A 121,896-nucleotide genomic window follows, 5' to 3' on the forward strand; every position below is an offset into this window, starting at 1 on the left:
TAATTTTATCTACACACAACGGGTCCACTTACATGGAATTCGTCATGTTGTTTCTACAGTTACTCTAAATGGACAAACTGGTCTAAAGAGCGTGATTCGTAAATACGTTATCTCCTTCGGCAAAGAAGCGAAAACGTGACGGCATCTTAGTCCTGTGTCAGCCACCGTAGCGCTTCGAAGTGGAGGGTGTAGTGACCTATTGGTTGCAATTTGCGACATCACCACTAGGTGCCGCTAAATTTTATAAACTGGACCTTTAAGTCAAATTTGATCATGCAAGATTTCACGCAAGATTTTAATGATGCTTCAACTATGCCTATGGTTTTGAAACGGAGCCAATTAAACATTTTCTCTGACTCATCCAGCACCATATGCCCGTGACTACACACACCTCATACACATACACATTATGAATAAAATTCTGGCACAGACCTTATCACGCCTCTGTATGCGGACGCATACGGGCACACAAACTTGAAAGCGAGCGCAGCGCAAAGACTTTTAAAAGCGGGACTGTGCTGTCGAAAGCTCCACGATACAAACTGGAGACTGCAGCGAACGCCGTGCGTTTTCTTTATAAGCTTCTTTCCCTGAGGCAGGCAGATCTGTCGGAGATGGGCACAGCGAGGTTTAGAAGGTAAATCCCCTTCCCATCATAGCCGGCAGATCAATAGCAGCTTTGAGGTAGAGAAGGACAGAACGGAGACAGCAGGTAGCAACACTAAATTACAGCTGCTTGACATCACATTACAGCTTCTGCCCACGGCCCCCGGCATTCTTGCCCTTGGCCTTGAGTGGACGCGGGGGTCCGAGCGCATACACAGACGGCCCTGTCTGATTTTGCTCCTTGATGTGAATGAATATATAGTCGAGTCGAGTGCTAGCAACGGCCTTCATGAACTAAACATTGGCACAGTCACAATGTCATGCAGTAAACTAGCTGCGTACGACATCCAATGAAACATTTTATCAACAATACCTATACTTGTTTTGTTTAGCATTTGTGTTTTTTGTTGGTGTTAAAAAAATAGTAGCGAACAGCTAATGTTTACTGGCTTTGTGGTGCGTTCTGGGAATTTCCGAGAAGGGAATATTTCAGCGCGCAGGCACAGATGTTGGTTATGTTGTGAAATGGTGAAGGCTTAGTTCATGAATATTAATCTGGCTATGCACAAATAATTGTACAAAGTGATATCGTAGTGTTTTGATAATGTGTTTTGTGGCGTTTTGATGCCAGAGTTGTGTAGGTCAGTAAATAAATGCACACATAGCAACCAGATGTGAGTTACTGGTCCAGCGGTTCCAGGTTTTGATCTGCCCGCACCAGATTGTCTCATAATAACCACTAAAGAGACAACGTACAAGAATGTAGATCTCAGATGTTTTCTGTGTGTTAGATACAATCTGCCCATAAGCTGTTAGACACAATTGCCCACCTGGTCTGGTCAGTGCACTTGCTTCTGAACTAGGGCACGGACTGAGGCGCGCCTACAGTTTTTGCTCATGTCCGCTGTTTTCCACATTCTCACCTTCCCTCAGCAAAATCCTCTCGGCGGAATATTACGAAGCTGTCGCTTTCCACGTGCGGCTCATCTTGTTTGTGTTGTGACAAATGAGCCTCATTTCTCAGAGCTGCGTAAAAACCTCACGCAGGAAAAAACGACTCGTGTATAATCATAATTTATGGGCTGTGGAATTCTCTTCACGGCCACATTTTTGTGCAAATGCTCAAAAAAAAGAAAACCTAATAAAGAGATCGAGAGAGTCGCGGCTGGCAGGATGCCTTGTGTGTGGAGCTAGCAGGAACAGTGCTCATGATGAAGTGTCTTCAAGACTTATTAAACAAGTGACGCTTTGCAGCACTACATGTGCTTTTGTGTTTTCTCAGTCAGGGAAACGTATGAAAGCAAATGTAATTCTCTAATGCATGCTTCGGATTTAGGAGTATGTTTTCTGTGTGTGGGTGTTGTAATGAAGTGGAATACATCAGACATCTGCATTTAGGTGTTTTTATGGTTTTGTGATATACAATGCACCTGCACCAACGCTATCAGATACCTGATTGTACTAGGCTACATTACTTTTAATGCTGTTTGATTTACTTTCTTTATTTCTTATCTGTTTATACTTTCTAGTAGACCTTTATGAAATGAAACAAACATAGAGCTATTGAACCCTTTTGCATTATGATATGACACCAGTGGGCTGAAGCTCAGTTGTTGTTTATGTTGGGCGATGCTTCAGTGTTGATGTCGCAAAGCCCTGCTGGTTTGATGATAAAGCTAAAGTTCATGTAAAGGTTGCATGGACTGTTGTGATATTAGAGAAATGTCACAGATTGTTCTCTGTGTGATCGACGTCTTGGCGTGTTAAATCACGTCTAATTACACCCGTATCAGAGTCACCACTCGCAGACCTCAACAGAGTCATTTCTCATCATGTTCACTTTTAAGCCATACTTCATTTGAAATGGTTATTTCAAAGTGATTTGAGAGCATTGTTTGTTTTCAGATCTATTTATAGTTTATTCCTTTATGTGTTATTCAAAATAGAGGTTGTGTTTATTTGAGTGTTGTAGTCCGGTTTGTATTGCACTGTATATCAGCAACAGAACTGTACAGACTCTACAACATTTTAGATTTTAGTCTTATATCTGTAAATGGTCTTAATTTATTAGGTATTAGGGGTATTTTAAATAGGATCTTAAAATGATTTTGTATGTTATGTAAAGTTTGTTGTGATGATATTTGTATTGTTTGTCTGTATGAGCCTTTCTCTGAAGACAATTTTCTACCCTACTTGGTATAGACAGTAAAGCTTTTTGAATTGAATTAATCTGTAAATGTTACATAACACAAAAGAAGATATTTGAAAGAATGTGGGAAAGAAAACAGTTCTGGGGCACTATTGACTGTAATAGGACAAAAATCTACTATGGTGGTCAATGGTGCACCACAACCGTTTTCTTTCCCACATTCTTTCAAATATCTTCTTTTGTGTTATAGATAAAAACATTTGTACATGTTTGAAATAACCAGAGGGTGGGTAGAATTTTCATTTTGGGGTGAATTATCCCTTTAAGGCTAAATGTTGAATGCTTCCTTATTCTTCAATTTCGATAATAATGTAAATTATCTATAGAATCTGGAATTTTGAGTTTTTATAGAAAAATGTCTTTCCTTTACTTGGAGTTTGAAATGAATGTTTCCTAGATATGCACTTTCCACCGCAATAAAATCGTTCTGTCACAAACTAAATGTCATCGGTCTCAATAGGAATCTTTGCGAGCTCCACAGAAAGCGAATGAATTTTCTGACATGTTGTTTCTCTCTACATTTGTTGTAGAATTGAGAGACGTCGTGTTTGTCATCCACAGCCAGAGGAATTCATACCATGTCCAGCAAGCAGAGAAACTCAGAACAGACCTTCTCCAGCAGACACGAGCCCTTCAACAGGTACCCGACACTATTCATTTACCTTCCCCACAATTTCATGAGGTTTTTACCTTATGGTTGGCACGGTTTCACATGAAGTTAATGTAATTATTAGGGTTCACAGAAATGATGTGTGCAGTTCTGCTCCAGTTTGGTTTGACTCCACATTTATAGCAATCTGTCATAAACCTGTTGCCAAGCCAGGTGTGCACAATATTATTTTTAATCTACTAGTATACGTATTGTGAAAAAAGTTTAAAAAAAAATTTGTGCAGTTCTACAGTTCCCTAAATATGTTTAGCTTTCATTGTCAAATGTTTTCCGCATATTCATAGCACGTCTTATCAGACATTCTCATTTCAGAAAGCGCAAGAATGGTTAATAGTGACATTTTCAGAAAGTAAAGTGGTGAGATTGACATTTCAAATCTTAAAAGCTTTATCGCAGTGAGAGAAAGTGTTGGGTTCAGCCTTAGCGTTTCACCCTCCATAGTGTGTTCCATTATTTCCCTGGATTCTTTGAGAGTGAAAATATAATGCATTGTGTTTCTTCCACCCCTCCCAACCTCACTTGATCATTTAACGCTCCTGTAGACAAACTCTTTCTGACTGCCTGTTTTTAAAAGCTGAAGTGCCAAACTGCAATAACCTCTGAGCTCAGCACCAGTTCACCGAGCCGTCACCCTCCCATCCAATCAAAACCAGATTAAGAGTCCTCTCTTATCCTCTGCCATATCTCTTCTGCTTCCTTTCATTTTCAGTCTCCTGTTTTCCCCCCAGAATGCTATAATTTTTCAAAGGTTGTACACTTGAATGTTGTACACTTTCTTTATGAATTATGACCGAGTTATGTTGCAATACACAAGTTTTGATTTCCTTTCATGATTCCCATCCTATTATTTCTCCTTCAGATGTGTTGCTTTGCGGAAGCCCTTTGTGGTCAAACAAATGTAATTGGTTTCCATTGATGCAGTTGCGTAATAACATCCTCAAAGTCTGTGATATCTGAGGGCTAAACATCACTGACTAGATTGGCATCAAAAGCGAGTCAGTAGCCTTAAAGCAATCATCATATTCATGTAAGGAATTCTGGAGACAATATGTTAGATATGTTCTATTTGAAATCTCACAGTTCACCCAAAAAAGGAAAATTCCTTCATTTATATGATGAACATAAAGAACCAAAGATATATGATGAGATGTATTAAAGGGATAGTTCACCCAAAAATGAACTTTCTTTTCTTATTTACTCACCCTCTTGTCAACCTGTGTGACTTCACTTTCTCCCGCAGAACACAAAAGAAGATTTTGAAAAATGTTGGCAACTGAACAACAGCGGTACCCATTGACTTGCATTGTACGGACACAAAACCAATGCAAGTGAATGGGTACCGCCATTGTTCCATTACCAACATTTTTCGATATATCTTTTGTGTTCTACAGAAGACAGAAAGTCATACAGATTTGAAATGACAAGAGGGTGAGTAAATGATGTCAGAATTTTCATTTTTGGGTGAACTATCACTTTAAAGAATGCTGAAGCCTCCCCTGACTTGCATTGACACATATTGACACATTTCTCAAATTATCTTCTTTTGTGCTCTGCAGAAAAAAGAAAATCATACAGGTTGTGAATAACTTGGGAGTGAATGAATAATGGCAGAATTTTTATTTTTGGATATACTATCCATCAGTGATATTCTGTTTTCCAGTGCAGTATGTAACAAGACGATGCAAACCTTTGAAGATCACAAAAATTATTTTAAGAAAAATCTTAATGAGTAAATAAACTATGCAGAAGAACTCATTTTTAAAATGTCATGCTTAAAACACATTAAAAACAGCTCTGTAGAGACTATTCTCTCGGAACATGTTGTTCCTTATTTATCCTTATTGATTTAATGCTTGTCTATACCTTGCCACAAGATGTCAGCACTGATCTGAAAAACGAGACAATCCCAGTGCAGTCCCCATGCATGGCAATCTCCACAGAGCAATTTGAATCTCAATAGTTGGAACTATCAGGTCTAATATTTATTTGCTACAGAGAAATGCTCATACATCACATCCTTAAACAGACATGCACATCAGTTCCTGTCCTCTCTCGGTCTGCCCCTGAACTCCGATAGCTCCAGTAATGTCTGTCTAAATTAGTCTTCAGATTGATCTATTTGCTCCATGAGACTGTATACTGTAGTGCTGTAGAGCATCACTCACTGACACTCAGATGCTAGTGCGCAGCTAGCAGTGACTGCTCTTGTATAGGCTGTGGGGTATTCGTTCCGCCACTGGGGGGCCGAAGCCGCAAAACAGTGGGAGCGCCCAGCATCGAATTCAATAAACCAAAGACCAACAGAGACTATAGACAGACTCACTGAGCTATTCATCAACTTTAAGGCCATGAAAATGGTAGAAAATGGGGCTTTACATGTAAACTAGAATATGTCAAAGTCTTGAAGATTTGTTTGTGGCTACAAATTATGTTACATTCAGTTTCTTTTTCTTTATTATCCTGCTGTTTTTCTGTTTTCATTATCCTTATGTTCCGTTCACACCGAGAATGACAACTAAAAACAATGACTACATGACATGTACAGCCGCGGAAAAAATTAAGAGACCATTTCAATGATTTCAGTTTTTCTCAATTTACTAGTTATAGGTATGTGTTTAGGTAAAATTGTCATTTTGTTTCATTCTGTGAACTACTAACAATATTTCTCCCAAATTTCAAATAAAAATATTGTTTCTATTTGCATTTATTTGTAGATAATGAAAACTACAGAAATGGGTCAAAATTACAGAAAAGATGCTCTGAATTTTTTCAGTCCCCAAATACTGCAAAGAAAACAAGTTCATATTCGTTTTCAAAGAATACTACAGTAATATTTGTACATGCATTTAGAAAGTTAAAAATATTTTTTTAATGTGATTGTTGACATTCAACAGACACTGGACTTGAATAACCACAATACAACTAAAAAATGTTGATTACATAAAAATTTGGAATGGTCTCTTATTTTTTTCCTCGACTGTTTACAAGCGTTCAATTCAATTCAATTTATTTATATAGCGCTTTTCACAATGTGCATTGTTCCAAAGCAGCTTTACAGGAGCAAATAAGAAAAACAGAAAAACACAGAAAGGTAAAACACAGCACAGTGCATGGTGTTTATAGACCAAGCAAGATCATTCTAATAAATAATATCTAATAAATAAATGCAGTCTCCCGGTGAGCAAGCCAACACTGCCCTGCTGTGGCGAGGAACCCAAACTCCAATGATGAATAAATGGATAGAAAAAAACGTTGGGAGAAACCAGGCTCAGTCAGGAGGGCTGGATCTCCTCTGACATGTCATAGCTGCACTCAGTGACCCCGACCAAAAGCCACAGAGCAAACGTCCATGAAGAACAGGGAGATCCCACCAGCCGCGACCCAGGAAGCCCCACCCGCCGAAACTGTGCAGGTCCAACCCGGTCCCATTCCGCGATCGACAACAGAGGAACAACCAGGGAAAAATAGTAATGGCATAATGTAACTTTATTCCTCCGTTGTCCGACATCGACCACAAAAGACCAAACCAGACCCACACAGCCCCAACAAATGAAACCCCCCAAACCACAACCAACAAGTCCCCCCCACTCCCCACAAACACCCACTCAGCAACCTCCAATAAAAGTCACTGAGTGCAGCTAATAACTTCAAACTGCTGTTATGTGATGTAAGTTTAGATAAGTAATATTTCTGATTTGTTAGAGTTTAAAAGAAGGAAATTAGTAGTCATCCAATGTTTGATATCTTCGATGCACTCTGCCAATTTGGATAGATGGAAGGAATCATCTGGTCTTGATAAAATATATAGCTGAGTATCATCTGCATAACAGTGGAAGCTAATTAGAGAATAGCAAGGGTCCTAAAACCTATCCCTGAGGTAATCCTTAATTTACTTGCGTTAGATTTGATGATTCCCCATTTAAATGGACAAATTGATGTCTGTCTGATAAGTAAGATCTGAACCATTGTAGTGCTTGTCCCTGAATACCGGTATAATTGTGTAATCGATCTAAAAGTATTTTATGGTCTACAGTATCGAACGCAGCACTAAGGTCAAGCAGGACTAGGAGTGAGATGTTACCTTTGTCAGATGCTATAAGCAGGTCGTTTGTAAATTTAACGAGCGCAGTTTCAGTGCTATGATGCGGTCTAAAGCCTGACTGAAATTTTTCGTGTATCTCATTATTTTGTAAGAGAGAGCACAACTGAGTGGACACTACTTTTTCGAGTATTTTAGACAAGTAAGGGAGATTTGAAATCGGTCTATAGTTTCCTAGTTCATTGGGGTCTAAGTTTGGTTTCTTTATAAGAGGCTTAATGACGGCCATCTTAAAGGGTCCTGGGACATGGCCTAGATTAATTGACGAGTTGATAATGTTATAAATGGGCTCAACCAATGGGCATCAACCTTTATCTTTATAGTAATTTTTATCATTCCTTGTGTGAAGTGTGTTTACACTGTTTGCCTCTCAGAGTCCATCCAAATGGGATGACGTTAAAATATTTGCGTAGTGGTTTGTGACCTGTCTTTTCTCGTCCATTCATTTTGATACTGAATTGTGATTGGTCTTTATATCTGCTACTATTTTGTACTATACAAATGCATCCTAGATCATATGATATTTAATGTTTCTTGCATATAGCTGACAAGACGTACAAGAAATTAGGTTTTTTTATTGTTCTGGAAAAAGATTTGCAGAACTCTGTTAGCCAGTGTGGCCAAGTAGCCTTCAATAAGCCTTATTGATATATAACAATTAAAATATGCATCCTGATTTATACGAAAAGTAACCGAGGGAGTTTTTTAAAATGCAAATGACTTGGAAAAGGCAACAGGGTAATTTATTATAGACAATAAGGAGGCTGTGATTAGTTTCTTCCATCAGCTCAAATTTTCTCTAATGAATTACACAGATACACAGTCACGGTTGGACCGCACAGCCTTTAGTAGGGCAGTGTGATGTATCACATTTGTTCCAATCTCTATTGTAATTAGGCCGAATGGACAGAGTACATTAGCTAAGTCAATCCGACCTCACAACTGAAATGCATCCACATAATGATTTGTATTAGTTTGACCTGACATGCAGCTTTTTAAAATATACTTTAGATGCTGGCGGCTGACTGGGAAATTTTCATCATGTGTATTTTATGCCCTTATACAATCTTAAAAGAAGAGTTTAATGAGGACGTTGTCCATTCTCTCCTGTAAGTGATTTGCGGCCGGTCAAAACATGCCACCAATGTTATTTATCGTATTAGCTGTTTTTCAAAGCCGTCACTGCAGTTTGGCCAGCGTGGATTAGTTCTTCGGTTCATTTATCACCTGCGTTCTCTCGGGGTAATATTCTACCCAAGGCCTGACATTTAACCAAGTTTGAATCCCTTTTAGATTAAGGAACTGATTACACAAAGAAAATGTCAGTTTGTTAGAAATGGCACAAAGGGTAATTACTGCATGCATAATCGGAGAGATGAACTTTTCCGCTAGCGACAAAACCTTAATTTGTTTAGCAGTTTGAAACATTAGGGATAAAGTTAGAAGAATTGCGGTCATGAGATATGCTTTAACCTTAGTGTCACTTTCTGTGTCTTAGGACACACAGATCAAACGTCTCTGAGATTAAAATGCCAATTAGCTTCTAATTTCTCACCTGTCTGGTCTCTGGTGGCCATGTGATTAAATCTGAGCACTCTTCTGTTTCTGAGAGGTTACACAATGGAAACAGGGACTCGCTAACCTACATCTTCATCATCTTCACACTGAGTCACACTATAGTCAAAGTCTCTTTCACGCTTTTACACATCCTGATGAGCAGCATGAAGACACACCACAAGTGTCACGAAGTCCACAGGTCTCAGCTCTATATTTAGTCATCATCATGTTCTTTTCTAGGATATTAGGATCAAGCTGCTTGGACACATGTGATGTTCAGATGTACATTGGTATTGAATATGCGTTATGAAAGAGAATTACAAAAGCTTTTGCATGTGCGTTTTTTTTTAATCAAATGTATTTAAATGTCTTGGTGATTTTGTTAAAATATAAAGGTTTTGAGTTGACTAACTATGTTGTGAGAGTTTGAGTCATAAAATGATGCTGTAATGTCTTGGGTAAATTTAAAGTCATATATCAAATGAATTTCAGCTTAAGACATAACATCAATATGAGATCTTAAGTAAATAGTATTTAGTCAGAACCAAATGCCATCATCCTCTACAGGAGAAATGACATATACAGAATATATTGTATCAGAATGTAACAGGCAGGTTTAGTCCCTTAGACTGCCAAAATAAGTCTGTCTGAGAAGATGCATCTTTATTCCGGTCTGTCCTTGGACGTGTAGCTATAGTCTGTGAATCTGCGATCCCTGATAGCTGTGAGAGTTCTCACGGTATCTTTCCATTACTGACAGTAACAGAGTGTTTGTCTGTTTCAGAGTGCCCCTGTCATCCTGCTCCTGCACACGCTGTCAGATACAGAAGGAACATGGAGTATTCTCCCACTGCTGCCTTAGTAAGTGACGGAAAAACTTTACAGGCATCACAGACACTCTGCAAGGTGGAATTTACAAAGGCACGATCCCATTATTATAAATTATATATACAGCCATGGAAATAATTCAGAGAAATATCCATATTGACAGCGCTATTACCGTTGATGTCTAGCTTCCGTCATCTGTCAAATGTTCGTGAACCAGAGGCTTGTTTTTCCGGCAACTCTAAATCGACATTAACAACGTTAATAGCACTGTCAATATGGATATTTCTTTTAAACAAACGCATCGATTCGCTTCAGAAGACCTATGTTAAGACCTCGGAGCCGTGTCGAGCAGTTCTTTGATCGATGGATGCACTTTTTGGAGCTTCAAAAAGTCGACACCCATTCACTCCCATTCTACCTCTTGGAAGTATAATGATACGTGGTATTATTACTCCGACTGCATTATTCTTCAAGAAGAAACCATATTCGGTTAGGATGTCTTGACGGTGAGTAAAACATGGGGAAATTTAGATTTGGTAGTAAAGCATCCCTTTAAATTCTGGTAAAGAATCAATCATAGTTAAGTAGTTTTAATTTAATTGAATGCAATAAATATACAATAAAATATGAATATAAATTCAAATAAATTGTTAAATTATAACCAAACACAGACCGAAAGTTAACTTCAGGCCAAGTGCGTGCGTCCGTTAGACCCATCTATAAATCGGCAGGTGTATTTCATTTGGCTTGAAGCTGAACTCTGCAGGACAGTAGATCTCCAGGAGCAGGATTGGGCACCCCTGATCTAAGATATATAAGCTTTGCATTTTACATTTTACATTCATATCAATTTTGACGTAAAAATTAAGTGAATCAAAATGTTATGCAGTAACTGCTGGGGCTTATTTAAAGTTAATACTGGTTTATGTTTTTGATTTTCAGTGTTGATAATACAGACTGTTCTTTTCTTCAGCTTTTCGTCTCATTTTGGTAAGAACTGTTCTTGGATCATGTTTCTGGAAGAGGACACCAGGGTGTCACTTGAAAAGAGTCATAGAGTCCTCCGAAAATTTGACAGCAGAAAAGTAAGAACTTTCGGTGATGTGCAGTGACTCTTTGTAAAATGCATCCAGACTTTCATTTGGATGCTCGATGCCAAAGAAAATATGGGTCTGTAACGTGCCGCTTTGTCCCTTATCAAATTAAACAAGATGTGCTTGTGGTGTTCTCATGGTAAACAGCACTGGAGTTGCTATTTTCTCCTAATGTATTGTACAAAGGGTTCCACATATGCCAAATCTAAAAATGCTGAATTATGTTCTTAACTTTTATTAGATTACATGAGTAAGTAACAATATTAATGAAGTTGTTTTTATTTTGAGAATCTGTTTACACTGTGTTTTATGCCTTATATTCTCTATCATTTGCCGTGTGGGCCCAGTAGTACTATGGAAACACGTTTTTGCTTTGAATTAAACTTTGTTGATCATTTTTCCCTGCATTAATAACTATAATATTATATAATAGCATATACTGTTTACAGCTGATTTGGAAAACAAATAAAGAGGATCACAGATTGCTTGCATTATAAATGGCATCTATAAGCCCTTTAAGCCTTTCTGCTCAAATAACATGAATTATTGTAAATGTCAAACCCCAGGGTGCAAGCATTTTATGTGAAAAAGTTGGTTTGAGTAATTGGTTCACAGTCAGATCTTATTGAACTGCGAAATTATTTATCGTGATCGATAAACTTTTTCAGACCTTGGGCCATGTGCACTAAATGGCTCTCAACAAGGCCTCCTTGATAAATCCCTCCTTACAGACATCAGATAATATTACAAACACAGACAGACTAGCAGAGATTTCCTTAGTTGCCAAGGATAGACGTGATTATTGCTATTTGTGAGTACAGAAGTACTTTCAGCTAAATCCGAGTCGCACATCAATTTAGCTCTTAAAACTAACCTCGTCTTGTTCTTTTTTGTATGAGAGCAATGAAGGGAAAGAAATGAGTCCTTGTTTTCGCACCTGACACAAAGCCAAGACATTACGTTTCAAATGGGAAACGGGTCTATAAATTCACAGTTTTTACTGCAATGTTACAGACTGATGTATTTTACATCATTATATGCTTACATACATTACATATATATAGAATATCAAGCACAATCCACATGATCTACATTTATGATGTGTTATGATTATTTTGTATTCTTTAAAAACAAGAAAACTCCAAAGTGCATATAAAAATACAGCCAGTTCCCTCTCCAAAATGTATTTTGTGATTAATAGAAGAAAGCGAGTCATACGCTTTATAAATGACAGGAAGTCGATAATGACAGAATTGTCTTTTAACTGATATGATGTTTCAGATTTAGAAGGTCACAGATCTCAGGATCACTGTATTTAATCCTGATGTCTCATTTACATACAGTATGTCTGGCTGTGCAACGTGAGACCCGCAGACAGTGTCATTAAAATGGACTGCAGCCGTTATGGTTTAATTTAGTCTGAGATGACCATCGTTGTGATTGATATCTTCTTTGTGTCCCCAGGAGTGGTTTCTTGGCAAGCCATTACACGATGAAGAGTCCACCATCATCCATCATTACGCCTTCTCTGAGAACCCTGCAGCCTTCAAGTACCCAGACTTCTCTGCAGGATGGGCTCTTAGCATCCCTCTTGTCAACAGGTTCGATTGCCTTCCGATGCCCTTGACTGACGGCCACAAGGGTTTAGCTCTTCCAATATGACCCGTATTTAAATTACTCAACTAAACTACTAATATTTTTAGAAAGAATGCAAGCATGTATTTTTTATATATAGATATAATAATAGTACTAATAATAATACATTTGTATTGTTATTATTATTACTGTCATCATTGTCAATAATAATAAAAAATATATATTATTAATCTTATTATTATCATAATTTTCATCAATAATAATAATAATCGATATAATACTACTCATAATTTATTATTATTATTGATGATGATGAAATGTTATTGTTATTATTATTAATATTTTGTTAATAATGTTATATACAAATTTTAATATTAATAATTTTACGTAACACTTTCTTGGTTCATAATTCTTTAATACAATTATTTTTGTATTTGCTGTTTAGTTAGCTCATTTTAATTGTTGCATTTTAGGTTGGCAAACAAAATTCAAGAAGATCCCTTAAAGTCAGACTTCACCATAGATCTAAAGCATGAGGTGAGAATGGGATTTTTTTATCTCTTCATTTGTGAGGATGTGGCAGGATGTATTGTCATGATCTTGATTGTAATGATGTTGTGGACGGTCTCAACACTTTCTGTTTCTGACTAACGTGTTTGCTGTAGTATGAGAAACTCATGACATACAGATACTGGGCTGTTCTTGGGGTCATCATTCTTTGTCATTTTACCCTTTAACTGGAATATGTCTACCAGAATCTGCCGTCACATTTCTCAGGGACATTTTGTAACTGTCCTCACAGCCTCTGTAACATCACATCCTTTGCGGGATTAATTTGTTTTTCGTCACTCGATTCTTTTGTCCCTTCCCACAAGGCTCCTGCAGAGCTGAGGACAGACAGTCTGCTAACTCAGGATACACCACGACAATCACATTTTCAAATGAGAACATTTGCCTTTTTGAAGTAGTATCATGTCCCATTCAAGATATAAAAGAATCAAGTATTTGTCTGATGGAGCTGAGGCTTAGCGGCGTTGGTGCTCATGTATGGATAAATGCAACACTTCCCAATTCCAGGACGTTAGAGTGCATTTGTCTAAAACGTCCTTCTCCCACAGGTGGCGCTGTATATCTGGGAGGACGGAAAGGGACCTCGTCTGACGGCGGTTCCGGAGTTTTGCACGTTGTCGGAGCAGTCTCCAGCCACCCAACACTGTGCCACCACTGTCAGCAGCCGCTCACCGCTGTGTGTAGGTAACCTCAACACCTAGCGAAACCACTTAACACACCTTTCACAAACACATTTAATGTGATAAATGTGATGTTGTAATAAATTGAAGGTTTTCTGTGCCACAATATACACTGGAGGCATTTTTCAGAACATTTTAAATAATATAGCAGGCACGAGATTAAAGTAAATTGAATATGATAGACAGAACAAAAAGTAAACAAAGGAAAAATATTTCAGAATATGAAATCAAATAGTGCAGAAACATCAAATCAGTGTTGCCAATTATGGGGTTTTCATGCAAAATTAGTCACAGTTGCCGTGAGGTTTTTTTGCAGGTTAAAGGTAAAGATATATAGAAAAGCGAGAATTTTGATCCGCTGTCAATCTTAATTAAAAATAGACTGTATTTGATTACTATAAGACTGTGATTTTCAATAATAAATTGTATTACATAACAGTGAATTTATTGTAGGGATGGGAGTTGCATATATTTTGTCTCAAGTCATTGGATTGGGGGTTCTTACACAGATCTGGCAACCCTGTCTCAAATATCTCTAAAGTGCCCCAGCAACAGTAGCAGATGGAGGTTCAGTGAGATGTTGCATTTTTTACTCAAAGGAATATATGATAGTTCAGTCTTTTACTCAAAGCAACTGAATTGCTTTTGAATAATTTGCTGTAATTATGGTATACATTGATTGCTTGATTTCCATATGCAACAGTATGTCACTGTAAGCATGCTATTCTGAAGACTGCCATTATAGACCATTACAGTCATTTAAATGCTACTCTAATGTCTCTTGAAACATTGCATTGCAAAATTTAGAAGCATTTGGGCTTCACACACTGAATTAAGTGAATTATTCGAAATATTTCACATTTAAATTCCTGGCAGATCTTTTGTGGGGGCATGAAAATATTCCTTTTTATACAACACTTTTTGGGTAGTGTGTTAAAAATCTACAGAATGATTTTGATTTATCAACGGCTCTCTCAACTGCAGACTAAAACAGTAGCAGCTTTGTCAGGTCATTTCATTTGGAAGCAGCTCTCATTTTCTGCTCTGATGTTTCATCCTCTCCTGACTACAGACCTCCAGAATCATCTCCAGTGTTTAATATTCACAGCGGGAACAGTGCAGAACACTGTCTCCATGAAGCAGCACTCAGCTATCTTACCTCAGACCTTAGGTTATCAGGCCTTTACACGCTTTCCTCATATCCAGAACCAAAATCCTGCGAGGCACACACTGCCATGATAAAGGAGCTTGGATTGTGTGTTTGTAAAAAGAAGATTGATTTGGCAGGGCAAATGTTTCCGGAGAATCAATGTCTTTTTTAGCAGTGATGTCTTTTTAATGCGTTTGTTTCTGCTAAGACGTACTTTGTAGTTTCTGTATAGGTACAGAACTACACAAATAATGTTTCATCACGGTAAACACATCAGAGTATCATGTCACATCACCTTTCTCTTTATCTCCCTCCCAGGGTCAGCCTGTTAAAAGCGAAAACATCTTTGTAGCCGTGAAAACCTGCAAGAAGTTCCATTCCGACAGAGGTGAGCGGCTCGTCCTTGAAAATCTGTGATTCTGACACGCATCCGTCTCAAAGGTCTAAATCGTTCTTTACAGGAGCACTTACCGTAGTAATAGCATTTGCGAAGAGCTGTGTTGAAGTTGTGCCTGTTTTCACATCAGACCGCTCGTGTTGTTGCCGATGAAGTCCAACGTGCCCATCGTTTTAAGGGTTCAGCGGGCGTCTCACGCCGTTTAACCTCCGGAGTGGTTCTGTATTGAGAGTCCTTTGGCTTAGAGCCGTGGTGGGCATCCCTCCAGGGTTGGGCCCTTCACTGCAACTCCGGGCGGTCGCTAAGCACAGGGCATCAATTCAAACTTAATGAGACACATAAAGTGTAACACTTTGTATTCCAAGAACCATCTGTCGAGGAAAAAAAGACAAAGCTGAACCAACTGACTCGTCAGTTGCATCTAATTGCACCGATTATCGTAATTAATTCTTTTACAAGTCAACTCCGAGGTGTTTAAGAGATGGTGTTAAGAAGAAAATGATTTCCCCTTATTTTTAGATTCAACTGCTACATCTACGAAGTCATGTAGAGTGTTAGCGTTACACCAGGAGGAAAAATTGTGGCAGAATATGGGTATTTCTGTTTATGCTATAGGGCTGTTAAATGCTTAATTGTGATTGGCTGAGAAATGTAACAAAGGCAGAATCACGCTGGCAATCTTAGCGTTGGATAGATGAGTGCGGTTTGCCACAGTCATTTGGCATTTGAAGCCAAACATCAAATGATGGATACAGTATGATTTGCAGTAAAATGGATTATATTCACCTAAATCTGTTTGTTTCCATGGGGTAAAATTTCGTTTCAAAGATGACGTGTGTAATTCTTTGTCCTAAATACTGTGTCTCCCTGGTGCTGTACTCATGAGTTTTTGTATCGATGTTTCTAAATGACAGTCCCGGTGGTGAAGAAAACATGGGAGAAACAGACCAAACTTCTGGAGTACTACAGCGATTACGCCGACCCTTCTATACCTACTATTGATCTGGGTGTGCCCAACACAGAGAGGGGTAAGTGCTTAAATCTGCGTTTATATTTCGTTGTTAATATATTATAGTCATATAAATTAGTCATTTAACCCTTAAAGGGAACTGTGTGTAATATTTAGGAGGATCTACTGACAGAAATGTAATATAATATACATAACTATGTGTTCAGAGGTGTATAAAGATTTCTATCTACATACACCGCAGGTCCCCTTGCATGGAATTTGCCATGTTGTTTCTACAGCTTTTCTAAACAGACAAACTGCTTTACAGAGCGCGAAAACCAAAAACGCGATGACATCTTTGTCCTCTGAGAGGCGCCATAGTGCTTTGAAAGGGAGGGAGGAGGGGTGGATTTAGCCGTTTGTTGCAATTCGAAACCTTATCGCTAGATGGCGCTTAAATGTCCATATTGCTCCTTTGAATAAAGACATTGTAATGGATTAGAATGTCTTTATTCTAACACTTTACAACAAGGTGCTATTTGTTAACAATTAATGAATGCATTAGCTAACATGAACCAACTACAGCATATAATTAATGTTAGTTAATGTTAATTTCAGCATTTACTAATACATTATTCAAATCAAACATTGTCACTGTTAACATGAGTAAATGCACCATGAACTTACATGAATAACTGTATTGACATGAACTAACATAAAAAAGATTAAAAAATGCTGAAAAACTAAACTGTTCATTGTTAGCTAATGTTAGATAATACATTTACTACTGTTAACAAATAACACCTTATTGTAAAGTGTTACCAATTTTTTTTTTTGCAGGGTGGTACTATATTTTCATTGTATATACTCTTATTTCTTCAACTAAGCGACGTGTCTTCTTTTTTGCTGTGTTATTTTGCTTTTCCTATTGTAACGAACTGAATCATACTATCATATCATTGTGTTTATCTCAAACCTTTTCATGTTGAAGGGATAACAAACCAAATTTTTTTGTCATGTTGTTGCAAACTTGTATAACATTTGTGAAACATCAAGTTTTTTTTTATTAAAACAGTAAGAGTGAATGGGGGCTAATACGGTCCTTTTATTTTTGGATGAACCCCAACCATTCTATTTTTTAATGCTTTTAATACGTTCAACCCTTAAATATATGGATTAAACATCACAGGACTTTTTTGAATGTATAAATGGATCTTATGAATGTGTAATATGAAACTGAATGTCCGAGTCTTCTATACATAAACACCATGAACTCAACCATGCCTGCTCACTTTCTATTCATGGAAAATCTGATATGGCCAGAAAATGTTTTAGGATTAGAATGAAAATAGAAAATGGTTATGTCGGTCAGGGTATCTCTCTGTCTCTTTATGACATTCAGTATCTTTTCAGCTCAGTCTGTCAGTGATGACCGATTACAATACAATCATTATGATGCTGGAGTGAACATGCTGCTCGGCTTCTGAAGACTAATCTTTGTGGCATAGACAGTTTATAGTCTGTTCTGGATACCATTTATCATTTTGTCCATTATAGTTTATAGTACACGTAGAAATCCAGCATAAAGGTGCAGTTTTATTCCTGCAAAACCTGCATGTGTTTGTGTTTCTGTAGAGAAAAACTCATTTTTGATGTTTTGCCACTTTTAAGGGATGGTTCACCCAAAAATTGTAATTGTAACACTCTCGTGTTGTTCAAAAACTGAAAATTACTCTTTGTAACAAAAAAGAAGGTATGTTGAGTAATATTTTTGTGTGTCTACAATGGAAGTCAATGGGGGCCTTGTTGACTCATCATTACCAACATTCTTCAAAATATCTTCTTTTGTGTTCTGCGGGGGGTAAGTCATACAGGTTTGGGGTGATTTGAGGGCTGTGTAAATAAAATAATTTTCATTTTTTGGTAAGCTACCCCCATGCATGTCCCATTTTTCAAACCGATACACATATACAACAGGTCACACCTCTGGGTGGTTCCTCTTGTTCTTGACACATCTGTGTCATAAGGGACTTTTGGTAACACTTTAGTATAAGGACCAATTCTCACTATTAACTAGTTGCTTATTAGCATGCCTATTATTAGCATATTGGCTGTTTATAAGCACTTATAAAGCACATATTCTGCATGACCATATTCTACATCCCTAATCCTACCCAATACCTAAACCTAACAACTACCTTACTAACTATTAATAAGCAAGAAATTAAGAGTTAACTATGCAAAAGTCGTAGTTAATAGTTTACTAAAACCGAGAACTGGACCTTAAAATAAAGTGTGACCGGACTTTTTAACCCACAGGCGAAATGGCTGAATGCTGCCTGACAGGCCTGCACACGCTACAGGGTCCTCTGATATTTGTGGTGGAGAGGGTCCTGTCCTCCCTGTGAAGTCTAACAGCAGCACATTCTGTTCTGGTCTTTTCCCTCAGACCTCATTGTCGCTTTTATGCTCCTCCATACAATTCTCACCCACGCGGTGCCGCCGATCCGCTACGCACACAGCGTCTTCGAGGTCCAACCTTGTTTTTTATTTTCCTGATAATAGTGACACTAGTGACAGTGTCTTCATTATCATTATCTGATTGTTTGCTTGGGGGAAAATGTTCCCTAAGATACTCCGAGATATCACATCGTGTCTGCGGTACAAAACGGTGATGTAGCGTTCCGTTCTCTGGACTTCCATTCTGTTTTCCTTTCAGACTGCGGACAGACTGAGTGCATAAATTGCCAATTTCTACCGACAGCTGAATGATGGGTGACAATGAGAGCCGAATTGTAAAGCTCTCGGCAAAGTCAGACAAAGTCAACCTGCCTCAGGGTATTAAGAAAACACGAGATTGTAGAAACTGAATATCTGAATGTCTATGACTCAATAGAGACCTTACTAGAGATTTTTTTAAATTCTGAAAGTGCGCTCTGACTTTCTGCTCAAAATGGTAGTTTTTCAGAGCTAATTAAAGGGACAGTTCACTGAAAAATTAACCTTGTCTCTTTGTTTCATATTTTTGTTGCCTTTTTGTAGGGAGTTTTTTTGGTCACCATTCACTTTTATTGTATGATTAAAGCATAATCTGTGTTTTATCCAATAATACAAAGACATTTTATGTAAACTGTTTATTTAAAGTTTCAGTGTGTCAAATTGAGCGGCATCTAGTGGTGAGGTTGAGAATTGCAACCAACGGCTCACTCCACCCCTCCCTATCAAAGCGCTACGTTGGCTGACACAGGACTAAGACGTCGTCACATTTTCGCTTCTTTGCCGAAGGAGATAGTGTTTTTACGAAACTCGCTCTGTAGGGCAGTTTGTTTAGGGCTACTGTAGAAACAACATGGCATGAAAGGGGACCCGCGGTGTATAGACATAACTCATTCTAAGGTAATAAAAACATTACGCTTCATTATGTAAGGTCTTTATACACCTCTGAAGACATAGTTTGTATATTATATTGCCTTCTGTCAATAGAGGATTGAAAAAAAAATGACACATTGGACCTTTAAGTACTTTACCTACATCTGCATGCAGGTCACTGTGGAAAGACATTCGCCATCTTGAGGAGATATCTAAGCAGTGCCGTGCCAAAGACTGATTGGCTGTTAATTGTGGATGACGATACTCTTATAAGGTAAGGCTACATACCGGCAAAATAAATGTTATTGGTGGAAAACCTCACTTGTTTACAACCAGTCATTGCTGTTTATAGCATTTTACACATTAGTGGGTGGCATGATGTGTTTGGTTCTCACAGCTTGCCCAGACTGCAGGCCTTGCTGAGCTGTTATGACTCCAGTGAGCCGGTATGTCTGGGAGAGCGCTATGGTTATGGATTGGGCCAGGGAGGATACAGTTACATCACTGGTGGTGGGGGGTGAGTCTGCTCATTCAGTATTTACAGGTGCAACAGGTATTTGGTATAATAAAAAGGTTGTAGGTAATTTGACAAATCTGTTTAAACACAAGGTCTGACATTTATGAGCAATCTTAAAATTCACGTCATGGCAACAAAGTGGAACATTCACAATTGGAAATTGAGCCCCCCCAAAAGGTACCCAAGTGCTTTGCAATTTGCCTGTATGTTTCAGAAACAAAACCAGCTCAAATTAGCTTCCCGCGATTAAACATGGTGCTTGTTGCGCTTGTGACAACCTCTTGTGTGGTATTCACAGACATTTAAAAACAAAGACAAATCAAATTTATACTATTTGATCATTGTATGCACGAAAGTTGAAACTGTTGTTTGTCATACAGGATCGTGTTCAGTCGTGAAGCTGTGATCCGGTTGTTAGCCAGCGGCTGTAAGTGTTACAGCAACGACGCCCCTGACGACATGGTTTTGGGCATGTGCCTCAACGCTCTCCGAGTCCCCGTTACACACAGTCCCCTATTTCATCAGGTAAACATGCACACAGTAGATAGAAATTGAGAAACTGGGTACTTCTGGAGACAATTTTCTTGCAGTTTTGTTCCTAAAAGTAGAAAGAACACACACAACCACACATGCGTAAACACCCTTCAGTATGTCATGAACCTCTCTATCTTGCTGCCGGTGCACCGAGACATCCCGCAGCGCTTTGTCCGGTAATCAAACGAGACAAAAAGTGTTGGCGGCACGGCAGGCATTCTGCCACCTGAACCATTTGTTGTCCTGTCACTCTGATTTTTTCATTGTGCTAGATGTGCTTTTTTATGTACCAAAATAAGAAGGTTGCGAAACTTGCTTTGTCTAGCAGTATTAATCAGATCTGTATGTTTATTTTCATATTCAATCTTAGGCCCGTCCAGAAGATTATGCGAGAGATTTTTTGGCCCACCAGACCCCTGTTTCCTTCCACAAACACTGGAACATTGACCCCGTTGCAGTCTTCAACAAGTGGTTGAAGGACGATAAACACTTAGATGTACTACAAAAGGGCACTAAGGAGGAATTATAATGTCTGTGTGTGCGTGTGCGCGCGTGTGTGTGTGTGTGTGTGTGTGCGTGCGTGTGTGTGTGTGAATAGTAACGTGTCATTTCATTGTCTAAATAGTGAATCTTGCACAAAGATGAACGGAATGGGCTGTATGAATGTTTTCTTTACTGTGTTTTGGTCGCATGTCTTAGATTGGAATTTGAAAGATGTCTGAAATATTTATATTCCAATTATCACAAACTGTCCAAGGTTATTTGTAGGTTTATTTTTCAACACTTTTGTTTTTAAAGATGTGAATTGTGTTAAATTGAAATTTATGATAAACTATTTCCTGTTGCCTTAAATCATCACTTGCAGAGTCCCGATTTCAACACAGAATCAAGTGCATTTCAACTAAAGAGAAGCTGAAGCTTCTCTCTGTTGGCAGGGTTTTTTTTAGGTCCACTGTGATGCATGTGATTTGAGAGCTCGAAAAGAAAAGCTTTTTTGTTCCCAGAGTTATAGTTTAGTTATAGTTATATATGACACACGCCTACACTCACACTGTGTTACTTTAACATCTCTGGCTAGTGTTACTTAAAAACAGCAGGCTAGTTTTCATTTTACAAATATTAAAGAAAATATGATTCATAAAGTGGTTTATTTACCTCTCTTGAAGATTTCATCTCTGTGAACTTTAAACCCTTTGAGAGAAGATGCTACAGTAAATGGCTGCATGCATTGTTTATTAGCACTGATCGTATGACAAAAATATATTTTCACAAAATGTGTTACTGTATTTCTATACACATACTTTTCTGTTTACTTGGGAGTTTGGGGTCATTAAGAGATGGTGATTGTAATTTGTGCTGTGTTTGGAAAAAGATTTACAACGTGACACACAACAACAGGATGTTCTCATCATTGTTGCTACTAAATCTTAACAGAGACTTGATTTAAGAACTTTACCTCAAGATTGTCCTAATTAAAATGAATAATTCATTTTTAAGTTTTGTTTCTGATTAATAAAACATCTAAAGATGACGTATCCTGTCTCAGCTTGTCTGCTCAGTGGTTTGTCTAATCTACATGCTCGAGAGGAAAATATCTCCTTAATTTAAATGGCAATGTAATGTGAATGTATTTATTACTGTTTGCTTTCCTTTTACAAACACATCTAAATCTGGAATTGTACAAGCAATACAGCGAGGTCTATAGGTCTTCAAGAAATGCTTATATGTTATCAACAACAACATTTGAGTGAAGAAATAAAATATAAAAAAGTCCAGACTGAAAATGAACAAAAGTCTTGTGTATTCCAGCCTTAAGTGACCTAGTAAAATTTGCCAAATCTTTAATAATTAGTTTTTTTTATATCTCATTCATAGTCTTTGTATCTCTGTATACACAGGTGGTGATGTGTAGTTTTAATCTTTTTGCAAATAAAACACGGAGGTCATGTGGGAACACATACTGATAATATGTATACCTTAAATGCACTGTAAGTTTGCATAAATGTAAATGGATCGTTCTCTGAATGAATAACGTGATAATTGCTGTTCTTCAGGTTTCTATAGAAATTTCAAGGATAAGGTAGCCTTAGGGTGCCTGCACACACATCCAGATTTTATGATTTTAAGTGTGTAGCTTTTGTTTATATGCATGTGTAACAAACCTACCTGTCCTAATAGCTCCGCCACAGCTACCATTCTCATTAATGATTGATGGTTAGACTCGGTTAAAACAGTTAACAGTAATGCATATCTATGTTTTACACATGAGTTGTTCACAAACCCCAACTCGACCCTAGAGAACTAGTTAACTACAGGCCTATATCAAATCTACCTTTCATAGCTAAAGTTCTGGAAAAGGTAGTTTCAACTCAATTATGTTCCTTCCTCCAAAGGAATGACATCAATGAAGAATTCCAGTCTGGATTTAGAGCATGTCACAGTACAGAGACTGCTTTGATCAGAGTTACAAATTATATGCTATTGGCGTCTGACCGAGGTTGTATCTCGTTATTGGTGCTGCTAGACCTTAGCGCTGCATTCGACACCATTGACCGCAGCACACTCCTACATAGACTCGAAAATTACATCGGCATTAAGGCAATAGCTTTGAAATGGTTTAAATCTTATTTATCCGACCGTTTTCAATTTGTAGCAATAAACAATGAGGTGTCACGCAAATCGCAAGTCCAGTACGGTGTACCACAGGGCTCAGTCTTGGGGCCTCTGCTCTTCGCATTATACATGCTACCTCTAGGAGATATAAAAAAGCAACACAGAGTTAGCTTTCACTGTTATGCTGATGATACTCAACTTTATATTTCCTCGAAGCCTCATGAAACAGCAGTTCCATCAAATAATGGAATGCACAGTTGATATAAAAAACTGGATGAGTAACAACTTTTTATTACTGAACTCGGACAAAACAGAAGTGTTGCTTATTGGACCGAAAACTGCTATAAATAACAACCAAGAATACTGCTTAAACGGATGTTCCATAAAACCCTCGTTATCAGCTAAGAATCTTGGCATTCTATTCGATAGTAATCTGTCATTTGAGAGCCACATCGCCGACACTTGTAAAATTGCGTTTTTCCATCTTAAGAATATATCTAAACTACGTCATATGCTGTCAATGTCAGATGCAGAGAAGTTAATTCATGCATTCATGACATCAAGACTCGGTTACTGTAATGCACTGATAGGCTTATTACAAAAACTCCAACTGGTCCAGCTCGAGTTCTTGCACGTACAAAAAAGTATGAGCATAGCCCGGTTCTGTCAACCTTTTACTGGTTACCTATAAATCATCGCATTAACCTTAAAATCTTGCTTATTACCTATAAAGCCCTCCTCTGAGGGTTTAGGCTGCATAAATTAGATCAACCGGAACCACGGAACGGTACTCTACTCTCAGATGTCTTGTCTCATTATTCCAAGGGTACCACAGAAGGCAGGATGCAGTTCATGCCCAGACCTGATGGTAGAGCGGAGAATGGGACCTGACAAGAGCTGAGATGATAGAGCTGGATAAAGAAAGACTTGATACGTCTAAACTACAAAATTGCTATTAGATTATTAATGATAATCTTAAATCTATAAATTACTTTATTACTAAGTTTATTTATTTTTATTTAGCCTTGTTGTGCAAGCACTGTCGAGCTTGTGCAGAGGCAGCAGCTTTTGCCAGAGGGATCCCCTGGTTGGGCCTGTTTTTTTTTTCCTCGATTGGAGTTTTGGGTTCCTTGCCACCGTTTGCATACTGTTTTGCACTATTTGCCTGGCCGGGGGGGGCTGCTTTAGAATTAGAATGTTAAAGTTTTACATAATTAATATTGCATATAGGAATTTATAGTCTGTTTAATATTTGTGTATAAATAACCTGTGTTTCTCTTTACTTTATCTTAAATGTGTGCTTTCACTGTGCGTGTCTGTGTGTGCGCGTGCTTGTCTGTGTGTGCCCGTGCGTGTCCATGTGTGTGCGCATTTGTGTGTGTGTCTATGTCTATGTGTGTTAGTACGTGTGCATATTGTGTGTGTGGAGTGTTTTGTGTGTGGGTGTGTCTTGTCTTTTTTTTGTTTTACATGTATAACTTTAAATGTTTTGCTTATAGTCAATATGTCTCGCGTACAGCTGCTTTGTAACAATGAAAAGTGTAAAAAGCGCCATATAAATAAACTTGACTTGACAAACCAGTTGGAACATCATGTATATAACAATGAGTTCAGTGGCTTTGGAACCAAGCAATTGAAAAAGCAGGCGGATGAAGAGAAGGTGATCTGTGCTGCTGTCATTGTGTATTGTAAATCTCACCACCGCAGTAGGCTGTGAAATAGGGATTTTCCTTCTTAAGGCCTAATGTATAAGAGGTTTGGTCTGACCCAAAAGAAACTAAAAAGAAGCAAAAACGTTTTTGTGATTTTGCTTTTTTACTAGCTGTTTATCCATAACTCTCCTTACATTTAAATAATTTTATGTATCTGGCAGATCCTTTTAGCCAAAACAACTTACAATGCATTTTAAATTGTTTTTATCAGTGTGTGTGTTTTGTGGACTTCAAACCTATGACCTACAAATTGAGCTCCTTTACAGTCTCTCATGTGTTGTAATGTATAATTGTTTATTATAAGTAATAACCGGAATTATTAACCTTATAATAATAATATGAGAATGTCTAAAAAATAATGTTCCTTAACGTTCTTTGGTTCAGCTTTTGACTCGAGGGTTCTTTGGGGAACCAAACCAGTAATCCACTTGTTATTTACACACAGTAAAGGTATACCACAGATTTACAAATGAGGATGAGCAGATTCCATGGCAACAACACAAAATGAGATCACGCGCTGATCTTATCAGATGTCCCTCTCTCTCTCTCACTCTCTCTCTCTCCGCGCGCGCACAAACTTTTCCAAGCTCTACGTTTAAGAGATGACAGATCGCCACCTGCATTCCCGTCCGTACCCCAAGCATTTGTGCGTGTGTGCTCGCGCGTTCACAGAACACGCGCGCCGGTGTCAAGACGCGTTTGATGGACACTGTCTGGACAAAGCATTTGTGTTTGGATAAAATGTAGTTGGACACGTAAATGTATACACACACTGCCTCGGAGCTACAATGAGATCTGAAAAATCCGGTTTTTCATTGGATTTAATTCTGATATGGATGTTTTCAGCTTTATCGATATCAACGATCAAAGGTAAGACTTTAATGCCAGTGCTGGGTTGTTTTGGATTAAAATAAAACATTTAGAATCTTTTCCAGCCATAAAGTAACAATGAGCAATATTGATATAATATTGAATAATCTACAGAATTTGGTAATTTTACCAATTATGTTAAAATTGACATTTACTAATGCATATTTTAAATCAAAAGTTGTGTTAATATTAGTTAAATCACAGTGAACTGTATTGGCATGAACTAACATGATTAAAATTCGCTGAAAATCTACATTGCTCATTGACAGTACTAATGTTAATAAATACAACGTTGTAAGGTGTTACCCTGTTATGTTTTACTGTTAGTTATCGATTTAAAAGTTGAACAAAATTGACCATGTTTTTGGCATGATTGATTATCATTTGTAGTACCATGGTTTTACTACAAATATAAACTTTGGTGAAATTATGGTGAGATCATTATAAAGGTTACTAAACCTCGTCTTTTGTCATTTTTGTTTTGTCTGCAGCATAGACATCAAGTTTTGTACATGATAAAGATAAAATGTTCAAATGTCTTTCAATCTGAACCTTATTTGTATGTACTGTAACTCATTGGAACAAAAGCATGCAATGAAAAGGGCTGTAATTGAGACTTCACTATGTCTGTTAAATACATTTTAACTTTTTTTCTTAGATGTTTTACTCAATTCATTGATTTGTGCCAGTGGTTTTGCTCGGTATACGCTCTTAAGAAACAGACATAATGTCAAAATGTTTTGGGTGACGAGGCACAAGTCAAGGGTTTGTTATTCCTTAATTCAGGTTAACTATAGATCTATTATAGTCAAAGTAACTGTGTTTTGTGTCAGATTGATAACCATTTGTATTACCATAGTTTTACTACAAATACCACTGTTAAATTACAGTATAGTTTGTGGTGAGACCATAGTAAATGTGTGGTTAAAATGGTTTTGCTACAAACTAAAAAAGGGTAGTAAAGTTAAACTATTGTTAATTTTAGTAAGGGATTATGTGCTCCCAAAATAGCTTGATTGAAAGTGTTTGTGCATTGCATCAGTAAGTTAATAAGCTGATACTTCAAATACTTGAAAGTATGTACAGTTTAATGATTTAGTAGCCTACTGATTTTAGGATTTCCATATCCAAAGTACATTAACGTATTTAGATAAACAGTAAGTGAGCTATTTGTTTCTGCGTGTACACTGTCAGAATTTAGTTTTACCCTTTCTGTCGCAGGGACCCTTAAATTCCCCGTGAATCTGAAGTTGCGATCGTTTTTACTTCCGTATTTTGACGCATTTCCGAGTGAAATGGATTTTCTAATGAGAAGAATAGTGAGCGTGGCTTTCGTCTTTGTGATTTGATTGGATGTATAAAAACAGCCGTTGCATTTTGAAATGGAACTGGCAGCACACTGACAGTTGAAGGGGAGGAGTTAACAGATGCTCCGCCCAAGCCGTCTAACATAGTCATTTAAGATGCAAGTCATTACAGGAAGAAAGTGCATTTTCAGATTTTAACAAAAGATTATGAGGGCACAGTAATTAAAAAAAAAAGAATGACCCACATTGATAAACTATTTACAATAAACGCTGCAATATTTCATGAAAAAATGGGCATTGTCATTTTTAATTTCACTGGGACTTTAAAGGTGTAATATACTGTATATCTGTGTTCTGCTTATTTGCTTATGTTCTTCTCTCTTTTTAAGATGCACCTTAGTGCGAAAAAACTGTCAAACAGTAGATTTGCATTGCAGATTTGCACTGATTGGAGTTCATTGCTCACATTTCAGCCTAATGTTCTAGTATTTGAAGCATGTGGCATCTGCACATATTGTATAAAGAAGTACGAGTGTTATAATCTAACACTCAAAGGAACTCGATTCATTTTGTCATAGTCTGCATATTTTTTTTTTATCTAGGCATTTAGAAGTATTCACACAGATGAATATTATCTATTACTGAACGAAGATTTGAATGAGGCCAATCATTAAACATATGAATCTCCTTGTTCTTGTTCTGTTCTGACATGTGTAATGGCTCTTTATTAATGTGTCTATGCTTATAAACACAACATCTTAAAACAACAAATATACAAAGAAACAAATATAGCTAAAAATATATATTTTTATTTCATATCACCTTTAAATGACCGTAGATGATTTAAAAGCCATAAAAACTAAAGCATGTTCTTGTGTGTCGTCTAAGCAGCTGGGCTGGACAGCAGGCCTGTTCAAGAATGTCCGCTGGGTCACTTTCCATGTGGGAATGTGAGCATTTGTTTGCCGCAGGTTCTTCACTGCAACGGCCAAAATGACTGTCCTAATGGAGCTGATGAGGAAAACTGTGGTTAGAGCCGTTTCATACTCTTAAACAAACACAGATTTCTTTACATAGTTGTATATTTACTTAATATGCCCTGTTGGTGTCTATTATAACTGCACGGCTTGTTACCAGATAAATAATATGAATATTGATGAAAACAGTATATTTACTGTATAATCACCACAAACCTTTAACTAACAGTGTTTGTGTCTGTTTTTGTGTGTGTGTTCAACTTGACCTCTTCTTGGTCGACCATTGAATTTTCGGCCATCTCTCTGAAGGGGATAACAGTGGTTGGGCAGACCTCTTTGACCGGACATTTAGACGGGTTTTTCCGCAAGACCTGGCAACAGACTGCCGTAAAAAATTCACTTAATCTCACGAACACAGTATTTTTAAGGCTGGAATGACTTGGCAAAAATCTTACATGCATGATATCTACTGTAATTTTGTGTGTGTGTGTCTTTTCTGTCTTGTCTTTTAGATGTGGAGCAGTTCCCTCATCTCTGTCAGTGCATTAATACAGAGGTTGACTGCGTGCGTGTCAGTTTGAAGTCCATTCCGCAGGTGTCAACAAACGTTACCTCCCTGTACGCAGCCTTCATTCAAACTTGTATTGTCAGCATGCATACTGAATTAGAGCCATACTTTGCTATGGCTGATGTTGGTCCTGCTAACAGAAAGCTTACAGGTTTACTAGCAAGTAAAAGGATGTAAAAGGAAGTAAATAAGATTAAGACTGTGAGTCGGGTCACACTTTTGGGTCTCACAGTGGAATAGATAGGTCACGCATAGATGGCTGTTGTGGCGACAACACAAAAAGGAGTGTAGTCCAATTATAACTATGCAGCAGTAATGACGCTGGTTTTGATATCTTGCCATAAAGTATTTTTGAATTGTATATTTCATTCATACAATGACAAGGAAAGTATAAACTATACACCATTTCGGAAGACGTAAACAACGCTGGTCGAAAGCTGGTCCAGAAGAACTTCCTGTTTCAGTTTTACACAAACATTTGAACAAAAGACAACCAACAGAACATTTATAACCAAATCTAAATGTTAAACTTATATCTTTAGGATTGTATTATATACAGTATGTAAGGTATAATAATAAATAAATAAAAACTGAAACCGGAATTGCTTCTGAACTAGTGTTTACATTTTGGAAAGTGGTAGGCCTATACCCAATTAAAAGAGACTTTTTTGTTGTCATTTAAAAATATTTTGGTTGACCTTGAGAAACCTGTCTATGGGGGTTCTGGAATAAAAATGTTTGCTTCTGATAAAAAAAACCTAAATGACATTTAACTAAGAGTGGAGGTCTTTATAAAATATAATATTTAACAAAGTAATGTTAAAAATGTTTTAAGACATCTGTTTGTGTTGTTTTGGACAGGTCCTTGAAGAGCAATGAGATTCGCATAATACCTGATGAGGCTTTCATCAAATACATCCATCTACAGAGACTGTGAGTATAAATACATATTTCTGTTTGAGCCCTGTTGCGTTCAGGACAAGCCAAACTTGTGTTGAAAGGTATCAAAGCAATGTTAGCGCTGCAAACAAGGTCTACAGTCATTGATTTTGTAAAACCTTGCTAAGGTAGACGGTTAATCTTAGTCTTACATTGACTTTAATGAGCCATGCAAATCTACACAAAGAATCTTGTATAATGGAACTGACGGTCTGTACCACTAATGCTCTGTTTCTGTGACACACACAAAAAAACTATTGGTTTCTTAAGCCGATACTAAAAAAACTAAGAGTGAAGTCTGTTGATTAACACTCATGATCACATTTCTGCTGCATCTGGGTTTTATTATGAGGCCATGGGCACCTTCATTTACAGTAAATCCAGTTTTTTCCCGCTTCTTAATCTCAACGTTGGCAGGTTCCTTTACAGCATGCCATCAAACCTTGGATTCTCTTTGTTGCTATCTTGTGAATAATGACCCTATTAAAAGAACCAGCAGATGGGCTTTAGGCTAAAAACTGATGTGGACAGGCATGAAAATGCTGTGACAAGCGTTTAGTTGTTTATTCTAAAGAAGATGCTAGTGTACAATGGAATTGCTAACTGACATTACATTAACACATATGCCATTTTTACTCACAATAATCCACAAATGCATAATATCAAACACTTGATAAATGGTTATCTGGGCAAACCATTAAAATACTATTTGGTTGTAATCTCTGCTCAACAAGATGCATATATTTTATGTATAAAGTATAATATCACTTCTGTCTTTAATACCTTTAATAGATTAAGCATGCATGGTTTAAATAAAGTTGAGTTGCTTTATAAATAAAGTTGAGTTTGTTTGTTATTAATAAATACAGTACAGTATGTAGTAAAATCCCCTTTTTTAACAGGTTAGCTGTCACTCAACCCCACAGTTGTGTTTAACCCAACCACTTGTTGTCCTAATTGCAGATTGTTTCTTCTCTAGATTTCTCCAGGATAATTGCATTGGCACTGTTTATCCTGAGGCGTTTACTGGGTTATACAGACTGCAGAAACTGTAAGTGCCTGAAACAACCAATAAGCTGTTGACGAACAGAGATTGTGTTAAATATTTCCACAAAACTTATTTCGCAATAAATGTTGGCAACTAAACATATATTTAATACAAAAATGTTTTGAGGAGTTTGTTTTCAAAAACACTGTTTTTGAAAACACTGTTTTTATATCAGTCAAACTGCAAATGCAGTTTGACTGATATAACTTGGAATGAACAAATACGATTTTTTACAAATTAAAAAAACCTCTTCTTTTGTTTTTGATACAAAAATCCATTGAAGTTCTGAGAAAAGATCCCAATTAACACTTAAAATGTTTAATTTAATAGAAATATTTTAGTTACTCAGATTTACTTAAAGGAAAAGTTCATCTCAAAATCAAAATTATGTTATTTACTCACCCACATGACGTTCAACATGTTTTAAGACCTCCCGGCATCTTCGGAACACAAATAAAGATATTTTAGGTGACATCCAGAGATTACCAGGCCTTCTCATAGACATCATGGTTATAGTTGTTGTCAAGGTCCAGGAAAGTACTAAAGACATTGTTAAATTGGTCCATCCGCTCATAGTGGCTCAATTGAAAAAAAATTTAAGCGACGAGAATACTTTATGTGCGAAAAACAAACCAAAATAACGACTTTAATCGATATATTGTCAGTCTATGGTGCACGTTCACACTTCGACGCATGTGCATTCGGTGGGGGCAGACGTCGGTGTTCTGACTGACAACCCCGAAGCGCAACTCTGTGTTTACGAGCAGACGCACGCTGTATATAAGCTGATCTTCGCAAAATGTCTGATTATTTCGATTTTGAGGAAGACTTGCACTTTTTTGCCCAACCGAATGCACATGCGTCAAAGTACTCTCGTGAATGCGCACCATGGACTGAGAAGACAGAGGTGAATATATCGATTAAAGTCGTTATTTTGGTTTGTTATTCGCACAAGTATTGTTGTCGCTTCAAAAAAATTCAATTGAGCATGAGCTGATGGACCAATTTAACGATGTCTTTAGTACTTTAATTTACCTTGACAACAACTATAACCATGATCTCTCGGATGTCACCTAAAATATATTTATTTGTGTTCCGAAGACACCGGGAGGTCTTAAAACATGTTGAACGTCATGTGGGTGAGTAAAAAATGACACAATTTTGATTTTGAGTTGAACTTTTCCTTTATTTTTTTACTTACATTTACTCAATTTAAACAGTATATTTCATTGATTTTAGAGCTTTAAAATGTACAATTTTTTTTGAGTGTAAATTGTTTCACGTAAAATCACAGTTACATTTTTTAGAGTGCTATACTTTTCTGACTCTTTATTTTTGAATATATACACTCAAAATGGATGTGTTAATTTTAACACATTATTTGTGTTATCGTATTTAAGACATTATGTGATTTTTAATACAAGTTGTGCTAAAAATAAAACAAAACGTGTTGTCCCAAGAAATAACACAGAGATATTAATGTGTCCTTAACTCAACACAAAATGTGTTGTTTTGAACACAACTACATTTTAATGATAGACTCCCGTCTTGTGTTGCAGGTCACTGAGCCAGAACTGCATCTCTTTGCTTCCTCCTGACGTGTTCCGTGATCTTCATAAACTCAAGTGGTTGTGAGTAAAACCATAAACTAATGTCTACACATAAAAAAGCTCTTAAAACTGCCACGATTCAAGGACAAAAGGATTTAAGTGTTTGTATGAGTCATAAAATCCATATTAGAATAATAATTTGGCTGAGATAGCAGTAGTGGCCCAGTGTATACTGTAGGTTAGGACAACCATCACCGGAGGATAAATCATTACTGAATCATCCAAAACCACAGTTAAAACCATAGCAAACTTCGCAAAGTGTGGTTGGAACTACATTAATGCATTTGGCAGACCGATTTAGAGTGTATTCAGTCTTTATGTCTTTTTTTTAGTATGGATTACGTAATTGGAAGCACATCCCTGCATACATAAAAAAATTCTTATGAATTAGACGTAACAAAAAGAAGACTGAAATCTTATTATGATTTTAAAAAATGTTTTGAAATTGAAGCGTGAATCTGAATTAAAAACAGCTAGCAGGGCATCATCTTATCGGTATTAAAGCCATTCATTGTTAAGGTGAACTAAAACAAGACACCATTGTTACTTCATTATTTTAGCTGCGGTGGCTTACAAGTTTTGAATTTTTTCGTTTCATCTCATACAGAATTTTGGATGACAATCCTATCACAACAATTACAGTAAACGCATTTACCGGCCTGAATTCCCTGTTTTTCCTGTAAGTGTCATTGTTTATTTATCTTTAAAGAGTTACATTAACCTTTCTTGCTTTAATTGAAATGAATTCTGTTATTTGTATGCAAAGCGTGTCATTCTCCTCAACTAGCACTTCAAATGCACTTTCTGGTTCTGTTCATCTAATGCTCTGTCTAGATCAGAGGTGGGCAAACTACGGCCCGCGGGCCACATCAGGCCTCCCAAGCAATATCAAGCCCCCCAAGCAATTTCATCCGGCCGCCTGGCGGTTTTTAAATGTTTTCAGATTTACTAATTTGATGTAATACAGACAAAATCCATAGATGGCACGAGTCTGCTATGCAGCATACTAGTAAAAATGAAAAGAGAGGGAGACCTGCGCTATTGCGCTAGCTAGACTGACATTTTTAAACGCTGCGTTCGCGTCTCGTGTCTCGCGTCTCGTGTCTTTTGAAGCGCCTCCGCTGAGGCGGGAATTTCTGTTATCAAAAGCGCATCTCGAGACACTTGCCCTGAGCGCTGAGAAAGAGATACGGCTGTGACGTAGGGGTCTGCTGTTCTGCAATCGGTCACTATTGCTGAGAAATGTTCTAAGAGAGACTGCTTTTACTTTCAATTCTTATAAATCCGATTTCTGTGTCACTCCGCTTAATGGCGGAGTGACACAGACTGTGAAATGGTTCCTGACTTAGCTATATAAGAGTTTGGTTCCAAAATGAGATAACTCCGTTTTAAGAAACAATCAAAAAATCATGTATTTTTATAGTGCATTCCAATTAATATCAATCAAAGTGCAGTTGTTTGTTTATTTAAGCCATAATAACTAAAAAACACAATAAAAACATGATAATATAATAAAAAACATGATTTTTGAATTTTTTTAAAAACTTGAGTTTTAAGTTTACCCTTTTGGTTCAGCCCTCCACTATAGTCCCATTTCTCATGTGGCCCCTTGGGATTAATTGCACGCCCCTGAATTAGAGGAATATTTGAAAATGTCAAGAATAAAAAATTATGTATACTGTAAATTATTATAATAATGTGTCTTAAATGACAGTGCGCAAATGTTTTGCCATTTTTTTCAATATAAAAGTATAAAACACAGGGTAGAAGGAATTGCATGTACATACTCTACAGTATTTATCAAATTTCAGTTTGGAATAAATAAAAAAGATTTAATTTAATGTGCGAATAATATGCAGCCCTTAACAAGGATTCGAAAACATGATGTGGCCCTCTATGTAAAAAGTTTGCCCACCCCTGGTCTAGATCAATGGTGAACACGTCTATGGAACAGCTGCCTTCTGCCAGACTCTGCACCCACATGCCCTTCCTCAGCTGGCTGTAAGTATCTGCTTCTCTTTTACATTTTTATAATATAAATTACAACAAAATCTACCCAAGCAGTTGACCTTTCATTGGAAGACAGATATTCCTTTACTTGAGACTGGCAACGACATATGGCAGTCAGTTGCCATGCCAGTTGTCAAGACACATGTTGCATGAGTTGCATGTTAACGCAAAAGGATGCATGACATTCCAAACTGAATAGACTGTTAGATACAGGACAGTCATATTGGAAATATCTCTTGATTTCTGTGAATGGGATCAAATATCAGAATACTTTAAAATCCAATTGGATAAACTGCTTTTATTTGTTTTAGATACTCTATTAAATATAAAGTGATAATTTTCTTCTACTGTATAGAAATCCTAGTGCTGTTGGGAAATTTGGGCTCTAAAATATCCAAATTATTCCACGTATTCCTCCATAATCTTGTTTATAGCTGTTTCCTTGATTACCGTGAAATTGCAACACTGTTTTCCTTTTGTTGCAATATTAGAAATATTAGAAGGCTTATGTGAAAACTTGAATTTCTAACATAAAATTAAAGCGCAGCACAGTGCCAGAGAATGATGCAGGTACTCCCACTTCTTCATCATTGAAATGCTATTTAGATGAATAAGAAAAGCTTTTTTCTCATTTCATGAGTTACATCTAAAAGCGAAGGAAAGTCAGGAGAGCATTTCGAGAGCATATTCACTGCAAAAAACATCTTTAAAATTCTGACATTATTAATCTTCAGTCAAAAACCCCTAGCACACAGTGTGCATTTTTAGCGTTTTCCCTCTGTAATACCCTAGCCTGGTTTAAATGCTGTCGAAATGATACGTGGGGCTCATCCTTCTTGCTATCATCTCCGTGTAGCACAGGAACAGTATGTACTCTCCTCGGCCATTTGGTTTGTCACCGACAGCCAAGCGCAACAGGAAGATGAGGATTTTCCTTATCAGTCCATGCGTTTATCTGGTTTCAAGCAGATCCCATAAGCCTTTAGCTGGCATATTACTTTTTTATATCTTTTATTTGATTCCCATCAATGTGTTTGGTGCATTATGAATTTTCCTCTTAAAGTTATCGATATAATTCTCATCAAAGGGACTTTGAGGCCAACCGCATAAAGACTGTGAGCATGTCAACCTTTCTCACTTGTGAACATCTAACCGTGCTGTGAGTATTACTGTACCAAACACAGCGTTCTTTTAGAGCTGAAGAAAACACTATAAAAGTATACTGTGTTTATGACCCCCACAAAATAACATTCTGTTATTCTATAACGTCATACCGTATGTAATGTATGCCGTATGCTATTCTAACTTTGTAAGGGATAAAACATATTAGACTTGAGTGTCATGGACACCTATTTTGAGCAGATAGTGACTCAACAGAGTTTCTTTCAACGTGGATTGACAGCGTTGTATATTACAAACCCCCAGTAAAGCTCCTGTAGATAATGTGGATCTTCTGTCTCTGTTCTTTAGATCACTGAGAGATAATCTCATCAAGACTTTGCCAGAGAACACTTTTCATGACCTGCGCATGCTGGGAGACCTGTGAGTGACTGTGACACATTGCAGTCAATGCATGACAACAAAGAACAAGAGAAAAGATTATTGAGTTACTCTAGACACAAAGAGGGATTTTAGCATTTGACATGTCTTTATTGTTTTTACAGGGATTTGTCCATAAACCAACTACAGGCACTGCCAGTCAGTATATTCAGGGATTTGTCTTCATTGCAAATTCTGTGAGTATGAGCTGTCAAGTGAAAAATTAATTGGGGATTAAGATGTGAAAAATGGATTGTGAGTGTGTATTTTAAAGGGATAGCTCTCCCAAAATTCACATCGTTTTAAGCCTATATGTTAAATACAAAAGAAAAGCAGAATTCAAAGCTGCTAAACTGTTCCATACAATGAAAACGGATGGGGACTAGAGACAGATTAAATAAATTACAGATTTTTTTGGTGAACTATCTCTTTAAGATTCAGTGTGTAGAGTATGCACACATCTTTTGAAGATATGAAATATATATTAAAAGACCATTTCAAAATTCAAAAACAATTTATGAATTTACCATTTATAGGTATGTGTTTATGTAAAATGATCATTTTTGTTTCATTCTGTGAACTACTATCAAAATTTCTCCCAAATTTCAAATAAAAATATTGCTTCCATTTGCAGAAAATGAAAACTGGAGAAACAGGTCAAAATAACAGAAAAGATGCCCTGTAATTTTTAGACCTCAAATACTGTAAACAAGTTCATATTCACTTTTAAGCAATACAACAGTAATATTTCTACATGTATTTAGGAAAAGATCAAAAATATTTTTTTCTGATAACCTCAATTTTTATCACAGTTTTCATGTGTCTGGTCATTGCTGCCCAGGGGCGTAGCCAGAACTTTTTTTTAGAGGTGGCCAGGTAAGACCCAGTGATTTTATTAGGGTGACCAAAAAATCCTTACAGACAGAAATTCTTGTAACTTCTACTATAATTTACACCAATTCTTCATTACACATAGTTTGCTGGTCAAAAACATACACAAAGAACATAAAGTAAACTATTTATTTGCAATGCTTTCATGTGCTAACATTATTTTAAAATAATTTGCTAGCTATCCTTTGCATTTTTTATAGAAAATAAACGTTGCAGTACCCCAACTTAAACTTTCGCGAAAATGTAATTAATGAATGAAATCCAGTTCAACAAGACTGATTTTACTGACCTGATCCTTCTGCTCGCGATGAAATTCCATAATACACAGACAGTACCTGTCACGAAGCTGTTAGCAGCTGTTGAGCTATAGCGCTCAGACTGTTTGCGTCAGTGCGTCCGCGTATGACATCATATTAACGCGAGAGTAATGTTCTCGCGTTACTTTCAGTGCATACGCTAAATGATCTGCGCAGCACTCCATAAACTCCGACACACATCTTAAAACTGCTTCGCACAATAGAGGTGGCCAGATAGGTGGCCATCCATCATTCAGGGGTAGCCGTACCATGTAGCTACGCCCCTGTTGCTGTCGGTCTTTCACATTGCTATTGTATGACTTTGTCACTCCTGAGGTTTGATTTTGCCTAAATTCCACAGACACTGAACTGGAATTTCCACCATACATCCACAAATGCTGATTAAATGAAAATTTGGAATGGTTTCTTAATTTCCGCGGCTGTCTCTTTACTATATTTTTGTAAACTTTCTGATCAGCTCTTGTTTTGAAAGTGTGTTTTCTTTTGTAGGAATCTATCCCAAAACCCAATGGACCACATTCACCCAGGTCAATTTGACCATCTACTTCAGCTTCAATCTCTGTAAGTTAATTTTTTTATCCTAAAATATATATCCGTGTTATATTCTATAATAATCATATGTCAAATATAGTTTTCAAAGATATGTTCTTGAAACAGGGAAAGCCTCACGTGATGAGTCATAAAGATTAATTTAAACCGTAAGGTGGACGTCTCAGACTGGAGAGCAGATTGTCAATAAAAAAGAAATGCTTGATGCTCAGAGCTTGTAGACATTCAGAACGAGGCAGCATTTATCCGAGGACTAACAAAAGGCTTATGATAAAAGTCAATAAATACTAAAACTCTGTTTTTTTATACAGTGGCCTGGAGGGAGTAGAGATACCAAACATCCAGACGCGAATGTTTTGGCCCATGGCTAACCTTTCCTACATGTGAATAGATATTTCCATATTTATATATATATATTACATTGTCTTTATATATTTATATTTCTTATATTTTTGTTTTATTTTAAATAACATGTTATTTTTCTGTTTGCTGGCACTATAGTGTCAGAAATTAAGTGATGAATCTGTCATAGCTTGATTTAATATAAAACACTATTTAAATTATATTTGTATAAATATTACATATTCATTTAATCTTAACATTAATGTTTGCAGATATTTCAAGAAGTTCCAGTACTGCTCTTACGCCCCACACCTGCGCAAGTGTAAACCCAACTCAGATGGGCTCTCGTCTTTTGAAGATCTGCTGGCTAACGTTGTCCTGCGTGTATTTGTCTGGGTCATGGCTTTCATCACCTGTTTCGGGAACCTCTTCGTCATTGGGATGCGTACGGTCCTGCGGGCCGAAAACAACCTGCATGCTCTGTGCATTAAAGTTTTGTGCTGTAAGTAATAAAAGGTATACTCATTGCATTAAACTAACACCGTGTCTAAACCGGACGCGGTGCAACAAAAGAAAACAGAACGCATTGTAGTGTAGAACACAGTGTAGACGGGGTGTTATGGTTCCAACTGTGCGACATCACCTGTGTATAGCCTGAGAAACATACAACTTTCTCAAACCACACTAATGATGACAGAAGGGACATACATGTGTTTCTAAGGCTGTATCCGCTATATTTGGATAACAGCTATTATGAAACCCATGTGACGCAGGCAGAGACAGCTGGTACTTGTGGAAACCGTTTTCTAGGGCACCAAGCTCTCAAATGCACCCGTAATGGCCTCTTTATCATGTAGAAGCATATCACATTTGGAAGCTATAAATGTCTCCCAAAATTGTCATTTATTTTAAAATACGGTTGGATCAGTTGTCTCACTACAGAACTCTCCTGTCATTTATAGCTGTAGGCGTGTGAGAGCGGTTAACAACAATGTTATTTACTGTTGGACGTACTGGCTTTGATCGTCTGAAACCTGTGTTCCGTAGTCTCACTAACTGACTGTCTTAGGTAAAGTGTTTCACTGCTGACAGTTTCGGGGCTGATATCAAGCTTGAAAGGCTGTCATGATCGGACAGAAAATCTATCGCACTGTCACAATTCCCTATACACAGGATTCGCTCTCTATTACAATCACCTCCAGTAATCGATTCAAGGTCTTCCTAGTACGTCTTTGGTGTTGTTGACCCCCGTTGGCTTGAGTTACTGGGCTGGTGCCATGAATCAATGCACCCCGCCTGATGTACTGTAGGAACGGCTTCCAATTTGCCCTGCAATGTAATTACCACTCGTGGTTTTGTTTTCAAAGGTATCGAATGATATGCTATGTAAACAATGCTTCATTTGTCCCCAGGTGCAGATTGCCTGATGGGGGTCTATCTGTTCTTTCTGGGGGTCTTTGATGTGAAGTTTCGCGGCGAGTACAACAAGAACGCTAAGCTTTGGATGGACAGCCTGGAGTGTCACGTCATTGGCTTCCTGGCTATGCTGTCCTCTGAAGTTTCCGTCATGTTGCTCACTTACTTGACCATGGAGAAATTTCTCGTCATTGTTTTTCCTTTTAGCCACTTGAGACCGAGCAAGCGTCAAACTTTCGCTGTCCTGATCTCTATATGGCTCCTGGGTATCTCCATAGCTGCAGTGCCTCTGCTCAATGAAGAGATGTTTGGAAATTACTATGGACACAATGGAGTGTGTTTTCCCCTTCATTCAGAGCGTCTGGAAAAGCCCATTGCTAAAGGATATTCCACTGGCATTTTTCTTGGTAAGGATAAAGTAAAAAAACATTGAAGTTAGACTAATCCTGTAAAACAAATTTTTTTATGTAGTAAACATTTGCTTGGTAAAAAAATGGTAAAGATTTAATTATAAACTGTATACAGCCATTTTAAAACAATGTTGCATCAGCCTCACAAGGACTGGCAAGGCACAGAAATTTTGAAGAAGAAGAATTAATATAAAAATTATAATTTATTTATTCACCCTCATGTCATATAACTTTAGTCTATTTCTTCAGTTGAACAAAAATATTTTTATATTACAATAGTGTTGTGTTACCTTGCATGTGAGCCAACAATGTGACGCTTCAAAAACACATATGATGCTGCATTCCAATCCAGACACCTCGGATTTAGCATATTTCTCACCTCTAACCAGGAAATAACCTCTGGATTTAGTAACATTAAAAATATTCGGTAACGTTAAACCATTAATGTCACTAATGACTTTGTAATATCAATGTTCCAGAAACGATTTCCAGGTTGAGGTGGGAATTATCTTAAATCCGATGTTTCAGGAATGCAGACACGACGACAGCTTTCCTAGTAGTTCAGTGGTTAGACCATGGCGCTAGCAACGCCAAGGTCATGGGTTCGGTCCCAGGGATTGCATGTACTCTGATACAAATGTATAGTACAGTATAATGCAATGAAAGTAAGCGTCTGCCAAACGTAAATGTAACGAGTCGCGAGAACCAATAGCACGCGAGCACGTCTCAGCGTTTAGCGGTGTCGATGTGCCGCCATATTTGAACGTAACATTACCGCTCTGAATTTGTATGTTAAAATGGATACGACAGTTATCGATAAAGGAGCTCAAATATTTATCACTTGCTTTCACAAATGTATCGTTTCACGTTAGAATACATTTATTAACCCATTGGAGTTATTTGGATTACTTTAATGATGGATTTGTGTGCATTTAGCTTTGGTACTGTATAGGCCTATTGACTCCCATGCAGATAAAAAGTTGGCTTAGACCTGTACATTGCTGTCTGCTGTTATTCAATTAGTTTTGTTTTTATACGTAACCTGTGTAGGACTTAACCTGGTGGCCTTCCTCATCATTGTCATCTCCTACTCCAGTATGTTTTACTCCATCTACAAGACAGGCATCAATGCATCGGAGCTGCGCGGTCGGCTGCACAGGGATGTGGCCATGACCCACCGTTTCTTCTTTATTGTGTTCTCTGGTGCCCTCTGCTGGATTCCTATATTCCTGGTCAAAATCCTCTCGCTGCTACAAGTTGAGATGCCAGGTTAGTGTATAGGCTACTGTGTGTGTTCAGTGTAGAGAAATAGCCTTTACTCCTTTTTTTTAGAGAGAGAGAGATAGGAGAAATCATGAGGCTGTCACTAGTGATATAGGCTATTAATCATCAGACAATATTATAGACAGTCTGTCTTGAAGGTTTTGTGACTATATTTAACCAGCTACAATATGTGTTCATGGTCTGAGTTTATAGTAGATTGGAAAGAAATGATTTAGAAAAACAAAATGCCTTCTACATTTAATATTATCTATCTGTCTTCCTGCTGTTTCCACACATGTATATTGTATATTTTACAAAAAAAATGTATTCTCTTATCTTTTATCTCTCTCAGGAACCATCACGTCATGGGTTGTGGTCTTCATCCTCCCCATCAACAGTGCCTTAAATCCCATCCTGTACACGCTGACCACCAGCTTCTTCAGAGAGCAGGTGGAACTTTTATGGTGCCATTGGCAGAGGCAACCAAAGCTCAAACCGGACCGCAAAAGCCTCACCAGTTCTGTTATGTACATAGACCCATCGAGATCTTCCTACTACCATCGCAGCTACATTCCACAGACGTCTATTTTAGGCATAAATGCCAGCTATAGATGAGGGTGCCCTGCATAAGCAGATACACAGAGTTAAAAAAGTGCAAGAGACTTTAAAGGCGTTTTTAAAGCTCTTTGGTGTTCCACTGGAAACGTCTTAGCGTCATGGACTGAGATCGGAACTGTTCTCGTGAAGCAGTAATGGTCCTTCACGTTGTAGGTTTGTGCTTGATCGTGCATCTGAAGATGTGGTTGGACATGGCAAATGAAGAGAAAGCACTGTTTGTTAACAAACCAAAATGGATGAATCTTCTGCTATCTCACTTTTTAGTCAGTTTTCGTCTGATCAATGTGAGAGATGTGCCTAGACAGAGTGCTGGTTGTCTCATGTGAACTAAATGAAGTGGACAGATATTTGTATATATGATGTATCATTTCTGTATGTGTCATTTAGGTTGTCTAAGAAACAATTGTCTGGCGTTGATTTTTTTTACAAAACATTAATGTAACCTTCTCCTTAATTCATTTTTGTTTTTTAAGGCAGTCAGAGATATTATGTGGTTCACATTATTTTTACTCTTGTTGACTCTAGCAGTAGCAAGAATGTAAAACTGACTCGTGTTTTCAATTCATACAGTTTACATTCCTCCAGTTTTATACGTTTTACAAGCTATAATAAAGTTTGTTTTCATCACAGTTGTTTTAAAAGTCCCGTTAAGCAACAGATAATATTTCCCAAGGAAATAATGTTAAAAAATAACTTTGGAATTAATAATAAATAAATAGAATAAATAAATAAATAATATCTAAAGAATTTTTCTTTCTAATATTAACTTTAATTAAACCAAAACTGTAGTAAAAACTTGCGGAATGTGGTTACCATGGCATTTATTTTCAAGAGCGCATGACCCTATCGCTTTCAGAGGGAGGGGCTTACCTTGGCGGGAGGAGCTAAACCTTACTCGCTTCTCGGTTGATTGACAGTTACAACGAGGCAAAGGCTGCCCATACCTCAAGGCAAGTGCGTGAATTCACCGCGATCCCATCAACTTTTAAAAATGGAGCTGTAATCGCGTACAGTCGTCTTCTCTGAGGTACGTTTATCAGTTTATTTCAGCGACCACGCGAATTAGACTGTTATATCTGTAAATCCAAACTCTCCATAAAATATTCATAACTTTAACCTATCTCTTCAACTCCAATCCCTGAAATTGCGCTGTACGTTACCTGCAGTAAGCGTTATAATGTCTGTCATGGTAGTGGGAAAGTGATGCGTGATGAGGCTGCAACATGTTGCGCATGTGGATATTTTGGGATGAACTAGCATCAAACACAAACTGACGTCTCTCCATTTAACTTGAAACGCAAGTGCGCAACTATTCTTTTTTATGTTTTTTTTAACTGTAAATTTAGTATTGACTGTCAGTTTGCTGGCATGCTCGTTTATATGATCGTACATACTAATTTCAAACCCTTAGGCAGGTTTCTGTGACTGCTATCGCTAATACTACAGGTGCGATACGTTATTTAAATACCTGTTGTTTGGAAATTCAACAAAAAAGAAGAACAGTAAATGCTAAATATGCCAAGATCTTATTTAAAAATGTACATGTGTGTAAATGGGATCATATTGGAAAGAGTTGTTATGTAAAACATTTTTACATCTTTACATACGTTTAAAGTGCAGTTTAACAAAAGTGTAATGTTTAAAGGGTTCTCCCTGTCTCTTATGAAGGTTTTATGAGACTATTTGTTAAATTTAGACATGGATATAAAATATTTTGAAATATAACTAATAATTTAGATGCTAAGAAGCATGATGTAATGTATAATGTAGGAGGACGCATGTGAATTGTTTGTGTGAAGGTGCATTTGTGGTTGCAAGCAACTACAATGTCGTGTCTGTTTTCTATTATATAATAATGATGATTCTTGCTTGTGGAATAGGAAATAGAATCACACTAAAGTGAATCTATCAGAGAAATGTGAATTGACCTTTCACAATGTAAGTGATTTGTTTTAACTCGCTTCACTTTGTGTAGCTGTCATCCCAGAGAACACAGCAAAGACTCAACTCGGAGCATTTCAAGACATCGCTTTGATCAGAACATCCCAGCTTGTTTCTCAGGCAACCGTGCTGCCGTTCACTACTATAAATATGCGAGTAGGTGGGCAGGAGTTTTATAATCTGCTATAATTTACATAGTCGTGTTCTTCCTCCAGCTTTTTGTGTTCTTCATGTTGTGTTTCCCTACTGTTTCATCTTGAGTGCATATGAATATCTCCAATTAACCTGGAGTTCAGTTATGACTTTGGCATGCACGTTGCACATCAGACAAAGGCCTGATGCCCAGCGTCTTCACCTGACACCTGAGACACCTGATGTCTTTTGTGAGTGCTAGGCGCTTGATGGTTGAACCCGAGTCAACGGCTGATTTCCTCTTTCCATCTTGAAGACTGAACAATGAGCGTTTGTTAGACGTATCGATGCCGCCTGCAGAAAAGAACGGAATCACCTGGCTGTAACTGGATATAAGCGGTGCTGCTGGTGTCAGTGCCACTGTCTCTCTTTGAAGAGTTGCTAGCTCCACCCCTAAAATGTTACCTAGCAGTTTGATTGGATGCCAGATATTAGCCCCGCCTCTGCCCGCTAACAAGCAAGCAGTTAGAGAGACAGGTGCAGGGTGAAGACCCAGATGCCCTGAAAGACCCCATTATCACTAGAGCTGAAAAAAGAGTACTTTCATGCAGAAAACATGAGCCTCTTAACCCTGGGAAAGATACGCTCATTGGCAAGCTCTGAGGATGAAGCTTCAGTTTTTATTTCAGTGAAAGGGCCTAAATATGTCTGAGATCTGAGAATTCACAACAGAAGGTATTTTGAAAAATATTGGTCCCCATTGACGTTTTTTGGTTACCAACATTCTTCAAAATATCTTCTTTAGTGTTGTGTAGAAGAAAGAAAATCATACAGGTTTGAAATGACAAGAGGTCATGTAAACAATGACAGAATTTTAATTTTGAAGGTGAACTATTCCTTTAAGATTAGTCCTTGGTTGACATTTACAGCTTAAAGAAGTAACTCATCCAAAAATAAAAATTCGGTCATAATTTATTTAGCCTAAAACCTCTCTAGGACTCTTTCTTTGGAACACAAAGCAAGATATTTTGAGAAATGTCTTAGTGGTTTTGTGTCCAGGAAAAAGTCAGACGTGTTTGAAATAACATGAGGATGAGTAAATGATGAAAGAATTTTCGATAAAACTTTACAATAAGGTGCTATTTGTTACCAGCTAACATGAATTATTACACGGTTCGTTGGAATGCTTGATTCGGATTGGCCAATCGCGACATTTGCAGGTTCGTTATTCCCAGATAACAACCTCTCAAAACTAATAACGCACAGTAACCTGGATGCAGTAAATCATTTTGACAGGTTTTTTTGACAAATTAAATATAAATATGTCTTTTAATAACATATATGACATTATATTTACAAATGATTAAACCAAATTGCCTGTTTGTGACATTTGAATGTCGTTTCTTACCTTAAAACTGAAAGTAAACGGCTTTTCCTCACGGAAGGTCTGCATTCGGTAGAAATGAGCTAATAAAATATTTCAAATTCACATTTCATGTCCAGTTTTTTCTCATGTGCCAAGTAGCTGGGATAATGTACAAGCAGCCGGCTGTTATCGCCAAATACGCTTATTTCTGCGATAACAGCCGGCTGCCTGTACATTATCCCTTACTTATTACACGGCTCATTTGAATGCTTGATTCTGATTGGCCAGTCGCGACATTCCAAGGGTTGTTATTTTCAAATAACAACCGCTCAAAACTAATAACACCCTGTAACCCGGATGCTGCAAATCATTTTGAGAGAGGCAGTTTAATATTACACAAAAATGAATTATAAATATGTCTTTTAATAACATATATGACATTATATTCACAAAGGATTAAACCAATTTGCCTGTTCGTGACAGTTTCTTACTTTAAAACCGAAACTAAACGGCTTTTCCTCGCAGAAGGTCTGCATTCGGTAAAATGAGCTAATATTTCAAATTCACATTTTATGTCCAGTTTTTTTCTCATGTGGTAAGTAGCCATGTAATAAGCGGGATAATGTACAAGCAGCCGGCTGTTATCGCGAAATAAGCCCCTTCAGTGTGATACAAGACCCTCCGCTTCGCGTCGGGCCCTGATCACACTGTCGGGGCTTATTTCTGCGATAACAACCGGCTGCCTGTACATTGTCACTGTTAACATGAGTAAAATGCACCATGAACTAACATGAATAACTGTATTGACAAGAAATAACATTAACAAGGGTGAATAAATGCTGTAGAATTCTATTGTTCATAGTTAGTTCATGTTAATGCATTTACTACTGTAAACAAATAGCAACTTATTGTAAAGTGTTGCCAAATTTTCATTTTTGGGTAAACTATACTTTTAGGCATCCACATACTTTGTGGGGCCACTGTTTTGCTCTCAAATAAAAAATTGATATTTTTTATGATTTCTAATATAAAGTTAAACGTTTACTTAAGCTGTGTACATGTACTATGTGAATGAGAAGCAAGAGGCTGCTTCCTTAAAATGGTCAAAGTCTTGCTAGCTCCAGATGGCAGCCGAAGCACCTCGGCTGGACGTACCTGAGATCAGGTGCAGACTCAGAGCTCCTTTGATGAGTTACCTGATCCCTTGGCATTAAACTGTCGGCTGGTGTATGATACTAACTCTAATTCGGATTTCTTTGTTTCCTTTTTGCATATTTTGTGCAGTTGTCACTTTTCCATAATATAATATAGCCATTGAGTTTTGAGAGGTCACAGCCGTTTAAACATAATGTTCTTTTAAAAAGTGTTTGCAGTGGTCATTCAATGAATGCAAATGATTGAGGAATAACATGTGAGCTGGGTCAATAAGAGACAAAGTACACACGTCTAGCCCAGTGAGCCAGGTCCATTATTTGCATTGCGGCAGATATCATCAGATGTTTATTTGCTACAGAGTATTGCTGGCATGTGCAGAATCTGCAGATATTTACTTTCTCTAGAGTTTACTTATAAAGCTCGTCTGAGACTTAACTTTAACTGGTTTATTCTAATAAAAGGTGCTCATTAATTTTTCACCAGCCGTATGCAAATTCGAATGGCCCTCGCTATGGCAACAGCTTGTTGAATTCTCCCAGTTGCTGGTGGTGTTGGTTGCCTTGACCAAAGTGTTGCCTACTTTCACGGCTCACAGAGGCCATTTCAGGATCTTGTGAAACAGTTTTTGGCATTACTATTGAGTTGAAAGATTTTCTTTAAAATGCTTTTAAATGATCAGGGAATATATCTTTAGCAACCTACATTTATATGTATTTGGCCGATGCCTTTATTTAAAGCAACTTATACTTTCATGGAAGGTATACATTTTTGATCACGTTTGTTTGATCCCTGGAAATCCGAACGTTAACCTTTTATCACAGAGTGACCCGGAGGTGTACTGTATAGCTCTAAAAATGAGCTGTTTAGTGTATCTGATGTTGATAAACATTTTTGTAGACTTATGTATTGCATATTATCAGCAGTCCATTCGTTTGAAATTGCCTTCCTTGAAGGGAGAGTTCACCCAAAAATGAAAATTCTGTCATAATTTACTCTCAGATTGTTCCAGACTAAATTTCTTTGTTCTGCTAAACACAAATAAAATATTTGTAAGAATGTCAACAACCAAACAGATCTCATCCCCCATTGACTCTCATAGTATTTATTTTCCCTACTATGGCAGTAAATGGGGTAAGAGATCTGTTTGGTTACTGACATTCTTACAAATATCTTCCTATGTGTTCAGCAGAACAAAGAAATGTATACATGTTTGGGACAACCTGAGGTTGAGTAAATGGTGACAGAATCATTTCATTCTCGGGTAAACTATCTCTTTAAACACAAGTTTGTTTCAAGCATATTACTTATGCTTATGTACAGTACACTTGAAACTCTAGAGGGCGCCATTGCACCACTTTTTTGAAAAGCACAACCGGTTGTGCTAAAAACCAAAAACATTGATTTAATTTTATATACTGTACAATTTCTTTAGTTTTAGTTTCTTAGTTGTAGTTGTTACGTTTAGTTTTTTATTTTGACCTTATTGTCATGTCTGTATTGTCACTGATACCATTATAACATAAATTCTTATATGAATTGTGGCTTTGCACTTTCTTTTTCTTTGGTTTTCGTTAAATGTTGCTTGTAGAGTACATAAAACAAAAATGTTGAGAAATTGTAATACACAACATGGTTACTAGGCAGGCTGGGTGTGACAGGCTGTGACTAACCCATATTAAGTAAAACACGTAATAGTTGTAATTCTTTTTTTCTGTGGCACACAGTATATCTATTCTTCAGTCTATTAGCTGCCCAAACGGGCATACTTTTAGAACAGAAAACGCCTTCAAGTGAACACAAAGTATGTTTGTATTTCTCATGTAGGGTAACCGTGGAAAAATCCATTCATTTAGGTGTGGGCCATTTCTGGTGCTATTTCTAAGCAAAAATAAGCATCAGAAGGTGAAAGCAGACTTTTTTACAGGGGTGTCTCATTCAGTCCCGATGGGTTTACACCCATGATGCAACTATTCCGATTACGTTTGAGTTGTGTGTGTGTGTGTTTGTGTGTGAGAGAGCTTTTGACTGTGTTTCTTAGCATTTTCCTTAAGTGATTTATTAGTAGTTCACAATAAGTTCCTCCATTCCAATTGACTTTGGGGCTGTCTCTTATCTATAAACTGCTACATAACATTAGACGTGCAGTATAAAGATTTGAGGAACCTGGCACCCAACGGATTTATCTTTGGGGAATCCCACCCTCTGGACTTCCACGATGACAACTAAATGACTTGGACACACTGAACTGGAGGAAATGACTTGTTTGTGATAATGACTTGTTTTGAGCGCTAGAGCGTTTCTTGTCTCTCTTCCCAAACCTTTTTTTTTCGTTTTTCTCTCTTTTCTTTTTCCTCCGTTTTTTTTTGTCAGGGGGCGGGGCAGTAATCCAACACCTGCCTGTTTTTATAAGTTGTACAGTAACTGGCTGAACTGCTTTGACAAGTGCGAGGGGGTTAAAACACGCCGGCCGCTCAGAGCCGGGCTTCTTTCTGACTGCATCTGTCAACGCACACCCATGCGAACACACTGCAAGAAACAGACCAGAATAAAAGCTCTGTGTCAGAAGGAAAAGAAGAGCGCGAGAGAATTGAAAGTAGAAATAAAGTAAAACCACAAGTTCAATGCCACCGCTGAGGAAAGACTGACAGCTCACCAGCTGGAGATGTCGGGCTGTGGGGAGCTGGAGATGTATCGGGATAATGGAGCAAAGCAGTTCCACGGGAGCGCGCTGGAGAACATGGACGGCTTACCTGAGGACCTGATGCTAAGCGGAGACTTTCGCGGGAAGTTCAAGAAGCTGAGGTCCAGGAAAAGGCCCACTATTTTGGCATGTAGGTGACGAGTTGCTTGCGTGTTTATTTGCTGTCACTGCTGGTTAAAGAAATTAGAGATTGAAAGCGCACTTTGCTTGAGTGGTCAGAAGACATGATTGACAAGACTTTCTGTCAGCCGTGTGTGAAATTCCTCACTGTCTATAGACATTTATTGGTTACTTCAAGAATGTGGTGTCATGTTTATTCAAATAGATTGTTTGCTTTTGGTTTGTCAGTGTTGAATATGAATTTACAAAGGTGCGAATGTGCAACTTCAGTATTAAAATTAGAGTGAAGATGAAGGAACGTGAGAAATGATAAGATAACCCAATTGAAAAAGGCAAAAAGCTGCTAAAAAAGTTGTTTTGCAAAGTCCTGAATTAAGTGACTGCATTGCTGGATATAGATGTTACTTTATGACAGAAAACGTGGCTTTGCAATTTCGTACAGTGAGATCAAAAAGCTAGAATCCACTAATGAAAATGTATTTTACATTTGTAAACATATTAAATAGATTTAAAAGCATGTTTAAATGATAAAACCATAACAATTTGAGTAAAAAATAAACTTAAAAATTGCATGAATTTCAAGATTTATTGGTATTTTTATGTCCCTCTTTTGCTTTAATGACAGCATGGATGTGACATGGCATGGACTCAAGTTTGTGCTAAATCTAATGGTTTGAGAATGTTTTTTTTTTCTTAGATTTTGTACAAATATGATTAAAAATACTGATGAATCTTAAATATTCTTATTAGTTTTACAACATTACCTCATGACAAGTTACATTTTACACATAAGACTTTTAACGTGGAACCCAATCCTGCTTGTGTTACATGTTCAATAGTATACAGTTAAATGTGAATTTCAGGAGACATAGAGACAACTTGGAAGCGTTGAAAAAGTTACTTGTGTGTGCCCATGAAAAAGTCTGGAAGAGAGGACCAGGTTAAAAGTGAAAGGGGGTCAGGGTAGAGAGAAAGAAAGTACTGATATCCACAATGACGCCTGCATCGGTGAAACATGCTTCACATTCCATCTCTTCATCAGAGCCTGAAAATGCTTTTAATAGGCTCTTAATGGGAATCAATCCTGCTGTAACTCTTATTGTAGGCTACTCATCATGGCTTTAAATGTAATGGTTATCAGAAAAATGAACACTTGTAAAGTAAATGTGATGACTTGTTTTTGGAGTCCTGCATGCACCATATAATCAGTTTTTAATCACTTGCTTTATTTATCTGCTTTCTTTCTCTGGTCCATCTGTCTGTCTGCTCTGTGATTGCTTTGTGTCATTTCACCTACGATGCTTTATGTTTGTTGTAATGGATTGTGGCATTTAGCTTTTACGTCAGGATGTTTTAGTACGTCACACTCTTCACTTACTCTGTATGGTGTTAATGGACTGGTTGAGCGATATAGTTCAGCCATGGCCTTTTGTAATAACTTGTCTGAAACAGGTTACTCACTGTCATCACACACCGTCCAGAATGTTTATGAACATGAAAAAAAGCATACTTGTTTCAAAAGTCAGATCTGTATAGTTTAAAATGAGTAATACTTATACTAAGTGAGAATAGAGACACTCTCTATTTTATCTCCACTAGGACTAATGGGCAATTTTTGGCTGACCTAATAAATAGGCTATGAGGGAGTGCATTATGCAATTGAGGGCAGGTTCTTGACATCAGGGGGATGGAGAAGAGCATTATGGGATTATGCCTTGAGTGACTCAGGGTGTGCTTTTGAAGAGTCAGTGTTTACATTTGCATTGGGACACAGATAGTTGATGTCAATGAAGATCTGTCCTTTGCCTCATTTTAATGACTCGAGTTGATTTTCTCCAATGAATGTACAGCTTAATTCTTTGTATGGAATCACTACTGTTATTCATTATGTGTATATTATAATGTCTTTGTATCATTACCTGTCCATCTGAAAACCTCTGCCACTGTGGAGATTTTTCCGCACTGCACATTGTTTTTTTTGCAGTATACAAGACTGTCTTTTGCTTACTTAAAGGGGTCATAAGACACGGCTAAAACGAATATTATCGTTTGTTTTAGATGTAATGCAATGTGTATACATGATTTAAGGTTCAAAAACGCTGTGTTTTCCACATACCGTGCATGTTTGTATCTCCCCTTTGCCCCGCCTCTCTGAAACACGCTGAATTTTTACAAAGCTCATTGCTCTGAAAAGCGAGGTGTGCTGTGATTGGCCAGTTAACAAGTGCGTAGTGATTGGTCGAATACTGGAAACGTGTGACAGAAATGTGACGCCTCTTACCATATTTGGAACATCAGGTTCCAAAGCAATTGTACTGACAGGTACGCCCACCTTACTTGTGTATACATTTGGGCGGTCTTAGTCCAATTATACCACGAACTGATGTATATTTGTGGGGGTGTGGTTACACAAGGCGTTTCAGGCAGGTCTGGGTGAGCATTCCCTTTTAGATAGAATGCATATTTTGTTCCGACACTTTATTTTTTTGCAATTTTACGTGTCTAATACATACATGGGCAACTTATAACACACCAAAGAAAAACACGTATTCCCACCATATGACCCCTTTAAAATGTCAACATGGATGCTGTTTTCCTCCGCATTGACTAGACTGGTTTGTGCTGTTTTGACCTTTGCTGACTTTTCATAAGCTCTCTTAGAAGAAAAGTGTTTTTTTGCTTTTTCATTTTTTCAGTTTTTACCTGACTGACACTTGTATTGAATGGTGACGTAGTTCGGTTATAGCCAAAATTAACCTGTGAAAGTGAAGTGTCAGAGGAATGTCAATCGTTGCCTGCTGACTGAATACTATGTTAGACATAATGTATGGCTAACATATATACAAAAACAACTTCTAAACTTAAAATCATTTTGATGCCTGTCAGAGCTTTAAGGGGTAGGCCACTCAAAAACGAAAATTCTTTCATCATATACTCAACCTCATGTGATTACAAACCTATATGACTTTCTTTGCTCTGAAGAACACAAAAGATAATATTTTGAAGAATGTGCCCAAATAATTTTGGACTTCCATTGACTTCCATTGTATGGACACTGTATGAACCACTGAGAGTTTTCTCAAAATATCTTTCACAAAAAAAAAAATGTATATACAGGTTTTGAATTCAGCTTACCTCGCTCCGCTCAGGTCAGATAGCTTGAGCATCTCTTACTGGCTTGGGTTTTATTCAAACATGGTTTATAATTAACCATGTGACGCTAAGAGGATTTCTCCAGCCTCTGACACTGGGTTATTTAAAGTGAACCTGCCTTACAGAGACAGAGAGAGAGAGAGGATGGGTGGGTGTCTGAGAGGAGGGGGAAGAGCTTAGCGGATCTGTGGTGATCTATTCTGGTTCAGTCTGTGGCAGCATCATTGTTTTGCATCACTTGCATGCAGCAGCTGCCTCGGGCAGGGCTGGAAACACGTAGGACCACAGCATCACTGCCTCTGTCTAACTCAAGCGGCCGCAGCCATGGCCAGCCAGCAGGACTCGGGATTCTTTGAGATCAGCATCAAGTCTCTGCTGAAGTCCTGGAGCGGCTGTGAGTATTTTGGAGCTCAGGGCTGCGGGATCACAGCCAGTGCTGGCGGAATGCACCCAGATTTAGTTTACATGTGAGACAGCGAGTGTGTTGTTGTGGTGCACGTGTTTATGAAAGTCTGTGTGAGGGGGTTGTTGTTGTTGCCGTCTTGTTTTGTTATTGTTACATCTATACTAAAATCATCAGATATTTTTGATTAGGTTAAGGAAGTATGGATTATTATTGGATGATTGGACGTAGAGCATTTGAATAGTTTTCTACAAAGATGCCCATTTATGTAAATTCATGTCATAACTTTGATGCATTTAAATCCGGGACTACTGTATTACTTACAAACTGGATTGACTGTATTACACATTCAGTTGGAAATGAAGATGTCACAGTTTACTTCTATAAGATCTTGTTGTACAGGACTAAACGTTTGTTGCATGTCTGCCCTGTCTTGACTGACTGTCTATATATTGCTTAGTAATCCCTCTCCAAGTGTTTTGGTACACAGTATGCTCCCCAGAGCAATGTGCATCAGGTGCCTGTTCTCACCAGCCTAACCTAACCAACCAATCAGGTTTGAGGGATGGTCAGCAGACAGCAAATCAGCTTGCAGAAGGAGTGGCAGTGCATATAACCTACAAATCTATAAATATATGTGACCCTGGACAACAAAACCAGTCTTAAGTAGCACGGGTACATTTTTAGTAATCGGCAAAAATACATAGTATGGGTAAAAATTTACGATTTTTCTTTTTGCCAAAAAATCATTAGGATATCAAGTAAAGATCATGTTCCATGAAGATATTTTATAAATTTCCTACTGTATATGTATAAAAACTTTATTTTTGTGAGTGGATGGCCTGCTACAGTGCCTCAGATTAACAACTTCAAAGGCGATTTTCTCAATATTTTGATTTTTTTGCACCCTCAGATTCCAGCTTTTTAAATAGCTGTTGTTCTGCCAGATAGTGTCCTATCCTAACAAGCCATATATCAATAGAAAGCTTATTTCTTCAGCTTTCAGATGATGTAAAAATCTCAATTTCAAAAAATTGACCCTTAACACTGGTTTTGTCGTCCAGGGTCACATATTTACTGTAAAAGATCTCAAAATATTTTTAAAGGGGTGCTGCAACGATGTGTCATGCATTCTGACATCTTTACAATGTTAAACGTGCTGTTTCTCATGCTTAACATGGTCAACTTGTCAAAAAACGAGTTGGGCGTATTACGTAGTATTTCTGTGCTCAATACACTCCCCCAGCGATCGTACAGGTTTCGGAAAGTTTTTTTCTTACATATAAAACTGTTTCGTAACAATTTTTCTTAGTCCCTTATTGGGCAGTTCTCCCGGAAAAGCATGCGGCACGCCCACGCGTCAGCAAGGAGAGCAGGAGAAGGAGCATGCGCAGACGTCACTTTCACTTGTGTGCAGGAGAGAGAGAGAGAGAGAGAGAGAGCATACTTTCGCGAAGTTCAGGTGTTTGTTTGTTCACTGCATTTGGGTGATGAATGTTATATAAATGGTGGATATAACGCTGGATTTGGAGATCGTTTGAAACTGATATATGGAGCCGTCCCAGCACTAAAAGATGCCGGACATGAACCGCATGCGGTGAGTGAAACTGATGTCTGTGTTTTGTTGGCAATGGGTGCGCACGTGCTTTAGTTCAGCCAACCCCTCCCCCCCGCACACGCCATATGCTTTCGGAAAAAATCTTACAGCTGTATCTATCTTTTATAAATGTGATCAAACTAAATATTCTTCGAAGATGCGAAGTATGCAATACTACTCTATAGGTACTCAAGATTAATACGAGATTGGCAGAAACCGCGTGTGTTAGGGCCGCTTTAAAATAGATAATTTCTGCTGCTGACTTTGATTTAAAATTGGCTGTTGTGTTTTTTTAAGATGACCTGTCTTTTTATCTTGTGAGCAAATTCTGTTTTTCTCTGAACTTTCTAATATTTTTAATAAGCCTGAATGATAGCAGACATTAAAAAATATTTTAAACAATTCACAGCGTGAGACTGTAATCCCAAATTTTTAAACCAAATCATAATCTATCGCTGTCTGAGTAAATGGATAAAAGGTTCTTATCACTAAATCAAATGTGCTTTGCACAGCGTACCAATTATATTTTTAGCACTGGCTCAGAGGTTTAGAGCAGCGTGCACCCTTAGTCCTAATGGCTAAATCCTGGAAAAATGTCCTTGTTTTTTTTAGCTGTCACAATCTGCACATCTCAAATATCTGTTGACATATCTCATCTTTCAGGTTTTTCTTTCAGGTTTACTTTCTGTATGTCACTCTTCAAACTGCACTGTGTGTTCGGGCAGTAACGTATCCTGATCTTGTTCCTCAGGTGTGGATGCCCATGGGCGTTGAGAAAGGTGACTGTGACCTCTGGATGTCATTTTGATGTAGAGTTGTATTCCATGAAGGACTTTGTGGAGATATTAGCAGAGCCTGTGACTGTCTGTGCATCAGGCAGACGTCTTGAGTTTCATTTTTGAAATCTTGAGAACATTTTTTTCGAAGATTGTCCCCAGACTATTGAGAAAGGTTACCAGTGGGATATGAGTGGGCTTTGAGTTCTAAAAACCTGATAAACATCTTAAAATGCATGGGTTTGGATAGGTCCCATTTATTTGCAGTTATGGCAGTTGTCCCCAGGGTAGTTTTGTACACAGTTGGAGGCTGGATGTAGAAAAACCCCACATTATTTACATCAGAGGCGGATTTTGTTAGAAGTATGTTTTTTCCCTGTTTGCTGTCCACTCCCTAAATATGAGGAATTTGCGAAAAGCGCAACAGGATTTGTTTTAGAAAGGATAAACATAAGGTCTATGACAAGGGATAAAAAAGCCCTAAATTAGTGTACCAGTCTTTGTGTAGTCTAACTATACACTATCTGAAAAAAGTACAAAACTTTACCCTTTCCGTCACCGAGGTTGTAACATTAAAGGTTGCTTTTTGTACCTTGACAGGTTTACACATGTAAAACACACGTTTTTGTACATTTTTTGGGGATATTATACCCATAAGGACCTGTTGTGCATTCTTAAAGGTACAGTTAAACAAAACATTTAACTATACCTTGGAATGTAAACGGTAGTAACAAAATATTGGATTTGTGTTAACAATTTTTTTTTATAAATGACATAGCAGCAATCAAGAAACATTATAGAAAACATATTGAGAAATAATTATTTACTGCTCTTAATTTATTTTTGTCCTTGTTCCTTTGCGGTTTACTTGACTAATATGACATACATAGTCATATATCATAAGTTTACATAAATCATACCTGCAAACTAGTCGCTTTTCAGTGAAATTTGCCGTTTTGAATCAAAAATAGGTCATTCATGTGAATCGCGTAAATTCAAAGTTTTTTTTCCGTTGGGGGGTCTTAGGCGTCTACTCTCGAGCGTCTGAAACGTCTTTGGTCCAGCACCTATTCGTTTGGCCAACCAGAATCAAGATAACAGCTAACATCGTCGTCTGTTTGGTCCTTGGGCCAACTAGATTCACGCGTTCTAAATGTCATATTTGTGCCCGTGAAAAGCATTGCTGAAAGGGACGAACGCAAAGTGTCTGTCAAAGAGAAAATGCCGCTGATATTTATTATTTAGTTCGCCCGTGTGATCGAAACGGGTACTGTATGTTATTATATAGAGACAGTTGCCAGTATCCCTTTCGAATTTCCACTTCTAGAGCTCTGCCCTTTTTGTGCGATTGGTATTCGTCCGAAGTTTCGGTCGCAGAAGCTGTAGTTTACAGATGATATTTAATAATTATTTTATAGACCGATCAATTCGCTTCATAATACATTGACATGTCGTCAGGAGCCGCGCGGATTACTTTTGTATTGCTTGTATCTGCTTTTTTTATGAAAGCTTTTAATAACTATTTTTTGAGCACTCGCATCAATCAGGTCCTGCACTTTATCTCTCTTAATAACTCTCTTAACATCAGTCCCGCACTTTATTTTCTCAATCCTGCATGTTTTAAAACTAAAACCAAGACCTCAGATGCGGAAGCGTCTCTATGGACACGCATAGAGTTTGAATTAGGAAAGACGAAGGTGCACCTCTCAGAAAACGTAGACAAATGAAGACCATTTTAGATGTTTAATCACGACTTGGAGCATTGGGATCGCGAGACGAGGGCAATGTATTTATTTTGTATGAAAATCTTAAATTCGACCAAAATCCATATTTTTCACTTTTTCCTTTAGCTCAATTTATTGTCGTGTGATTAGCTGCTGCTCCATAGGTGTCATGTGGGGCACTTAAGAAACTTGTGCAGGCCAAAAGCCTGAAGAAAATTACAATACAACTCCCCCTATCCCCCACCCCAGCCGTCCCCACTCCACCAACCCCGAAACCCCCCAGTTTATTATACATTATTAAAATGTATCAATTATTAATTAAATAATTATATATAAATGTTTATTCATTTTTATATTTTTCTTAAATGTATGCATGAATGTGTATGTTTTATAAATACAAAATTAATATGCACAGTACACATATTATGTAAACACAAACTTTTTTTTGTATACGATTAATCGTTTGACAGCCCTAATATATGCTAATTATTTGTGGTTAATATTACCATAACATGTATGATTTTAATACAAATAGGATTTTTAAGAGTATGTGCAATAGCATTTTAAAATCATAATTGGTATAGAGAATCAAACTGTGCTGGTGCATGTGTGCATTTGTGTTTGTGGGTGTCTCATGTGAATGTGTGTGTGAAATAGAGAGGCGTTGTACTGTGTCTTGTATTGTCCCTGTCGGGAGCAGCTCAGTGCTCAGAGGCTGATGTCATGCTCTCTTTGACTATATCTCTTGTTTGCTCAGTCACATGTAGCAGTGTTTCCTGCTTCGTCACCTGCTAATTAGCATATTTATGACGTCATTGCATCGTGTTTGGTCTAGTTTTGGCACTAGAAATCTGTTTAGCTTCTACTCTTTGATCACATTATATTGTATGTAACACAACTGAATGCTATTTTCACATATTATCTGTTCTGTTGTCAGACATAAAACGATTATAAAGTAGTGACTAAACAAGAAGACCCAAGAACATTTCGTGTTTAATCCAACCGGTTGTTACTTTAACTGCTGTTAAAATCCTGATTTATATACGCGACATTGTCTGACAAAATCACCATACATTTACATTGAAGAGCGGATATATGAGGTGGTGTTGCCGAACATTCGGTGCATCCCTATTTTACGTTTAGGCGGAAAGGCAAGTACACGGAGGAACGCATATTGAAAACACCGCCACCTTTTAATTCGTTACTGTCATGTGAGAGAGAGGCACTGTCGAGACACGGCACGCAACATGAGAGAGAGAGAGGCGCTGAGCGTTCGCAAATCTACATAGTTTTAAATAGTAAAATAAATATGTAAATGGCAATCATGAAAAAACGATTCATGGCGGCCAGTGTTGATAGTGTGGCAGGCTGCAACGAATAAATCAATATGGGAAGCAGACAACACAACAATATGTTGTTTTGAGAATAATAAAAATGTGTTAGTTCGTTTTGAAATTATGGCGGGCTGCCATAGTCTAATTAATGAATTGGAAACACTGTGTAGTTATCCAGATCGTGTACTCATCCAAACTGTCCTTTTTTGCGCTGTTTGTCCATGCAGATCTCACCAAAATGTTATGCTTGGGGCTCGTGTGGGGTTGCCAGGGTGTTGCTATGCGGTTTAATGGTTTTCTTAGTGGTTGCTTGCTATACCAGGGAAGTTTTGTAAAAACATAAGCGTGTCTCCTTGTTTTGAGTCTGTCTAAATGTGTTTGAAGTTTTGCAAGCATAGTTTGCAACCCATGCACTACTCGCAGTTGTTCTCCTTAGGGTGTTGGATTGTGTAATCATTTCTGGATTTTCAGAAGCTAGTCTGTAGTACTTCACGTTGTTGCTTGTGTAAGCAAAGGGTGTGAGAATGAATAAGTGAGTGAATTTGTGTCCAATCGGATGATGTTTACACTGTTGGTCAGCGGTGGAGGGGGAATCGGCACGTATGGTGTGTACTCTGGGATAAATATAACCCTCCAGCTATGCCACTGTAGCATGTCACTCTTGCACACTTGCTCAGGCTTCAGCTAAAAATTCCAGCCTGACCTTCGCTCTCGGGAAGCGGAGGCCGATCTAAACAAGCACATGTGGATTTGTTATCACTTAATTTGCGGAATTTCTGCCCACCCGCTCTGGGACCGCTAGTGCACGGGGCAGGTGGCGAACGGGAGAGGGTCTGGGACATTACTGGGATGATTGAAAAGGCCGTGTGAGTCAAGCGTTTGGAAATCTGGATCCTTTACGCCGTTCTCCTACTATGGATAGCACAGTCATGTGCTGGAATAAGACCAGCATGGGCAACATTATCAAGGGCCGGGGTAGGTGCTATAAGTGAGAGTGTTCAGTGAGGTTTTGCTTAAATGAAGATAGTAGCTTAAAGCCGAGTTAAAGAATTTGTAAGAGTGCAGTGCAAACTTCTGCAGATTAAACTAGATGAGATCATAAGACAAACAACTCTTGTCTGCAAGCTGTGTTTTCACCAATGATAAGACTCAGTAAAACTAGATCAAAATGTGTTGTCCAAATGAACACAGCCATCACATGTCATGACCCCACTGCAATTCGACCACCATTACTCGCGGTACAGTACAAGAGCTTTGGTGTGCGGGGTGTACACGACTCTTTGTTCTATAGAGCACAAAGAAGATATTTTGAGAAATGTCTCAATGGTTTTGTGTCCATACAATGGAAGTCATTGGGGTCCAAACGTTTTTCAGAATATCTGTTTTTGTGTTCTGCAAAAAAAAGAAAGTAAAAAAGTTGCATATGATATGAGAGCGAGTAAATGATGAAAGAATGTTCATTATTGAGTAAACTATAGCACACTATAAGTGCATAGTTTTACACCGCCATGATTTAAGGTCTGTTTGTGCAGTTGGAAGAAAGCCACAAATTGGGAAAGTTTTGAAGTGGATACGACTGTCTGTATTAGGAAACAACCATTGTCTGTGATACCCTTTTTTTCGTCTTTTGGGAACTCCAGAGAATTCTTGTGTATTTATTGTGACATGAAGCAGCCCTTTATTCAGTTATTAAGTTATTAAAAAAGACAAATACACAATACATCACTGACTACCACATATATCACTTTCTCTCATTATTAGTAGTTATTATTATTTTATGTTTTTTTGCATATATAATTCATAATTCAAGAAAGATCAGACAAGATTGTAATACTGTGCAAAAATATATGCTGTCGCCTGGGAAGAAACTCCTGTAAACCTGACGAGCTGCTCTGAGAAACTTTTGTACACATCAGCAACATCAGTTTAGCTTATGTGAAAATTTGATGAACTTTTTGGCTTTTTTTTAAGCATCAAAATATTTCAAAATAATAACTTCTTACTCATTTCTGTTCATTTAAATGTAACATCATACTGTTGTTAGCACAATCTTACTTTTAAGACTCCTTTTCTTGCCCTTTTAGATGAGTAACTCTTGTTTTTTTTGTCCGAAGCTTCACCAGGGTACAGCAAGCCTCCCATCCCTCCGGTGTGCTGCTCGCAGGGTGAGAAGGGACCGCCTGCCATGATGCCCATCAGCGTTGACCCAGAGAGTCGGCCGGGCGAGTACGTGCTGAAGAGCCTCTTCGCCAACTTCACCACCATCACTGAGCGCAAAATCCGCATCATCATGGCCGAGCCTCTGGTGAGTGAGCCTTTATTAGAGACTGTTCCTGTGCTCAATTGCTCTTTAGCTGTTACCTAAAAGTGACTATCGTCGATAGAAATGAAATTTTGATCTGCCAGGAACAGAAAATATACAGATTATAGTGTTTCCCACAGGATTTTGAGAGACTGTAGCGCTATTGACGTCACACACTAATTAGCATATTTGTGACGTCATCACGTGCGTTTGGTATAGTGTTACTCTCTGATGTATTACAATCACATTATATTGTATTTTAACGCAACTGAATGCTATTTTCACATATTATCTGTTCTATTGAAATAAGTATGAAATATTGACTGAACACGACCCAATAACACCTCATGTTTAATCCGACCAGCTGTTACTTTTACTGCTGCTAAAAACGTGACATCGTCTGACAAAATCACCATACATTTACATTGAAGAGTGGATATATGAGGTGATTTTGGCTATATTACTTGTTTGTCTCATGCAGAGCAGCCTTTACGGCTGTTGCTCTTCTCATCAATGCGTTTTTGTGTTATGAGCGCTTTTTATTTTAAATGCGAGTGATGGTTTTATTGTAGATCACGTATAGCGGAGACAATTCGGCGCAAATTCGGAAATATGGGAGAATACACTGTTGCTGTTTCACAGTTACAACTACAGAACCATAGTAACGTTACAGAACATGCATACGCGCACGCACCTCACCGAAAGCTCGCACACAATTTTGCAACCAAGCACATCGAGAAAGGGTGTGCTGGAAACTCTGCTAACCTTTTGTTAAGTCATATAAACTCGATCAGCCGTCTTCTCTGTCAATAACATCTGTGATTGTTGACAGAAAGGCAAGTACACGGAGGAACGCAAACACCGCCACCTTTTAATTCGTTACTGTCGTGTGAGAGAGAGGCACTGTCGAGACACGGCACGCAACATGAGAGAGAGAGAGGCGCTGAGCGTTCGCAGCTCTACAATGAATTAAGCTGTTTTAAATAGTAAAATAAAAATGTAAATAGGAATCATGAAAAATCTATTCATGGTGGTCAGTGTTAGATAGTGTGGCCGTGACGAATAAATCAATATGGCAAACAGACAACACAATGATATGTTGTTATGAGAAGTAGCCTCAAATTTTTGGGGGGGTTCGTTTTGAAACTATGGCGGCACAAATTAGACTATGGCGGGCCCCCATAGTCTAATTAATGAATGGGAAACACTGGATGTTGGTATGCAATGCTTGCCTTCTCCTCAGATTTCAAGTGCAGTTGACTGCCATAGCTCTTTCCTTGTCAAAAACGGTTTGTGTGGAAACATCTCAGGCCTTAGTATTTGCCATATAAATTGACTTGCATGTGTATTAACAGCGAGTTTCGTGCCCACTAGGCAGTGGAAAGTTAACCACAAAGACAGTATCTGTCTAAGGACAGGGACTCCCAAAATTCCACCAATGGGATGATGAACTCATCTTTTGTCTAACTTATGCCAAGAAAAACTAAGATCAAGTTACCAGGACTTTCTCACAGTTGTTTGTTGTTTGAAATACTGTGTTTTTTTAGTGTCGAGACTTTGGGTGGTGTTTGAAAATGGAGCTGTATTTCAGTAGGAGTAGAATGTTTTGTTTAGGATATGATGTGCCTTTTGTGACACAAGTGTTTCTTTAGAGATCAGCCTAAGATGTGTTGAACAAACCTAGTAGTCATGAACTATTTAATTTAATTAAAAAAAAATGTATATACAGTACATGCAAGTATACTTTATTTCATAAGTGGCAAAATGGTTTTATAAGAGCATAAGGGCGTGTTGGCTGCATTAATCTTTAATAAAAACCTCTATCTTACAAGATTCACAAGATATATGGCACTGTTCTGGCCCGACCTCTCATCTGTTTCTCCTTAAATGACTCCGGCATCTGAAATATTTAATAACCTAAGACAGAAAGAGGGGGCTTCAGTTGGGTGAATGAACTCAAACTTCATTTAACATGGTCTGAAAGTATTATATTTGACAAGCCCAGTAGTGTCTGAAAGCCCTTTAACCCTTCGGCCAAAGTCAGAGAAGACAGACTGTTTGTTCTTGGACTTGAGATGTTAAAATACTGTGACCAGGATGGCTCTTTTGTCTGTTACCATGTGGCAAAACATTAATGCAGTTTGCATAGCTGAAATAGTTTTCAGTTCTGTCGGAAAAGTTGGTGTTTTGGAAACCACTGGAAATTTAATTGTCATGTGAAGTACGTATGCAACCAAACACACATGATTTTGGGAAATGTTTAAATTCAGGTTTATTTAACCTTGCTATAGACGGTTTCAGCAGCAACAACATAAACAAACGTTATGTGGCTCAAACTTAACTTCTGGTAGACCTCTGCAAAGACTCAGGTTTAATTTAATTTAATACAATTCATATACAATAAATATTCCTGTTGCTTTTACAGGAAAAAACACTTATAAAATCTCTCCAGAGGAGTGAAGATCCACAGTTTGACCAAGTAAGTGCCATTTGCTTCGCACACACACACACACACACACACACACACACACACACACACACACACACACACACACATTACAGAGACACATGCTGAAGTCCAGTCTGTGGACAGATGTCCAAGCGAAAAGACGGGAGGGAGCCCTGCCGTGCCAAAAATTAATCTGACTTTTTGAATTATTAAAGTAGATTCATAGATCTGTCTGGCCTTTTAAGCATCGAAAGTGAACGCCGTAAAAGCTTGATGTGGTTTTTGGCATGAGTGAACGCAGCCATTTTTATGTCTGATAAATTCGATAAGAGAGCTTTACATATCTGACATCCACAGTGGAGACTTTGTGTTACATAAGGACTTCAGATGTTTTTGTAAGATGCTTTTAATTTCTAATACATTGATTATATACATGCATATTTTGTGTATGTGTATATTTCATGTATTTTATACACTCAAAACAATTATTTTCAAGTTCCTTGGCATATTTTGTTAAATAAATAGTCAATTGCAAATGCTAATACTGATATTAGATCGACTGCCTGTGGTGTTCTCAAATACAAACAGAACCATTTCAACACGGACTAAATGCATTGCAAACACCAAATGAAAGGTCCTTTTTATTACTCGCTTGGGTGGAGTGTGTGTTCCTTGCCTTGAGTCTGTAAGTTTGTCTTTCTTCATGTTTGCGTGTATGCGTGTGTTTGTGTGTGTTGGAGGCAGGTGAATAGCAGGCTCATTCAGCTCTCACAGGGCTGTGTTTGTACCCATGATCCTCTGGGCTTTCAGCAGCCTCACTGAGAGAGGATTCTTCTCCCAGGGTTCTTTAGGGAATGAAGGGCTTGCTGTGTTCACCCCTCGGCTCCTGAACGCCGCCTCTTCCCCCTCCCTTTCCTGTGTGCCGAGTCCTCACCAGGGGCCGCCCTTCCTTCCTGCGCTCATTACCCAAACTCCCTCCCGTCCTGGTTGCTTTCACTGCCTCCTGGAAATTAGGAGGATATACGTTATACACACTCACACATATTTCATTTAAGAATACTTCTGCACTTAATTTACTCAGGTTGGATTACAGGAATAGTCATTATTTAATGAATCTATTGTTTTCCCAAATCTGTACCCAAAACTTTCTTTGCACAAAATGAAGGTATTTTGAAAAATCTTAAGTGTCAGTTTATGTTAAGCAATTCTATTAATATAGCACATTTAATTGAAAGTTTCTCCATCAATCACCTCAAAACTGCCTTATTTTATCTTTACAGAACACACAGTACACACTATGCAATGGATATATTTTCACAGAGATTAATACATTTGATTTCTTTCAGTTAATCAGCACCATGAGTTCTCTGGCCGAGTATTGCCTTCCATCTATCTTACGCACCTTATTTGACTGGTACAAAAGACAAAATGGTGTTGAAGATGAATCCAATGAGTACAGACCGCGTTCCAATACAAAGTCCAAAGTGTGAGTCCACCATTTTCTGATCATTTAGGTTTGACTGTCGTTTAATACATTATTCCTGTATAGTACGCCAGGGCATTCTCATGAATTGCGTATAAATAACACGCGCGTTGCATTATCGTGAAATACGTACGCCAAAGTTCGATTTTGCGTGCATAAATACGGCTATTTTTGCGTGCATATGATACGCCAATTTAGCGCGCGTGCATATTAACTGGCAATTTGTCTTATTAACCTGTCCCCTAACTCAAACCCTAAACCTAATGTTAGCGTGCGTGCATATTATAACCTCTACCCTAACCCAAACCCTAAACCTAACAGTATTATTTTAATTATTTCAGTGTTTCCTCTTCATGTACGTTTCAAAATGGCTGCTCTCCAGCGAGGTGCATGCAAACATTGGCGTATTTATGCACGCAAAATCGAACTTTGGCGTACGTATTTCACGATAATGTAACAGCGTGTTATTTATACGCAAATCGATGTGAACGGGTTGCGTATGCAATCACTGCAGGTAATGAAGTTTTGTGGATTTGCTTTTCATTTCGGTCTTGGTAAGTATTAGCAGATAAGGCCAAAGGCTAAATTCACAGTCAGAGGTCTTCAATTAATATAATCAAAGTTTTTCTTTATGAGAAAGCAATATCATGTCATTACTTGGACCAATTCGGTGTTAAGTTATCCATAAGACATAAGTTACGGTGCAAAATAGAATATGAGAATAGATCATTTAGTCTGTTTACATTCTCTCTTTCTCTCTCTCACACAGTGATGAGCAACAGAAAGATTATCTGCTGGAGAGGAGAGACCTAGCCATAGATTTCCTCTTCTCTCTTGTCCTCATAGAGGTTCTTAAACAGGTAACATCACACTAACAAACCAATGCATGTGCAAGTCTAACCATCTCAAAGTTAAAACGTAACTAGATATTCAAGATTGAATGACCACCATATTTAAATATACAGTAAACATCACATTATGGTCTACTCAAATTGAACTGTACTGTACATCTTCTATATATAATGCATGTAAAAAACTAAAACATATCAATGTGTAAATTTGCCTGGCAGATAATAATACTATATGTAGCTGTATCAATATGTTATCTCAACAGGAGTAGCTGTGAAATATAGTAGTGCTCATTTTTGTGTTTCTTGATCAGATGCCCCTGCACCCAGTTATGGATGGTTTGGTCCATGAAGTGATACATTTGGCTTTTAAGCACTTTAAATACAAAGAGGGGTAAGAGGCTTTTTTCCTTCTACATTTTGTTCGAACTTATTAATGCATACATGTGTACACATATGGACGTTTCTCTTTGTTTTCATTATGCGCAGGTACCACGGTCCCAACACTGCCAACATGCACATTGTAGCTGATCTCTATGCTGAAGTAATTGGAATATTAGCACAAGCAAAGTAAGTGGCTATCAGTACGACAACTATTGTCATTTATCAATGGAGAAGATTATTTCTTCATCATCACTGCAGACCTTCAGCAAGGTCTAAAACATTAGCATGTCAGGTAGTTGCTTGTTCTTCCCCACTTTGCTAAGCCAAGACTGGAAATTATCTTTTATTTATTTGAGCTTCCAGATCTTGAGCAGCACATCCATACGTGGTCTGGATGCTTAACATCCTCCATACATTTACATGTACATATTTGGCAGACAATTTTATCCAAAGCGACTTACATTGCATTGTACTATACATTTGTTTCTGACTATGTGCAATCCCCTGGGGTCGATCCCATGACCTTGGCGTTGCTAGCGCCATGCTCTAACCACTGAGCCACAGGAAAGCAAATACATAATCATCATTCCTCTATCTATCTCTATCATCCCATCTTTCTAAACTGACACATACCCATGTATGTAAACTGTAAAACTTTTATCAAGATAAGAACATGAAGTGTATTAATAAAGACACTTGAATACATAACGATTATTTACATTATAATTTCACTTTTTGATAAATATGATTCTTACTACACTTTAGTCCTGTTGTGATTTTTAAGCAGGCAATAGTTTAGACCTGGCTGGAACTTTTAGGGAACCAGGTTCTATTACTTAAAATGTACAGAAATATTTTTTTCAGGCTTTGTAAAATCATTAAAGTTAAAAGAATCTTAAAAAGCCATAGAGAAATCATAGAAATTATTTATACACTGTACATGCAAGCCATTATTTTTGACATTTTGAATGAGACTTCATTTTTATATTTTTTCATGTTATTTTTAGTTTAGTTTATGGGAGTTTTGTTATGTGCTTTTGTTAACTTAATTTGTTATTTATTTTTAATATTGATATTTAAAAAACAAAATTCAGTTAAACAAAAATTCTACTAGTTAATCATTTTAGTGCCTCAACTTTAACTTATTTCATTTTAGTGCTAAGGCAACATTTATAGTTTTCATTTAGTATATGTATTCAAGTAATATTTATGCCTAGATTTTATTAGATTTCAACTTAAAGAAATGTTTTAATAGTTTTCGTTTTAGTTAATGGTGCAAGCCAGCACAACTACATTCATGGGTCGTGTGAGACATTGTTTATGAGACAAGTGTAATTGTTTAATTCAAATTCCTAAGATTGGTACTTGTGTACACATTAAAATCCACCTTTGCCATACCTTTCCATCTCACTGTTGTAATTTGCTGGAAAAGTCATAAATGTTTACTTTACAAAAGGCAATGCGTGTCATACACCGTGTCTACACCGGACGCGACAAGCGTGATGCGACATGACAACCTGCTTGTTCTTAATGGGTTTGTCGCGCCACGCCGCATCCAGTGTGGACAAAATTGTATATTTTAAAGTCGCGTTGCGCCGGTCGCGTCCGGTGTAGACACGGTGTTAGTCATGTTTTGTTGTTGTAGATTTTCTGCAGTAAAAAAGAGGTTCACGAGTGAGCTAAAAGAGCTGCGTAATAAAGAACAGAGCCCGTATGTGGTCCAGAGCACCATCAGCCTCATCATGGGTGTGAAGTTCTTCAGAGTCAAGATGTATCCTGTCGAGGAGTTTGAAGCCTCCTTTCAGTTCATGCAGGTATTCCTTTATACTCAATTTAGAGACTCCTTCAGATAGGATTACAGCGTCTTACATTAGGATCTAGAGTAGTTTGTTTGTAAACGCCAAGTCTGTTCTACAATGCTCTTTTCTGTCAGGAGTGTGCACAGTTTTTTCTGGATGTGAAGGACAAAGACATCAAACACGCTTTGGCTGGTCTCTTTGTGGAAATTCTTGTTCCTGTTGCAGCGGTTAGAGAATTTTTTCATTTCACAGTAATACTTGTTTGGAACTTGTTTGTTATCAACCGAATGCATTTTGCATGTTACACACTTCACATGAAAGGAATGCATTCCTGGCATATTTTCCCTTTCTGATTGTCTTGTCCATTCTGTGTACTTCAACGGTAGGCTGTCAAAAACGAGGTGAACGTTCCATGTCTGAGGAACTTTGTGGAGAGCTTGTATGAGACCACCTTTGAACTGTCAACAAGAAAGAAACATTCTCTGGTCAGTCTTGTTCTCATGAGAAACAGTGTCTCAATATTTGTGGACAAACAGTTTAAACGTAATCACCCTGTTTCTGGTCTTCAGGCTCTTTACCCACTGGTGACATGTTTGCTGTGTGTGAGTCAGAAGCAGTTTTACCTCAACAGATGGCATTTCTTTCTTAACAACTGCCTCTCCAATTTAAAGGTACAGTACATATACTAGAATCTTAATTGAATTATTTTTTTATTAACCAGACGGAATACTGAGATGAAAGTATTTTTTATTCCTACTGTGCTTTCTCATTGCAGAGCAAGGACCCCAAAATGGCACGGGTAGCACTAGAGTCCCTCTATCGACTCCTGTGGGTCTACATGATCCGCATCAAATGTGAAAGCAACACAGCGACCCTGGGGTAAGCACATCCCTACTTTGTCGTGTCGTTGTCGAGTTTAAAGCAACCACCGATAGTCCAAAAGACAAAACCCATCGTGGTTAAAAAACAGCCACCAGATTTAGTCCAGCACTAACTGGGAGGGGTGAACTACTTTTACGTAATCCAGTTTTATGAATGCCAGCTTTCTTGGTGGATTAAGGGACGCTATAAAACAAACAAAAACAGACGTCTGCCCCTCCTTGGGTCATCACTCCAGTGAATCGGGGTATGACCACACCCCTCCGTTTTTCTACGCGGTAACGGGGAGCCGAGTAAACAATTTGTGCATTGCAGCTGTCGTGCCCAAGGCGAAGGGGTTGAAGTCTTCTGGTTTTGACCAGAAATGGGTGGAGGAAGTAGAAACTAAAAGGGAGGTTGGTGGTCAGGGGTGGTGGGTAAATCGAGATGGTCCGCTGGGAATCGAAGGCTTGGCATTCAGTGCCATACACTGTACACACCCATGTTTGCGTTTTAGAGCCAGAACTGAACAGTGAGCTGTTGACTTGTGTAGATAATTCACAATTGATTGATCAGGATTACTGCAATACTGTGTGTAATGGGAATACACTCAAAACTCAAAATACTGCAGACTACAGTATGCTTAAAGAATAGCATATTAAACAATTTACATTATGCAGCTGTAAACATTTAAAACAATAAACAGCACATCTACTCATCAACCACAGTTATATGTTTGTTTTATTGTACTTTTGTTAATATTTTGAATTAGCTTTTATTTAAATATTTTGTCAGTTTTTCTGCTAATTTTAGTTTAATATTAGCAATTTTATGACGTACTTTTTGTGCATTTTATTTTTGGCTTGTTTTTTAGTACTGTATAATATTAGCACTTTTAGGGTACAATCACACAGAACGCGCTTTTCATGTTCGAAAACGCGAGGCGTGCCGCGCTGCTCTTTTGGTGACTCTTTGAAAAGAGCAGCGCGCAGCGTTTTTTTGTATGTTGCTAGGTAACCCGAAACAGCCACAACAAGTTTCTCCTCCACGTCTTCAGGCGTTCCGAGCATTGCGACAAGGGAAGCCCCGCCTCTCCACTCATCCGATTGGACAATACAGATCTACACTCTTAAAAATAAAGGTGCTTATTAAAGGGTTCTTCACAGCGATGCCATAGTTTAGAGAACCATCTCTTTCTTACTTTTTACTAATCTGAAGAACCTTTTTTCGCCTCAAAGATCCTTTAGTGAAACAGAAAAGTTCTTCAGATGTTAGAGGTTCTTTATGGAACCATTTAGACAATTTAGACATTTTGAAGCACCTTCATTTTTAAGGGTGTAGCAGGTCATCAGACTATTTTGTGCAAACAGAAAATGGGCATGCTTTGCACAATACAGATACTATATATACAAAAAAATTTCACTGTCCTGCATCACATGTAACATGTATAGTATATGACAAAATGAAGAACCTTAAAGGAGTCATTCGCCGGAAGTGTGTGTTTTTCTTTGTCTTTGGTGTGTTATAAGTTGCCCATGCATGTATTAGACACGTTAAATTGCAAAAATGTAAGTGTCGGAACAAAAGATGTATTTTATCTAGAAGCGAATGCTCACCCAGACCTGCCTGAAACGCCTCGTGTAACCACACCCCCACAACTTGACGTCAGCTCGTGGAGTGATTTGACTAAAACCGCCCAAATCTACACGCAAGTAATGTGGGCGGTCTTGTAAATCTCATTGTACCGCCGCCGGAGCAGCCATGTCGTGGAGACGCTGTGTGTTCCGTAAGAGGTGTTACATTTCCGTCACACATTTGCAGTATTCCACCAATCACTGCGCAGTAGTGAACTGGCCAATCATAGCACACCTTGCTTTTCCGAGCGATGAGCTTTGTAAAATATCCTCGCGTTTCAGAGAGGCGGGGCTAAGAGGAGATAGAAACATGCACAGTATGTGGAAAATACCGCGTTTTTTAACCTTAAATTGTGTATACACATTGTATTACATCTAAAGCAAACAATAATATTCGTTTTAGCCGCGTAAAATGACCCCTTTAAACTTGGTAAAGAGTAGGCTAATATTGAATTGTGCTTTTCTGAACTTCTGAACTGTTTTTGTACACCAACAAGGAACAGTGTGTAATCTATCAAAGGGGAGTATGTTATGATATTAAATATCTAAGAAATGAGAAGGGAGAGGTGAGTTCTGGAGCCACACCGATAAAAAATGCTCCAATTAAGCAGGGAAACTGTTGGGTCAGTCAGCTGTATTGCATTGTAGCAGGTCATAAAAAAAACATAAAATATCAGAAATCTTGGATTTCAAACCACATACCAAACCCATGCAAGTTGTTGGTATATCAACATCCACCAGGCACCAGTAAACCCAAAGAGGTCAAGTCTTATATCAGCCAACATCTATTATAATAAACGTTTCTTTAAATAGAGATCATTTCACAAATAGGGCAAGTTCAGATCTGTCACTGTAATGGAATGCTAATTTTACCACCTTATCTGTGTTAGTATGCTTTGTCCTTCTTTTTGTGCAACCTGTGTGTCTGTCATTGATTCTTAACTTGTTTTTGGTTAACACAACGTTCTCGCCCCTACAGACGGCTCCACACCATCGTAACGACTCTGTTCCCCAGAGGATCTCGCAGTGTGGTTCCTAAAGACATGCCTCTTAATATATTTGTTAAGATTATTCAGTTTATTGCACAGGTATGTTTGAAATAAATTGACAAACAACAAATAAGTGTTCATCTGTTTTTTAGCCATTGGACTTAACTCATGTTTGTTGTGAAAACTACAGAAGAATTTGGCGATGTTACCAAAATAAATATGCTGTTGCTGCTAAATTCTACTGTATTTTGCAACACTGCACGTTTTCAGCATGTTAATGTTAAAACATTTACATATTGTACTGCAAAGTCCCTAACTCTAGTCTTATTTCCCCATTTTTTTTCATACAGGAAAGACTTGACTTTGCAATGAAAGAAGTCATTTTTGATCTATTGTGTGTTGGGAAACCTGCAAAAGCCTTTAGTCTTAATCCAGAGGTAAAGAGTCATATTGGATTTAGTTGCAGTATCTCGGTGTTAAGATTGACACTCATTGGTTTGTTGGATGTCTTATGTAGAGAATGAATATAGGTCTCCGAGCATTCCTGGTTATTGCAGATAAGCTGCAACAAAAGGACGGCGAGCCACCTATGCCCAACACGGGAGCCACGTTGCCTTCTGGGAACACACTCCGTATTAAAAAGACGTACTTAAACAAGCCTCTTACTGAGGAGGAGGCAAAAGTCATAGGTGAGTTTATGCTGTATGTTCTCCTGCGGGACGGAAAGTGTACTTTTACTTTCCCCCCAGAAACTATAAAGACTATAGTTAAAAACTTTAAAAAATATATTTTTATATATGAAATGCCTTCGTGGTATTATGGCAATTAAGTGGCATTTATTGTCAAGAAATGTCACAGGTACACCTTCGAAGCAAAAAAAAGCACAAAAATAGGTTTGAGTCTATAGTTTTATAGTTTAAAACCAACATTCTTATATTCAGATTTAATGGAATGTTCACAGTGTGAATACACAATTTCTTTGATTGTTGTAAATTTTGCCCTTATGTTACAGTATTTCACTATCTCTGTGTTTCTTTCAGGAATGTCCCTCTATTATCCTCACGTGCGGAAAGCTTTGGACAACATCCTCAGACATTTGGATAAGGAGGTCGGCCGCTGTATGATGCTGAGTAACGCACAGATGCTGAATAAAGAACCTGAGGATATGATCACGTATGTAACCTGTCAATAAAGAGTCAATGACTTAATAATTTGATTAATTTTAAATAGGCTTTGTGAAGCAGTACTACATTCAAATCTTATTTTAAACAATGTTTTTTTTTAATGAAGGAACCAATTCGATTGACCTAAAATACTGCGTATGTTCATAGCAAAATGTTGAAATATCTTAAAAGTTCTGTTTGAACTCACATGACCTCTCTCTATACTGGCAGAGGCGAGAGGAAGCCTAAGATCGACCTCCTCAGAACATGTATAGCTGCTATTCCACGCATCCTTCCCGATGGCATGTCAAAGTCGGAGCTCATAGACCTTTTAGCTCGGTGAGTGTGTGTGTGTACTGTACGTTTGGTGCGTGAATGGACGCTTGTACCGAAGTAAGCAATTGCTTCAACGAATGGTCCGATGGTCAGGTTTCCTGAAAGCGCCAGTAACGTGATCTCTCCGGCCTTCTGCTTGAATAGGATGTCCTGGTGTAATCTGAGTCAGGTTTAGTCTAATCAGACTTGATTGATCTCTCTCTTTGAACTTCCTCTGCACTCTCATGGAAGTATTTCGAAAGTTTACAGATTATTAATAAGACCTATAATATATTTGGTCATATTTTGAGGAGAGATTTTGAAATGAATTTATGAAAATCAATTTATGGGATTTCACACATGCAGTCACTAGTTCACCATTAAATATAATTTTATGTCCTGAGCCTTCGTGTTTATTAATATATCCTGTTGTCTTTTCCTGGCAGGCTAACCGTCCATATGGACGATGAACTGCGTCTAATAGCCCAGAATTCTTTGCAGAGTCTGCTGGTAGACTTTTCAGACTGGAGGGAAGAAGTTCTCTTGGGTTACTGTAGTTTTCTGCTCCGAGAGGTGCAGGACACACACCAAACCCTACTGGACTCTTCTCTCAAACTGCTGCTTCAGTTACTCACCCAGTGGAAACTGGCCCTTCTTACCACCTGCAAGAGTCTGGACACATCCAAGATCTGCTCCGCTGAAGTGAGAGACAAGAAAAAGCTTATTTTACTGTGGCTATGGGTGTTTTACTGACAGGGAGAAAAGTTCTTCAAGACGGCAATGAGATGAAAGTGAGAAGTAAAGGATGCTTTTTCTGACATGTTTCTCCTGAGAAAGAGAACCCAGAGAAACTCACAAGTGTCTTCGCTATGTCTGTTATTGAAAGGCTGAGATTTCAGTATCAAGACATTTGATCTCAGATTTCCTGTGCTATTCAATTGTCTGTTTGGTTTCTATTTTAGTACTGCTAAACAGAATAACTTAAAGCTCTAAGGTCATTAAGACTTAGGGCCAGATTTACTAGCAGCTTGCGGCAGTGCAAACGCCTCTTTTGGCTTAAAAAAACTACTGTCGGTATTTATTAAAGACATGCAGTAAAAATGAGAGCCGAAAAGGTGCGAACACAACTGTTTTTGCGACTGACCTTATTGCATATGCATTTGTAGGATTTCCTCTTCAGACACAAACTTTATGGGAGGAGAGTATTTAAATGAGCCACGCAACGTGATTTACTAAGGTTTGAGCTCGTCAATGTACTGGTATTTGCGGCTTTATTTAAAGGGGTCATATGACACGGCTAAAACAAATATTATCGTTTCTTTTAGATGTAATGTGATGTGTGTACACGATTTAAGGTTCAAAAACGCTGTATTTTACACATACCGTGCATGTTTGTATCTCCTCTTTGTCCCGCCTCTCTGAAACGCGCTGATTTTTTACAAAGCTCATCACTCTGAAAAGCGAGGTGTGCTATGATTGGCCAGTTCACCAGTGCGTAGTGATTGGTCGAATACTGCAAGCGTGTGACAGAAACGTAACGCCTCTTGCCATATTTGAAATATCGGGTTCCAAAGCAATTGTAATGACAGGTACGCCCACCTTACTTGCGTATACATTTGGGTGGTCTTAAGCCCATTGCACATTGAGTCCGAAATTTGCGTCCGAAATTTCTGCACGTTAAAAAGTAAATACGACCTCACATTGTTTCAATCACATTTACACACTGCCTCCGATATTTTCGTCTGTCATAAAAAATTCGGACCGGGTTCGATTTTCTGCGTTTTTCGCATCCGTCAAGCATTTTGAGTGGCCTTTTTTAACAATTCAGAGACACCACACAAACGAAAGCCAAATATGAAAAAACTAGTGCTGTCAATCGATTAAAAAAATTAATCTGATTAATCACACATTTTCTGTGATTAATCACGGTTAATCACACATAACAATAATATTTTAAAATATACTTTTACATTTGAATAATTTCACATTTAATCTTCAAATTGATGTAGAAACAACATATTTCTTTAACAGCGTCATTTTATGAATGAAAGAAAACATTTTGATATTAGTACTGTAACTGATGTCTCTATTAAATTGATTATTTTAACATTAATTATAGCCATTCAACAATATAATTGAGAGCCATCATGAAATATACAGAAATTGAAGGAAGTTCTCAAACACTTTACAGTCTTTAATGCTAAATTATAAATTAAATGCAGAAGAATTCTCATTAAAGCTACAAAATCACATTGATTTCTTCTTTTATTTTGTTCTTTGATTAACGTTAGTGACAGGAGTCAGAGCAGCACGTTTAAGAACGTGGCCCCTTTAAGAGCTGTCTCAGTACGCAGATCTGACCGTCACCGCACTCCCATTTTCACAACTCTTTGCATTCATTTAAGATTTTATTTTACACTTTGAAGTCTTGCTTAAGAAAATGCTAGACAAAATGGGCTCTCTGACATAATCTTGTATAGTTTTATCCATTCAAGCACGAAAGAGAACTTTACACGGATGCGCTGTCTGACAGAGATTCACCGACGCAGCCTTCAGCCCATGACTGTTTACACCAGACTGGACCTCGCGTTGCGTTTTGCCGCGTCCCACAGTTTAGAAGCTGTCTATCTTCATTGATCGCGTCAAAGCAACTGTTTAAAATCGCGCTTAAGTGGTTTAAAAGCCTGTACACGAATAAGAGCGTGATTACATAATGTAACGCTAGACAAAGAATGTCAAAACAAACGGATGCTGCGTTAATTGCGTTAAATATTTTTCATGCGTTAATTTGAACAAATTAATCGTATGCGTTAAAGCGTTAACATTGACAGCCCTAGAAAAAACGCATACGAAAATTTCGGACTGTATGTGCAAAGACCTTTAGTCAAATCATACCACGAACTGACGCAGATTTGTGGGGGTGTGGTTACACGAGGCGTTTCAGGCAGGTCTGGGTGAGCATTCGCTTTTAGATAGGATGCATCTTTTGTTCCGACACTTTAATATTTGCAATTTTACGTGTCTAATACATGCATAGGCAACTTATAACACACCAAAGACAGAAAAACATGTATTCGCGCCATATGACCCCTTTAACGCCCCAAAAAATCGTAAACTCTCTTGGTAGATTGCGTTGGTCATTATGGGAATGAGATATTGCGCCTGTGGTTTTTTACTCAAGTAAATCACCCACAGAAATTTTCACTCCCATCTGCGTTTTTTTTTTAATTGCGCTCTTGCGCTATTTTGCCCTGTTTAGTAAATCTGGCCCTTTGTGTTTTGATTGGTTGTTTTCTTTTTAATTGTTGAAAAGGACTCATTTTTGCCACATGTACCCCTCCCCTGTCATCATCTAATTGGCATATTTAGATTACCCACTAATCTGAGGGACTCCTAACTAACTGAGCTGTGTTTGTGCACTAAAGCTGTTACAGAGTAGCTCTGGCTCCAGGCTTCCCTCCGACCGGACCCCTCATTCTGCAGTACTGCATGCTGTTGAGGGTCTATCTATAGTGATGCTGTGCTCCTGCCAGGCCACCACACGCAAACTAGCCGTGTCTGTTCTTCGAGAAGTTCGCCAAATCTTCCTCACCGTTGGACAGGCTGAGGTAAGACTCACCTGGAGCCTGACTTTAGATATCGGCCTTATCCCGTAATGAACTTGATCTTGGTTTTCTTTATTGCACAGGACGATGAGAGGCCCATGATAGATGTATTGGACCAGTTGAGTCCAGTGGTGCTTGAGAGCTTTGCCCACGTGGTGGTGGCCGACTCGGTAAGAGCTTCTCTGTTCAGTCTTATGGAATATGTCTGAAGACCCTCTGTATTTCTACAAAGTATCTTCTGTTTTAGGCATTTGAGGGCTTTAAGGTGTAATTCATCCAGAAATGAATATTCTTTCATCATTTATTCACCCTCATTTCATTCCAAAGCTATTTGAGTTCCACAGAAGAAGATATTTTGACAATAACATTGACCCGCGTTGACTTCCATTGTATCGACACAAAACCACTATAGAGGAACTATCCCTTTAAAGCTTTATTATTGCGCACACAGTATCTCATTTCTGAGATATCAATATTTCACTTAACTGGCAAAGTAGTTTGCATAATAAATGCCCAAACTAAATAAGGACTTCCTGTACAAATAAGGCCTTCCTGTACAGTTGTTTCCGCACAGTTTGTGAATAAAACCATGTATCTGACAAAAAAAAAACATCTCAGTAACTTAAGCTACATCAAATGGTTTAATTTCTTGTAAAAACTGTCTTAATTACTGTAAATTTGTGTATATGACCTATGTGGTGCCTTCCCCGTGACCCTCTCTTCCTCTGCCCCGCAGGCATCTCTTCCCACCGGGCAGCAGGCAGACCTGCAGTGGCTGGTGGAGTGGAACGGATCTCTGGTCGGCAGCCACTATGACGTGCGCAGTCCGTCCCACGTGTGGATCTTGGCTCAGTCTCTGAAGGAACCCTGGGCTCTGTGCCTCTTCAGTTTGCTGAGACAGGAGTACCTGCCCAAACACTGCCCAACAGCGCTCAGTTATTCCTGGCCATACGCTTTCACCCGCCTGCAGCTCCTCATGCCCCTGCTGGAGCCCAGGTGAGGAGTGGGCAACGTGTTCGAACAGTATTCCGTTAGAACAACGTCCCATTAGATCAATGCTAAATGCAGTTTATTAGTTCATTTATTAAATAGCTGTTATTTGTTTTCGTATTTTTTATTAGATCGTTTATTTGAATGTTTTGAACTTTTAGCAACCCAGCAAACGCTAAGAAGACAAGCTCAGCTGGTTCAGCGGACAGCTATGTATCTCTCTGGAGAAACTATTTGATTCTTTGTTTCGGGGTTGCTAAACCCAGCATCATGAGCGCGGGTCACCTGCGTGCATCCACGCCCGAGATCATCACGCCCAGCGCTGACAGCAACAGTAGCTATGATAACAAGGTGTGTCAATCTTCTTTCACATCTTATCTACATTATCCTGTTTTAATTTGTGTAAAATTAATTATTGATGTATTTATATAGGAAGTGATTCACAAATGTTATTGATTTTTTCATTAGATTATAGGGAGCCCATCTGTTGCATGGCTCTTGAAGCAGCTGGTCCCTTTGATGCGATCGGAGAGCATCGAGATCACAGAGTCTTTGGTTCTTGGGTTCGGCCGCACAAACTCACTCGTTTTTAGGTAACACGTTGGGCAGTATTATTGGTTAGAGCAACTAATTTCAGAACTCAGTACATGTTTTATCTATACAGATGGAAATCGTTGTACACAATCTCTTAGGATGATACATTTAAACAAACAGATCATTAAATAATTGTCGTTCATTTTTTCTTAGGGACTATAGTAATTCATATCATGACACAGAGAACATAACACCTGCCACAAATAAATACAGTCCTTACTTTAACAAGCAGCATCGCCACTTCATGTTGTGTCAAATGTCAGTTCACTCCAGATCTAAGAGATAAGAGACCAGGAGCGGTACATGATTCCTTGAGTCGTTAAAGGCAAAACAAACACTGGATGTAACTGATATAACACTGCAAGTGTCTTGAAACAATGTAAAGTCGATGTAAATGCCGCCCATTGGATCACCCTTTATTCTCAAACATAAATCCGCTTCAAAGCATTGACCAAAAGTCATATTACATTTATTGTGTCTGCTTACCTCAGTTCCCGGAATCATGAAAGTATTTATGGGAATAGCAATTACTGCCCTATAAACTATGGCAGCACAGTATTGATTCTTTTTCAGTCTTATTGACTTTTTATATGATGTGTCTTGTGCAGAGAGCTTATTGAGGAACTTCATCCTTTGATGAAAGAAGCTTTGGAAAGGAGACCAGAGGTCAGTTTTTACAGTACTTCTTTTTATTGTTTATTCAAATCAGCCGGTATGTAGCATAACCTCTCATTTACAATTTTGCATAAATGCTTGAAATTAGTTTTCTGGACAAACACGGGATAAACTGTGTAAAATAAATCTTACACAAAATTAAAATGTTACTTTAAAGTCAGCATGAAATTAAAAATGATCATTCTAATTGTTTTACACAGTGTTGAAGTATTTGTTATAAATGATTTATCTGTGCATATCATTCTTTTTTTTTAACTTGTAATCTTTAATCAAAAACTTGAACCTCCCCCCTCGAAACGACCTCTCTTCACTTCCGGTCACGAGGACTGGCGCGAGGGTGGGGCTCCGATGACTGACTGATTGCAAACGTGCGTTCAAATCTTTCAACGATCCAATCAGTTCTGGATGGATGAAATCAAGTCCCACCCTACTTTTATTTCTAATTTCAGAAGTTGTTTCACTCGGGTACACGTCACGATATGAACTACTTCCGATTCATGCCGACTTTAAAAAGCTGCAATCCTTGATATTGCCTCTATATCTATTGATGAAACATAAAAAGGCAGGTTACCTTAGGTATTTACCTTGGGTTGAAGTCACATGAGGTCATACTGACATTTCCTGTAAAATCGTATGACAATCTTTGTTTTTGGTACAATTGACAGCATTCTGTATGCATGTAATGATCAGTGTGTGATTGTTTTTTCTTCAGAATAAAAAGCGCAGAGAAAGAAGAGATCTGCTGAGGCTTCAGCTCCTCAGGATCTTTGAGCTGCTGGCGGATGCTGGTATTATTAGTGACAGGTGAGAAGAATTTTATCATGCATTATGTTCTCTAGACACGTCCATTCCCGTTCAATATAAACTCTTAGACTTATTCTCCTTCTCTCTCTCTCAGCACTAATGGAGCGCTGGAACGTGATAGCCTGGCCCTGGGCGCGCTCTTTCTTGAGTATGTAGACCTGACCCGGATGCTTCTTGAAGTTGAGAATGACAAAGACATGGAGATCCTCAAAGATATCCGAGCTCACTTCAGTGCTATGACTGCAAACCTTATACAGTGTGTCCCAGGTAAAGAGAAAGCAGTTCGACAAACTTGAAGAGACAATCCTGTCATTTTGCACTCACTGTCGTTCAACACCCATATTGTGTTATTCTTTCTGTGGGACACAAAAGTATATATTTTCAAAGCAAAAGGGAATTCTTTTTCTACAAGAACAATGTCAAATTTTTGACCTGAGCTGGTCAGATTCATGCCAAACAGTGACTAAGTTTTAAGTAATTCCTCCTCGTTATTAAGACAGTACAACTCTCTAAAGACTTCATGATATTCACAGAACAGCCTGTTTTTAATTCATGAATAGTCATAGTATGATTCTTCCTGAATATTTATTTCCAACATTTAAAGTCATGACATAACGCTGACTGGCATGAAGTTCCATCCCACTCCTGGAAGTGTCCACATTTTCTTTATTATGAAATGGAATTCATTGCTAGGCACCGGACATTGACGTTGATCTTATTTTAGACTCTACACAATGGCGATAGGGCCTAAAATAGCAGCACGTTAGACGAATATATACTTTATGGCAAGTGATGAGTCTGGGAATAATCGGCTCCAGAAACCATTTACTTATGGATCTTGCTTTTTAAACAGGGCTATTGTCATGTTGGCATAGAAAAGTGCCTTGAAGTTGAAACCACAGTTCACCAGAACACCATAGTATGGCTTAGCATTAACTCTGGAATAACCAAATAGGGGTAGTTCACCTAAAAATAAATTCACTCATCCTGGTGTCATTCCAAACCAGCAGACCTCATGACATTCTTCTGCAAAACACAAAAGATGATATTTGGAAGAACTATGATAACAACATTGGGTCCCATTGTATGGACACAAAACCTATCTTCTACCTTCTATTTTGTTTCACAGTAAAAAGGGTCATAAACAAGTTTATTTTCACTTTTGGTGAACTATCCCTTTACATTTTGAGCGGATACTAGATCTTTATTTTGACATTCAGTTTGTATCTCCTTATAGTGCATCATCGGCGTTTCCTCTTCCCTCAACAAAGTCTTCGACATCATCTCTTCATCCTCTTCAGCCAATGGGCCGGCCCCTTCAGTATCATGTTCACGCCCCTGGATCGCTATAGCGACCGGATCCAGATTAGCCGATACCAGTACTGCGCCCTGAAGGTACTGTAGTGCATACTACATTTCTACATTTTTTGATATTGTATTAGTCTTGCTGTATATCAGACCTTTTTATGAACTAAGTTTATAATCCAGTATCTTCAATTTTTGTGTTTGGAAAAATTGTCGTGGGACAGAGGTGAATTATGTTTAACCCCCAGTCTAATTTTATACAATACTGCTGTTTCTAATTCGGACCAAGACTAATACGCCGCTAATTTTATCTCCAGAGGTCTTCCAGCTGAGGGGCTTAGGGAACCTCAGACCTCAGTGTGGACAGACATGCCAAAGAGACAAAAGTGAGCTCAGTGCGTGACGAATGAGTCCCTCTCTGATGACAGAGCATGTTTGTTCTGTTTTGTCTGAAGGAAACCCCGTACCATAATGCCAACGTGAAGATTGATGATGTGTAAACATACAGTTCATGTCGGGTTGTTGGAGATTCTGGAAAAATGACACGCACCTCCAAACCTTATTGTTTGTGTGTGTGTGTACGTGGAGCTTCTTGTGTTGCCCCTTCCCTTTCATATAAGGATGGGCATTGTAAGATGATATACAATGTGATGGCAATTGTATAAGGTGTGTAATTTTAGCACCCTGGCGTCATTAAAACACACAGACATCCAGAACATGATATGAGGTCTATGAACCGCTTCCCTGTTTCTTTGAAGTTTTTTCGGATTGACGTGATAGGACCTGATTTCCTCAAAACAGGAAATTCCAAGTTGAAAGAAAGCTTCGCATGAAAGAATGTTGTTATTTCTTTCTTTTCGCAGGCCATGTCAACGGTGCTTTGTTGTGGCCCCGTGTTCGACAACGTGGGCCTGTCTCCTGATGGTTACCTCTATAAGTGGTTGGATAACATCCTCGCCTGCAAGGATCTGCGGGTATGAGGCCAGGCACTCGACACGCTATTCTGAAATAACGTGATCCACATACGTGCTCGATCGCTTTTTTTGGTTATGATTGTGTTAAACCAACACACTTGTCTTTAAAAGTGTGTCATTAGACCTTGTGCAAATTTGCACAGGGATTTTTTCATTTTCTTGAAATTAGGAACCTTTTATTTTTTCTAGCTTGTTATAGTGCTGTGTTTTGTTTGCATTGTTCTGCTAACATTGAATCTTAAAATAAAAGTCTAGCAATAATATTTAAGACTAAACAAGTGCAACAACTCACATTAAATTTGTTATTTAAAGGGACAGTTCACCCCCCAAAAACAATTCTGTCATCATTTATTTATGTTCGAGTTGTTCCAAATCTGTGTAAATTTCTGATGAACACAGAGAAAGATATTTGGAAGAATGCTTGTAATCAAACAGTTCTTGGTCACCAAAATTACAATAGTAGTCAAAAGTGCCCTAGAAGTGTTTGCTTTCCTACATTCTTCAAAATATCTTCTTTTGTGCAGAGCAAATAAATGTATAAAGCAAATTTTCCTAGTCAATTTAGGCAGATTTGTAACAACTTGAGGGTGAGTAAATAAAGACAGAATTTTCATTTTTGGGTGAACTGTTCCTTTTATAAAGTTACGTTTTTGGGGTCCCTAGTAAATTATTTTCAACCCAACGCTGTTCGTTTTATGTTTCTAACTACTGCAGTACAAATCTTACATCTGAACTGATCTCGTATGCTCCCTTAGGTGCATCAGCTGGGCTGTGAGGTGGTGGTTCTATTGCTGGAACTGAACCCAGATCAGTTGAATCTGTTGAACTGGGCTGTGGACCGCTGTTATACGGGTACCTGCCAGCTGGCTTCTGGTTGTTTCAAAGCCATTGCCACTGTCTGTGGAAACAGGTACTTGAGGGCCTGAAAAGCCTCAGCAAATGTTGAATTTTCCAGCTTATTGCATGTGTAAACATTGGCAGAGTGTACATACTGTATTTCAGAGGTGGACAATGAGTGCTTTCATTGCTGTCATCTCTAACATTCAACGTTAAGACTTTCTGAAGTTTTGTCAATGTTCAGTAATTTATTTCCTTTAGTGTAACATTGTAGTTGTTACTTAAACACTAAAGTCTTTATACAGTATGTACGTCAGCTTGATCAATGGCTTTCTTCTTGCCAGATTTCCCACAGTGGATAAAAACACCATTTAATAGAGCTTTGGCAGCATTCACCAGGGTTTAATGATAATGTGTTTACTGTACATAGAGTAAAGTGAAAACTATACTTGACATTTTGTTACAGCTCCATCATTTAGCAAAAACTGCATCAGCTTACATTTAAAGGGACCGTTCACCCAAAACTAAAAATTCTGTCTTCATTTACTCACCCTCGAGTTGTTCCAAATCTGTATACATTTCTTTGTTCGGATTTACGCAGAGAAAGTTATTTGGAAGAATGCTTGTAACCAAACAGGTTTTGGCCACCATTGACTACCATAGTAGGAAAAATAACAATGGTAGAGTGCACCAGAACGGTTTGCCTTCCTACATTCTTCAAAATATCTTCTTTTGTGTTCAACAGATCAAAGAAATGTATAAAGCCATTTTTACTACTATGGTAGTCAATGGTGGCCAAGAACTGTTTGCATTCTTCCAAACATCTTTCTCTGTGTTCATCAGAACAAAGACATTTATACAGAACAACTTGAGGGTGAGAAAACGAAGGGTGAACTGTTCCTTTAATGTTATACGTTGCTTCAATGTAGGTGTTTTATTTCTTCACAGAAACTACTCCAGTGATTTCGTGACCCTGCTGAACCTCGTCCTCTTCAAAGCATCTGACACCAACAGGGAGATCTATGAGATCGCCATGCAGTTGATGCAGGTTAGAGGGAACATTCTGTGCCAAAGTGATGATATCATAAAAAATGTGCAAGATTTGAGGGTGTGTTTGTGTTGGTTGAATAGTTCCTGGAAGCCAAGCTGTCTGTGTATTCTAAGAAGATCGTGGATCAGAAAAGTGGCCATATCTTGTATGGCACACACGGGCCTCTCCCTGCCCTCTACAGTCTCTCTGTAACCCAGCTTTCCCAGCAGCTTGCCAGGATGTACCCTGAACTCACCCTTCCTCTCTTCTCAGGTATTAAATGGAGGCATATGCATTGTTTCTTGTGGCTATAGATTTGGGTATTAAAGAGAAATGTAAACAAACCAGAAACTCGCGTTTTCTCCAGAGGTCAGTCAGAGGTTCCCCACCACTCATCCGAACGGACGTCAGGTCATGTTGACCTACCTGCTCCCGTGGCTCAGTAACATCGAGCTGGTGGATGCAGGCCTGCTGCCCACCCTCTCGAGTCCCAGCAGCTCTGTGGGCAACAGGAAGAGCTACACATTTAACACCTCACCACCTCACCTGCTCAGAGGCACAGGCTGGGGTTCGCTTCAGGCTTCCTCAATGGTCCTGAACAACCTCATGTTCATGACCGCAAAGGTACTTAGGTGTATCATGACAATCGTGCGGCTTTAAACTATAAAGAGAGATACGTAAATCGAGTTTGTTGTGTTTGTGCCAGTATGGAGATGATGTTCCCGGTGCCGAGATGGAGAACGCTTGGAACGCTCTGGTCAGCAGTGACCGATGGAGTAATAATCTGAGGACCACCCTGCAGTTTCTCATAAGTTTATGTGGGGTCAGCAGCGACACCTCTCTCCTGCCCCACGTGAGTGGTACATCAGACCTACCACAAGATGACATTGACCTTGTTTTTAGACTAATTTCGGCTTCATGATGATCAAAATTTTTGTTTTTGTGGTGATCTACTCAGATTAAAAAGGTGGTGATCTACCTGTGCCGAAACAACACCATTCAAACCATGGAGGAGCTCCTTTATGAGCTCCAGCAGACGGACCCTGTCAACCCTGTTGTGGTGCACTGTGACAATCCTCCATTCTATCGCTTTTCAGCAACGAGCAAAATTAACGTCACCACCTCCGGTACACATGCTGATTGATAACAATATCAAACTTCAACCCTAATGACACAAATATATTAAGCATATCCTTTTAAGAAGTTAGATATCACAGATATGTAATGCATGATGTATATATTACAAAATACTACAACATGCGCGTGTTGCGTATTGTTAAACATTACATAAATGTGTTTAAAGGTCCAACTTCCAGCAGCAAAGCAGCAATAGCCGGCCAGGAAAACATTCCTGACACAGATGACTCGCCCGTCACAAAGGAATGTGATGACAGGTATATCCCTCAAACCCACACTATTTACATATGTGCCCTGCTGTTGATAAACACTCTCTACCAACGCCGTTACTTCCTTGATCCTGTTCGATGACATCTACAAAAAGCATTACAAACATTTGACTCATTCTAGTGCATCATTTACCATTTGCATTTAGTGTCACAACAGTAACTGTTTTTGCCGGGGTTGAATCTACAACCTTCCTTTAACCACAAGGCTTCACAAAAAACAATCTAGTGTGTTTGTTTACCTGCTGTTTACACACGCCTCAGACAAAACAAACAAACCGCATGTCTGGATTTGTTTTCTGTCTGCTCCACAAAGGCTGTGCAACATTCTGCGAGCTCATAACCGGCTGGAGTCGCGCTACAGCAGCAGTTCTGGAGGTTCCTACGATGAAGAGAAGAGTGAGTGATGTTTGTTACCCGTCACCGTCCCTCAGGCTGAATGAAGTTTTAATGCATTTCAGGAATGATTCACATTTACTTTGAGTAGTCAAGCTCAGTATTTCGCCTAGCTTACAAGTGCTAGGTCTTTTATCTTGACACAAAAACTGAGGTCCTTCTTGTCGGCACCCCAGAAATTTCAAACTGCACTTTGAAAATTCTACATGATGTCCATCTTCCCAAGCTCGTAATCTTGTTGTTGTCTTTGATTCTCACCTGACTCTAGATGCACATGTTAAGATCATTTCCAAATCTGCATTTTATCACCTCCGAAACATTGCCAGGATCAGGCCTTTGCTTTCGCAGCCAGATGCAGAAAGGCTAGTACATGCATTCGTCACCTCTAGGGTTGACTTTTGTAGTGCTCTTTATAGTGGCCTACCTGCAAAATCTTATCAATATATTTTAGTTTAGTTTAGTTTAGTTAAAAGTCAATGGGTGATAGAGCATTTTTGGTAGCCGCCCCTAGGCTGTGGAATGCACTTCCTCTACCTATCAGGAGTGCTCCCACTCTAAGTGTTTTAACAACTGAGAAATTGTTGTTTTACTCTTTTACTTTTATTATCTTATCACTACTTTTTGGTTATTATTGTTTTGTTTTTGTAAATAAAAGGTATTATTATTATTTTATCTTGTATCTTCCTTCAATTTGATATGTGTTTGATACCCGGCTCAGGTAATACATTAAAGCCTGTTTCTAAAAGCAAACTGTAGGTTACATGGCTACATCGAAAAGCATGACTGCATAAGGTATGACAGAGACGTTGTCTGCATACCATTCATGCTTCAAGGCAAGATTCCAGCTTTATTAAAAGTCTTTGTTCTTGACCCACTTTGCTTCACGTGCAGGTGAGCCCCTCCCTCCGTATGCCATGTGGCTTATGAGCATGCTGGAAACCAATCAGCCGCTTCCTCTTCCAATGCCGGTCAATGGAGGCTGCTGGGCTCCGCTGGTCGACTATCTTCCTGAAACTGTCACCCCACGAGGACCCTTACATAGGTCAGGACAGCTTTCGTAGATTGCTCATGAAACCTTCACTAACATTATGAATCGACTTAAAGTTCAAATAAAATGCTTTAATATGACCCTGTTTACAGGATATCATTCTCAAATCATTATGACAGACAGGTGGCCTTTTGTTTGTCACTTTGTTTAAAGGGATAGTTTACCCAAATTGAAGAATGGGTATACTCGATTCATCGTTGACAACCTTGTATCGTACCAGACCTGTGTGACTTTCTTTCCTCTGCAGAACACAAAAGAAGATATTTTGAAGAACGTTGGTAACCAAACAGCATTGGCCCCCATTGATTTGCATTGTATGGACACAAAACCACTGAAACATTTCTCAAAATATCTTCTTTTGTGTTCCACAGAAGAAAGAGGCATGTACAGGTTTAGAAAAACATGAGGGTGAATAAATGACAGAATTGTTATTTTTGGGTGATCTATCCCTTTTAACAGCTCATTTGCATATCATACAAAAATGAACAATTGTATAAGGATATTGGCCATTTACAAGAAGCAAACATGGTGTTGTAATCAACCCTTTCATGTTTTTCTGTACTTTTGTGTTATGATGAAACAACATTGTATTCAAATGAACATACATATACTGCTGGCTTGTAAAGCACTATAGCTGGACTGTTAAATATAATCTCTCGTCATAGGACACCATTCTTCTGAATCCAGGATCTTATGTAATCTTAAAACACGTCAGTCGGCAGTTATCAGACGGATGGAAAATAGATGTTCGAAAGCTGCAATGCTGTCGTCACAATCTCTTTGACCCGATAACTATGATAACACAACAAATTGTACTCTGGAGGGTTTGTGTGAAACTATGAAAACAATCCACATCGCCTCCATAATGACAAAAGCCGCATTCTCCTTTAAGATATAAAGACTGTTGAAAATGTGTTTTGTTCTTTTGGAAAGTTCAGTGCTGGTATGTGTTTTACCTGTGTACTTCAGTCATGTGACGTCTCTCCTGCAGGTGTAACATAGCGGTGATGTTCATGACCCAGCTGGTGGTGGACCACAGTGTGAAGGAGGACTGGGTTCTGCATCTCCCTCTGCTCCTCCATGCCTGTTTTCTGGGTTGGTACAACCTCCTTTTTGTGTTCTGATCATTTGAGATGGTTCTTCGGGTTTTTATCCTCAGATTTAAGATGCGGTCAAGTGTACTGTAATTCAATTTTATTTATATAGCGCTTTTCACAATTTTCATTGTTGCAAAGCAGCTTTACGTACATCATAATACAAAATTTAATAAAAATAAAACTAGGGGGAAAATTAAAGAGAATATACGGTATTAAGATACATGGTATTATTGCACGTTTTTCTCTATGTAATGTACACTGATGTCAGTGGATTGTCAGAAACTGTAAATTATTCAGTCGAAGTTTATTTAATGTAGGTATATTATTATTTTAAATAGTGTTATCAGGACTGGGAGCCTAAAATTACAATATAACAATTTCTAATAATACCAAAATGTGTGGAATGAATATATTTGTTCAAATACAGTATGTTAACGTGCATGTGTGTTGTTAAACGCAAGTTGTTTATATTTATGGATTAAACTCCACTATAGATGTATATGAATGTAATCTGCATGGATTTTCTTTGGCTACATCTTCGATCTAATCTCCCCTCATCTGAACCATTGCATGACTGAAAGCGTCTTGTGACTGTGCTATGAGGAAAACGTCGCCACCTACAGAATATTTTCTACCCAAACGTTCAGAATAAGTGACCTTATCTTTCATCAGAAATATGTAGAGTATTTGTATCCCTGCGGATACTGCATTACTCATTCCAAACCATAACAAGCGTAGGTGATGGCAGATTCACAAAGACACAAATTTAGAGGATCCTGTTTAATCCAATATTTCTTTCTGCTTTCCCCAACACACCCACGTCCTGCCTTAACACACACAAGAACAAACAGTACAGTATGTAGAAACACATGAATGTGACTGTTTTTAGGTATGGATCATTGCCGTGCGGAGGTGTTTGAGCACTGTAAGAAGCTCCTCCTGCATCTTCTCATCACGCTGTCCTGCAACAACAACTTCAGCCTCATAGCCTCCGTTCTGTTGAACACCAGAGATGCCAACAGCAACAAAAGCCTGACGTTCAAACCCAGCTACCAGCCCGAGTTCCTCTACACGGGTACGGCTCCTTTCATATTGTTGCTCTTGGGATATGCACATGTTGTTTTACATGAAGTTTCTTACTTATTTACTCATCTTCATGTCATTCCAAACCTGTATGACTTTCTTTCTAATGTAAAACACAAAAGAAGATATTTTAAAGAGTGTTGGTAACCAAACAACATGGGCCCCCATTGACTTCCATTGTATGAACACAAAACCACTGAGACATTTCTTAAAATATCTTCTTTTGTGTTCCACATAATAAAGAAAGTCATACAGTTCATGAGGGTGAATAAATGATTACAGAATTTTATGTTTCGGTGAACTGTCCCCTTAAGCGATTTGTGCGAGTAAATTACATACAAAGTGAATGCAAAGATGCGAATAGACACGAACTCGCGCAGGCGATGCAAATGACGCGAATCGGGCAGCGCAAGTGCTGCAAACGCAGTTGAAAACACAGAATTTCTCAGCTCACATCACTCATGTGAAAATAACGAACTTTTCCGGTGAGTAATAAAGATCCAGGAACACGATTTTTCGCGTTTGGTGTGAACACAGCATACGACTTTAATGCGTTTGAGAAGAGGATTATTATCTGTATCAAGCATTGTTGTTATCACCCTCCATTTCTGTCACTCTACATCTTATGAAATGTTTTGAAATCCTGACTAGGACAGTTTTTAATAACACACCCTCACTGCTGTATGAACACTTACTCATTGGCTTTGGTATTTGACACATTGCTTTGGTAAGTGCAATCATGTTGAAATCCTGGGGAGGGGTGGAGGGTGAGACTTCTTATCTTCACAGGAGAAACTTCTGGTGCAGCCTAAAACAATGATATGTGCACGGAGCATCTAAAGGTCTAATTGGGGGACATTCCTTTGCACTATTTCTATCTTGCTGCTCATGAAGATGGCCATCTATTGGGCCCAGCGGAGTCTGGTTTGCACAAGAGGGTGGTCTCTCTCTGTGGCCGTGCCGTCTGAGCGTGTCAAGGCAAAGTTAAAATGATGCTGATAAGATGTCATTCATCAGTCCGTCATAACATTATAGTGAGAAGAATATTGTTCTTTAATGTTCTTGATTTTCTCAGTGTTGGAATGTCAGCAAAGCCAATTGTTTGTCTTCAATATTTTAGAATATTTTAGATTTACAATAACAGCACATACTTAAAGTGATACTTCCCCAAAAATGACAATTCTGTCATCATTTACTCGCCTTCGAGTTGTACCAAATGTGTATGCATTTCTTTGTTCTGATGAACACAGAGAAAGATAGGCTATTTGGAATAATGCTTATAACCAAACAGATCTCAACCCCCATTAACTCCCATAGTAGGAAAAATTACTTTATCTTTTTTTTTTTTTCTGTTGAACACAAAAGAAGACATTTTGAAGAATGTGTATGTAAAACACTTCTGGGGCACTTTTGACTACCATCGTTTTTTTCCTACTATGGGAGTCAATGGGGGTTGAGATCTGTTTGGTTGTAAGCATTATTCCAAATATCTTTCTCTGTGTTTAGCAGAACAAAGAAATGTATACACATTTGGAACAACTCGAAGGTGAGTAAATGATGACAGAATTTTCATTTTTGGGTGAAGTATCCCTTTAACTGTAGGCGCATATACAAAAACTGATGCTTTATTCATCTATGTGAATATACAGCTGCGGAAATTAAGCGACCATTCCAAATTTTCATTTAATCAGCATTTCCAGATGTATTGTGGCCATTCCAGTCCAGTGTCTGTTGAACAAAATCAAACCTCAGGAGTGACAAAGTCATCCAACAGCAATTTGAAAGACACATAAAATATATATATATATTTTTTACTTTTCCTAAATAAATGTACAAATATTAGTGTTGTATTGTTTAAAAGTGAATATGAACTTGTTTTCTTTGCAGTATTTGAGGTCTGAAAAAATATAGAGCATCTTTTCTGTTATCTGTTATGTTTCTCCAGTTTTCATTTTCTGCAAATAAATGCAAATAAAAACTATGTTTCTCTTTGATAATTGGGAGAAATATTGTTAGTAGTTTACAGAATGAAACAAAAATGATAATTTTACCCAAACACATACCTATAAATAGTACATTTTAAATTCAGAAAAACTGATTTTGAAATGGTCTGTATATGGCTATATATCAGCACCTTTAGTGAGTCTCACAATTACTGTTAAGGTTTTGAACAAACACTTATTCCTACTGTAAGACATGTATGCTGTTTAAAATGTATGCTATGGTGTGATTCAAATCATACAGTTTGGTGAGGGAAGGCATACTTTTGCTTTTCTATGTGATCTAGGTGATCAGAATTATGGTTTTAGAGGTGGAACTTAAAAAACGGCCTATACTGAAGCACCAGAGACATATAACAAGACTACAATATTGGGGGTTGAACTCTGACCTCAAAGGAATAAACAACCAGAACACCTTAGCAACACCCTAGCAACCCCCTGAAACACCCAAGTAACCACACAGCGACCTTTCCTCACCTTGCATATGTTGTGTTCAGGTGGTGTGGACTTCCTGCGGAACGGCCAGACGTCTCCGGTTCCGGATTCTGGCCTGAGCTCCTCCTCCACCTCCTCCAACTTGAGTCTGGGGGCCAGCAGCTCCAACCTGCCTCACCTGGCCCAGGATGAGGTGGAACATCTGGAGAGCAGCACTGAAGATGAAGATAAGAGCAGTAAACTGATCGAGTTCCTGACTACCAGGTACCAATACTGTCACACGCTTTATTGATTATATAACATGACTTATTGTTATATTACATTTAAAAGCATTAAAAGACTTAAGGTATTTAACAACTGAATAGTTGTAATCTGTGCGAAATAGTCTGTACGTTGGGCCATCCTTTTTTCCCAGGGTAGATTTGTGAGTTTTGACTTCAACAAGACTATACTGTAACTGAAACGCAAGGTTATTCATGTGAACACTTTCAGAGCTGTTCAGGAACTGATTCAGGAAATGACACGTCTTACATCTGCCATCACTCAAGATGTTACAGACTCGTATGTTGTGTTTTCATAAGTCTAAACTAGAGGGTTTCTCACTGTGGTGTTTAAGAGGGTAGTTGGTGCTGGTGCTGGTTCCTAATGTTCACACTTCAGACAAATCTTTCATTGTAATTTTTAAGAACATCTGCTCCCTCATTTGTAAAGTATGTCATTTTGGATAAAAGCGTCTGCAAACCCAAGTTATATAAATGTACAAGTGATGCTAAGCACTGTTATTTACACTTGATCAAAGTGGATCTTACTATTGTTTACTGTCAAGTTATTTTCATACATGATAATTCTACAGCAAACATGTACTTTGATTGCTATAGTAACATTTAAAGCATGTGACTTGCACAAGCTTTTGTTATTAAACGTTTAGCATCAGTGTTCAAATGAAGGTGATACTTGAATAGAATTTGAATGTGGATGGAAAGTGGATTTGAGCTGTCAGTGTGAACAAGCTTTTAGTATACAGAACAAAAAAAACGTTTTTCTTTATTTTAACTTGGATATTATATAACATTTGACTTCATGGTACTAATTTTGACTGTCTCTTAATTTAGCCAAATCAAGTTCCCTTATATTGATGGATTTAAATGTTTCACAAACAATTTATTTTAATTTAGAAAGCCTAGGCAAAAAGAAGCAGATCTGATAGATACCATGGTGGTGCTCCACAATTTCACCACAGAATATACATATAGGAGCAATTTTGTTCAATGTTGTGACTGGCTTACGGGGACATGGCCCTTTGTGGCTATCTAGTGGTGAAGTTTAGTCACTGCAACAAGTTTTGAAAATTGGTCACATGCGGAAAAAAGGGAAAGTTCATCCAAAAAAACGAAAATTTGTGGAACACAAAAGAAACTATATTGACAAGTTTCAGTGGTTTGTTTCCATACAATGGAAGTCAATGGGGGACCATGTTTGGTTACCAACATTCCCCAAATGTGACCCTGGACCACAAAACCAGTCATCAAGTCACAGGTATATTTGTAGCTAAAGCCAACAATACATTGTCAAAATGATCAATTTTATTTTATGCCAAAAACCATTAAGTAAAGATGTTCCGTGAAGATATTTTGTAAATTTCCAACCGTGGATATATCAAAACTTTATATTTGTGAGTGGATGCAGCAAAATCGCGAAAACAAAAATGGCTGGACTTCATCAACTCTCCACAACATCATTACAGCGGTAAGCCAATAGAGATCATTAAAACAAACATGTTTCTTCTTAGCAACGGCCTGCTACAGCGCCTCTAATGGACAACTTGAAAGGGGATTTTCTCAATATTTTGATTTTTTTGCACCTTCAGATTCCCGATTTTCAAATAGTTGTATCTCAACCAAACATTGTCCAATCCCAACAAACCATACATCAATGGAAAGCTTATTTATTCTTAATTTAAAAACATTACCCTTTTGACTGGTTTTGTGGTCCAGGGTCACAAATGATCTTTTTTTTGTTTTGCAAAAGACACTCATATAGGTTTGGAATGACATGAGGGTGAATAAACAATGATTGAATTTTTATTTTTGGGTGAGCTATCCCTTAAGAATGAATGTGTGGGACTGCTCGTGGAAGTTGCTTCACTTGTTAGTGACGTTGTGGGTTTAACCCGTATGTATAATACAATGATCACACGCATTTGGGTGGTTTGTCCAGGCCTTTTGGACCTTTGTGGAACCATGAAGACATCACTCCTAAGAATCCACACTCAAAGAGCACCGAGCATCTCACTAACTTCCTCAGACATGTAGTGTCTGTCTTCAAAGAGGCCAAATCAGGTGAGTCTCACCATGACTAACCCAACGTTTGCTTTTAGTCTCTTGCTCACATCTCCAATTCATTATATACAAATCAATAAGTTATTTGTAAATGATGTCTTCATAAAGCGTTTTGTGTATGTATAGACGTTCACCTCGAGCAGCAGTGGAGTGATGTGGCGTTACAGTTGGCTTTATGCAGCTCCTCCAGACATTACGCTGGACGTTCCTTCGAGGTGTTCAGAGCTCTCCGGCAACCCCTCTCAGCGCTGGCCGTCTCTGACCTGCTTTCACGATTGGTGGAGGTGGTCGGGGAGCACGGGGAGGAGGTGCAGGTAAGATTTGGTGCTGATATGTTGAAATTATTTGTCCGTTTCTGAACAACGTATTCAATCCAGTGAAATCGATTTTTCGCAGGGTTACGTGATGGAGCTTCTCCTCACTCTTGAGTCTGTGGTGGATAACCTAGCTGAATGCTTGAAGAACAATGACTTCTTTCTCATACTAAGGTAGGTACTTCCCATACATACATATTTTTTAAGAGCCTCTAAAGAACATTTTAAGTATTCCCAGTTTGTGATCACTCTATGTTCCTACAGGTCTGCTTCTCCAGATCCTCCATCCACCGGCAAGCTCACTCCAAACCGTAAGAGCACCAGTCAACTGGACCTGATCCCCGGATCCAGCACTGCCTCTGAGCGAGTCCGTCACCAGCGTAGCTACTCTGTCCCCAAACGCTTTGGCGAGGCTGAGCGTTCCTCTGAGGTTCCTCGGAGTGCCACCCTGGACCGCATCCACGCCTGCACTTGCCACCATCAGGGCAACTCCTGTAAGCTCCGATCTCAGTCCTCCACCTCCTCCAGGGACAACGTGGTCTCCACCGACCCAACCAACGCCAACCACCCTCGCAACCTGCTGGCCACCATATTTTGGGCAACGGTGTCACTTATGGAGTCAGACTTTGAGTTTGAGTACCAGATGTCCCTCCGGTTGTTAGGGAAGCTGCTAGGTCACATTTCTTTGGACAAGCAGGAATACAGAGAGAAGCTGGAGAAGATTCAGGTCCAGCTACAATGGAAAGAGTTCTCTGGGCTACAACAGCTACTTTTGAAAGGCTTTACTTCTGCCAACACCACAGAACTCACTTTGGAGCTTTTTAGCCGGCTTACACCTGTGTCACGCCTACCGGTTGTGGACACCTCACAAGTCAAAGGTTGGGAATTCAGTATGCTTTTACCGCATAAGTCCTTTAATTATGTAAAAAATTATGTAAAAAGTCAATTTTACTGTATCTGAATATCAAGTTGTTAAAGTATGTCAAAAGTAAATCATTTCTGTTGTGCTTCAGGTTTTCCATTGAATGTGCTCTGCCTCATCCCTCACCTGGTGCTCCATTTCGACTCGCCCACCCAATTTTGTAAGGATGTAGCCGAGAGAATTTCCCAGGTCTGTCTATGTTACTCTTCACTTACATCATAACTTGCACTGTTTAACAATCAGTGAACATCTACATCTTTCTAATATCATTTATTTTGATTGGCAGGTTTGCCTCGAGGAAAAGAACTCAAAGCTGTCCAACCTCGCGCATGTGATGACACTGTACAAAACACACTCGTACACCCGAGATTGCTTCTCCTGGGTGAACGTGGTCTGCCGATACCTGCACGAGGCTTTTAGTGACAGCACGCTCAACATGGTAACCTGCATGGCCGAGGTGGGCAGAAATGATTGATTGTTTATTATAGAAATACAAATTAATTGTGAATTATGTGTCATTTGCATGGAAGAAATGATTTGTTCTTATTTGTTTTGCCTTGCAAACAGTTGCTGGAGAAAGGACTACCCAGCATGCAACAGACTCTTCTACAGATTATCTACAGTCTTCTGAGTCACATGGACTTGAGTGGTATCCAAGCCAAACCCTTCAACGTGGAGGTTCTGACAACCATTGAGAAGTTTGTTCAGGTGTGACTCCTGTAATGTGCAAAAAAACTAATTTGCAGTAATGTCTGCGCATTATCAAACAGATTTTATGTTGGTGGATGTAACACTGTTCGTATAAATGGGAAGAAGGAGGCGGGAACCGGCAAACGTTAACCCAACTTTTAATAAAATAAACAAACAACAAAACGAAAGTAAAGGGCCGACAGCTCCCTCACGGTCGACTGCCGGCCACACAAACATAATAAAACATAACATAAAATCCAGGCCTGGTCCTCTCTCCTCCTTCACGGTTGTCGCTCCTCCTTTTATGCTTCCGGAGTTCCTCCGTGAGAGATGCGAGATCGGTGCAAGGCGCAGCTGACGCCCATTATCACTAGCTTCACCGGCCTCGCGCCGTTCCCTCACGGCCCTCGTCCCGCTCTGCTTGTCACAGTGGATTTGTTACAATCCAAATTGCACTGTTTTTGTAATGGTAATTTAACCGTCAAGGACAGATTTGGGCAATTCCGTAATGTCAACCTTAAGATCAAAAGATCAAGTTTTTACCAAAGGTTTTTACATATAGTAGAGTATAGTAGGATAGTTCAGATGTCAATATTTGGGGGGTTAAATACCCATGTTAAGGCTCTCTTTAAGGTCCAGTGTATGAAATTTAGCGGCATCTAGTGGTGATTGCGAATTGCGACCAACGGCTCACTCCACCACTACCTCCTCCATTTTGAAGCACTACGGTGGCTGACACAGAACTAAGATGTGGTTACATTTTCACTTCTTTGCCGAAGGAGATAACGTATTTGCGAAACACGCTCTTTAGAGCAGTTTTTCTGTTTAGGGCTACTGTAGAAACAATATGGCGAATTCTATGTAAGAGGACCCGCTGTGTATGTAGATAGAAATAACTCATTCTAAGGTAATAAAAAAATAACGCTTCATTATGTAAGGTTTTTATACAACTCTGAAGACATAGTTATATTATATTGCATTTCTGTCAAAATATATTATATTGCATCCTCCAAAAAATTACACACTGGGCCTTTTATAGTTTTTAAAGCATAGTTTTCCATAGGCAGGTAAATTAATTGTTACATCTATAACGGTCTATATTCCTCATAAATTTGTACATGAAAATTAAAATATAATAACTATTTTGTTGTTTATGAAGAGCCATCCTCATTTGTTGGGTATTATTGCTTTTGGTTTGTTCATTTTAATTCACAGAAATAATACAAAGTATCCTACAATGTATGTCTCTTTTAAAATATAAAACCCATAGATTGATCATTTTCTGATGTCTGGACATAATGCTAGACTTGCCTTTTCCTGGAGCAAACTATGAAATGCTTATTAAATTCCGTAGCATCTCACCAAATATGTCTTCTGGGCACTAAAATTTGTATCCTTGATCACATTGATTCAATCCATATCTCATCCAATATGAATATCCTCATGACATAACAGTATTTCACTGCATTTCTCCCTTTAAAAAACAATCTCTCTCACATTATTGGTAACACCGTGGCTTTTCCATCTCTCAACCCTTCCTCTGGAGAAAAAAATGCACGCAACCTTGTGCCAGGGCTATAAATCCAGGGGCACACCCAGAAGCAGTCTATAAACAGTCAGTCCTATTGGCCGCTGGCCACATTACTGAGGCCTTCAGAGCAGTGAGACGCTCTTCTGAACTACTGCTTCTCCCGCTGGACTCGTATGTTTGTCTTAGCAGAAGAAGAGACGGCTGCTGCCTGCTAGAATTGATTGACTGTGTGTAACGCTTTGCTAATTGACTTTTTTAATGAGTCCTTTGAGAAATAACTTGTGTCTGTTTTGTGTTTGCAACTTTAGACTGCACATTGGAAGGAAGCCTTGAACATATTAAAGTTGGTGGTTTCCCGGTCGGCCAGTCTGGTTTCGCCATCGTCGCCGCAGAGCAACGTGTCCAACGTGGATGTCAGGCGTGTGTGGGACACGCCCTCCAAAGCCTTGCCCGGGAAGACCCTTGATTTCCACTTCGACATCTCAGAGGTAGTAATAAATGCCCCCTCACACTGTTCTGAGACATTTTTTGTGAATGACTGGACTGGGCTGTAATCTAGATAAAAAATGATCTTAGTTTGAAATCTATTTTGAAATATTATATATATTTTTTGTTCACAACATAATTTCAGTCACATGCTTTTACATCCTGTTTTAAATATTTCCCTATTATTCTGAAATGTGGAAAATAAAAAACATTGAGCAAGAGCAGTGAGGGTTGGTACACAGTGTCCCAAAATTGACATTTAACCAACAAACCACCAAATTCTGGCACTCTTTGTGGGTTTGTCTGCACTTTCCAAGGTGGAGTTATTTTTTATCCTCTCTTTCTCATTTTTTTCTTGCAGTTATATTTCACAATTAGTTTCAAAAATACAGTGTTTCAAAGCAATCTCTAGATATTATTTTGAAATAATAATAATTGGATTTTCTGTTTAAAACCCGTGTGAGACACCCAGTCTCATCAAAGTGTGGGAACCAAACAGGGAGCTATTTTTGTAACGCGTGAATTCCAGGAAATGATGTCACTGTGTGGCTGTTGCGCTTTGCATCTAGAGCGCGAGACGGTCCTTCCAGAACTTTAAAGCAGACTTCTTTGCCTTGTTGGACGTATTTGACTGGGACGTATCTTTGACTTTCTTAGAGAGCATAAAACAATGTTCAAAACATGCTTGCTTTCATCCCAGCAGACAGGATTTCACAGGACTTGAGGGCAGGTGAGTACAACAAGGGAAGTCCTGAGATTCCCACAAGCTTTGCTTGGCTCCATTTATTGGAGTTTCCTCTTCCAGAGCGTCACTACCAGAACACAGCAACTCAGGGACATTTAGGAACAACTTCCAACTTTTCCAGCAGGCGCTGAATTGTTTGTGGAAAACTGAAGCAGACGCAATTCGACTTGACGTCGAAGAGAGCCGCAATAAACAGACCCTTAAAATCCCTGGGGTTAAACGGCGCATGACATTGTGTGTGTTTCAGACGCCAGTGATTGGCCGGCGCTACGACGAGCTCCGCGGTTCCCCGAAGCAAGATGTGCAGAACGGAGGAGGGGTCGCCGTGACGTGCAGTATCTCCTCGACATCCTCTGGCTCTTACCAAAACAACCACGTGCTGGTTCCGGTCAGCTGGAAACGGCCACAGTCCTCACAGGTAAGCCACATATTGTCTCAAACTGACATTTTGACTTATTTTTAGGCCAACCCATTATGAAGTCAATTGACAATATTTGGATTTTTTGAAATTTTTCTCCTCATTTAGAAAAGGACGCGTGAAAAGCTGGTGAATGTTTTAACACTGTGTGGTCAAGAAGTTGGACTCACCAAAAACCCTTCTGTAAGTTACATTGTACATTATTTGTGGGATGATGTCTGGAGTGAATAAGTCACACTAAAATGCTCTTCGCCACTCCTGCAGGTGATTTTCTCATCCTGTGGGGAACTGGACCTGATTGATCACCAGCCCAGTCTGGTGTCCTCTGAGGACGGCACACGAGACACGGAAAACATGGACGACACCACGTCTGAGCAGCAGTTCCGTGTATTCAGAGACTTTGACTTCCTGGATGTAGAACTGGAAGATGGAGAGGTAGGAACAATTTTACTAAGTATGCAAAATAAAAAAAATGATTGGTTCTGTTCTTGGTTGCAAACCTTTGACTACCAAATTAACCGAACTTTGTTTCGACTGCAGTAATGTATAACTTTGGGAACGCTGATGACTGATGTCAAATGTGCTGTTCTTTTCTCCAACTTATTGCATTAGAAAAGCACTAAAACTGTTGCACTGTTTGCACAATGCGACTGTAACTGAACTCTTTGTAATACATTCTCCTCTCCTTGTCTATGTCTGTGCCGTCAAGGAGATGCAGGTAAGCCCAGGTGTCGTGCTGTATGCAGGAGAGTATGATGATGTGGTGTTTTGTCACAGTTCACCGCATGCGTTGCAACTGTGTTCTGTGCATGTTCATATTTCTGCTTAAGAATTATACTGAAAATGAACACAGTTACACTTTTTAGACCTTGCAGAGTGAGACTGTGAGCAGTTAAATATAATATACGTACGTGCATATAATATATTTGTTTTAGAATGGTATTGTTTGGTGTCATTCATCATTTTACCAAGGAGGAATTTGAAACAGCAGTATCAAAGATATTTTTAAAAATTCAACCGTACATTAGCATGGCTGTTCCTCTCTAGTTTTACGGTCTTATGAAATTCCGAGATACAGGAATTTGCAGGCTCACATTGGTATGCAATACCACAAATACTCTGAAGAGGGCAGATTCAGCCTTTTAAATAAATACTTGTGGATGTTGCGATGAGGGTATTGGTGGGGGGGATGTTTTGCATCAAAGTTTTGTTTTTAAAAGGGATTTTCACGCAAAATTCTGTCACCCTCATGTCATTCAAAACTTGTATGACTTTCCTTCTGTGGAACACAAAAGAAGATATTTTGAGAAATGTCTCATTGGTTTAGTGTCAATGTAATGGCGGTCAATGAGGGCTAATGTAGTTTGGTTACCAATATTGTTTAAAATATGATCTTTAGTTTTCTGCAGAATAAAGAAAATGATTAAGGTTTAAAATGACATGAGGGTAAATAAATTTGGGTCAACTGTCCCTTTAAGCTGGCTGACAGGAAAGCATTATTTAAACTGTGGAACTGGATCTGTGCAGGAATGTGGATGAGGATTTTTGACTCTGATTTCAAGACCCATCCTGGCTGTACAGTGATAACTTACTGTACTTAAAGAATTATTCTTTAAAGTTGTGTTACTTTTTAGTTAATATACAGTATTATTGTGCTAATCCTTTAAATACTGTATACTGAAATATCTTGTTTTAACTAGCTCACATACTGAGTGATTTAGGAGCATGCTCTTTCTTTGAGTCAGTTTTAAAATGTACTTGTGCACCATACACCCATTCTGAAAACTCCTGCCCCTTCTCTGATAGGGTGAAACGGTGGACAGCTTCAACTGGGGTGCACGGAGACGTTCTATTGACAGTCTGGACCAGACTGAGCCTCAACCATTGGAGGAGGACAGCCAGCTGTCAGGAAGTTCACCCAGCCTGTGTCCAGTCATCCATGATGATTCTGATGAATCTTCTGAGGAGGATCCCCTCTCTGCATCACAGCTAGTAATGTTCATTTTGCTTATTGTACATCAAATAGAAGTTTAAAATTGGTTTCTGTATGTTAAATCAACCCAGTATAAATCCAAATAATTGTTTCAGATATTATGAAGTTGAATAATACTGTGAACTTTGTCTCATTTCAGAATGTCAGCCTGTCTCCCACTGAGGAATTAAACCCCACGGACTATCCGCCCGTCTTCTTTGACAACGCTCAAGCTGACCCAGTGCCTCTTTCCATCCCAACGCCAAACTTTGAGATCTCACTACCCGAGGGCTCAACCCATCGGGTGAATAAGAGTTTCAAAATGGCTGACCTTTGGGGGCAGACTAATTCCTACTCATACCATGCATCTGTTCTGGAGTTTTTCCATTATCACGGCTGAAAATAGAATAATCTCACTTTGCGCTTGCTTTATCTGGCTGCCTCTGCTTTTAGCTTTGATGAAATATAGGTACTGTAGTAGTCGGCTGATGGCTGTCCTGTTTTTGTCAAGTGGTTGAGATATCCTTAGGACAACATCATGTTGACCCTGGGACAACATTTAAAATAACCAATCAGATTTCAGAAATAAGTTTACAGTTTATTTTAAGTTTAATCTTCCAACCAGGATAGGTGCTTCTAGACCATAGTTTTTCACTTATCATTTCCCTCTGATTTTAGGGGTAAGTTTTGTTTAGGATTGGGGTTTGGTGTGGGTTTAGGTTTTATTTATAAAAATGTTGTCCTTAGGTCAACAAAATATGTTGTCCTGAGGACATCAACCACTTGGCAAAATCAGGTCGAGCGTCGCCTGATACTGTTTTGCCAATTTTAGGCTTTTAGGAGAAAAGACATTCGATTAATTCGCCAAGTTGCATGGATTGTCATGCTGTTTAAAAACTCCCCGCTTCTAAATGCAAACCGTTTCTCCACTTTCGTCTTTGAGGCCTACCACAATCTCAAAGAGAGGCTTTGGATGAGCCACCTCGGCAATGTGTATGGCTCCCCTTTGGGTTGCAGGGCTGTAACATTACTCACATGCTAAATGCTAAAGGTTCAAAAAAAGAGGGTGTACCCATTGCCTGTGGCTGTAGACATGAGACCAGATTTTGGTCGGCCAATTTTTTTTTCTCAATCTGAAATAAAAATTGAAAATGTAATCCAAAAGAGCAAAAAGCACGTAAAAGACAAGATTCTCAGCATGGAGAGTTTTAATCTGGAAAGGTCAGTGGCTTCGTTGTGAATTTTTGTACAGTAGTCTATTTGAACTGTAATGGTTTTAACTGTAATTTGGTCACATTTCAGTATCACGTAAAAATTATGCATTGTCTTGCAACCCATTTACACCTATTTACAACCGAGCACAGTGGCCAATCGCAGATATAAAGTCGATAGAGTATACACAGTATGTTGTATGCAAAATTGCTTAGTTGTACACAATATAAGGGTAAAGTTACCAGCCGATACACATCATCTCAAATGAGCCAAACACTAGCATAAGAAATTAATATCTTCCTCTTACACTGAGACAATCAGCCACATAATCTAATTTTTTAAGAATAACATTTACAGTTCTATAGAACACTTTGATAGATGTAAACAACACTGGTCCAGGAGCACTTCCTGTTTTAGTTTTTTAACATCACACAGGCGTTTTAACAAAATAAAACCAAATGAACATTTTCAACTGAATCAAAATGTTGAACGAAAATGTTAAACTAAAAAATGAAAGTGCTTCCGGACCAGTTGTGCTTACGTCTTGTGAAATGGTGTATTGCCAGAACTGTTTCCATTGTACAACTAATATTTAATATATTTAAATAGTGGTAAAAACAGTACCATATACTAACCAAACTTTCTGTACTTCCAAACTAGCCAGAGGATTCAGCTGAAGAAGATGAGTCAAGCGTCAATGAGAATGACATCTCGCTCTGCATTTACGAGCTTCCCTCTGACTTCACGTCCTCTGACATCATAACAGTGGACACACCCGAAATGGAAGAAAACAGCTTGGGGGACAGTGGGATAAACTGCGCACCCAGGTACTTACTTACCAAATTCATGTGGGTTTAAACTCAGTTTGATTTAAATCTACGTTAAAATAAATGGATAAGTCAAACCTTTCTCTAACTTTCTCCAGTGGGTTTGGAGAGGAGCACAGCCCTGTGACACAGCCGGACGAGGAGAAGGAGGAGCTGTCGCTGGATTCTCGTTCCTCCCCTCCGCCATCTCCCTTTTTCTCTGCCATCCTGGCCTCTTTCCAGCCGACGGTGTGTGATGATGCCGAGGAGGCTTGGCGCAGTCACCTCAACCAGTTGGTGACTGACTCGGATGGTTCCTGTGCTGTCTACACCTTCCAAGTCTTCTCCTCACTCTTTCAGGTAACTTACAAAATAACTTTGAACTTTTCAACTAATCACTATCAAGAATTTAACAATTCCAAACACAGGTCATTTGACAGTTTTAATATCAGTTTTGTGTCTGACCTCTAGAGTATACAGACCAGGTTCTGCACCTTGACCTGTGATGCTGCTGGTTACCTTGGCGATGGCCTTCGAGGAATAGGTGCCAAGTTTGTGAGGTCTTCCCAGATGCTGACATCATGCTCGGAATGTCCAACACTGTTTGTGGATGCAGACACGGTGAGTTTAGTTTTTGTGATATTCATGCTGCAGCCTTATATGAATACATTTTCCGTCCTCAGTATTCTGTCTAATGTCTCAGTTTATATGTGATTGATTGCTATTTTAGATGCAGTTGTTTACAAAATGTCTGTATTATTGAATGTTACAGATTGTGTCCTATGGGCTCTTGGATAAGATGAAGTTTAGTGTATTAGAGCTGCAGGAATACCTGGAGAACTACAATAATAAAAAGGAGGTAGTCATATCGGTATGTTTAGTTTATTTTTAGGTCAATGATGTGTCACGTATTTACTGATCTATTACCTCATTTAAAAACATTACAATGCAGTTCATACAGACAACTAGTTGGATTGATCCTTGTTATGGTGAACATAATTTCAAATAAATGTTTATATTTTTGTGGAACATGAAGTGAAAAATTGTAAAGGGGGTGTAACTTCACTGCATGTGTGTAAATAAAACATTGTCTTCCTTTATAATCAATGGTTACCCCACCTGACATTCTTTGACCCATTTATAGAAGGTTAATATGATGCAACATCAAGATCTTATTGTTATGTTCTTGACCTCTAGTGGCTATGCAACTGCAAGGCAACCTTTCCCAAATGTGCTGGAGACGGAGTGATCACATACCAGCCTGCTAATACAGAGGAGAAGGTACGACACCTGCATTTTAACATAAATTATAATCTTAATAAATGGAGCTTCAAATAACACTTAAAGAGATAGTTCACCCACAAATTAAACTTATGTCATCCTTTACTCACCCTCAAGTTGTTTATAAAGTTCATTCTGCTGAACACAAAGAAAGATATTTGTAACCAAACAGTTCTGGGGCACTATTGACTTACATAGTCAGGTAAAAAAACTACTATGGTAGTCAATGGTGCCCCAACTGTTTAATTTTCCACACTCTTCAAAACATCATCTTTTGTGTTCAATAGAACAAATACAGTAATACAGGTGTGGAACAACTTAGGCTAAATGATGACAGAAATGATTTCCTTTTTGGGTGAACTATCCCTTTAAATCATCAGTAGTTCATTTTGTCAGTATATCACGGAATTGGCATGGTATCTCATGTTAATGTATTAGCTGAATATTTTGATGTGTCTGCATCGTCTGCTGATGTATGTCCCTTTTAATTGTCATTCTTTCCTGAGATTTTGTTTGTTTGTTTTAATAGGAGTTTATTTAACTAAAAATAATTTAGATTCCATTTCAATCTGTCTTTTATATTTCCTGCATTTCGATTGTTGTGCGATAGCTCTGTGAGTGACATCCTTCTCTTTTCTATCTGCTCTTAATCTTGAGCTTTTCAGAAGCTATTACTGCACAGCAGCACCTCCTGTTCTTATATTTGATGTGGTGGGCTTACTTGTTAAATAATAAAAAACTTGTGCAGGTGTGATAGTTCACCCAAAAAACGAAAATTCTGTCATCATTTACTCAGCCTCTTGTCATTTCAAACCTGTATGACTTCCTTTCTTCCGCAGAACACAAACGAAGATATTTTGAAGAAAGTTGGTAACCAAACAGCACTGGCCCCCATTCACTTCTATTTTATGGACACAAAACCAATGCAAGTCAATGGGGGCTAGTTAACAACACTCTTCAAAATGTCTTCTTTTGTGTTCTGCAGAAGAAAGTCATACAGGTTTAAAATGACAAGAGGGTGAGTAAATGATGACAGAATTTTCACTTTAAAGAAACAAAGAAACTTCTTTAAGACAGGTTTTGTCTTATTCAAGTGTAGATAACATACACTACCCTAGCTGAAACACTTTTGATCAAGATCACTCGTTTAATCTTACAAATAACAAATTCCTTAATAAGCAAAACTAATTGATAAAAGAAAGAAAGAGAAATGGGATAATAAATGGACTCCACATATAGTCAGTCGTCCAGTAAAGACCCTTTGCGAATGTAAAAATTGGAGGATGTACTTGTGACCTGCCAGGCAGAAAAAACTTCTGCAGGGTTTACTCTTGAGTTTGGCATCTTTATATGCTTCTCTGTTTACTTCTTGCTCATGCATGCCTCTGAAAATGGCGCCATCTTTTGGCTGCGCTTATTGCATGTGTCGCCGGGCTGCATGTTGTCACACTAAACTCAAAACTTTTCTTTTCACTTTCTTACTTCTGTCTTGCAATACCTGCTTTATAGCAAATGGAATCTCTTGCAGTAAGTTTGATCAAATCCTTTTAACGTCCTTTTAACACATCTCTTGTTTCATGTCACATGAACAGAGCATTGCAGAATATTACAAGGCGTGTCAGTGTTTCTTCTTACACAGGCTTTGGATTTCTTTTATGAGAATTGCTTTATTATCATGCTCGTATATTTGCTGATTATTTTCAATATAAATGCATTGCTGCTGTATGATGAGAAATATCACGGTGACAAATGTATTTATTTGTCTTATTCACAGCAACTGGAGCTTTGTCAAAGACTCTACAAACTCCACTTTCAACTACTGCTGCTATTTCAGTCTTACTGTAAGCTGATTGGTCAGGTTCATACCATAAGCTCGGTCCCTGAGGTACGTGGATACCAGTCTCTCCTCGTTTGAGTTTCATTAAGATTTTACATTATACAAATTAAGTACCATAATGCCTTTCCCTAACAAAATAAGTACCAAAGTATTACATTTCTGGATATGTTCACAGGTAATACCATGGTATATTTGCAAACACCGTGCAGATACCATAGTATCTGAATACTTGTAATATTATTAAGTACCCTGTACAGTATATATCACATGTACCATGATATTACCGACTTACACTGTCACTCTATCTCATACTGCATGTGCATTCATATTTTAATAACCTTACAGCTGCAGAACATGTCCAGTGAGCTGAATGATCTGAGGAGTAACCTGCAAGCAGCATCATTGGCCGGTGAGCCAGCAGCCGAGTGCAAAGACTCCAATGATGAGTCCACCTACAGCTCCTCTGAAGCTGCTGTGCAGGCTATTCTAGAGAGCCTGAGAAACAGTGAATTCTCCAGAGCAATCCATCACATACGCGAATGCAGGTAAAGTTCTTACAGTGAGAAAGAGAGTCGTAAAATACATTCTAATAATATTAATTAGAAAACACATTACACCCTGTATTTTGTTATTTATTGTCTTTGCGTTTTAAATAATGTGTAATATTTACTTTGATAATGGCACTTACCTGAGTATCTTAATATTTTAGGAAAATGTGGCCTAGTGACATCTTCGGCAGCAGCTCAGAGAACGAGATCCAGACTCTACTCAACATTTATTTCCGGCACCAGACTCTGGGTCAAACAGGCACCTTCGCCCTGGTTGGTTCCAAACAAGACATGTCTGAGATATGCGGTCGACTCACCGAGCTCAACTGTGAGATCCGAGAGATGATCAGACGAGCGCAGGGCTATCTGGCCATCACCGCCTTTCTTCCGGACTCCAGCGTGACAGCAACTCCTTTGAGTTGAACCTTGGGAGATCAGCCAGGCAATGGCCTTCTTACCACCTGTATTTATTGTTCTTCCCTAGCGCACACAATAAAAAGTCCTGCATATCTTCTACACGATATAACTGATACTCATAAGAATTGCAACAGGGGATGGACGGTAGAGTTGAAACAAAGACGCCTTGGCTTTTTTGCACTACTGTGTAGCTAAGGGGTCCTTTTCCAAACGGGGGTCCCTAATGCTGCAGGCATACCAAAGCTCTAAGAGTGACTCCTCCTGCTAACGGTCTACCATTATCAATGTCACGGGAAAATGTGCAATGCCTCACACAAAGTGAAATAATCTGTCATTCTTGGAGAGAATGTTTAAAAATGTCCGTTCTCTCAGCTACTTGAACAGAACAATGAATGATACAGAAATATTATGCTCTTTTTTTTATGTGTTTTGATTTAGATAAAGCTGAAAGCCTTTGCTTATGTGGCTTTTTAAATGTTAAAAAAAGACAGTATACAGAGCACACCCTTTGTCTCAGCTTTTACACGTACCTGTACAAATGAAATGTCTCCAACATGATGCAATGCTACTGTCAGAGAGACCTGGATGCATAAACAGGCACTCCAGCACTTATTTATGGGGTTGTTTAATTTCACTAATGTCTTTCTACTGTTTAGTTGCTCGCAGAAGATTTATTTATATTCCTATCATGCTTTAAATGGTCTAGTTTTATAGGATGTAATATTTCTGTCATTTTGAAATGGCCAAGCATGCAAAGGTATGTACCATAAGAGAAAATAGAACTATTTATGGAATAAGAAGCTATTTTAACTGAAAGTTACATTTGTACATAGTAGTGGGAGTATAGCTTATTCTTGTAAGGTTTTATTTTTATGGTTTTATTTTGCTGTCTGCTGTATGAAAGTGTGCATGCAATAAATAGATGAATAAATACTATTGACTGCGTGTTGTTTTTTGTACAGTAAGTGTTCATAATTATTTGTTCACAAGATAATGAAAATATCATATGATTATATCAGATGCCTAGGATCTGTTTAATTGACATTTTTTAAATGTCAGATTTTTGCTCCATGAGGTCCCAGGGTATCTGTCTGTGGTGTTGCCACAAAAGAAACTACATGTCAAACGTATAGCAACAATGTTTTTTAAATATATTATATTGGATAAGCAAGTTTCTTTTCTCACAAATATCATGGCACAACTATGTTTCCTGGAGACTAATGGTTAATTTGTGGTTAGTATTGCCTTACTTAAAAAAGTAGTATATTGTAGTAAAACCGTAGTTAATTTTCCTAAGGGACATCACAAAATAAACAAAATATCTTACTTTTGAGCACAGTAATACAGTATCATACAGTGGAAAAGTCAATATAATTAAATATATGTTAACACTTAAGTGATTAAACGAATCAAAAATATCTGAAAGAATAAACACAAGAAAGATTATGATGATTAAATGAATGCATGACTAAATGTAAATGTAAACGACTATTGGTAGAATATTTAAAATAATTAGAATTTGTATATATAAAATAAAAAATATTCATACGAGAAAGGAATATAAAAATTAATATAACATATTAAAATTATTAACATAATGAAAGAAAGACATTAACCCAAAGCATACGTTTTGGAAACACGAACGCTTCTTTTTGTTGGTGCTGCCTTGAAATTTTTCGCAGTTTCGGTTCTGTGGCGCACGTAAGCCCGTCCACTGTAGAGACGCACGCTTTCTGATTGGCCGAGACTGCAGCTCTTCCGCTGACGACATGACGCTTACTGGCGGGATGTTAAAAAAGCTTATGCACGCGCATAGTAAACAGTACCTCTCAGTTGTAAACAACTTGTGCGAATTAAAACCTTTAAACAGACACAATGAAGACTTGGCGATAAATTTCGACCCGTCAGACGTTTAAAATGGCTTTCATCTTTGACTGTACGATTATTTACGGTAACTTTCCTGTCTGTTTTATTATGTTTTCTTGTTTGTAGCTTGTTAAGATAGCACGCAAGTTAACGTTACACAAAATGACATGTATACTATAAATTACATCAGTCAGTGGAATATTGGCAGTCTCTTGATGACAACATTTGACAAGTTAGACACTTTGTATGTTGAGCAATGTAACGCTGAATTTAAAAGATGTCTTACTTTTCTTGTTTACCTATAGGATCATAAATGAATGTGCTCGATTCAGATTTAACACGATCACACTCATGGCAGCATGTTTGAAGATTTCTTTGATCAAATTCATAAAGGTATGCACACTTATTATTATGATTATTAGATCAGCTTTACCATATTTCCACTGACAGTAACTGATTTGATTATTTCTGTTTAAGAACTTGGACCTCTGAATCCATTCTGGTTTGAGGAGTTGACTGCCAAAGCTTGTAGAGATGACGAAGGACCTGACATTTCAAAAGATGAGGAAGAGGAGATCAAAGCCCCAGAGATATCATCTCTGGACACTCAGCTGTTTTCTACACCCAAAATATTCAAGCAACATTTTCACTCTCCTGATTCCATTCGGAATGAGGATTCTCCATATGAAGGTATCACACTAGTGTTATAAACTATATTCACATTGATTCATTTAGCAGATGCTTTTTTTTATTCAAACTGACTTATCTAAGGGAACATTTAACGTTTTGTCTTAAGAGCCAGTAACAGTCCTAGTACTTGTAGTGCAGTATGTCATGCACATCTGTTTTTTATCTCTTCAGTGACTAATGGTTTAGACTCAAGTCCTTGTCTGTTTGGGTCAGGGAAAGAAAAGTAAGTTTGTTTAATAAATAACTAGATCAAAAATCAAAATTTGAGTTATCAATTTAACATAGAATATGAAATTGTTACACAAGGTTAATGTGGGCTTCTTGTATTTGATAGCTCCTGTGGACAATCCAGGGAGGGCTTTGGTAAGAATTTTTCTTCCTCTTAAAGGGATGCTTCACCCAAAAATGAAAGTTCTGTCATCATTTACTCGCCTTCGAGTTGTTCCAAATCTGTATACATTTCTTTGTTCTGATGAACACAGAGAAATATATTTGGAAGAATGCTTGTAACCAGACAGATTTTGCCCCCCATTGACTCCCATAGTAGGAAAAAATACAATGGTTGTCAAAAGTGCCCCAGAACTGTTTGCTGTCCTACATTCTTCCAAATGTCTTGTTTTGTGTTCATCAGAACAAAGACATGTATACAGATTTGAAACAATTCGAAGGTGAGTAAATGATGACAGAATTTTCATTTTTGGGTGAAGTATCCCTTCAAAAAGTAAAAGGCTGTTGGATTGAATCTTTAGCTTTTAAAATCTCGTGTAACTTTTTTTGTATGTTATTCTATTATAGGCCTTCTGGACACACCCAAAAGACCTTTGGTAAGTTGATTTTGAAGAGTAACTAACAGAATATCATATGCCACTGTAGAGCGGTAACATAATGCTCAGTTTGACCTCTTTCAGATACATTCAGTAAATCAAATATCCCGGAGTCTTGGGGCACAAATCAACCCTGACTTATCCTGGACCAGTTCCTTTAACACACCATCATCATTGACTCCTACTTTAATGTTACGTATGTATGCAATACATAGTGATGTGTTTTGATTCAATGAACGGAGAACTTACGCAATTAGGCTTGTCTTTTATTTCATAGCTAAAACAGAGGACCGTCCTTCGTCTTCAAGTTGCCTCAAAGACAAGGAAGCAATTGTAAGTGCGAATAGAAACTGTTCTGTTGATATCACATGTTCTTCTGCATTCTTCATTAAACGTTTAATTTCTGTTAAGATGTGATGTATCATATGCTGCAACCCTCTTCAAATTACTTCATAACTTATGGCTTCTTCTCTTTTTTTCACACTAGTTTGTGCGGAAACTGTTTCCATCTCTCTCAAAAGGTACTGAGAGTACTGAAACTTCTAGTAAAAGAGCCGTTAAACATGATGGTGAGTGTGACACTGTTGTATTTGTATTAAACGTTTATTTGTTTGAATGGTTTTTAATTCATACATGTTATTAAAATGATGCGTAATTGTAGTTAAATTCACACACAACACATTCTTTCTCTCTACAGTGACAGAGACATTCCAGACTGATGCTGTGGTTAACACTGTTCGCTCCCCAGAAGCATCTCTTGGTGCAAGCAGTCTGTGGAAGCAGAAGGTGCCGAGCGCTATAGAAGATGGAGATGTGCGCACTACAGTGCAGAGCGTTCTCGATGGTGCTGAGGATGTTTTGTCCATATTCTTCAGTAACGCCACTTCTGCTCTGAGGAAGGTCAAATCTCAAGAGAGGAACAGAAAGAAAGCCAATTGCTCAAAGGATGTGAATTCAACTTTAGAGCAAGATAAAGAGCCAGAGGAGACTTTAATGGGAGATGAAACTCAAACAGCTGATGTGGAAACTAAAAGCCCTCTCACAAACAATGATGTCATGCAATGGACCCCACTGAATTTATCAGACTCCAGTCTGAATGAAGGTCCTTCATTGGCCTTGCCTTTTATAAACAGTCACAATACTGTAGTGTCCGGTGAACCCAATGCTGGCAGTTCTTACAGCTGTGCGGCAGGTAGAAGCCAGTCCTTTTTTAACAGCGTCGAAAGACTCAGGTCCTGTCCAGATGCAGAAGGAACTCAACAGCAGAAGTCTTTGCTGGACAGATCACCTGTTTTCATGCTTAACAGAAAACCCAGGAGGTTTGTGTATCAAGTCCCAAGCTCTGATGTATCAAACGCAGGAATTAACCACAAAACATCAGTATGCCTGGAGAAAACGGTGACAGGTAATATGTAGATTATTTCTGATAACAAGCAGAAGAAATAACAAGTAAATTACATTAGCTAGCAAGTTAAAAGTATGTCTGGCCAATATTATTTTGGGTTACAAGTAGAAGAACCGTTACTTGGCCAAACTTAAATGCAACAAAATTACACAACCCATTCAACAGATTGTTTAATACAATTATTATACAATAAAATTAATATAAATTAGTGCTGTCAATCGTTTAAAACAATCTGATTAATCGCACATAACATTCATGTTTTTAAATATACTTTTACATTACTGACAGAAGTCACAGTAGCAGGTTTAAGAATGTGGCCCCTTTAAGAGCTGCCGCTCTAAGCAGATCTGACGCCTCTCCCATTTGCAACATTTGCAAAAAGATTTTATTTAACACATTAAAATCTGTGTTTACGAAAATGCTAGACAAAATGGGCTTTCTGACATAATCTTGTGTGTTTTTGCTCATTCATGATGCATTCACTCATGTATGAAAAAGAGAACATAATACTGGTGGTGCGCTGTCTGACAGAGATTCACTGACGCAGCCTTTAGCCCGTGACTGTATACACCAGACGGGACTGCTGTTGCGTTGTGCCGCATCCCACAGCTAGAAACTCTTTATCTATACTGAAAGCACGTCAACTCAACTGGTTTTTGGTTATTTTGTAGTCTATTTTTATTCTTAAATGTGGATGCAATTAATAATAATTAATAATAAATCTGAGTAAATATGACAAATCATATTTGTCATATATGAGCAAGTGACACAAGTGACAGTTATTATTTCATGTACATATTTTTGCAAAAGGTAAAATGGATCCACACACATCCAAGATCGGCCTACAAAATTTATTATACAGAGTAGGGCTGTGCAATTAATCGAAAATAATTGTAATCGTCAATTTTGGCCAACAAGTACAAAAACAAAATAATCGACGTAAAACCATTATTGTGCCGCATTCCATTTTGCAAGGATCATTTCTTTTCTTGTGGTATAAATTCACAGCGCACCCCCTTCTTTTACAGTTGTTCAGCTGTGCTATTTCTTTACATTTATTTTTCAGTTGAATTCACAGTTTAAAAGCCAAGTTTTTTTATTTTTCTATGTTGTTTTAAAACTTAGTGAGTAATCATGTTAAATAATCGGGATCTCAATATTGGCCAAAATAATCGTGATTATGATTTTTGTCATAATCGAGCAGCCCTAATACAGAGGCCTCTACAGTATAAACATTTTTATGAGCTTTGTAGGCCTTGGATGTTTGCGGGTCATTTCAGATGTACTGTTGGGACTAATGTTTGGTGCTACAACCTTCTCTGTTTATGTAAAAAATTGTATGTATGATCGGTAATATAGATTACATCTTGTTTACATATTTTCCTTCTTCATTATGTATTGTAACAGAAAATCCCTCTGAGGAAAAGGTGTCTAGTGTCCTTCATGAATCCAGTTTTGTCAGTGAAGATGCAGCTAATCCTCAAACACTACAGCAACCAACTGCCAGTTATCTGGATGAAGGACTAGATATGACCCAGCTTTCCAAGGCATTTGCTGAAGATTTCACTCAGGAACTGACTTCAGGAGGACTTGTTGACACGCATTTATGGAGTGACCAAAATGATTTGAGTTCATCAGCTGTAACCACCCATATAGAGAAAGCGAGACAAGTAAAACCTGAAGCTGAGTTTGAGCAGACGAAAGAAGATTTCATCAACCAGCAAGGCATTCTGGGTAATCGTGATGACAACTACACTTTAGCTGAGGTACCTGTGGACTCCGCCAATGAGTCAACAGTTGTTCTTTCAACTTTTGAGATTAGTCGTGACAGTGGCTGTCCCACCACTTTTTCAGATTTAGATGGCACATCAGCCTCCAAGGATATTTTCTCTGGCTTTAAAACGGCAAGTAACAGGAGCATCTCTATATCACATGAGGCAATAATGAGCGCCAAGGCGTCATTACACGAAGCTGTAGGTGACCGTTTGATTGACACCTTTGACGTCACACAACATAACCACAAAACAGAGACATTGTGCAAACCAGTTTCAGAAAGCGCCAATGCAACCAGATCACCTGTGGTGCAGTCCAACTTCTATGTGCTTTCATTAAATACTTGTGTTAGTGATGCTCGGCCCAGTCCGGGACTTATAAATTCTAAGAGCTTTAAACAGAATATTTCAAGCTGCTCTTCACCACAGTCATTCGTTTTGAACACATGTTCAAAGAGGAATATTACAGATTCAGATGTTGACCCGAAAAAAGCTGGGACTCTTTTGAAGGATAATGTAGAGAAAGACTCAGATTCATTAAAACAAATTCATAAAAAATTGGAATTCATAAGAGGTGCTGAAAGACAGACTGTGTTAGACAACAGCACACACAAACCGGGATTGGACACCAACCGGGACTATGCTGAGAACTGCCCCTTGACAGCATCACAAAAGGCCGATGTCACAGAATTGTGCAATCTTTTGGAGGAAGCAGATAGTCAATACGAATTCACTCAGTTAAAACCCAAAAAGTTTGCCTCAGACAGCCACACCGCCAAGAAAGAGTGGGACCCCAATATACTTAACGGTATTGACTTTGATGATAGTTTTAATTCTGATGTTTTGAATGGAAATCATCAAACCAAGATGGATGCCTCTACGATAAACAGTTCTAGTCACAGACACAAGGAACATGAATGTGCTTCGGTTCAAATCGTAGATGTTGACAAATTATGCAACATATCAAAGGAAATCCTAAATGAGGTGCCTTTTTCAAAGACTGAACACAATTTAGTTGATGGGATGAATATTTATTTCGGTAAGGAAAGTAAATCAAACTGTTTTGGTTTTAAAACTGCTACAGGGAAAGTAATAAGCATCTCAGAAATGAATTTAAACAAAGCCAAGCAATTCTTTGAAGAGCATGATGAAAAGGTCTCGTATAATAGAAAAGACAACAAGGCAGAGACAGACGTACTAAAGCCAGAGCAATCTAAAGAACAAGCAATGGTGTTTTCAGCCAATACTTCTGAATGTATGGACAAGAAATATATTGCCCACTTTCAGTTAAATCAAGATGCAAATGAAGCTCTCAACGTAAATGAGAAAGTGGTTGGAGATGCAGAAACGGAGCAGAATTGTTTAGATGGGAAAACAGATGTTGTCTGCTTTAACACAAATAGCCATTTTGGATTTAGTACCGCTCGAGGAAAGCAGTTGAATGTATCCCAAACGGCCCTTGAGAAGGCAAGAAAACTTCTTAATGATGTTGACAGCTTTGAGGCGTCAGAACCTCAGGAACTCATTTTCCACACTTCTGGAATACATGCTGACTCCATGTCAGCAACCACCCTTCAGAAAACAAAAGCCGTTTCTTGGCATGAAACCTCTGTAAATATAAATCAGTCCGACTCCGAAAAGATAAATCAAGCAACTAACGTTACGGATATTCCTTTCTTCGAATGTAAGAACTTCATCCAAGAACAGAAATCTGGCAATGATGCTAAAGGAAATTTCACAAACATTTGTCCCCCCAAAACTTGCCAGCCATTGTCAGTGCATGGTTATGGCTTTCAGACAGCTAGTGGGAAAGAAGTTTCAGCTGAGGCACTTGAAAAGTCCAAGACTGTTTTCAAAGACTGCGATGAAAATGTTGACTGCTTAGAAGCTGCACTAACAAAGGAAAAGAATGATAAACTACACTTTGAAATCCTCAAACAAACGAATGGATTTAAGACCACAAGTGGTACATTTTTCAAAGTGGTGCACGAGGAGGCAAAAGCTGTTTGCAAAGACTCTGATCTTATTAATGAACTCTGTGACGAGGCAAATGAAAGAAGTGATTTCTTCAGGAAAACATGTCAGGGTAATCGAGTTCATGACAGTAAAAATTCTTCTTTGGACCAGCAACCCCCTCAAGAAGAAGGATGTGAGCAGACAGCCAAAGAATGTAATAAAGACCTTCAGAATAACTTCTTTAAGGATGCTTCTGAGCCTCTTAACAGCAACTGTGGTTTCACTACAGCCAGTGGTAAAGAGGTATCTGTCCTGGCTGAATCACTTCAGAGAGCTAAGGATGTGCTGAATGATTCAGTTGATGTTATCGCATGTAATAATGGCTCTAGATTGGCGAAACAGAGTGTGAATAACCAAACCGAAACCAGTTCTTCAGGTAACCATAATGGGTTCTCTACAGCAGGTAGAAAAAAGGTGACCGTTTCTGCCACTGCGTTGGAAAGAGCCGAGTATCTGTTTAAAGATTGTGAAGAGAAAAGTTTAGCATATGAGGATCTTCAGAACCAAAGCTGTCTAAGCACTGCTACTGGCAAAGAAGTTACAGTATCAGACAAGGAGCTCAATTTTGAGTCCGTGCCTAAAATTAATTTCAGTTTACAAAATGGACAAGATGGTCTCATGTCAAAGAAGGTCTCATCTGAATCCTCAGGAGAACACAAAGGATTCTGCACAGCCGGAGGGAAGAAGGTGGCCATCTCTGCTACTGCACTACAAAGGGCTAAGACTCTCTTTAAAGAATGTGAAGATGAAGGTTTAACATCCGAGGCTCTCCAGAACCAAAACTGTAAAGGGTTTAGCACTGCTACTGTCTCAGAGAAGGCCTTGCATGAGGTTAAAGCAGCTGGTTTTGTGGACTCATCTTTTAGCCACGAGTCTAAAAGTAATGCGAGTGGGTGTCATAAAAGCTCATGTGAGAAAAGTGTCCCATCTGAAACTGTGAGTTCTTCAGATGGACACAGAGGATTCTGTACAGCAGGTGGGAAGAAGGTGACTGTATCCACTTCGGCACTTCAAAGGGCCAAGAGTCTCTTTCATGATTGTGACAAGAAGGTCCAAACTAAAGCTGGGAGATCTCATGCAACAAGTGAGGACATTGGGAATGAAAACCCAAAGTTTGACCAAAATTACGGTTTCAGCACAGCCAGTGGTGATGTGCCTATATCAAAGGTTGCACTTGAGGAAGCCACCAAACTATTCAGAGATTGTGATGTCCAACAAGTAAATGACACCGTTAACCATCCAATAGAGACTAAATCACACCAGGATCCTCCCATAATGCTGGATAGATCTAGAGATGAAGAATCCAAAACCATTTCACACCCAACAAAAGTAGTTCTGAATGAACCTGCGCAACTGGACTTGCACTCTTTGGATTTCAACAGTTGCACAGAAACCCAGCAGGAGTATTTTGAACAGGAAGCTATGGCTTGTACCAAAGCGTTATTGGCAGATGATGACCTAAACGAACCGCCAGGGTTGGTGCCATCAGCAAGTCCATCTGTTCATGATCTACAGACACCGGAACAAAACAGAAAGAAACGTCAACTAGATGCCAGCAGTATAGAAGGTACAGCTTAATGTTTTGTCAGAATATTGTGTTGATCCTTATGTTTTGAAGCAATTACATCAACTAATACAGTTCAACCTTCAGATTCATGTCAACCACCTTTGAAAAGACAACTCTCTGAGTTTGACCAGACTGTTGCTTGTGCCAAATCCTCTGTCCCGACCCCAGTGAAAAGCTTTCCAAGTGGTAAGATCAACCACTTACCATTACAACACTGGTTCATTTGCTTTATTATGAAACTAAACTAATCCTGAAATCTTTCTTGTAGGAAGCCTAAAAGCCAGACGTGTCTTTAGATACAGCGTCTGCCTCCAGCCTAATGTCACACATTCAAATCAGTAAGTTGTGTGCTTTCTGATTAACACCAAACTCTTTTCACAAGAAGTTTTAATTTGTTACTAATTCTCCCATATTTACAGGAATTCAAACGACTGTGTGCAGCATTCTTCTACTGCAACTTTCCAAAAAAGAAAACCGGCAGTTTTTGTGCCCCCCTTTAAAAAAAATAAGCCTGACACGTCAGACGGTCAGGATGCCTCTAAAGTGTCCAGTGGTTTTATCCCACCTTTCGGAAAGGATACCAAAGACGATACTTGTCATAGCGATAGCTTGATCAAGAATCCATGTGAATCTAAACCTCAGGTTGACTCCTGTACAACACAGGAAAATACAATGACAAACTCTACACCAAGTACCCACAGCATTGAACAGTATTGTGGCGAGAATGACCAACATGGGGCTTCTGGGACAGGAGAAAACATTTTAGTGGCCAACATACCCTTGAAGAATCTTGACTCTGAAGAGAGAGGTACCCATTTCCTGTTACCCATTTTGTTAGCATAGCTATTACTGTATTATATTTTTGCATTTATATCCAGTTGTTCATACGCATATTGATATTAAATATGGAATTGTTATGAAAAATTCTACAAATAAACCTTTTTTCCAGGGGTGTTAGATACAGAAGCATGTCAGGAGATCTTCCAGCTAGCCAGGGATATGCAAGACATGAGGCTTCGGAAAAAGAAAAGGCAAACTATTCGTCCATTACCTGGCCGCATTTACCTTGCTAAAAACTCAGGTGTCTCCAGAATTAGTCTTAGAGATGCTGTGGGTCACAAATGTCCAGTTCGATACTGTCCAGAGGAGGTACTTTTTAAAACCATTTGTATTGCCAAGGTAATTACTTAATTCAGAACTATACTAAGTGTACTCTATACTTTTTTCTTCCTTCGCTTACTTAGCTGAACCAGCATGGAGTGCATCACAAAGTCTCCCAGATAACCAGTGAAAACGCAGAATCATTTCGATTTGACTGTAAGGATTTCTTCAAGCGTGACCTCCTCATGGAGTCTGGAGCTGTACAGCTGGCTGATGAAGGATGGTTGGTTCCAGACAGTAAGGGCACTGTAGGCAAAGAGGAGTTTTGCAGGTAAGCAAGTCGATGCTTATGCACATCTAATATGGTCGATGCAAATCTGATGTTCTGATAATGGCACAGCAAGTTATTAGTGGACTAATTGCACACATTTTTGTCAGAGCGATGTATGACACCCCTGGCGTTGATCCAAAACTGATCAGCGATGCTTGGGTGTTCAACCACTACCGTTGGATTGTATGGAAGAGGGCGTCCATGGAAAAATCCTTTCCAGATTTGATGGGAAGCCTGTGTTTGACTCCAGCGCAAGTACTTCTGCAGTTAAAATTCAGGTATCGAACTTATAACAACTTTGTATGGCTCATACTAAAGATTTTGTAACAACCGTAACTATTTGGTATATCTCACTTGCGCTTAGATATGATGTGGAGGTGGACCGCAGTCAAAGACCTTCTCTCAGGAGGATCATGGAGCGAGATGACACTCCTGCTAAGACATTAGTGCTCTGTGTATGTGGTGTTGTTAAACTTTCAAATCCAAATGTAGAGAAGCTAGTGAAAACTGATGACAGATCAGTTGACGCAAAAAAGGAGTCAACCCTGATCTGGCTCACGGACGGCTGGTACGCCATCAAAGGCCTTTTGGACCTTCCACTCTCTACCATGCTAAACAACGGTCAACTCAGAATCGGCGATAAGGTTGTGATTAATGGGGCAGAGTTGGTGGGTTCCCAAGAAGCCTGTCCTCCTCTGGAAGCTCCTGAATCTCTGATGCTAAAGGTGAGATTGAATAGATGTTTTTAAGAAGATCTTAATCCGGCTGCAAGCCTTGGTTTGATTGTGTTTTTTGAATGTAGATTTCAGCCAACAGCACAAGACGGGTTCGGTGGGACACTAAGTTGGGGTACTATCGTGACCCCCGACCTTTCAGGCTGCCACTCTCGTCACTGTTCGCTGCTGGAGGTGTTGTGAGCTGTGGGGACGTTGTGTTGTTGAGAAGTTATCCTACGCAGGTCTGCTTCATCTTATCAGCTCTGAATGTTTATAAATCAAATAAAAGCAATTCATATTTTTGTTACAGACCACAAGATTATAAAATACACACTACTGATTGAAAGTGCCGCTTTTAACATTACATTGTCACGCAGATCAGAAACGGTAGTTTTTGACCAAACATTTGATATTCTCATCAAACAGTGGATGGAGAAGAAGCCCAATGGTGTCTTCATATTTCGCAATGACCGCGCTGAAGATCGAGAGGCCAGAATACACAGCAACTCAAAGCACAAAACCATGGAGCTCCTTATTTCCAAAATACAAGCCCAGATCGAAAAAGAGATGGAGGGTAGGATTTCACTATTTTGTTTTAGATTCATTTCACATATTTACTTTAAACTGGATCAAAAGCTTTGATATGAGCATTTTTCCTATTGTACTTATATAAGGTAAGACGAAAAGCCAAGGCAGAAAGAGGACATTTAGTCGACATGAGATTGAAGCTCTGCAGGATGGGGAAGAGCTGTATGAAGCAATGGAGTGCGACCCAGCTGTGGAGGTAAAGCTTCCTACACATCCATTAACAGAAAGTAACTACAAAGCCGAAAGCAACAAAACCTCTGTGTAACCGCATATGCACTGTTTGAGTAGACTCATCTAAGCGAGAGGCAGATGGAAGCAGTGAGTAAGTTCACATGCTGTCTGGGGGAGATAAGGCAGGCAGAACTTCAGGAGCGTGTGCAGAAGGCCATGAAAGAGGCGCAGGAGGCAGAAGGCGGATGCCCCGATCGAGATGTCACGTCTGTTTGGAAGCTCAGCGTTGTAGATGCCAATGACATGCAGAGCAACTGCGGTGAGTCAGCTGGAAAACATCTTTATTTTAGATGTTAAAGGACTCAATTTAGTATGACGTGCTGTTGTGCATATACATTTTCTAGTTTACACACTGAACATCTGGCGCCCTTCAGCGGACTTGTATAGCTTGCTGAAAGAGGGCCACAGATACAGGGTGTATCACCTCGCCACATCAGAGAGCAAGAAACGCTCAGGTGTTGCTAATATTCAGCTCACTGCCACTAAGAAAACACTGTTTCGGGATGTTGAGGTAAACAGGAGTTTCTTCTCTTATCTTTTGGGGGTCCTTGTCCTGTAGAGGTTAGATCTAACATAAACCAAAACCGAATTCAGTTATTTTGCTGTGTTGATTTCTTATAAACGTATGATACATGAACGATATCATTGATCCAGGTGACTCCAGAATGGTTGCGTGTGCATTTCCACGCAAGAGTGTGCGTAAGCTTCAGGGAACTTCAAAACCCTCAGTTTATCTCTCCCTGTGGTGAAGTGGACATTGTGGGATATATAATCTCCGTAGTGGACAAACAAGGTTTGTTTCATGCTTTTTTCATAAAGCATCTGCTGTCATGTGTACTTGAGTCCTTAAAACCTCAATTACAACTGTTTAAATGTCTTCTCAGGTAATTCTCCAGTCCTGCACCTCATGGATGAGAAGTTTGACTTGGTCTCTGTGAGAACCTCTGGTAGTTTGGAGCAGTTGGCCGTAGAGGAGCTGGTAAAGCCTCGTGCGCTGGTTGCTTTAAGTAACCTTCAGCTAAGACAGCTTTCTGGACCTGTGCCATGCCTTTATGCTGGAGAGCAAGCACTCTTCTCCATAAACCCAAAAGAGTCCCATCTTCAGGAAGCTATGGTCCATCTGAAGAGTCTCGTTCAGGTTCATGAAGCCGTAGCTTTTGATATTTCTCTTGTTACATTTGTTCTGTCTTAATAAAATCAAAATGTACTTGTTTTTTTATAGACATGTGAGGAGTTTTTTAGCATTGCGGAGGAGAAGATGTCTAATATATTTCCTTCAGGGGTCTCAGGCTCTTTTCAGTCTCCTAGAATTCCTGATGTGTCTAATCCAAAAATGAACGGTTGGGTTAGTAAGAGTTTTGTTTTTAATGTGCTGTTACCTTCAGTGTAACTATTGTTTATATTTCGAGTTAGCGATTTGAACAAAGTCCTAAGCCCAAGCATTAAGCTTTTGTATAGACATGAATGTTTCTTTTTGAATGGAAGAAAAACGCATTAACTTTCATTGAAATTGAGACAGAAAGTTGAACTTGGTGCTGGGTTCCTGTCACTTGAGAAGCTAATTTCTTAGACCACTTTAGCACCCTGTAAAGCACTTAAAGATAAATGTGTATGGGATCAACATTTATAAAAAACATTTATGAGGTTATACATACGTCACATACTGATGTATATTCACTGAATGTGATATTCATATATGCTCTGTATTAACATTCCCAGGTGACCCCTCAGCAGAAAGGCAGAGTTTTCTCGCCATTCACTCCTGTATCTACGAGTAACTGTGAGACCAAAGACCCCAAGACCAAAGACCCCAAGAGCGTAAAAAGAAAGCGAGGTTTGGTCTACCTGTCCCGCATCCCGTCCCCTCCACCCCTCACTCCTCTAAAAACCAAAGCTTCTCCCTGCGTAAACAAGACCTTCAATCCCCCTCGGAGATCTGTGACCCCGAAGCCTCCGGAGAAGGAGCGTGACTCACCCTGGGCCACGCGTTGTCCGCCGGGAGATGAGGAGTTGGTTCCTGATGAGGAGCTGGTGATGATAGACACCCAGGCATTACTGGATGGGTTAAAGGAAGATTGATGGGAAAGGTGTGACCCTCTCGAAACACTAATAAGAGGATGAAGGCCTGTGTTCGAGGCATTGAGAACCACAGATTGGTTCTGAAAAATAGTGTTCATACTGTTGTTGTTGTGAAAGCACGTCACGACGGCTTTCTGACTTTGGCCTGGTGCCAAATACAAAGGAAATGCATCATTTTACAAATACCGCAATATTTTTAAACCTGTTTCTTGGTGTATTTGTACAAGTGTAGTTTCTGTAAAGTTAGGACTGTTCAGGAAAGAATTATATGTAAAATGTATAATAAATATTTTAATTTTATTAAAAGGTGGACATTTTTATTTTATGATAGACTTTAGATATTATTTATGGTTGTTGTTGTACAGCTTTACACAAATCTTAGCCTAATAGATTAAAATCTTTTGAGCGCTGTGGCTCTGTAAGTGAACAGCAGGTGGCGCCCCAACATCTGCCTTTGTTTTTTGTC

At 38.6% G+C, this 121,896-nt stretch overlaps 4 protein-coding genes across 13 annotated transcripts in view; all 4 read left to right on the forward strand.

Annotated features, from left to right (window-relative positions):
- The window catches only part of b3glcta (beta 3-glucosyltransferase a), a 49,377-nt gene extending 27,017 nt beyond the window's left edge, over positions 1-22,360 (forward strand). The window contains exons 4-15 of the mRNA XM_057350702.1: positions 3,346-3,455; positions 9,926-10,002; positions 10,943-11,054; positions 12,528-12,664; positions 13,133-13,196; positions 13,778-13,909; positions 15,378-15,447; positions 16,371-16,484; positions 19,949-20,048; positions 20,172-20,291; positions 20,672-20,816; positions 21,196-22,360. Of these exons, the coding sequence (XP_057206685.1) occupies positions 3,346-3,455; positions 9,926-10,002; positions 10,943-11,054; positions 12,528-12,664; positions 13,133-13,196; positions 13,778-13,909; positions 15,378-15,447; positions 16,371-16,484; positions 19,949-20,048; positions 20,172-20,291; positions 20,672-20,816; positions 21,196-21,354 (1,340 nt within the window). The 3' untranslated portion in view covers positions 21,355-22,360. The remainder of the gene's footprint in view (positions 1-3,345; positions 3,456-9,925; positions 10,003-10,942; positions 11,055-12,527; positions 12,665-13,132; positions 13,197-13,777; positions 13,910-15,377; positions 15,448-16,370; positions 16,485-19,948; positions 20,049-20,171; positions 20,292-20,671; positions 20,817-21,195) is intronic.
- Positions 22,361-25,733: 3,373 nt separating this feature from the next.
- On the forward strand, positions 25,734-42,474 carry rxfp2b (relaxin family peptide receptor 2b). 3 transcript variants are annotated; one of them, XM_057351841.1, is made up of 18 exons: positions 25,734-26,020; positions 28,216-28,356; positions 28,614-28,691; positions 28,817-28,922; positions 29,734-29,805; positions 30,791-30,862; positions 32,419-32,490; positions 33,077-33,148; positions 34,396-34,470; positions 35,567-35,638; positions 35,950-36,021; positions 36,144-36,215; positions 37,716-37,787; positions 38,087-38,158; positions 38,390-38,619; positions 39,530-39,940; positions 40,994-41,212; positions 41,559-42,474. In XM_057351841.1, the coding sequence occupies exons 1-18, from the start codon at positions 25,939-25,941 to the stop codon at positions 41,819-41,821; spliced, it is 2,253 nt and encodes a 750-aa protein (XP_057207824.1). In that variant the 5' UTR covers positions 25,734-25,938; the 3' UTR covers positions 41,822-42,474. The 3 variants fall into 3 exon arrangements, with proteins under 3 accessions (XP_057207824.1, XP_057207825.1, XP_057207826.1); XM_057351842.1 differs by having other exon boundaries at positions 28,219-28,356; XM_057351843.1 differs by lacking the exons at positions 28,216-28,356; positions 28,614-28,691; positions 28,817-28,922.
- Positions 42,475-42,730: 256 nt separating this feature from the next.
- On the forward strand, positions 42,731-107,171 carry frya (furry homolog a (Drosophila)). 8 transcript variants are annotated; one of them, XM_057350815.1, is made up of 63 exons: positions 42,731-42,851; positions 60,341-60,531; positions 62,954-63,007; positions 64,324-64,463; positions 65,230-65,320; positions 65,623-65,702; positions 65,798-65,878; positions 67,338-67,506; positions 67,626-67,718; positions 67,878-67,976; positions 68,061-68,162; positions 68,267-68,370; positions 70,963-71,071; positions 71,323-71,409; positions 71,490-71,661; positions 72,013-72,145; positions 72,367-72,474; positions 72,897-73,152; positions 75,876-76,058; positions 76,139-76,225; positions 76,792-77,051; positions 77,207-77,396; positions 77,514-77,638; positions 78,248-78,305; positions 79,027-79,118; positions 79,213-79,385; positions 80,356-80,513; positions 81,287-81,397; positions 82,153-82,307; positions 83,183-83,282; positions 83,366-83,537; positions 83,632-83,888; positions 83,971-84,117; positions 84,223-84,391; positions 84,568-84,658; positions 84,984-85,066; positions 85,955-86,105; positions 87,103-87,206; positions 88,098-88,283; positions 90,789-90,990; positions 91,219-91,287; positions 92,944-93,065; positions 93,192-93,379; positions 93,462-93,553; positions 93,644-94,257; positions 94,393-94,490; positions 94,588-94,758; positions 94,869-95,009; positions 96,831-97,010; positions 98,001-98,171; positions 98,280-98,354; positions 98,436-98,606; positions 99,978-100,163; positions 100,304-100,447; positions 102,016-102,182; positions 102,281-102,521; positions 102,633-102,782; positions 102,934-103,032; positions 103,359-103,442; positions 104,952-104,969; positions 105,217-105,327; positions 105,625-105,824; positions 105,989-107,171. In XM_057350815.1, the coding sequence occupies exons 2-63, from the start codon at positions 60,412-60,414 to the stop codon at positions 106,248-106,250; spliced, it is 9,006 nt and encodes a 3,001-aa protein (XP_057206798.1). In that variant the 5' UTR covers positions 42,731-42,851; positions 60,341-60,411; the 3' UTR covers positions 106,251-107,171. The 8 variants fall into 8 exon arrangements, 7 of the variants coding, with proteins under 7 accessions (XP_057206798.1, XP_057206792.1, XP_057206793.1 ...); XM_057350809.1 differs by lacking the exon at positions 42,731-42,851 and adding an exon at positions 48,675-49,249; XM_057350812.1 differs by lacking the exon at positions 42,731-42,851 and adding an exon at positions 58,941-59,201.
- An 886-nt stretch (positions 107,172-108,057) lies between these two features.
- Positions 108,058-121,686, forward strand: brca2 (BRCA2 DNA repair associated). Its single transcript, XM_057351756.1, has 27 exons — positions 108,058-108,195; positions 108,416-108,503; positions 108,588-108,800; positions 108,972-109,023; positions 109,135-109,163; positions 109,596-109,624; positions 109,709-109,820; positions 109,902-109,957; positions 110,112-110,193; positions 110,322-111,029; positions 112,437-116,384; positions 116,469-116,570; positions 116,653-116,722; positions 116,804-117,192; positions 117,334-117,533; positions 117,629-117,816; positions 117,924-118,094; positions 118,181-118,541; positions 118,619-118,774; positions 118,959-119,106; positions 119,207-119,316; positions 119,409-119,610; positions 119,696-119,862; positions 120,006-120,144; positions 120,236-120,489; positions 120,574-120,696; positions 121,071-121,686. The coding sequence occupies exons 2-27, from the start codon at positions 108,470-108,472 to the stop codon at positions 121,428-121,430; spliced, it is 8,403 nt and encodes a 2,800-aa protein (XP_057207739.1). The 5' UTR covers positions 108,058-108,195; positions 108,416-108,469; the 3' UTR covers positions 121,431-121,686.
- Positions 121,687-121,896: the final 210 nt, after the last annotated feature.

This window comes from Triplophysa rosa, linkage group LG14 (genome assembly GCF_024868665.1).
Source record: "Triplophysa rosa linkage group LG14, Trosa_1v2, whole genome shotgun sequence".
In the NCBI taxonomy this organism is placed as follows: domain Eukaryota; kingdom Metazoa; phylum Chordata; class Actinopteri; order Cypriniformes; family Nemacheilidae; genus Triplophysa; species Triplophysa rosa.

Coding starts and splice junctions, on each gene's coding strand:
- rxfp2b (XM_057351841.1), top strand. CDS start 25,939: ATGAGATCTGAAAAATCCGGTTTTTCATTGGATTTAATTCTGATATGG. Junction 36,216..37,715: donor TTGTCTTCATTGCAAATTCT/GTGAGTATGAGC, acceptor TTTCTTTTGTAG/GAATCTATCCCAAAACCCAA. Junction 38,159..38,389: donor ATGGCTAACCTTTCCTACAT/GTGAATAGATAT, acceptor TAATGTTTGCAG/ATATTTCAAGAAGTTCCAGT.
- frya (XM_057350809.1), top strand. CDS start 49,081: ATGTCGGGCTGTGGGGAGCTGGAGATGTATCGGGATAATGGAGCAAAG. Junction 84,392..84,567: donor AATTAACGTCACCACCTCCG/GTACACATGCTG, acceptor ATGTGTTTAAAG/GTCCAACTTCCAGCAGCAAA. Junction 88,284..90,788: donor GCCCGAGTTCCTCTACACGG/GTACGGCTCCTT, acceptor TGTTGTGTTCAG/GTGGTGTGGACTTCCTGCGG.
- brca2 (XM_057351756.1), top strand. CDS start 108,470: ATGTTTGAAGATTTCTTTGATCAAATTCATAAAG. Junction 109,024..109,134: donor TTTGGGTCAGGGAAAGAAAA/GTAAGTTTGTTT, acceptor TGTATTTGATAG/CTCCTGTGGACAATCCAGGG. Junction 110,194..110,321: donor AAGAGCCGTTAAACATGATG/GTGAGTGTGACA, acceptor TTCTCTCTACAG/TGACAGAGACATTCCAGACT.